Source organism: Panicum hallii, chromosome 4 (genome assembly GCF_002211085.1).
Source record: "Panicum hallii strain FIL2 chromosome 4, PHallii_v3.1, whole genome shotgun sequence".
Taxonomy (NCBI): Eukaryota; Viridiplantae; Streptophyta; class Magnoliopsida; order Poales; family Poaceae; genus Panicum; species Panicum hallii.
Genome location: NC_038045.1, coordinates 42,402,387 through 42,546,565, shown reverse-complemented (window position 1 = coordinate 42,546,565; position 144,179 = coordinate 42,402,387).

The window sequence follows — 144,179 nt, the reverse complement described above, 5'->3', positions numbered from 1 at the left end:
GAAACCAAGGCTCGCAGTAGGATCGTTTCCTGAAGCCGAGGCACTTTGGCCCTCCAGTGACTAGGTCCCAAGCCCCTATGCAGTATAGGACCCAGTCACAAGCTACTGGCTCTCAAGCCCCCAGCACTCAGTTTAGACAGTTCAAGAGCCAGAACACCATGAAGGCCCCACAGAGCAATGCAAGCCAAGTTACTGCCAGCAATAATGCCCGAGCATGCTTCAACTGCCGTGAGACAGGGCACTTCATTGCCAATTTCCCATATGCCAATAACAAGCCGGTAGCATCAGCCCTCTCCAACTCTGTGAATGGACCAAGGCCAGCTCTATCAGGAGCCAATCGTGTACCCATCTGCAGTAACAATACTGGCAACAACAACCAGCAGATGGGGCCGCCCCAGCAGTCCTTCGGACGAGCCCGCATCAACCACATCAACGCGCAAGAGGCTCAGGATGCTCAGGGCGTAGTGCTCGGTGAGTTTCTAGTCAGCTCAGTTTTGGCAACAATATTATTTGATTCTGGAGCATCACACTCATTCGTATCCTCAAGTTTTGTGGAAAAGCACAATATACCTACAGTACTACTAAAAACACCCCTATTAACCCAAATGCCTGGAGGTGACATTAAGTGTCGACTGGGTTGTTCTCGGGTAAGGATCATTTTAAGTGGGGTAGAGTTCCTAGCAGACCTAGTAGTACTTAAGTCTAAAGGTATAGATGTGATCCTTGGAATGGATTGGCTAAGCCTGCACAATGGCCTTATAAGTTGTGCTGACAAGGTGGTACACCTAACCAACCCAGAAGGAGTACAAGTAACCTGCCATAGTCGGGGAAGTGGACCGGACCAAATGGTTTTTAGTATGGAAGCTAAATTCTTGGAAGAAGTTCCAGTGGTAAATGAATACCTAGATGTTTTCCTGGAAGAACTCCCGGGAATGCCGCCAGATAGGGATATAGAGTTTGTCATTTACCTTGTCCCTGGAACCTCCCCTATAGCTAAGAGACCTTATAGGATGGCAGCCTCTGAATTGGCAGAACTAAAGAGACAACTGGAAGAGTTACAACAAAGTGGTTTCATTAGACCAAGCTCATCACCATGGGGAGCTCCGGTCTTGTTCGTCAAGAAGAAGGACGGAAGCATGAGGATGTGCGTGGATTACCGTGCACTAAATGAAGTCACCATCAAGAACAAATACCCCCTTCCCAGAATTGATGACCTCAATGATCAGCTGAAGGGAGCCAAGTATTTCTCCAAGATAGACTTAAGGTCAGGATATCATCAGCTCAAGATTAAGGAAAGTGATATTCTGAAGATGGCCTTCGTCACCCGCTATGGGCAATATGAGTTTACGGTGATGTCCTTTGGACTCACCAATGCACCTGCTTATTTCATGAACCTCATGAATAAGGTGTTTATGGAAGAGTTAGATAAGTTTGTCGTAGTTTTCATTGACGACATACTTATTTACTCTAAGAGTGTCGAAGAACATGAGCAGCACTTACGAGTGGTTTTGGAAAAGTTGAGAGCGCACAAGCTCTACGCCAAGTTTAGCAAGTGTGAATTTTGGCTTGAGAGAGTAGCATTTCTTGGTCATATCTTGACCGCGGAAGGAGTAGCAGTGGACCCCGAAAAAGTCGAAGCAGTCTCCAATTGGCAGCAACCAACCAATGTTAGTGAAATCAGGAGCTTTCTCGGTTTAGCCGATATTACCGGAGATTTATTGAAGGATTCTTCAAGATAGCCCGACCCATGACAGAGCTACTCAAGAAAGAGAAGAAGTTCACCTGGACCGAGTCATGTGAGAGAAGCTTCCAGGAGTTAAAGAGAAGACTGACAACCGCCCCGGTACTAACCTTGCCGGATATTCAACAGGACTTTGTCATTTATTGTGATGCATCCCGTCAAGGATTAGGATGTGTCCTTATGCAAGATGGGAAAGTAGTGGCATATGCTTCCTATACAACTCAAGCCTCATGAGCAGAATTACCCAACCCATGATTTGGAGTTTGCAGCCGTAGTACATGCCCTCAAGATTTGTAGACACTATCTGATTGGGAATAGGTGTGAGATCTACACAGACCATAAGAGCTTGAAGTACATCTTCACCCAGCCAGATTTGAACTTAAGGCAAAGAAGGTGGTTAGAACTAGTTAAGGATTATAATGTGGTAATTCATTACCATCCTGGTAAAGCAAACGTGGTAGCAGATGCCTTAAGCCGGAAATCTTATGGACCTAAGGATGCCCACCTACAAGAGGAAATGGCATGATTAAATGTGCACATCGCCCCCCATGGTTCCAGTCGCAAGTTGAGTGTTCAACCCACTTTGGAGGATAAGATCAGAAAGGCCCAAGGTTCAGATAAGGACTTGATGAAAATCCGCATGCATACTGAAGAAAACAAGGCACCGGATTTTAGAGTGGATGACAAAGGAACCTTATGGTACAAAGATAGAATTTGCGTACCTAAGGAAGGAGACTTCCGACAGACTATTATGGATGAGGCCCACAACTCGGCATATTCCATCCACCCAGGATCCATCAAGATGTATGTGGATATAAGACAAAAGTATTGGTGGAGTGGAATGAAGGCGGACATTGCAAGGTTCGTCGCCCATTGTGATACTTGTCAAAGAATCAAGGCCGAACATCAGAAGCCAGCAGGATTGCTGCAACCCTTACCCATCCCGATTTGGAAATGGGATGAGATAGGAATGGATTTTGTAGTGGGTTTACCCAAGACACAGAAAGGACATGCCTCCATATGGGTGATAGTGGACCGGCTCACAAAAGTCGCTCACTTCCTACCTGTACGGACCAATTATGGTGGAGAAAAGCTAGCCCGGCTCTATGTGGACAACATAGTGAAGCTGCATGGTGTGCCTAGCAGAATTGTTTCGGATAGAGGAACCCAATTCACCTCTAGGTTTTGGAAAAGTTTGCATAAGGCACCAAGTTGGATTTCAGTTCGGCTTATCACCCGCAGACCGATGGTCAAACAGAAAGGGTGAACCAGATTATGGAAGATATGCTAAGAGCATGTGTCCTTACTTATGGCAAGGATTGGGAACAAAGTTTACCGTATGCTGAGTTTTCGTACAACAACGGTTATCAAGCAAGCTTGGGCATGTCACCATTTGAAGCTCTCTATGGGAGAAAGTGCAGAACCCCCCTGATGTGGTCAGAAGTTGGGGAGCGTGTCCTAGTTGGACCCGCACTCATAAAGAAAGTAGAAGAAAGAGTGGCCGAAATTAGAGAAAAACTGAAGGCCGCCCAATCTCGACAGAAGAGTTACTCAGACAAGAAGAGACGAGAAGTAAGCTTCAATCCAGGAGACTTCGTCTATCTCAAGGTTTCACCTATTCGAGGGACTCGAAGATTTCAGGTACATGGGAAACTAGCCCCTTTGTACATTGGACCGTACCAAGTACTGAAGAAAATTGGAGCTGTGGCATACCGTCTAGAGCTACCAGAAGGAATGGCTGACATACACCCAGTATTCCATGTATCCCAACTAAGAAGATGTCTGAGGGTACTCGAGAGAGAGCGTGTGCCGAAAGAAGAAATAGCTTTACAGACAAATCTTCGGTACCAGGAAGTACCTGTCAAGATTTTGGACACGGTCACAAAAAGGACAAGAAACTCTGAAGTACGGATTTGCAGAGTTCAGTGGAGCAGACATGGAGTGGAAGAAGCTACATGGGAACGTGAAGATGCACTGAAGAAAGAGTTTCCCCATCTATTTAGGAGCCAGCCGAATCTCGAGGACGAGATTCATTTTAAGTGGGGTAGGTTTGTAACGCCCATGTTTTTATCTTATTTAAATTACTTTACCAATCACTCGCTTAAAAATCCTTTAAACCTTTTCCGCTGCTGCTCACCATTGCCGCCCACCACCCATCACCGTGGACAGCCCTCCGTAGACCATCTCCGCGCGAGGTGAGGGCCGAAATCGGACCCCCTCGGCCTCCTCTCTACTTTTTCCCCCTCCCCGGGTGTTGCCATGCGCCAGGGGGCCGGCGCCCATGGCCTGGCCGCCCCCCCCCCCATCCTACTATTCCCCTCCCCCTCCTATTCTGTCTCGAGGAAGAAGAAAGGCAGACTTGTGCATAACCCCCTCCACTTTTCCTCCTTATGCAGTCCGCAGCCCCCATTTCATGCGACATTATGTTCTGAATCAATTCCAAACTCCACCACGCATCAAACATTCTCTCCAAGTCCCAAGATCCACATCCAACAAATATAATAGCCTCCTCTATTTTTAATCGAAGCTCTCTATTTCCCTTTTTAGCTCGTCGGCGAACTTTGTTTTATTGTGTGATTGTTTGTGTGTTGTAGCCGACGGTGTGACCGAGGAGGAGCAGGACCGCGAGCCAGAGCCCGAAGACCCATACCTCGAGGAGGAGCTTCCGGAAGGCTTTGAGGACGGCAAGTCCAATCCCATCCTTTGATGCATATTTATCCCTGTTTTATAAACGCAACCTATTGGCCTGTTTTATAAAATGCATTATTTTATTGCAAGACATGGTTGGATAGCCACCCCTTGATTGCTACGACTATTCCTTGATGATCTAGGTTAATGTCTATATAGGATTTGCTCTGTTGGACGTTAACTACTGCTAGAGATGCTTATTACCTTTTATTCCCTTTATTATATTTTAATCATGACCACAAAGCGCTTTACTAAAAATAAGGGTGTGAGTGTTTTAAAAGATAAAACGGGATTTTGGGAAAATCAAAGAAAGATATAACCCGATGAGATGGACGGTGTTTTCTGTGTGAAATGCCACTGGTGTGCTTGTACCTTTGTGGTTGAGCATGGTTGGGAGATATCCGTCTTGTCAATGTAAGGATGAACTGAGGTGTCATCTTGCCTAACCCACTTATCGTACAACCACTCGACCGTTGTGTAGGCAACAGCTTAGCATAAACCCCACTAGTTGTCCTGCTAGCCAAAAGGAGAGCGGGTGAGCAACGGGAGATCATGGAGAAGGAATACGATCTGTGTGAGTTATGTCCCGGTTATGACTTTGTTGATAGGTCATTAACCCCATGGTTGCTTCTGTGTTGGCTAGTTAGATTCAGCTAAGGTGGGTAATGGCTTTGTTAGGATCCGCCGCGACATTAAGGTGTTTGTAGTGCGGTACCCTACTTGTGGGTAAAGTGTACAACCTTTGCATAGTGTAAAATCTATTCGAATAGCCGTGTCCACGGTACTGGACGAGTTACGGCATGGTCACTTCAATATTCATTTTGGGATGATTGGTTTTGTGGCGTGAGTTGTTTTGAAAGTGCCCGGCAGTTGTGCAGTGAGCTACTGTGGATGAGGAGTCCGGTAGTATTAAAACTTGGATCCTTTGTGTAGGATTAACCCCACTTATTATTCGATTACTATAGAAATGTCTTGAGAAAACTCTTTTATTAAATGAACCCTTGCATGTGTAAAACCTCGCTTTATCGCAAATGAACCCTAGCCTCATCCTTGATATATCCATGCATGATCCTTATTATTCCCCTCCGCGGGTGTGGTTGGACTTGTTGAGTACATATGTACTCACCCTTGCCTAGTTTTTACAGAGGAGGATCCAAACTTCATTCCTGAAGACGTCGAGTAGGTCGCCGTCCTGCATCCAACCTTGCCTGTGGTTCAGAGTCTCCACAGGAAGCTTACCATGGCGCAAGACTCTGATGTTATCTTAGATTTCGTTGGCACTTTGGTTTGGTTTGTAGTCCTTATGTTGTCCCTCTTGATAGTGGCGCTTCAGTGCCCGCTACCTCGACGGTTTGTACGGTAATGAACCATCTGATGTAATAAATGTGTTATCAGCCTCCTGGGACTGATATTTGTATCACATTTAGTCACCTCTGATGAGGGGACGCTTCACGACCGTTTTCCAGCTTTCTCCGCACGGTTTAGTAGTTACAAGTACCCTGAGGGCTTCAAGCTGATCGGCATCACCGAGCTCCTCAGCAATGGCTACGTTGCTACTCCACCACCATTGAAGTCGCAGGGGGCTCCAACATCACTAAGGTCATCTACTTCCCGATGGCTTTGGACCCTACGCCGCTCACGTGGTTGGAGAGCCTCAGCAACAACTCGATCGACTCCTTGCAGCGGCTCAAGAAGGTCTTCATCGACAACTTCCAGGGGGCGATCACTCACGTAGGTACTCATCACGATCTTGCTCAATGTAAATAGGAACGTAACAAGCTCCTACAGTCCTATACACGCTGTTTTTTCGATGTCCGTGCTACCATTGCGAATATCTCGGAGGAAGACATCATCGACTGCTTCTACAACAGCATCACCGACCCAGGCATCTACAGAGACTTTGGGTGGAACAGACGGAAAACTGTTGCAGGGCTTCGTGATATGATGCACGACTGGTCCGAGCAGGAAGAAAAGATGCGGGAGCGGTTCCCGAGGCACAATGATAGCAACCTGAGGCATCCAAATGACAACCGCAACGACAAGAGCCAGCGAGACTACTCGGGTCCCTCCCGAAAGCGCAAGCCAGATGATCTCATCGCGGCTATGGATCGTCCCTCATGAGGCAAGAAGACAACAATGAAGGAAGAATTGGAGAAGCTCTTGCAGAAGAAATGCCCATGGCATCCAGGTGCCAATCATGCGGGAATTGATTGCTACCACCTCCGGAGGACATTTAGCAATCCTGGTGGCGGCAAGAAGAACAAGAAGCCAGTAGATAAAGAACCCGAAGATGATGACCAAGGGGACCAAGTGCACAATGCGAAGTTCCAGGATGCCTCAAAGACCATCAATGCCATCTTCGGGGGAGATGGAGACTTCGATTCCAGTCGGGAACAAAAACTGCTTCTCCAGGAGATCATGTCCATCGAGCTGGCGGCATCGCGACCACTCCGTTGGTCAGAGGTTCCCATCTCGTTCTCCCACGATGATTAGTGGACAAGCTTCTCGGAGCCTGGTAAGTTCCCCCTGGTCTTGGATTCGGTGGTGGCAGAAGTCAGGCTCACCAAGGTGCTCATCGACGGCGGGAGTGGTCTCAACCTCATCTTCGCCAGCACTTTGAGAAAGATGGGTCTGAACTTCGCGGACATGCTGGTTCCAAGCAAGTCTCCTTTCTATGGCATTGTCCCAGGTAATGCGGCGCACCCACATGGCATGGTGGTTCTTCCAGTCACCTTCAGCACGAGGGAGAACTACCGCACCGAGTTCATTAAATTCGAAGTTGCTAACTTCGAATCTTCTTGTCATGCCATACTGGGCCGACCGGCACTCGCCAAATTCATGGCAGTGCTGCATTATGTTTATCTGCTTCTTAAGATGCCAGGACAAAGTAGAGTACTCACTCTCCGAGGTGACTTGAAGAAGTCATATGATTGCAACCAGGAGGCGATCCAGTATGCTTCAACTATGTGTGTGCCAGATGCTTCAGGGGATGTACTCACGGCCGTGTAGTAGCTCTCCCAAGCCGGGCTGGAGATCTCTTCGAGAAAGGCCAGCAAGTCAAGCATCCAATTGACTGGTGATGTGGCCCTCAAGTCGATCCAGCTCCAGGAGGGTGACTCATCCAAGATTGCCGTTATCGGCGTAGGCTTAGATGAGAAATAGGAACTCACGCTCATCAGTTTCCTTCGGGCTAACCGAGACATATTCATGTGGAAACCAGCGGATATGCCAGGGGTGCCCAGGGAACTGATCGAGCATAGTTTGAATGTACACCCACAGGCTGTGCCCAAAAAGCAACGCCTTCGAAGGTTTGCTCACGACAAGCGTGAGGCAATTAAACAGGAAATAGCTAAACTCCTCACGGCTGGCTTCATTAAAGAAGTAATCCATCCAAAGTGGGTAGCTAATCCCGTCCTTGTAAGGAAAAAGAATAATAAATGGAGAATGTGCGTTGACTACACGGATCTCAACAAGCATTGCCCAAAGGATCACTTCGGACTACCGCGCATTGGTCAAGTCGTCGACTCGACGGCGGGTTGTGTACTCCTCTGCTTCCTTGATTGTTATTCAGGATATCACCAGATTACGCTCAAGGAGGAGGATCAAATCAAAACCGCGTTCATCACCCCGTTTGGGATGTACGCTTACAAAACTATGTATTTCGGGTTGAAAAACGCGGGAGTAACCTATCAGCACGCGATTCAGATGTGTTTTGCTGATCAGCTGCATCGGAACATTGAAGCCTACGTAGATGATGTGGTCATCAAGACCAGGAATCCCGACGTCCTGATTGTAGACTTGGAAGAGACGTTCAGCAGCCTACGCAGGTTTCGGTGGAAGCTCAACCCAACTAAACGCATTTTCGGAGTACCATCAGGGAAATTGCTCGGGTTCATCGTCAGCAACCGGGAAATTGAAGCCAACCCTATGAATATCACGGCTATCACTGATATGGGGGCTCCGGCCACAATCAAAGATGTGCAGAAGCTAACAGGATGTATGGCAGCCCTGAACAGGTTCATCTCCCGGCTCGGGGAGAGAGGACTACCCTTCTTCAAGCTCCTGAAATGCCAAGACAAGTTCTAGTGGACGGAGGAGGCCGAGCGAGCCTTACAAGATCTGAAACATCACCTTCAGTCTCCTTCGGTCCTTACAGCACCATTGCCTGGAGAAGATCTACTACTCTACATTGCGGCAACAACTCATGTTGTTAGCAGTGCTATTTAGTCGAGCGCAGCGAGGAAGGCCATGCGTTTGGAGTGCAGAGGCCTGTGTACTTTGTCAGCGAGGTACTCTCCGAATCCAAGGTGCGATACCCGGCAGTTCAGAAACTCTTATATGCAATTCTGATTACATCGAGAAAGTTGCGCTATTACTTTGATGAGTACAAGTCACTGTGATTACGGATTTTCCGTTGACAGATATTCTCCATAATCAAGATGCCACGAGGCGTATATCAAAGTGGGTAGTGGAATTGGGGGCTTTGTCTATCGACTTCAAGCCATGCACTGCAATAAAGTCTCAAGCTCTAGTCGATTTTATGGCTGAGTGGAGAGAGAATCAAATTCCAACTCCAGTCGACGAGCCAGAGCACTGGACCATGTACTTCGATGGGTCCCTTAAGCTCGATGGCGGCGGTGCTGGAGTCCTATTTATTTCTCCAAGAGGTGAACAACTGAAGTATGTCCTCCAGATCCTTTGGGAGGTATCCAATAATGAAGCCGAATATGAAGCACTGCTTCACGGGCTACATTTGGCGATATCACTAGGCATCAAGCGACTTCTTTTATATGGTGATTCACTTCTAGTCGTTCAGCAAGTCAACAAAGAGTAGGACTGCAACAAGGAGATGATGGACGCTTATGTAGAAGAAGTGCGCAAGCTGGAAAACAAATTTTCCGGCCTGGAGGTTCATCATGTGGTACGGGAGCATAATGTTGGCGCTGATATACTGTCCAAGCTGGGGTCCACCCGTGCACAGGTTCCAAGGGGGAGTTTTCGTCCAGGAGTTAAAGTAGCCATGCATCAAGCCCTCACCTCAAGTAACCACTGATGCTGGCCTTCAACAGCCTGATCGGGAGGTTATGATGCTTGGAGAGGACTGGAGAGAGGCTTATCTCGAATTCATCCGGGATCAAAGACTACCAGCGGGGATGGACGCAAGAAGCGCGGAGGCAGCTCGTGTCATCCACAGAAGTAAGGGTTTCATCCTAGTCGACAGTAAGCTGTACCGGCGTGGCGCACGATCAGGTGTGCTCATGAAGTGCGTCACGAGAGAAGATGGCTACGACATACGGTGGGAGATTCATGAGGGCGTTTGCGGTAACCATGCAGCTTTCAGAACGCTGGTGGGAAAAGCATACAGAGTTGGTTTCTGGTGGCCCACCGCAGTGTCCGATGCTGAGGACCTCGTGCGGAGATGCCAAAACTGCCAATTCTTTGGCAAGCAATCTCACCTCCCAGCTCACAGTCTCATCACCATACCGCCATCCTGGCCGTTCGCTTGCTGGAGCCTTGATATGATTGGGCTCTTCACAACGGTGCCAGGCGGTTTCACCCATGTATTGGTGGCTATCGATAAGTTTACCAAGTGGATCGAGTCGTTGATTTCATCTCTGATATCTTGCATCGCTTCGGCTTCCCGAATACCATCATCACAGACCTGGGTTCAAATTTCACGGCCAACCAGTTTTGGGAGTTCTGTGAAAATGCGTGCATCGAGGTTAAATATATTTCTGTTGCACACCCAAGGGCCAATGGTCAAGTCGAGAGGGCGAACGGCATGATAATTGATGGCCTCAAGAAAAGACTCTATGATGCAAATAGCAAGAAAGGAGGAAAGTGGATACACGAGTTGCCACATGTCATCTGGGGGCTTCGGACTCAGCCGTCCAAAGCCACAGGACAAACACCGTTCTTCCTTGTCTATGGCTCTGAAGCTATCTTACCGACTGACATCATGTGGAAATCCCCAAGGGTTGAAATGTACAATGAAGGCGAGATGGATGAAGCAAGGCAGTTAGAGCTCGACTCTGTCGAGGAGGCTCGCTGCACCGCTCTTATTTAGTTAGCACGATACCTGCAGGGGATCCGGCGATACCACGATCGCAACGTGAGGGAACAGTCGTTCAGTATAGGCAATTTGGTCCTACACTGCATCCAAGATGAGTCCAGCTTACACAAGCTCAACTCGAGGTGGGAAGGGCTGTTGATCGTCAAGCAGGTTACAAGACCGGGGTCGTATCAACTACAATACCCCGAGGGCCAAGATGTCCCAAACTCTTGGAACGTTCAGAACCTGCGCAAGTTCTACCCATGAGAAGGTGTGTGGGGATAGCTGTTCTTCGGACACCTAGGCGGCCTTTTATTTCGAATCAATTTGGAGGCTATGTGTCACAGAATTCGGAATGTAAATTTTTCTGTTAACAAACAGAGGCTACGGCCACGTTCATGTTTTGTATAAATCAATTTCTTGTCATGAGTTTTGACGGAGGCCATGGCCATGCTCATGTTTTATTGACTTCTTATCATAAGTTTTGACAGAAGCTACGGCCACATCCATGCTTTATATGAATCGACTTCTTGCCATGACCTTTGATGGTCGTTTGCGATGATGATCGCATTTTTCCCAACAAGTTCGATACGTTCGGATGGTTTATACCTAACTTGTTGGACGGGCTCACATGAGGAGCAATTTCGACTACGCCCAGAGTCGTTGCACTCAGGGTAGTTTCGACTTCTTGCCATAAGCACGGCAGTCTCGCGACGATGCTCGCATTCTTTCCTCACTGGTTAGACCTGCTCGATCAGGTTATATCTAATTTGTTGGATGGGTTCCTACTCGGAACTACTACGACTACTTCCAGGGTCGCTGCACCTGGGGTAGTGTCTACTACTTAGCCTTTAAACTTGGATGACAATTCAGTTAAGGCACATACAAGTGGAGACATCAAATAAAAATATATATACAAGGAAACGAGTACTTGTTTTTACATCTCAATCCTGCAGTACACTTTTTACTATCTTTTCTACTATAGGTTGGGCTTCTTGGAGGTACTCATTGAATTGTTCTTCAGAGCACTCCACAGCCACACCCTGCGTGAATGCCTCTAGTCGAGCCTCTGGCCAAAATGATTTTACAAAACTCAGAGCATGGCTGACACATGCGATGGGGGCTTCAGTGAGGAAGCTGAGGAGTTTCTGTGACGCTCCAAGAAGACGCTCCAGCAAGGGCCACTCGTCCGCTTCGCCACCTTCTTGTGGGTCCACCATGTCCACAAGCTTCTGGGCGGCTCCCCTGAGGTCCCCCAGCTCCTTTTGCCGCTGCTCCTTCTCCTCGCCCAGCGTCTTGATCTGCTGAAGGCAATCGGCGAACTATTATTCAGTGTCAGCGATTACCTTCTGCAGCTTCTCGACGTCATCTGTATGGTGATACAGCATATTCTTCACATCAGTAAGTAGCTCTACTTTATATGTTAAGATTTTCCTAAGCTCTACGGTGAAGATATTTTCAGAATCCAAGATAAATTGTTAAGTGAAAGTACTCGAGGGAAGAAAGGGCTTGCCTTGGTGCGCCTTCTTCTGTTCTTTGAGTTGTTCCTAGAGCTTGGAGTTGGCCTTCTCAAGATTGCGGAGATCGTTCTTGAGGAGCCACGTCTCTCGCGTCCGCTCCAGCTTCAGCTTGTCAAGCTCTCTCTGAAGATAAATGTTCTTAGTCAGCTCTTCGGATATGCGTTTTTCCTTGGCAGCAAGCTCCCGGTGGCCACTCACGACTGCCTTCAGTTTTTCAGTCTTCTTTTGTGAGTGCTTGATCACATCCTGCATAAGGGGGAAGATTAAGACAAGCAACTAGACAACGTATACTGGCAGAAGAGTAATCATGTCTTACCAGGGTAAAATTGTACAACTCTTTGGAGATCTTCTTGAAGTATCGTATGTTGTCGTCCGTTACAATCGGATCATCCACTAGATCTGTGGTGATGATGTTCTGGTATCCGCGTCCGGCCACCAGCAGATCTCCAGGGTTCCTTGAGGTCCTTGCGGCCTCTTCAGTAGATGGTTGTTGGGCACCTGTAAGTTAAGATGCATTCAGTACATAATGTTTGTGGTCTAAGCAGCTAGCCGTGGACGGTCAGACACTTACGTGTGCCATTTGCAGGAGCGGCATCGGTGGCCTCGACTTGTTCTTCACCACTAGCTCCAGCTTCGGGTTGCTGGGCTCGGGGGGTGGCAGGTCGGGCAGTGTTGTGTCCTCCTCGGGGGCTGGCTCCTCGGGTGCGGGCTCCTCTGGGACTGGTGGCTCGGGGGCTGGGGTAGCTGCGGCACGTTTTGGCTTGTGCCTCATGTCGGTTACAGACCTAATGAAGCAGAATCAATTATATTATTACACAAGTTGAAAAGAACAGGATGTTCATTATGCAAAAAGGATCTACACTTACAGTGATGATTTCTTCATGACCGCTTTCTTTACTCTTATGGCCCGTGGTACTTCAACCACTGTGCTCGTTGCCAGCTGTGGGCTCACACCAGCTGATTGCGCGGTGCCCGCCACGACAATGGTAACTGTCCCTGTTGAAGTAGTCGATGGGTCCGTTCCCACCTCTTGGCACTTGGGGTCGGGAGAAGAAGCAGACGGACTGCAAAAGGACAGTGTTAGCATGCAACAATACTGATATTTGACAATTCAACAAGGCAGCAACTTCATACCTGGAGGATTCGACTACATGCGCTTTTCTTTTGCGCACTACCCGACGACCCTGCGGGACCAAAGGCAGAGTTTCGGTCAACTCCACGGATGGTCCGGGGGAGTTGTTCCTTCTCGCCTTCCCTTCGGCTTCCCTTTCCACCAGGGGGCTCATCTCACTGTCGGGCAGAGCCTTGGCCGCTTGAGCCCTTTTCACTTCGGCTGCGGTGCTGGGGAGAAGGTGGTCCGGTCGGGGGATGTCGGGTTTTGGTGGGTAGCTCCGGTACAACTCTGTGTGTCCCAGCAGAATATTTTCAGTTAGCAGTGGCAGAACAGCAGAACTTGTTTTCAACAAAAAGTAGTCGAATACTTACCGGTTTCGGAGGATTTTGCACAGAAAACAACTGCGGGACGTAGGGAACTGCATCCACATCCAGTAGCACTCACCTGACCCGGATGAGTGTGGTGTCGTCAGTCAATTCTTCTACGCACATCCGAGAGGGATCTTCAGCGCCTATGTACTCGAAGTCTAGAGTGTGGCACTGTTAGATTGGCTAGATCCGGCGTTTGAAGAAAGAGAACATCACAGACGCCCCGGTCACTCCTATTTCTTTATGAGCTGCTATGATGGCAAGCAACTCGTCGACTTGGTCTAGGTCTCCTCTGGAGAGTTCGGTGTTCCACTCTGGCCTCACGACAGGGGGTTTGCCGGATTTTTCAGGAAGCTGGGGGGCATGGTTTTCGATGTAGAACCAGTGGTTCTTCCATCCAAGAATATTGGAGGGGAATTTATAGGAAAGGTACCTATCGCTGGCTTGCTGTCTAAGCTGGATGCCGGCGCCCCCTACAACGGATAGATTTTTGGCTGTGGGTTGCGGCTTTACTTGGAAAAGGAAGCGGAAAAGATCCCAGTGGGGTTCAATTTCGAGGAAAGCTTCATAGAAATGGATGAAGATGGCAATATGGCAAATGGAATTTGAGTTGAGGTGATGGAGCTCAAGCCCGTAGACATAAAAAAGGCCACGGAAGAAAGAGCAAGAGGGGAGGGCCAGACCCCGTTCGGCAAAATGGTAAAATGTGATGATTTCATCTACATTTTTCATGGGAAAAGGTTTACAAAAATAGGGGCGCCAGTTGACAAGACTTTTTTCTTGGAGCAAACCCTCAGAAACAAGTTTTCTGAGATCGTTGTTGGAGCACTTACTGTGAGTCCACTCCACAGACGGCGGCTGCGACTCCGTCTTCTTCCCATCCTTCTCGTTGGATCTCTTGGGCGTCATTTCTGGATCCGCACGCCACGAGTTGCTTGGGGGCTGCGGAGAAAGGGGCGAAGAGATTGGGCTAGGTTGGGGCTCTCTAAGGGGGCGAAGGCGGAGTGCGGCTCTGATTGGAGGATTTGGAAAGTTCTTGGTGGATTGATGATTGGAAGTGTAGATTTTACTTGGTGTTACCGCAGGGTTAAATAACCAGCGGCCGGTTACAGTTTTACTATTTCGAAGTTCAAGAGTCGTTTTGGGGAATATTCGGAAGATGAGGGGTCGTTTGGTGGATCGTTTAGATGAAATATTTGATTAATCATTTTTTCTGGGTTAATTGTCCCGAAAAAAGGGGTTTTTCGAATTCCAGATCTAACTTCCATCATTCGTACCATCACACCAATTATTTATCATGGAAACATTTTTCTCACTGCATGCCACGACCTTTGGATCCTTATTTCCAAGTCTATGAGATTTGGATTCAAGGCTCAGGGGCTGCGGGATACGTGGCATCGACTGTTTGTTTTTTCGAATTTATTTGAAAAGTAAGGAAGGTTCAGGACTAATGTGACCCTCAGCCTGATTCTCTTATTCAACCTAAGGCTCGGGAGCTACTCCATATTGAGTGTGATTTTTCAATCGCACACCATACCAAAGAAGTAATTCGGGGTATGAGCACCTCATAGCTTCGATGCAGCCAAGAAAGTACTCGAAAAAGAACTTCAAGACGGAGTTTCAAAAGAAGCCGAAGACTACTTCGAAAGTACTCGAGAAGTCTGCAGTACTCAGCTACGAAGAGCTCGGGGGCTTGTCAGACCCGGGGCTATGGGACTATGTACATAACGTAGTTTAAACAAGATTAGGAGATAAAGCCTGTCTTATCTCTTATTTATGTTGTTTTCTACTCGTATGAGTAGGACATAAAGCTAATCGGTATAGAAGGAAACTACTCGAGTTGTATTCGGGTATGATTCCTTGGCTAGTATTGGACTAGGATTCATGTAACCCTGTTGTGGCAGAACCAACCTGAATTACACCGAGCGAGTCCTCTCTGGAGGGCTACCTCGTGCTTCAAACGGTATAATCCTATTGGCCTGTCGGGTAACGTCCCGATAAACCACCGAACGCAGGATCCAACAAGGTACCTCACACGAAGGTGAGTCCAGAGATATAAATGCCAATACATTTTACACCACAGGCAGATATAATACAAAAATTTTACAAAGCATCAGTAGCTCCTACTGAGGGGAGATTATTACAAAACATGTTTAAGTTATAAGTCAAGTAGCGGAGTTTAAAAGCGTAAACATTGTACACGTCGTTATTACAGATATTATGCTAGCCCTGGCATAATATCACTTGGCGGAATCTGTGTTGGCCGGGGATGGATCCCACTCCACGGACCAACCATCAGGCAAGGGGTAGGGCCACGGTGTAATGAAAGCTGGCTCATCAGGAAGATTACCTGAAGTAAATCAACAAAAGCAAGGCTAAGTATTCTAATACTCAGCAAGACTTACCCGCTCATGGTATACTTAGCCATGTATCTAGACTTATGCAGGCTTTTTAGGCTTTGGGTAAGGTTTTTAGCTGAAAAGCAACAAAGAGTAGATCCTTATTTTCAACTTTTAGCTTTCAGATTCTAGTTGATTAACCATTCTAGGTAAGCACCTATAACTACTCACACATGGTAGAATCTTTAAGCAAACATCATCTTTGATAGTCACAAAGTTACTCTTGTTACTCTATGTGGCAAAGGGGGTAAGCAGTCTCATTCATCGTGAGAGGCGGACGATTCCTGAATCGAGATTCAAAACCTTGCAAGGATAAACCTAACACACACGCTTGGAACACCAAAGGGTCGTTCCGAAGCAACCGTTTGCCTTTCATTCCGACTCGTGGATCAAATCCACCACAAGCGACTGCAGGACCATACGCACTTCCAAAGTGCAGGACGTACATCTGTAGCGCGACTACAAAACCCGTACTCCTGGTTGCCCAGCAACACGTATTCCTACACGTCGAACAAAGTAACCAAAAGAAGCAAATACATGTGGTGGGGGGTATGTCCACTCCTCGGGCCGATTGGTTACTAGGCTTACCGCTTACCATATTTCACGGCATGTGGCTAGTACTTTTAAACACTTAACCACCGCTACCACACACTGCGACCTTACCAAATTCATCAAAACAGACGGGGTATCATCTTGACTATGATACCTCATAAAACTCCCGTCCGTCATCCTTATAATGATAACAGGAATGAAAACATTACAATTCCTATATCGCGCAAGTGACAGGAAATCACTCGACTTCTACCGGTCCTATTAGCAAAGCAGCTATCCGGACTCAGTTCTAGTGTTCAATACATTGGTTCCTAGAATTATGCAACTAAGGTTCCAAACAATTCTTAAGAACTTAATGCATAAAGATATATAAATAGAGTAGTTCGCAGTGTAAATAAAATAAGGGTTATGTCCGGGGCTTGCCTTCACTGGTGGGGTTGGGGTTAGTCAAATTAATATCTTCCGAACCTTGATTCGGGGCTTCAGAGAAATCCGCGACGAGATTCTCGGGGTCTTCAGAATAAACTCCTTCTTGTTCCGGAATCAACTGATAATCTCCATCGGCGAGAGTGGTCGAATCTATATGATATGCAAGATGGAGTTTAATGAATGTATACACTTTCATTTCAATTCAAGATAAAGTTGCAATCCAAATAAAGGAACATTACATTTCGACAATCAACCTAACTATCTTGTACTGGGCAGTCATTTATTGAGTATTAAGTATCTTATCTAGATACATTAAATAACTAAGTTAACTTTACTAAATATCTAACTAGTGGCATAGAGCAACAGGTTGGGGTGGTGCCCAATAACTAAGTTAAATCCTTTTATCTATTGCTTGTATTATTGATTTATATGAAGTCCATATTGATACTAAATTATGTACTATTATAACATGTTCAATTTGTTTTAGTTGTTTTCCACCTAATCTTAAGTTGGAAATTTGGTAATAAACTACACTATTATAAAACAGTACTAGAAAAATATTTTCTTGATTTTAGAGCATTTAATTTATTCATAAATTTTTATGAACTAGAACTATGGGTCATGAATTTTTCTTTGAATCTAAACTTAAATTCATGGCTGAGGTTACATTAGGCCTCTGACTTTCAAATTTTTATCTTAGATTACTTCTGTTGTAACAAAGCTAAGATAAATTTTTCAGCCCTAAATATGAAGGAATACATTTGGAATTAAATTAAGTAACTTTTATCAACATATAACAAAAAGTACTCAAAATCTAAGAAAATGAACAGTAAAGTACTCGAACTTTTTACACAGAGCTATACATAGCACATACAGTCTAAGTTCCAAATTTCAGCTATAACGCATGTCTATAACATGAGATATAATTAAAACACTTATTTTCTAATATTTAATCTACATCAGAAAATATACACCTATAGCTCAAACTTCCTAAATAAAAGTAGTCGAGTTTTACTTAAGGATTCCAATAAAATTTAGTTTGCATTTTTATGATTTTTCCTCGAATTGATACAGAATTTCTAAGTTGACAGCATTATTTACACAAGGGGGTCCTTCGGTACTATTCAGCTGAGTCTATAGCCTTACAGAAAACCCCCTGGGTTTTCAAGTCTTCTAACCCGTGGTCCTTAGGCTGGGGACCAAAGCAGAGCAAGGCGGGGGCGGCGGTGTTCCGGCAACGGCGGTCACCGGCGGCGAGGTCCAAGGGCAGGGGAAGACTCAGGGCTTACGGTGGTCCTGTTGCGACACTTGTCGAGGGCTGGGGTGGCCGGAATAGTAGGACTCGACGAGGACCCGAGATGGTGGCGGCGAGGTCTCCGTCGACGGTGAGGTTCCGGCGATCAACGTCGGCAAAGGACCTGCGCACGAGAACCAGTGAGTCACGGGGAACGTGTAGGTACAACCAATTGGAAGGATTCGTGTCGGATTTGAAGTGACTGACGGAGACAGTAGCGGCGGCGGCGAAGAAGAACGCCGGCGAGCGTCGGGGAGGTGCGGTGGTGGACTAGAGAGCTAATGGATGGGTCGGGGAGCTTCACAGAGATGATGTAGTGCTAGCTAAAGGGTTGTTATGGCGTGGGAGGGCCCGGAGCGAGCTGCCCACGGTGGGGGCCGAAGGCGGCGACGGCGGCGCTCGTCGGAGGCGATGTTCCAGTGGGAATTGGGAGGCAACAGAGGTTCGTCGAGCACGAGCAAGCAACGGGAAAGCTTGCACGAGGATGGATTGGGGCGGAGTAGGTCTGGTGTTGGCTGTCCACGGGCGTGCCGTGCGTGGCCGGAGCGGAAGAGGACGGCGGCGGAGGGATGTGGCTCGGATGCTCGGAATTGGGCACTGGGAGTAGCAGAACAGGATATAGGATATAGGCGTTGAAGTGGTGCTGCTGCACGCGAGAGACTGAGAGTTAAGGCGCGGTGGTGGGCTGTCCACGGCGACGAGGAGGTGGCGGCCGGCGGAGGCTCGGGGTCGTCGTGGCGCGCGCGCGCGAGGCCAGGAAGGGAGGGGAACAGCGGCGGGGAAAGCAAGGGGCGACACGTGGGCACGTGCAAAAACTGGAGGTGGAGCTCGGGGTCCTGTGCCGGCGGTCAGCGGCGGAGGCAGAGCGGAGCAGAGGGGAAGCGGTGGTGCCAGAGGAAAATGAAGCAGGGAGGTGTCAGGGGGCTTGTTTGCAATTCCCAAAAAGTTCAGGGACCTCTCTGTAAACCAAAATTTCTCACTGCTACAAAGGTCAAATGAGAAAACGCTCAACATGAAAGTTGTAGAGAATTTCAAATCCTACAATAATGCTTTAGGGTTCAAGTTCAAAATCTCATAGGATACAGTTTCTATTTTAACTTTTGAACACAATTCAAATTATAAACTTTGTGTTATAATTCAAACAAAATGCTTTAATGTTTAGGTTCTTTTTGCAAGATTTCTGGCAGTAATCATTACTAGTCCTTTTTACACTTTAGCTCTTATGTAAATCTGAGTTTTACTTTTATCTTTTAACCATTTCATAGGTAAACCCTTATATTTGTGTTAATTACACATAGATCCTTAGTTTCATACAAAGTCTATTTCTCTTAGGTTTTAACTTAATATTTGTACTTTTCTTCTCTATAGTCATTTGAATTTAACATTTAAGAACATTTTCACACAATTGTACATAAGGACTTATAAAATTCATAATTTACAAATACACCCCTAGTTCTCTGTACAAACCTTAATATACATACAACACACTAATACCTAGGGTCTATATTCTAATTACAGGAATGTTACAGCCTTCCCCCCTTAAAAAGAATCTCGTCCCGAGATTCCGAAGCTGAACAGAATTGAATGATTAGTTTTGGGGATTGGCTTGAAGGAAATCTGGAAAATTCCGTTGAAGATAAGGCTCAGTTTCCCAAGTCGCTTCTTCCTCGGTGTGATGATCCCATAAGATTTTGTACATCTTAACTGCCCTTCTTCTGGTGAGCCTTTCCTTGGTATCCAAGATTTGAAGAGGTTGTTCGATGTACGATAGATCGGGTTCAATCTCAATGGCACAGGTATCCACGACTTCCGTGGGTACTTTGACACACTTCTTAAGTTGAGAAACATGGAAGACATCATGAATAGCAGCCAATTGAGACGGAAGGCGAAGTTTGTAAGCCACTGGGCCACAAACATTGAGAATTTCAAAAGGTCCGACATATCGAGGTGCTAACTTCCCTTTTATGCCGAAACGTTGGACGCCTTTGGTAGGAGATACTCGAAGATAAACAAAATCTCCTATTTGAAATTGCAGAGGTTTCCTCCTCTTATCTGCGTAGCTTTTCTGTCTGGACTGAGCGGCTTTAAGGTTGGATTGAATAATCTTAACCTTATCTTTGGCTTCAACGACTAAGTCTGGTCCAAAGATTTTGCGTTCACCGGTCTCTGACCAACTCAAAGGAGTTCGGCATCTGCGACCATATAACGCTTCAAAAGGAGCCATTTGAAGACTAGCTTGATAACTATTGTTGTAAGCAAATTCAGCTAGAGCAAGGCACTTGTCCCAACTTGTACCATAGTGAATAATACAAGCTCGGAGTATGTCTTCAAGAATTTGATTAAGTCGCTCAGTCTGTCCATCCGTCTGGGGATGATACGCAGAGCTTCGAATCAACTTGGTTCCTAGAGCTAGTTGTAATTGCTCCCAAAATAGTGCAATAAATTGGGGCCCTCGATCAGAGATGATGGTTTTTGGAACCCCATGTAATCGAACGATTTGATCCAGATAGACTTCGGCATACTTCTTAGCAGAGTAAGTGGTATGCACAGGAAGAAAATGAGCTGTTTTTGTGAGTCTATCAATGATTACCCATATGGAGTCATGCTTTTGAGATGTGTTGGGAAGACCGACAATAAAATCCATGCTAATGTCTTCCCATTTCCACGACGGAATGGGTAATGGCTGAAGTGTACCAGATGCCTTAAGATGACTGGCTTTGACTCTCTGGCACGTATCGCACTCAGATACATATTTAGCAATTTCTCTTTTCATTCTGGTCCACCAAAAATGTTGCCGTAGATCTTGGTACATCTTGGTGCTACCAGGATGAATAGAGAACTTGGATAAATGTGCTTCATCAAGGATTTGCTTGCGAAGTTGATGATCTTTAGGTACAACAATGCGATTGTTGAACCACAGGATTCCTTGATGGTCAGTGCGAAAACATTTATATTTGGCTTCTTCTAGAGATAGCTTGGATTTGATAATTTTGACACCCTCATCATGAAGTTGGGACATGATGATTTTATCTCGAAGATTAGACTCAATAGATAGCAGATTCAGACTACCTTGAGGAATGATCTCTAAATTGAGTTTTCTTATCTGATGGCAGAGAGTGTCACTGAAAGTTGCTACAGATAAACAGTGACAATGTGCTTTACGGCTAAGGGCATCCGCAACCACATTAGCCTTACCCGGATGGTAGTGGACCTCAAGGTCATAGTCTTTAATCAATTCCAACCAACGCCTTTGCCTCATATTTAGGTCAGCTTGAGTGAAGATATACTTGAGGCTCTTATGGTCGGTGTAGATATTACACTTAGCACCCATAAGATGATGTCTCCAAATCTTGAGAGCATGGATAACTGCTGCCAATTCAAGATCATGTGTAGGATAATTTTGCTCATGAGTCTGAAGTGCTCGGGATGCATAAGTAATAACCCGGTTGTTTTGCATAAGAACACAACCAAGGCCAGTTCCAGAAGCATCACAATAGACATCAAAAGGCTGAGTATTATCTGGCTGAGCTAATACAGGAGCAGTCGTAAGAAGTTGTCTCAAGGTGTGAAATGCTTCCTCACACCTATCATCCCAACGGAACTTAACTTCTTTCTTAAGTAGCTCAGTCATTGGTTTGGCTATCTTGGAGAAATCCGGAATGAATCGGCGATAATATCCCACCAATCCAAGGAAACTTCGTATTTGGTGGACTGAAGTTGGAGGTTTCTAGTCCATAACCTCTTGGACTTTGGTTGGATCAACCGATATGCCTTGACTAGAGATAGTATGTCCCAAAAATTTCACACTATCCAGCCAGAATTCACATTTCTAGAATTTGGCATAAAGGCAATGGTCACGTAGTCGTGGAAGAACAACACGTAAATGATTAGCATGGTCTTCTTTAGTTTTGGAGTATATTAGAATGTCATCAATGAAGACCACGACAAATTTGTCGAGTTCCGGCATGAATACTGAATTCATGAGATACATAAAGTATGCCGGTGCATTGGTAAGTCCAAATGACATAACCAGATATTCATAAAGTCCATATCTGGTCGAGAAGGCCATTTTTGGAATGTCACTAGGCCTAATCTTGATCTGATGATAACCAGAGCATAAGTCAATCTTAGAAAAGACCTTAGCTCCGGCTAGCTGATCGAACAAAATGTCAATGCGGGGAAGAGGGTACTTATTTTTGATAGTAACCGCATTGAGTGGACGGTAATCGACACATAGCCTTAGGCTATCGTCTTTCTTCTTGACAAAGAGAGCAGAACAACCCCAAGGTGAGGCACTTGGACGTATATATCCCTTATCAAGAAGATCCTGGAGCTGGATTTTTAGTTCGGCTGATTCATTTGGAGGCATGCGATACGGCCTCTTCGAAATAGGAGCAGTGCCCGGTTGAAGTTCAATGATAAACTCGATGTCTCTATCTGGTGGCATTCCAGGCAAGTCATCTGGAAAGACATCGGGGTATTCACATACTATAGGGATATCCTTGACTTGGATATTTGTGATGGTATAAGTGCAAGGATGCAGACATTCTAGCTGCGGCAGATAAAGGGTAGTGATCCCATAGTATGGTGAATCAATTTCAACAACTCGGAAAGAAATATCTAACCGGACTCGATGTTTAGTCATCCAGTCTGTCCCCAGTATAATATCAATACCCTCCAAACTTAGTAAAACCAAATCAGTTTTGATGTCTAGGCTACCTAGCTGAATTGGCACACTTTTAACAATTTGGTTGGAGGTGATTTTTTCCTCCCGGGGTAGAGATCATATATGACCCTTGAGTGAAACAAGAATCAAGTCCTATCCGGGTACCACAGTTGTTACTTATAAAGCTATGTGTTGCTCCAGAATCAAATAAAGTAACAACTGGTTTGTGATGAATAGAAAATGTACCCGACATGACGGGAGCTCCATCTGGAAGTTCTGCCAGAGTGGTGAAGTTAATCCGTCCTTGCCGGACTTGCATCACCAGCTTCTTGCCCTTGTTCTGGTTACCCTGAATAGAGCTCTGCCCTTGATTAGGTTTCTTGGGCCGCGGACAATCTCTGATGAAATGATCCGCGCTTCCGCAATTGAAACAGCGATAATTGCTGCTTCTCTGTGGCACTTGTTGAACATTTGGCCGTGGGCCAGATGGTTGTGATTGTTGCTGAGGAATGGGAGGTCTATACCTTCTTTGCTGTTGGGGCGGCTTGAACACCAATCTACCAGTTGGGGCATTCCACTGCGGTACTCTGAACGGTGTATTGGGAACAACCCGATACCTCGGTGGTTGAGCACTCGAGGGTCCAGTAGGAGTCTTCCTCTTTTCTCAGCATGATGTGCTATGATGCAATCTTCTTGAGTTAAGGCCATATTAACCAACTCGCTGAAAGTATTAGCCCTCACAAGATTTAGGCGTTCCTTGAGCTTGGTATTAAGGCCTCGACGGAAATGATCTTGTTTCTTGGCATCGTTATCCGCATGATATCCCGCATATTGACACAGATGACTGAAGTTCTGTGCATACTGCAGGACTGTATTGGTGCCGTGAGTAAGTGTGACAGTTCATGTATTTGCAATGCTAGGCAAATATTTTGTTAGTGTGAAATATGTGTTTGTTTGTATAAAGCTTATGTGTGTTTATGTGAAGCTTTTGAAAATTTAAAGTGTAAGTAAAAAGGGTATTTCTGTAATTACAGAAAAATCTAGGGTTGTTTTTGCAAAATGCATTTGGATAAAGGTGATTTCAAAATAAGTAAAAGATGGTTTTGTAAATATGCTTTTCTTATTTTATTCCCTGTAAAAAAATATATATTTATCCAAAAATTACATTTGAAATGCATGTGTTGAAGTGGGTAAAAAGTTAGGGTAAAATGGTAAAAATAAGGGTATTTATGTAATTTTATAAAAGTACAAGTCCTTTTATGCAAATGTTTGATTTACAAAAGTAACTTTCAAATTTACTCAGGGCTAAAGTGTAAAAGTGCAAGTCATCATGACATGTCTATCCAATCATTATGACGATTCTATCCCGTCATTATGACATGTCATAAATGCTTGCATTTAAGTCCTGAATTTTATAAAATTACACTTTAAGGACAAGAGCAATTCAAATCCGACTTTTGTTCAAAGATTCACGTGTAAAAATACAAATATTGAGTTTTTGAATTTGAGCCCTAAAGCAATGTTGTAGAGTTTGAAAAACTGTACAACTTTCGTTTTGGGCATTTCTTCTTTTGGGTTTTAAATCAACGGGAAATTTTATTTTACAACCAGGTCCCTGCAGTTTTCGGAAATTACGCAAAGGTCCTTGGGAAATCCTAGTTCCCTTCCTCCTCTGCTTTTCCTCTCTCTGTTCCTTCTTATCCTCTACTGGCGGCACATCCAAATTCCTGGTTCTCCCTCTCTCTCCCGTCTACCCTTCCTCCAACCAGTCCACAGACAGGCGGGCGGAGTGCGGCTGCGCAGGCCAGCAGGCGCGGCTCCTGGCGCGGGCAGCAGAGCGGGCGGCTCGGCCGGTGGGCCGCGGCAGCGGCCCAGGCGCGCGCGCGCGGGCGTCGCGCAGGCGGGGCGGCGGCCTGGGCGGCCGGCGCTGGGGCAGCGCGCGCAGGCGCGCGCGGCTGCGGCCCACGCGAGCGGCGGCTGTGCGCGGGCGTTGCGGCCGAGCGGAGAGGAGCGGCGCGCGCTGGTGGGGCGCGTGGAAGCCAGAGCGGCGAGCGCGGCAGCAGCCAGGCGCGCGCAGGTGGCGGGCCCAGGAGCGCGGGGGGCAGCGGCCCACGGCAGGAGGCGCTGGCGAGCTGGCGCGGTGCGGGTCGCAGGGGGCGAGCGGCAGGAGTAGGTGGGGCGGCGCCCAGGCGGTGGCTCGGCGCGGGGCGAGCGGAGCTAGGCGCGGGCTGGCAAGCGCGGAGCGCGCAGAAGCAATAAGCGGGCGGCCGCAGAGGACGCGAGTGGGCGTTGGAGTGAGGACGGGCGCCGAACAGGCGTGCGTGACGCAGAGGAGCGCATGAGCAAGTGTTGTGTGCGGCGGCTCGGCTGGGGCGCGGACACAGGGAGCCAGCGAGGGTGCGGCAGTGGCGCGAGCGAGCGCGCGCAGGTGGAGTGGAGGCCGAGCAGACAGGCGCGCGAGTGGTTCGCGGTGCAGACGTGCAAGCCCATGAGGCGCTGGCTCAGACGGCAGTAGCAAGCAAGCGCGGGAACTAGGCGCAGCGCAGCGGAAGCAGTGTGACGGCTGGAGTGACAGCAGGAGCGTGCGAACGCTGGGCGGCCGGAGTAGAAGCGTGAACACATGAGTTTGGCACGCACGGTAGGCGCTGGAGTAAGTGGCAGCGCGCGGTGTTGGTAGCGCGGAGATGCGAGGATGGAGTTGAAGCGTGGCGGCTCGGAACAGACCCGCACGGAGGGCAACGAGGTCGCGCACGGCAATACCTTGGCGAGGACGGCCGCGGAGGGACCTGCGACGCGGCAAGGCCGAGGCGAGTGCGGGCTCGACAACAGGAGGAAGAAGAATAACCATGCCGGGCGACGACGTGCAGAGCGATGATGTGTGGAGGTGGTGACCGGATGCGGTGAGCTCAGAGGAACCACGCACGATGAGCTCCCTCAATCCTAGCGGAGGCGGAGAAGCGCTTATGGCGCGGCAAGTCAGAAGGAGGAGTTGGCCTAGCGAATCAGTTCGGCTCCATCGTCTCGTCCCAGAATCCACGACCTCCAACAGTTCGCATCCCTCGTGGCTCACTCAACCGCTATCACCACGAGTCACCTCGGAGATTACCCCTTCGACCATCTTCCACCCACGGCAACTCTTCCCGGCAAACTTCTTCGTCAACCACGGAATCTCTTTATCGTCAAGCTTATCTCTTCACCGATCCTATTCGCCACGGGACTTCACTTTCCGTCTGTTCTTCTCCACAACTAAAGCTACCCCAAGGTTTGCCCTAACCCACTAAATCTTTCTAATGCCGGCGATTCCTTTGCCGGAATATCGTCGTTAACCTCCTGTTATCTGTTTTCCCCGACCAGGGACTTGATTACGATATTTTAGAAAGTTCTAGGGTGTCCTTTGTAAAATTTCCAGAACTTTCTTTATTTCAATTCAGTGAACTTCTACAGTTCATAATTTTTCATAAGAAGTTCATAAAAACACAAAAATCAGTTCTGTTTGAACGCTTAGGTCAAAATCTATAAGTTTCATGTTGTGATCTTGAATTGAAATCTTTGATTTGTAATCTAGGTTAAATATTAGGTAATGAATGCTTTATTTGTGTCTTTTGTGATATGCATGTATTGTAGCTAAGTATAGATCGTAGAATATATGCTTCAAGTAGAGTAGTGTGATAATTAGTTAACCCATCACACGAACGCTCATATTTCTACCATCAAGACATTGTTCTCGTCTTGATTGCAATCTCCTTAAAGCCCTTCTCGTATAAGAATCTTTATTAGTTCGTGTGTATCTGCTGCTTAGCCACTACATCTCGGCAGCTGTGTTTCAGTGTCAGGTTATCAACCCAACCACTTAGCATCTATTTTCTTTAAGTCTATGATGTTTCTGTGTAACAGCTGTCAGTCAATACTTTACCATCGGCTGGTTAGCTAATACGGTTGTTACCTTTCTAGTATCGGCTACTGCCGATACAATTCTTTTGTTCTGTTCTATATCGACTGCACAGAGTCGATGTATCGGAGAAACACACACGATCTTAAGGTTCTTACTATCGGCCGATCCAAGCCGATTCTAGTCGTTTTCCGTATCGGTCAAATATGGCCGATCGATCCCTAGTTTCCCCCATCCATATCCACACACTTTTATCAGTCGATTTATCGACTGAGAGATTGGCTATCTATATCTATCAGTCATGTACCCTCAATCACACTCCTATCGGCTGTACGTCACTCAATAATTGTGCTGACGTAATCGAATCGATACAACCACACTTAGTTACCTAGATAACACTTAAGCACATCTCAATTAAGATAACTGCTTTAGAAATCATCCTTCTGCCAAGGTAATCGATGCCTTCATCGATCGTCTAGGAACCCGATGCACTCATCAATCGGCTAAACCCATATTGTTCCCATTGGCTCTGTGGTAATCTTCAACAAGTAGCCGATCCAAATTAGTTGTCCTCCTAAAGCTCTGTCTAGGTTTAGTTTAGATCTTTTTGGTTGTTATGTGAATAATATGTTATATGAGTGCTAGATTGTAATTGTATTGTGAAGTAAGGTAGTTTTATGTGCACGCTTTGAATGCAATGTCGCATTGCATGTAGATACGATTACTTCGGCAACGGTACCTACGAGATCTCCCCGGAGTCTACGGAGGATGTTTCTGAAGACCAAGTGAACGTCACCAAAGGATTAACTGAAGCCCCGAACCAAAGTTCGGAAGATATTGACATTTCTGACTTCAGTCCCACCAGTAAAGGCAAGCCCCGGACATATCCCATTATTTTATTTACACTGCAATCTATGCTTATCTATATTATATCCTGCATTAAGTCTAGGAGTTGAAGTGAAACCCTAGATGCACGAATCCTAGGAATCCAATGTAATGCTCCCGAGTCCTTATCGGATAGTTGCTCCGCTAATAGGACCGGTAGAAGTCGAGTGATTTCCTGTCACTCGCGCGATATAGGAGTTGCATGTTTACATTTCTGCAACCACTATAAGGATGACGGACAGGGTCATGTGCTGTATCATGACCTGAAGTTTTACCCTGTCTGTTTTGTTAAAAATTGATAAGGTCGATCCATGTGGTAGTGGTGGCTAAGTTTTTGAAAGTACTAGCCACATACCGCGAAATATGGTAAGCGGTAAGCCTAGTACCCGAATGGCCCGGCAAATGGACTTGTCTCCACCACTCGACTTCTATTTTATGTTTACACGCACCGACGTGTGGGAGTACGTTCTGCAAGGCAGACAGGAATACGGGTTTTGTAGTCGCGCTACAGACGTATGTCCTGCACACATTGGGTGTGCGTACGGTCCTGCAGTCGCTTGTGGTGGCCCTGATCCATAACCCGGAATATGAGGGAAACGGTTGCTTCGGAATGCCCTGTTGGTATTCCAAGCGTGTGTGTTAGGTTTACCTTGCAAGGTTAAATTCGATTCGAATCGTCCGCCTCTCACGATGCTTGAGACTGCTTATCCCTTCTGCCACATTGAGTAAAAAGTGTAACTAATGATGGATAATCTTGATGGATGATAATCACTACCTTGCTTGCTTAGTATAGATGCTAATCTAGAATAAATACTCAACTAGAAGATGAAAGCTAAAACTTGAAAATAGATCATACTCTTTGTTACTTTTCAGCTGAAAATAAACCCAGAGCCTTTACAATGCCTTCATAAGTCTAGTTATGGGCTAAAGTATACCCAAACCCGGGTAAGCCTTGCTGAGTATTAGTATACTCAGCCTTGCTAGTTTTATGTTTTTCAGGTTAAGCTTTTGAAGACCCTACTCTTCCCTGGCCTTGGCCCTGTGCTCCTCCAGAAGGTTGGTCCGTGGAATGGGGTCCGTCCCCGACCAACATTAGTGATACCGAGTGATGTCGTGCCTGGGCTTAGCATGACATCCGTCTTGTCGACGTGCTGTAGATCATCGCGTATATTTTCCGCTGCTAAAGATCATAGCTTAAATGGTTTGTATTATTTTCTCTAGGTTTGAAACTTTGTACTACTTTTATAAACTCTTGTAATGTAATTCCCTATTATGTAAATTGTGATGGTGATTGTATCTCTGGACTCACCATCGCGTGAGGTAACCTTATTTGATCCTGTGTATCGGTGGTTTATCGGGACGCTACCCGACAGGCCAAGGGATTATACCGTTTGAAGCACGTTGGAGCCCTCGGAAGTGGACTCGCGTACTTGAGCCGGTATAATTCAGGTTGGTTCTGCCACAGCTGGTATCAGAGCTATAAGGTTACTCTAGAGATACATTTTACCTTTAAAATGCTTTCAGTATAAAAGTTTGATCAACAAAACGTTTGGCAAAACTACGTTGGTTTCGTTAAGGATTGTACTTAGTACGTAAAGCCCTAGGGTAATGTTTATGAGGGAAATAAAGGTGGCTATATACATATATATATAACCCTAACTACCAGCATTACTTTTCTGTCAAAACTTAAATTCATGCACAACCCAACTTTACTTTCTGTAACGACATCTTCGATGGTGAGGTAAGGAGGTAAGGATCCTCAGCCAACTGAGGGAGCTTGGCCTTCCCGTCGGTGATGCGAACCGAACGCTGTTTCTCAAGCAGTGGCCTACTTGAGATGCTGCCAATGTACCAACTTCGGTTGATTACATTGGGAGTATATAGTTAGGTATGGGGTATGAACAACAACATCCCCGCATTCTGCGGTACCCCCGTGAATACGTTGTTTCGATAACGTATGCTAACGTTGTCTGTACGGCGGTAATTGTACAGATGCTGTTTCTATAGTGAACAGTAATGATTGGGGACGCTTTCATGACATGCTGGCATGAAAGGTTCAATATATATATATATATTGTGATTTTCTGCAGGTATGCTAACCTCGTTACGTAAGCTTGAACGTAAGAACGACTAGTATATATATATGGAGAGACGTATCTATATGATGCCACCGTACTTAACCACGTAAGACCAAGATTACTTGGCAGTTATTTTTGGTTGTGAGGACGTGTACAACGTGCATGCATCCTGACATTTTGGATTGATTCGATTGCCTTGTTTGCTATGTTGATGTACTGAAATATGTGCTTGTATCTGAATGCTTGCCTAGACTTTGTGTTGTAGGAGCCAACATAATCTGCTAGTTTGAACCCTATCACCGATCTTAGCTTGACAGCTAAATCAAACCCTTGATCTTGCTTTTCCTTAAGGGTTAAATCTTGATAGTTGTCAGCAAACCCTTGGATCCATTATTTAGTGAATCATCTGTCCTCTCTCGATGTTGTACCATATCTTGTTGGCTATTCTGGTTACAACATCTGAAAGTTACACCTTCAGTTTTTGCTCAGATGATTTTGGATAAATTTAAAAGATGTATGACAATAATTACTTTTTGCATACAATCCTCCCGGCAAAAGTCATGCATCATAATATGTACCATCTTTGGTCAATGCATGGTGTTGCATCATCATCGGAAATCCGTAGACTGACTAACGGGTGTGCCTCTAGTATAACTTTGGGTTGTCTTCAGTTTCCTAAGTCTTTCTTGTTGGTGTTGGCACTACAGGGTTGCTATTCCTCTTTTGTGGTGGTGTTTAATCACATGACCATGATGCCGTGTCGGAACCTAAGGCCTCATGTGTGCTGCAGCCATATGATTGAGCCATTAGGGGCGCACTGGTGACTAGGTCTATGTGACGAAACCCCACTGCAATCTCTTTCTATGCAACCTTACTAGTGTCCTAACTTTTGATCCTCGTTTAAGGATGTAGAACTACCCAGGTATTCGTTACGAGAGAACGGTTGTAGGATGCGAGTCATATGCATCATCAACTCATGAGCGTATGCATCATACTTCATGCATTTCATACGTGCATACATTGCAAGTATCATCATCCTTGCATCATAGTGTATGCATCATTTGGTCAGCATCATGGTAACGCATTGTGTCATATGCACCATTTCGATTATGCATAGAATCCTCCATCCTCATGTTGCACCATCATTGCAAACATACATCTCAACAGTGCATCACATTCATAGTTACATATCGAGCATTGCACTTTGAACTGAAGCATTTTATCATTATTCCTTGATTGCATCGGTATAAATAGGCATGTTTTGCAATCAACATCATTTAAATCATTCAGATAATAAATTCTGAGCAAGAATGTTTCAAACATCACCTATCAGATGAGCTTTGTGATGAATGTCGCTGACATATATCATCGACATGGTGATCTTAACTTTATGAAAACTTGATCACCTTTCTCTTTCTTCTCTTGTCATACTCATTCGTTATGCCAACTCCTATGCCATAGACAATCTATTGATGCTCTCGTTGTACTCATCTTGTCGTACTCCAATGGCTTTTACCATCAACATCAATCATTCCTAGTGTGATTGCCTTTTGTCACTTTTGATGTGTGATTTGCTTTTTCTTCCCTTAAAGAGTCTTTCGTCCGAATCTCGGGACGAGATTCTTTTTAGGGGGGAAGGCTGTGACAGTTCATGTATTTGCAATGCTAGGCAAATATTTTGTTAGTGTGAAATATGTGTTTGTTTGTATAAAGCTTATGTGTGTTTATGTGAAGCTTTTGAAAATTTAAAGTGTAAGTAAAAAGGGTATTTCTGTAATTACAGAAAAATCTAGGGTTGTTTTTGCAAAATGCATTTGGATAAAGGTGATTTCAAAATAAGTAAAAGATGGTTTTGTAAATATGCTTTTCTTATTTTATTCCCTGTAAAAAAATATATATTTATCCAAAAATTACATTTGAAATGCATGTGTTGAAGTGGGTAAAAAGTTAGGGTAAAATGGTAAAAATAAGGGTATTTATGTAATTTTATAAAAGTACAAGTCCTTTTATGCAAATGTTTGATTTACAAAAGTAACTTTCAAATTTACTCAGGGCTAAAGTGTAAAAGTGCAAGTCATCATGACATGTCTATCCAATCATTATGACGATTCTATCCCGTCATTATGACATGTCATAAATGCTTGCATTTAAGTCCTGAATTTTATAAAATTACACTTTAAGGACAAGAGCAATTCAAATCCGACTTTTGTTCAAAGATTCACGTGTAAAATACAAATATTGAGTTTTTGAATTTGAGCCCTAAAGCAATGTTGTAGAGTTTGAAAAACTGTACAACTTTCGTTTTGGGCATTTCTTCTTTTGGGTTTTAAATCAACGGGAAATTTTATTTTACAACCAGGTCCCTGCAGTTTTCGGAAATTACGCAAAGGTCCTTGGGAAATCCTAGTTCCCTTCCTCCTCTGCTTTTCCTCTCTCTGTTCCTTCTTATCCTCTACTGGCGGCACATCCAAATTCCTGGTTCTCCCTCTCTCTCCCGTCTACCCTTCCTCCAACCAGTCCACAGACAGGCGGGCGGAGTGCGGCTGCGCAGGCCAGCAGGCGCGGCTCCTGGCGCGGGCAGCAGAGCGGGCGGCTCGGCCGGTGGGCCGCGGCAGCGGGCCCAGGCGCGCGCGCGCGGGCGTCGCGCAGGCGGGGCGGCGGCCTGGGCGGCCGGCGCTGGGGCAGCGCGCGCAGGCGCGCGCGGCTGCGGCCCACGCGAGCGGCGGCTGTGCGCGGGCGTTGCGGCCGAGCGGAGAGGAGCGGCGCGCGCTGGTGGGGCGCGTGGAAGCCAGAGCGGCGAGCGCGGCAGCAGCCAGGCGCGCGCAGGTGGCGGGCCCAGGAGCGCGGGGGGCAGCGGCCCACGGCAGGAGGCGCTGGCGAGCTGGCGCGGTGCGGGTCGCAGGGGGGCGAGCGGCAGGAGTAGGTGGGGCGGCGCCCAGGCGGTGGCTCGGCGCGGGGCGAGCGGAGCTAGGCGCGGGCTGGCAAGCGCGGAGCGCGCAGAAGCAATAAGCGGGCGGCCGCAGAGGACGCGAGTGGGCGTTGGAGTGAGGACGGGCGCCGAACAGGCGTGCGTGACGCAGAGGAGCGCATGAGCAAGTGTTGTGTGCGGCGGCTCGGCTGGGGCGCGGACACAGGGAGCCAGCGAGGGTGCGGCAGTGGCGCGAGCGAGCGCGCGCAGGTGGAGTGGAGGCCGAGCAGACAGGCGCGCGAGTGGTTCGCGGTGCAGACGTGCAAGCCCATGAGGCGCTGGCTCAGACGGCAGTAGCAAGCAAGCGCGGGAACTAGGCGCAGCGCAGCGGAAGCAGTGTGACGGCTGGAGTGACAGCAGGAGCGTGCGAACGCTGGGCGGCCGGAGTAGAAGCGTGAACACATGAGTTTGGCACGCACGGTAGGCGCTGGAGTAAGTGGCAGCGCGCGGTGTTGGTAGCGCGGAGATGCGAGGATGGAGTTGAAGCGTGGCGGCTCGGAACAGACCCGCACGGAGGGCAACGAGGTCGCGCACGGCAATACCTTGGCGAGGACGGCCGCGGAGGGACCTGCGACGCGGCAAGGCCGAGGCGAGTGCGGGCTCGACAACAGGAGGAAGAAGAATAACCATGCCGGGCGACGACGTGCAGAGCGATGATGTGTGGAGGTGGTGACCGGATGCGGTGAGCTCAGAGGAACCACGCACGATGAGCTCCCTCAATCCTAGCGGAGGCGGAGAAGCGCTTATGGCGCGGCAAGTCAGAAGGAGGAGTTGGCCTAGCGAATCAGTTCGGCTCCATCGTCTCGTCCCAGAATCCACGACCTCCAACAGTTCGCATCCCTCGTGGCTCACTCAACCGCTATCACCACGAGTCACCTCGGAGATTACCCCTTCGACCATCTTCCACCCACGGCAACTCTTCCCGGCAAACTTCTTCGTCAACCACGGAATCTCTTTATCGTCAAGCTTATCTCTTCACCGATCCTATTCGCCACGGGACTTCACTTTCCGTCTGTTCTTCTCCACAACTAAAGCTACCCCAAGGTTTGCCCTAACCCACTAAATCTTTCTAATGCCGGCGATTCCTTTGCCGGAATATCGTCGTTAACCTCCTGTTATCTGTTTTCCCCGACCAGGGACTTGATTACGATATTTTAGAAAGTTCTAGGGTGTCCTTTGTAAAATTTCCAGAACTTTCTTTATTTCAATTCAGTGAACTTCTACAGTTCATAATTTTTCATAAGAAGTTCATAAAAACACAAAAATCAGTTCTGTTTGAACGCTTAGGTCAAAATCTATAAGTTTCATGTTGTGATCTTGAATTGAAATCTTTGATTTGTAATCTAGGTTAAATATTAGGTAATGAATGCTTTATTTGTGTCTTTTGTGATATGCATGTATTGTAGCTAAGTATAGATCGTAGAATATATGCTTCAAGTAGAGTAGTGTGATAATTAGTTAACCCATCACACGAACGCTCATATTTCTACCATCAAGACATTGTTCTCGTCTTGATTGCAATCTCCTTAAAGCCCTTCTCGTATAAGAATCTTTATTAGTTCGTGTGTATCTGCTGCTTAGCCACTACATCTCGGCAGCTGTGTTTCAGTGTCAGGTTATCAACCCAACCACTTAGCATCTATTTTCTTTAAGTCTATGATGTTTCTGTGTAACAGCTGTCAGTCAATACTTTACCATCGGCTGGTTAGCTAATACGGTTGTTACCTTTCTAGTATCGGCTACTGCCGATACAATTCTTTTGTTCTGTTCTATATCGACTGCACAGAGTCGATGTATCGGAGAAACACACACGATCTTAAGGTTCTTACTATCGGCCGATCCAAGCCGATTCTAGTCGTTTTCCGTATCGGTCAAATATGGCCGATCGATCCCTAGTTTCCCCCATCCATATCCACACACTTTTATCAGTCGATTTATCGACTGAGAGATTGGCTATCTATATCTATCAGTCATGTACCCTCAATCACACTCCTATCGGCTGTACGTCACTCAATAATTGTGCTGACGTAATCGAATCGATACAACCACACTTAGTTACCTAGATAACACTTAAGCACATCTCAATTAAGATAACTGCTTTAGAAATCATCCTTCTGCCAAGGTAATCGATGCCTTCATCGATCGTCTAGGAACCCGATGCACTCATCAATCGGCTAAACCCATATTGTTCCCATTGGCTCTGTGGTAATCTTCAACAAGTAGCCGATCCAAATTAGTTGTCCTCCTAAAGCTCTGTCTAGGTTTAGTTTAGATCTTTTTGGTTGTTATGTGAATAATATGTTATATGAGTGCTAGATTGTAATTGTATTGTGAAGTAAGGTAGTTTTATGTGCACGCTTTGAATGCAATGTCGCATTGCATGTAGATACGATTACTTCGGCAACGGTACCTACGAGATCTCCCCGGAGTCTACGGAGGATGTTTCTGAAGACCAAGTGAACGTCACCAAAGGATTAACTGAAGCCCCGAACCAAAGTTCGGAAGATATTGACATTTCTGACTTCAGTCCCACCAGTAAAGGCAAGCCCCGGACATATCCCATTATTTTATTTACACTGCAATCTATGCTTATCTATATTATATCCTGCATTAAGTCTAGGAGTTGAAGTGAAACCCTAGATGCACGAATCCTAGGAATCCAATGTAATGCTCCCGAGTCCTTATCGGATAGTTGCTCCGCTAATAGGACCGGTAGAAGTCGAGTGATTTCCTGTCACTCGCGCGATATAGGAGTTGCATGTTTACATTTCTGCAACCACTATAAGGATGACGGACAGGGTCATGTGCTGTATCATGACCTGAAGTTTTACCCTGTCTGTTTTGTTAAAAATTGATAAGGTCGATCCATGTGGTAGTGGTGGCTAAGTTTTTGAAAGTACTAGCCACATACCGCGAAATATGGTAAGCGGTAAGCCTAGTACCCGAATGGCCCGGCAAATGGACTTGTCTCCACCACTCGACTTCTATTTTATGTTTACACGCACCGACGTGTGGGAGTACGTTCTGCAAGGCAGACAGGAATACGGGTTTTGTAGTCGCGCTACAGACGTATGTCCTGCACACATTGGGTGTGCGTACGGTCCTGCAGTCGCTTGTGGTGGCCCTGATCCATAACCCGGAATATGAGGGAAACGGTTGCTTCGGAATGCCCTGTTGGTATTCCAAGCGTGTGTGTTAGGTTTACCTTGCAAGGTTAAATTCGATTCGAATCGTCCGCCTCTCACGATGCTTGAGACTGCTTATCCCTTCTGCCACATTGAGTAAAAAGTGTAACTAATGATGGATAATCTTGATGGATGATAATCACTACCTTGCTTGCTTAGTATAGATGCTAATCTAGAATAAATACTCAACTAGAAGATGAAAGCTAAAACTTGAAAATAGATCATACTCTTTGTTACTTTTCAGCTGAAAATAAACCCAGAGCCTTTACAATGCCTTCATAAGTCTAGTTATGGGCTAAAGTATACCCAAACCCGGGTAAGCCTTGCTGAGTATTAGTATACTCAGCCTTGCTAGTTTTATGTTTTTCAGGTTAAGCTTTTGAAGACCCTACTCTTCCCTGGCCTTGGCCCTGTGCTCCTCCAGAAGGTTGGTCCGTGGAATGGGGTCCGTCCCCGACCAACATTAGTGATACCGAGTGATGTCGTGCCTGGGCTTAGCATGACATCCGTCTTGTCGACGTGCTGTAGATCATCGCGTATATTTTCCGCTGCTAAAGATCATAGCTTAAATGGTTTGTATTATTTTCTCTAGGTTTGAAACTTTGTACTACTTTTATAAACTCTTGTAATGTAATTCCCTATTATGTAAATTGTGATGGTGATTGTATCTCTGGACTCACCATCGCGTGAGGTAACCTTATTTGATCCTGTGTATCGGTGGTTTATCGGGACGCTACCCGACAGGCCAAGGGATTATACCGTTTGAAGCACGTTGGAGCCCTCGGAAGTGGACTCGCGTACTTGAGCCGGTATAATTCAGGTTGGTTCTGCCACAGTAAGTGCCAAGAATTCATTCAATTTTCGCTCCAGCAATCCTTCAGAAATATAATGTGCCCTAAAGGCTGCCCGAAACTCATCCCAGGTGATAACATGCCCTGCAGGTTGCATGGCATAGAAATTATCCCACCAGATCCGAGCAGCACCTCAGAGTTGCTGGGCGGCGAAGGAAGCTTTGCTTGAGTCCGCACAAGGTATTGTCAATAGAGCGAACTTCGATTCAATGATACGGAGCCAAGCATCGGCATCCAAGGGTTCTTCAGCCTTACTGAAAAAGGGAGGCTGGGTACTGATGAAGTCCTGATAACTGGCCACGGGAGGATTGCGGTCATCACGACCTCCGCGGAACTGTTGATGTTGCTGATTCTGTTGTGCTTGAACCAGCAAGTTGAGCAGTTCAGTTTGCCGAGCCATAACCTCGGCAAGGTTAGGAGGTGGCGGTGGCGGTTGTTGGGAACCGCTAGCCTGATCTGCCCGGAAACCTTCCGGGGTTCCGCGCGTGGCTCCAACCATCTGAAACAAAGGAGATGTCCATCATTAACCATATAGCCTTACTCCCAATTTTAGAAGATATATGACTTAGATAAACAATACACATACTCCATTCAATCATCTCATTACAGAATCATAAAGATTGTGAACAAGATGATAAAACAGGAAACTTATATTACAACACTAATCCTGATCGTTCTCCACCTCACACATCCGAAAGATCCCTACGCAGGCCATCTATGTTACAAAAAATGGCATGAGATCTAGCTAAGTTACATACTACCTAAGTTATTACATTCCCCACAAGTTACATCTAGCTAGTCGACGATTTACGAAACTAGAAATCATCGAAGTTGCCTATAGACGATTGACTGCCAGAGGGAGGGTGATAAGGACTAAGAACAGGATCCCCATGCTCAGAGTCAATCTCTGAAACACCCTCAATCTCTTCTGGATCTTCTTCTTCTGCTTCAGGCATTATGGGTATAGCGGGAAGTATCGGTTGCTGCTGCAGTTCCTCAATGTGAGCCTGGGCATCATCAGCCACAAGTATCAGATCATGAATTTGTGCCTGTAGGAACTCAATAACAGTGTCACGCTGAGTGATAATATGATCACTCTCATTGATCTGATCTTCACAATGGAGGATTGTCTCATCACTTGCTGCAATGATTTCATCTTTCTGAGTCACCAAAGCTTGTAATTCCACTATTTGGGTCACTTGGCGGTCAGCATTCCGATAGTGGCTTTGAGCCACACCAGTTATCTGATTCATACCGTGACGCAGTAGAATCTGGTAATGATGTTGCACATCCATGAACCTGGTAATAATACGGACGGTTTCTTCAGCCAGATCTCCTAGCATATGACCAAGATGCTCTGTCCGAAAATTCCATTCCGAATTATCAGGATCTATGGTAGGAAATAAACCAATAGGATATGCGGCAACTTCAGTCGGATGCTGATTGCAGAAAAGTTTGATAGCTTCCAAGGCAGCGGTTTCAAGGGTATCAACCAGATGATATCCAACCACTTCCACTTCTATGGGATGCCATGAGGAGCGGAAAGGGTGTTGAAGAATTGTCATCTTAACCCTGCACCGATTAACTCCTTCCTCACGATATTCTACCCCATCGTATTGAGGAGGCTCCATATAGTGGAACAGACTTAAGGATTCCCATAAGAGACGAGGAAACCCTTCCCAATGTAAAGCATTGGTGTGGAAGCGCCCCTCCTGATCCCAAAAGGCATTGGAAGGAGCAGCCATATGCGACAACATTGCAGATGGTAAGATATATTTACCCTGAGGAAAGCTCACAAGGTAAATGGATTAAGATAGTTGATTCTGATAACAGCAAAGACTGGAAATTAGATGGATACTTAAGAGCTAAAGATTGCTATTTACCCCAACTAAGAAATACCAACATGTTACTTATTTCTTAAAACAAAATTAAGCATTCATTGAATTAAGGAATTATGCATGCACGCACTAATCGATCTCACAACCAAAAATAACTGCCAAGTAATCTTGGTCTTACGTGGTTAGTCTCGGTGGCACAATATAAATACGTCTCTCTCTATTAACTAGTCGATAAGTTCTATCCGTCCTAGTTGCGTAATCGTGGTTAATGTACCTGCAGAAAACCACAATACATATATATATCCAATGAACCTTTCATGCCAGCATGTCATGAAAGCGTTCCCATTCATTACTGCTCACTATAGAAACAGCATCTGTACTATTACCACCGTACAGACAACGTTAGCATACGTCGTCGAAACAACGTATTCACGGGGGTACCGCAAAATGCGGGGGTATGAACAGCGATCGCCATACCCTGCGCCGAACCATCTACTCCCAATGTAGTCAACCAAAGTTGGTACATTGGCAGCATCTCAAGTAAGCCACTGCTTGAGAAACAGCGTTCGGTTCGCATCACCAACAGGAAGGCCAAGCTCCCTCAGTTGGCTGAGGATCCTTACCTTCTTACCTCACGATCGAAGATGTCGTTACAGAAAGTAAGGTTGGGTTGTGCATGAATTTAAGTTTTGACATAAAGTAATGCTGGAGGTTAGATTCATATATATATATATATATATAGCCACCTCTAATTCCCTTAATAACATTACCCTAGGGCTTTACGTACTAAGCACAACATTAACGAATCCAACGTACCTTTTGCAAATACTTTGTTGGTCAAATTTTTATACCGAAAGTATTTTTTTAAGACACTTTATATCTCCAGTATACACTTGTTAGCTCTCATACCAGCTGTGACAGAACCAACCTGAATTACACCGGCTCAAGTACGCGAGTCCTCTCTGGAGGGCTACCTCATGCTTCAAACGGTATAATCCTATTGGCCTGTCGGGTAACGTCCCGATAAACCACCGAACGTAGAATCCAACAAGGTACCTCACACGAAGGTGAGTCCAGAGATATAAATGCCAATACATTTTACACCACAGGTAGATATAATACAAAAATTTTACAAAGCATCAGTAGCTCCTACTGAGGGGAGATTATTACAAAACAGGTTTAAGTTATAAGTCAAGTAGCGGAGTTTAAAAGCGTAAACATTGTACACGTCGTTATTATAGATATTATGCTAGCCCTGGCATAATATCACTCGGCGGAATCTGTGTTGGCCGGGGACGGATCCCACTCCACGGACCAACCATCAGGCAAGGGGTAGGGCCACGGTGTAATGAAAGCTGGCTCATCAGGAAGATTACCTGAAGTAAATCAACAAAAGCATGACTGAGTATTCTAATACTCAGCAAGACTTACCCGCTCATGGTATACTTAGCCATGTATCTAGACTTATGCAGGCTTTTTAGGCTTTGGGTAAGGTTTTTAGCTGAAAAGCAACAAAGAGTAGATCCTTATTTTCAACTTTTAGCTTTCAGATTCTAGTTGATTAACCATTCTAGGTAAGCACCTATAACTACTCACACATGGTAGAATCTTTAAGCAAACATCATCTTTGATAGTCACAAAGTTACTCTTGTTACTCTATGTGGCAAAGGGGGTAAGCAGTCTCATTCATCGTGAGAGGCGGACGATTCCTGAATCGAGATTCAAAACCTTGCAAGGATAAACCTAACACACACGCTTGGAACACCAAAGGGTCGTTCCGAAGCAACCGTTTGCCTTTCATTCCGACTCGTGGATCAAATCCACCACAAGCGACTGCAGGACCATACGCACTTCCAAAGTGCAGGACGTACATCTGTAGCGCGACTACAAAACCCGTACTCCTGGTTGCCCAGCAACACGTATTCCTACACGTCGAACAAAGTAACCAAAAGAAGCAAATACATGTGGTGGGGGGTATGTCCACTCCTCGGGCCGATTGGTTACTAGGCTTACCGCTTACCATATTTCACGGCATGTGGCTAGTACTTTTAAACACTTAACCACCGCTACCACACACTGCGACCTTACCAAATTCATCAAAACAGACGGGGTATCATCTTGACTATGATACCTCATAAAACTCCGGTCCGTCATCCTTATAATGATAACAGGAATGAAAACATTACAATTCCTATATCGCGCAAGTGACAGGAAATCACTCGACTTCTACCGGTCCTATTAGCAAAGCAGCTATCCGGACTCAGTTCTAGTGTTCAATACATTGGTTCCTAGAATTATGCAACTAAGGTTCCAAACAATTCTTAAGAACTTAATGCATAAAGATATATAAATAGTATAGTTCGCAGTGTAAATAAAATAAGGGTTATGTCCGGGGCTTGCCTTCGCTGGTGGGGTTGGGGTTAGTCAAATTAATATTTTCCGAACTTTGGTTCGGGGCTTCAGAGAAATCCGCGACGAGATTCTCGGGGTCTTCAGAATAAACTCCTTCTGGTTCCGGAATCAACTGATAATCTCCGTCGGCGAGAGTGGTCGAATCTATATGATATGCAAGATGGAGTTTAATGAATGTATACACTTTCATTTCAATTCACGATAAAGTTGCAATCCAAATAAAGGAACATTACATTTCGACAATCAACCTAACTATCTTGTTCTGGGCAGTCATTTATTGAGTATTAAATATCTTATCTAGATACATTAAATAACTAAGTTAACTTTACTAAATATCTAACTAGTGGCATAGAGCAACAGGTTGGGGTGGTGCCCAATAACTAAGTTAAATCCTTTTATCTATTGCTTGTATTATTGATTTATATGAAGTCCATATTGATACTAAATTATGTACTATTATAACATGTTCAATTTGTTTTAGTTGTTTTCCACCTAATCTTAAGTTGGAAATTTGGTAATAAACTACACTATTATAAAACAGTACTAGAAAAATAATTTCTTGATTTTAGAGCATTTAATTTATTCATAAATTTTTATGAACTAGAACTATGGGTCATGAATTTTTCTTTGAATCTAAACTTAAATTCATGGCTGAGGTTACATTAGGCCTCTGACTTTCAAATTTTTATCTTAGATTACTTCTGTTGTAACAAAGCTAAGATAAATTTTTCAGCCCTAAATATGAAGGAATACATTTGGAATTAAATTAAGTAACTTTTATCAACATATAACAAAAAGTACTCGAAATCTAAGCAAATTAACAGTAAAGTACTCGAACTTTTTACACAGAGCTATACATAGCACATACAGTCTAAGTTCCAAATTTCAGCTATAACGCATGTCTATAACATGAGATATAATTAAAACACTTATTTTCTAATATTTAATCTACATCAGAAAATATACACCTATAGCTCAAACTTCCTAAATAAAAGTAGTCAAGTTTTACTTAAGGATTCCAATAAAATTTAGTTTGCATTTTTATGATTTTTTCTCGAATTGATACAGAATTTCTAAGTTGACAGCATTATTTACACAAGGGGGTCCTTCGGTACTATTCAGCTGAGTCTATAGCCTTACAGAAAACCCCCTGGGTTTTCAAGTCTTCTAACCCGTGGTCCTTAGGCTGGGGACCGAAGCAGAGCAAGGCGGGGGCGGCGGTGTTCCGGCAACGGCGGTCACCGGCGGCGAGGTCCAAGGGCAGGGGAAGACTCAGGGGCTTACGGTGGTCCTGTTGCGACACTTGTCGAGGGCTGGGGTGGCCGGAATAGTAGGACTCGACGAGGACCCGAGATGGTGGCGGCGAGGTCTCCGTCGACGGTGAGGTTCCGGCGATCAACGTCGGCAAAGGACCTGCGCACGAGAACCAGTGAGTCACGGGGAACGTGTAGGTACAACCAATTGGAAGGATTCGTGTCGGATTTGAAGTGACTGACGGAGACAGTAGCGGCGGCGGCGAAGAAGAACGCCGGCGAGCGTCGGGGAGGCGCGGTGGTGGACTAGAGAGCTAATGGATGGGTCGGGGAGCTTCACAGAGATGATGTAGTGCTAGCTAAAGGGTTGTTATGGCGTGGGAGGGCCCGGAGCGAGCTGCCCACGGTGGGGGCCGAAGGCGGCGACGGCGGCGCTCGTCGGAGGCGATGTTCCAGTGGGAATTGGGAGGCAACAGAGGTTCGTCGAGCACGAGCAAGCAACGGGAAAGCTTGCACGAGGATGGATTGGGGCGGAGGAGGTCTGGTGTTGGTTGTCCACGGGCGTGCCGTGCGTGGCCGGAGCGGAAGAGGACGGCGGCGGAGGGATGTGGCTCGGATGCTCGGAATTGGGCACTGGGAGTAGCAGAACAGGATATAGGCGTTGAAGTGGTGCTACTGCGTGCGAGAGACCGAGAGTTAAGGCGCGGTGGTGGGCTGTCCACGGCGACGAGGAGGTGGCGGCCGGCGGAGGCTCGGGGTCATCGTGGCGCGCGCGCGCGAGGCCAGGAAGGGAGGGGAACAGCGGCGGGGAAAGCAAGGGGCGACACGTGGGCACGTGCAAAAACTGGAGGTGGAGCTCGGGGTCCTGTGCCGGCGGTCAGCGGCGGAGGCAGAGGGGAAGCGGTGGTGCCAGAGGAAGACGAAGCAGGGAGGTGTCAGGGGGGCTTGTTTGCAATTCCCAAAAAGTTCAGGGACCTCTCTGTAAACCAAAATTTCTCACTGCTACAAAGGTCAAATGAGAAAACGCTCAACATGAAAGTTGTAGAGAATTTCAAATCCTACAATAATGCTTTAGGGTTCAAGTTCAAAATCTCATAGGATACAGTTTCTATTTTAACTTTTGAACACAATTCAAATTATAAACTTTGTGTTATAATTCAAACAAAATGCTTTAATGTTTAGGTTCTTTTTGCAAGATTTCTTGCAGTAATCATTACTAGTCCTTTTTACACTTTAGCCCTTACATAAATCTAGGTTTTATTTTTATCTTTTAACCATTTCACAGGTAAACCCTTATATTTGTGTTAATTACACATAGATCCTTAGTTTCATACAAAGTCTATTTCTCTTAGGTTTTAACTTAATATTTGTACTTTTCTTCTCTATAGTCATTTGAATTTAACATTTAAGAACATTTTCACACAATTGTACATAAGGACTTATAAAATTCATAATTTACAAATACACCCCTAAAATTCTGCTCGTGGTGAGCCGGATACTCCGGACATGCGGATACTCCGGATATTTGTCCAGATACTCCGGATGTGAAGTATGGAGTGGATTACATGACCTTCTCTAGGCTTCTTGGACTTGGCTCAGAGGATGAGAAGAGAGATCTGATTCATGTGGAGAATCAATTGAAGCCAAATCAACTACCGGCCCTCTTCTACAATCCGATTCTAGCCGAAGCCGGTAACGCAAGCACCCTTCAACACTTCTACTACATGATGAATCAATTCTTTCGTGCCACCATTGATGCTAAGGATGGAGAAGCTATGGCACTAAGATACTTTGCTTGCAACCTTCTTCCTCGTGTCATGCCCGGTGGGAGACCCTTCTCAATCATGGATTTCATTTGGAATGAGCTGAGGAGGACGATGAATGTGTCACACTCGGTTTTAAGAACAAAACCGAATGCATAACTATATGTATGCCAGGATCAAGTTCCATACATATAGTGACTTCATCAGTGAATAATTAGCAACAGTATCATGAAAAGAGAATTAAAAAGACTATAAAGATTATCAGAGTTATACAGCTTATCCTGGAAACGAAGACTCCAAACTTCACAGGCAATCGACCGGGGGGTTGTGCAGCCTAGAACTTAGCATCATCTTCAAAAGACTTCACATCACTTTCTCCTCTGAGCAGCAATTATAACAAGCGTGAGTACATTTATGGTTGGTACTCAGCAAGTGTTGGGAATTATATGAAATGAAGGCCAATCAAGGAAAGGCTTACTGGCTTACTGCGATAAGCAATTTTAGTTGGTCAAGTTTTATTAGCACCTGATTACTAAGGTATAAGTTCATACCAAAACCCGCATTAAAAGAAATAGAAGAGATACAGCATAAGCATAACCATAACCACACCCATAACCATGGTCCACGATTTAATTCATCTTCAAGTTCTATTATCATGTGAGGGTCCAAGCCGCTCTTAACTGTGAGCACGGCTGATATATCAGTTTTCACTCTGCAGAGGTTGTACACTTTACCCACAACTCGTGTCTCCCGATTTGCCCGAGGTAGCTAGCCTCTTAAACACTTCCGAGGTGAGTGGCAAGGGATTCACTACGAGGCCTTTACAAAGATTCCCTAACTTATGATAATCCGCTAAGGTTTCAAGTCAAAGCGGTCATAACTCTCCCTAATGAGGTAGACGCCTTACCCAGGACCATATCATACCCTCAAGAGGATCGAGCTATACCCCGACGATGCAACCCCTCTTGCCCTTTCGGTAAGATTATCATAAACTAGAGGCTCTAATTAATTAGCCAAGACCAGAGCCATATAGTATTGTGGTTCCACTGTTTTCCTGGGTGGTTCTCCATGTTCCGATTAAACATATAATCTTGTGATTAACAATACAAAGAGCATGAACATGGATAAAACAGGTGTAGCATCATCATTATCATCATGGTTATAAATTATTCCCAAACCGAAACCAGTTATAGCAACTAAGCAATAGCTACCAACATAAAGGTAAAACACAGGTTGACAAGGAATGATCATAAAGACTAGGCATATCCTTAATTAGGATCCATCAATATTAGGACACATGCATGCATATAAAGAAAAAGTTATATTTATTGTGATTATTAGGATAAAAGAATGATCAAGGAAAACACTTGCCTTTCTTTTAGAGAATAGCTGCTCAGAGTCTTCAATTCTTGAAACTCTAAATCTTCAAAACTCTTGGATCACGCTCCTTCTAACGTCACACAAGCAACGGGCCCAAAACATACAAGCAAGCAAACAAACAAGAACGACTAAGAACAGATACAACAAACAAAACAAAAGCTTTAAAAGAGCAAACTAAAGGATAAGGCTCGATGCTACAGTCACGAGAAAGAAAGAAACGCGGAAAACGGAGCTAGGGTTGAAAAGATATAGCTATCGGAAGATTTATATTATAAAAGAAATAAAAGAACTTTAGGCTTTCATTTATTTTAATTTAGAAAACCAATGTAAAAGATATTCAAAAGAGAATATCCCTAAATATAATTAACTCATATTATATTTGCATTTATAAAGACGAAGTAGAACTTAGTCAAATTTTATATATAATTCTCTATGTACAACTTACACTAATCAAATAATTAATTAGAAAAGAAAACTTGTGAGAACATCTAAACGCATAACTTTATGATTCGAGTTCAACTAAACAAATTAAATTACAAACACATTTGAGTTGATATTAATCAAATTAACATTAATTATGAAAACCGGAGAAAAGACTTAATTGGATTTTATTTCGAAAAATTAGATGAGAGGATATTATTCAAATTAAATTGATTATTTAATTTTGAAAACAGGAATTACGGCACAAAAACGCTACTAAACGATAGCTTAGGGTTTTAGAAGACTAACGCAAAAAGAACGGATCAAAACGGATCTAAAACGCGGAAACTACGCATAAAACAGCGCTGCAGGGACCTATACGCAATTAACTATAGACTTCAAGGGTTAGCAGAAAAAAAATACTAGACTCAGAAAATAGCTCTTGAAAATACAGAAAAGATTAGGGTTAGATCTGAAAAATACCACGGGTGGGGCTGGATTGAAAAGATGGAAAAGATCTAGGGGTTTTCTACAATTTTCGCTAGACACAGAAAATTACACGATAATTACAGGATCTTCCAAGGACCAATCTGCAAAAAGCTTGAAACAGGCAGCAATGGTGACCGGCGGGTACTGTAGCTCGAATTCCTGACGATTTAGGGCACGAGAGGTCACGGGAAGTGGGGGAAAAGAAAGAGGACGACGAGGGGATTCGATTCCATACCTAACTTACCCCGGGGACGCATCGTAGGGATCGAATTTCGCGGAGGAAGGAGGTGGCTGCGGGTCTGTTCATCTGTTCCAAGCGGTTCTGCTCCTCTGCTGGTTCTGGCGGCGGCCTGGCAGGAGAGAGGCAGGTAGGGGGCGGCAGGGCGTTCAGGTGAAGCGCACAGGCACAGAAGCACGCAGGAGAGGGAGGGGGCGGCGCTGGGCGGTTTTGGGCGCATGAGATGCAGAGCCTCAAGCGCAGGCCTGGGTGCGCGGGATGAAAGCAGCGCAGGGTCCTGGCGGTGACCTGCTCCGGTGGTGGTGGCGCCTGTGCGGGTCGCCTGTTCCTGTGCGGCGCAATGAGGCGTGCAGGGCTGGGCAGGGGCGCAGGTGTGCACGAGGCACAGGCTGCAGGGGGCAGCACAGGGGCAGGCCCGGGCGGCCTACAGGGGCTGGGCGATGGCGCGTCTAGTGGTGGCGCTGGGTGGTGCAGGAACGTGAGGAGGAAGACATGCTGCAGGGCACGACGGCGGCTGTGCAGGAAAGCGAGGAGGAAAACGCGAGGCAGAGAGATGCAAGACTAGGGTTACGTGAGAAGATTTATAGGGACGCGGAGACTTCAAGTTTGGCAAGCAAGAGGGCATGAGGGCTTGCGGGGAGGGTGCGCGACGGCGGTTGAGCAGCAGCCGAAACGAGCAGAGAAGATGCGGGATTAGGGTTACACAAGGATTTATAAGGACGCGGAGGATTTAGCGAGTAGGGACTAGACGGCGCATTGGGCTGGGACTCGTTCATGGGCCGAAAGAGGTTCGAGTAAGGGCCGAACATGAAAACGAGCTGATAGAGCTGGTTGAACGTGAACGAGCTGTTCGAGAACGCGAAAAGAGAAGGAAGGGATCAGGCCGAGTCGTTGGGGCTGACGGCGATCGAACATCATCAAAAAAATACCGAAGACGAGCCACGAGGCGTCGTTTTCAAACATGACTTGATCGGGGGAACGGTTAGAGGATCGGGAGCTCGACGGAACTTCTTAATGATTCAGAGAGGATAAGGTTAAAAGGATATACAACAAAGATACGGCTCGGTCCGACTGCGATGAAAATCAAAATAGAAATATTTTCCAGAACATATTTTCAAGTTTAAAATAAATCTAGAAAAGTCCAAATAAATATTTCGAACCAAGAAAAATATATCCGGAAGAATCCCAAAATTTTTTGAGGAAAAACTTGGGAGTTAATTTGGGTCACGAGGATTCCAAATAAAATATTTGGAGCTGATGAAAAAGAATTTTAGAGCTTTCCAAGTAAAAAAAATGGATCTAGCTCTTGGATAAATAGAATAATTACCAGAAAAATCTATAAAATTCTCGGAAAATCCTATTGATAGATGAACACATTGTAAAAGATAGTCACATCCTAAAATTGAATATTTTAGGGTGTGACAGAATGTTCCACAGAAATTTCTACCATCTGCTCCATATCTCATGTACATGATAGAGAGGGTTACGAAGGTCACCTTTCCTAAGGACTGCAAGCATGCAGCACTTCACCTTCGTCCTCGCTCCGGTGATGCACTGCACGCACCTCCTCTTCATGCCGGTGCTACAAGGAATCCAAGATTTGATCCCGCTCCATCCCATTCCGGTGTCTCTTCTTCCTCTCGCCATGGTCATCATGATTTCTTCATCAAGGGGGCACTCAAGAGCATCTTTAGCCTGTGCAAGACCGCTACTCATGAAATCAATGAAAACCGCTATGATATTATTGAGATCAAGGGTCACTTAGGACTTCCTGCGGATCCCTACCATGAGTTGCCCGAGTTTGATGACCCGTTCGTCGAGTGGGATGCTGCGGATGAGGCTGCTGTTGCTGCTACTCATGCCCTTCTTCCTCGCCCACGTCGATGCACTCGTGCACCTACTCGTTCTCGTCGCTCTCCTCCTCGTGGCCAGGAGATCTTTGATGAAGAAGAGGAGACCGAGGAAGAAGAACCTCACAACTACTGCGAGATCCCCGACTCGGATGAGGATGAAGACACCTCTGATGATGGCGCCCAAGACGAGGATGAGGAGTAGACCACTTTGCTATTTTCATTCCCTTTTTGGCACTTGATGACAAAGGGGGAGTGAAAGATGATCATTTATGTACTCTTTTGGGCTTGTATCATATTGAACTTGTATTGTATTGTATTGAAAACTTGTAATGTGTGCTACTCTATGTTTAAAACTGTTTGGTTGTCATATTTGAAACTGTTCTAAGGCTTAAATGATAGTGTGATGCCTATTTAAACTGTGATGACTTGCTATTTTCTGTGTTCTGTGCAGAAAGTCTGGATACTCCGGGTTTTTCAAGCCAACACGAATTTTCCTTGAGTGCATAACCTGTCTTTTGCATCACACATTGTATTAGCATACACTTGCTCACCCCACTGTAAAATGTATAAAGAGTTTTTCATGTTTTCTTCATAATGTGCCAACTTTGACTTTTGAAAAGTCAATTTGAAATTCAAGTTCATGGCATACATTAAGGGGGAGCTCTTTATATGCTTAAGCTTACATCTTTATGATTATTAAATGAGATACATGTGGGTTGTCATCAATCAACAACAAGGGGGAGATTGAAAGATATCTAGGCCCCTTAGTGGGTTTTGGTGGTAGATGACAAAGCACATGTATATCTAATCATGTTATCGAGCATGTGTGCAGGGACTAAGAGTAATGAAGCAAAGCGTATTACAAAAACATTATCCCTCAAAAGGGAAATGAAAAGCGGTGTTTCAAATTTACTTGAAGAATTAGATTTTATTTTGAAATTGAGTATAGGAACGCAGAACTATCAAGAGCAACTTTGATCCACAGGTGTTGATGTGGTAGTTGTGCTCAAGAGAACCTACAAAAGCCATGAGAATCAAACCTACCACTAAAAACAATCTTGTTGTGAAATTCCATATTATATCCGGATTGTCCGGTTCATAGTCCGGAATATCCGGACATAGTGCTCCGGAGTATCCGGACAAACACCCGGAGTTTCCGGGTAACTGTTACCCATCCGAAGTTTCTCTGAGACCGGAGTCTCCGGACCCCTGTGTCCGGAGTATCCGGACATATATCCGGAGTATCCGGGTACCCTTTACCCAATGGCTAGTTTTCTGTGAGAGGGGGTATAAATACCCCCCATACCCCTTCATTCATCTCTCTCTTGCTCATTTGAACCAGAACACACCTGCAAGCAAAAGGAGAGCTCTCTCACTTCCCCTCTTTCATTCTTGAGTGATTTTCTTTGGGGATTCGAGTGAGATTGTTGCAAGAGCAAAGATTTGTGTTAGTAAGCTTCCATTCCATCTGTTGAGCACAACACCCTTGTCTAGTCGGTGGATTCAAGTTTATTACTCTTGGAGCTTCAAGCTCCTAGACGGCTAGGCGTCGCTTGTGAGTGTTCAAGCAAGTTGTGAGCACCACAAGAAGTTTGTAATCTCCATTCCTCTTGGAGGAACACATAGTAAATAACCTTGGGTTTGAGCGTTGGTCTCACCCTTGGAAGAGGAGCATAGGAGTTCTTGAGCACCATCTCTTGAATCCTTCCTCAACGGAGATGTAGCTCCTTTGGGAGTGAACTTCGGGAAACAAATTCTGTCTCTCTTTTGTGCTCCTTACTAGTTTTATTAGATATTTGCTTGTGAGACTAACTTTCTAGGGTTTGAGGCCAATCTACAATTATACTAGTCTCTAGAGCAAGACAACTGGTTAGAAACGCTATTAATGTACTACTAGCGTGCCTGAATTTACTCGATCTAAATTGCAGCATCAATATCTTGTTAGTGTGTACATTGTTTCATACCCGGACTCTCTAGACAATATTTTCGAAAAGTCTAGACACAAAACTCGGAGTATCCGGACATATATCCGGAGTATTCAAACATCTGTGTTACTGACAGTGTTTAAAGTGTTTTAAGTTTCAGATTAACCTATTCACCCCCTCTAGGCATCTTGAGATCCTTTCAATACGATACCCTGGAATACTCCTGGGTGAAAGCTACAACGGTATATGTACGCTTGCTGATCTATCTGTGATGTTAAAAATACCAACAAGCTTTCTAGCGCTGTTGCTAGGGAGCGGTAGCTATATTCTCTTCAGACCTAGTTCATCCTTGTATGTTTTTCATTTTCTTTGATTCTATCTCTACCGCAGCTATCCATGGATTTGCCATCCATTCAACAAGTCTCCGCACCTAAGGGTGAGTTTTGTGAGCCAACGCTTTCTTCTGATCCAATTCTTTCATCTGGCTATGTGTCAGGCCCGGGGCTACGAGACTGCATACATGGTGCACATATTCTAGGATAAGGAATGGTACATGGCCCACACCCTACATCAATGGTAACTACTTGTGCCATAGTAGGACTAGACGGAACAGAAGGAAACTACCCGAGTAGTACTTGGGTAGGACTCCTAAGCTCGTATCTGGCTAGGATTTTTATGTAACCCTATTCCCCAAGACTATATAAGGACGGGCAGGGATCCCCTCGAAAAATATCAACACATAAGGCAATACAAACCACCACACAGGATGTAGGGTATTACGCTCTCAGGGGTTCAAACCTGTCTAAATCTTGTGTTCCTTGCACCTTTGAGTTTCTGATCCCGGCGACACCCCACCTACAATCTACCACCTCGGGAATATCACTCGGTGGGCTTGGAGGTTAAACACCGATAGCTGGTGCGCTAGGTAGGGTGTTCATCGAGCATCCACCAGAGAACTCAATGGCATCTTTCGACTTCACCAGCACCATGCTCGATGAGGGCACAATGTTCATCTTCGGCTCCTAGATCTACGTCACCAATGGCTTAGGTGGCTTCAACAGCCATCCAGTCGACACCAGCAAGCCGGAGGCCTCATAGCAACCTGAAGCAGCGATCTTGACGAGTTCATTGATAACCTCAATGAGATGCTGCTCCCTAATCTCGCCGGGGAAATCGAGAAATGTTCATTGTCGACGGGACTTCAACTCGTGCTACACCAGACTTCCCGAATTGGACTCAACCCAATCTGAGGCCTGTTCAGGTTACGCAATGCCGCCTCGGTCTACTAGGAGGCTATGCGGTTTGACTCCCTCTCTGACTTGGAGGAGGACTTAGATCATCTATTCAAGATCGGAGATGAGGGAGCCACCGCTTGCTGGGGGGCCCCTGTCTTTTTGGGTAGTCACCTGGGTCTGACTATAAATACTACACCGCAAGGCCGGTTCATGTACTGGAAGGGCATGGAGCCCTCTGAGCTACTCGAATACGACTCCTGCCTTGTGGCCTTCACGCAGGAACTGCCTTTCCAAGAAGGAAAGCCCATTTCTTGCATCACTGAAGAGGAAGAGGGCAGCATAGTGTCACACCCTAAAATATTTAATTTTAGGATGTGAATACCTTTTACAATGTGTTCATCTATCAATAGGATTTTCCGAGAATTTTAAAGGTTTTTCTGGCAATTATTCTATTTATCCTAGAGCTAGATCTATTTTTTTATTTATTTGGAAAGCTCTAAAATTCTTTTTCATTAGTCCCAAATATTTTATTTGGAATCCTCGTGTCCCAAATTACCTCCCGAGTTTTGCTCGAAATTTTTGGGATCCTTCGGGATATATTTCTCGTGGCTTAAAATATTTATCTGGACTTTTCTAGATTTATTTTAAACTTAAGAAATATGTTCTGGAAAGTATTTCTATTTTGATTTTCATCATAGCCGGACCGAGTCGTATTTTGTTGTACATCCTTTTAATCCTGTCTTCTTCGAATCCTTAATATGTCCCATCGAGCTCCCGATCCTCTAACCGTTTCCCCCAATCTAAGTCATGCTTGAAAACGACGCCTCGTGGCTCGCCTTCGGTATTTTTCCGATCATGTTCGATCGCCGTCAGCCCCAACGACTCGGCCTGTTCCCCTCCTTCTCTTTTCGCGCTCCGGAATAAACCGTTCGCGTTCAACCAGCTCTATCAGCTCGTTTTCGTGTTCAGCTCTCACCCGATCCTGTTTTGGCCCACAACCGAATCCCTCGGCCTCGCATCAGTCCCCTGCTCGCTAAATCCTCGACCCCGCACCCCCACCAGCCAGGCTCGATCGAGTCCTGGTGCTGCACGACGGTCACTTTTCCTTGGCGTATCTATCATGCCAAGCCAGGACGTTTCGCTCTATAAAAATCCGCGAGTCGAGCCCCCATTCCAATCTGCTTGTTCTGCACGCCGCCCTCCCCCTGTGCCCTAGCCCCTGCACCTATATAAAACCTACTTGAGACACTGCGCATCGCCTTTCTTCTGCCCACGTAGCCGGCCCTAGCTTTTTCTCGCGCCCCTGCTCTCCCTCCTCCTGCACATCCACGAACATATGCCATCGCCGTCGCTCCTGACTCCTGCTGCTCGTGCCCCTGCTGCTGCAGCTGCCCTCTCCTGTCGCCGACCACCAGGATGCCATGCCCCTGCCTCTGCGTTGCCCCCTGATGCCCAAGTTCTGCAGCCACAGCCCCCCTACGGATCGGCCTTGCCCAACCCCCAGGCACCCAACCCCCTATGCGCCTCCCTCCTGTTTCCAGCGCACCACCAGAACGCCACCAGGTACTGAAGCTGCCGCCCGTGCGTCTCTTCCTCCATGCCCTGGCCCCGCACCTCCTGCGCGCCTGCCCCTACCCCTGCCCGCTCTTCCCCCTGCAGCGCCGCCCCTCTCCTGCAGGCCGCCGCCAGGAACCAGAGCAGAACTGCCAGGAAACACGAGCCGAACCGCCTGGAACAGAATAGACAGCCGTCGCATCTTCCTCCGCGAAATTCGATCTCTACGATGCATCCCTGCGGTAAGTAAGGTATGGAATGGAATCCTCTCGTCGTCCTCTTTCATTTGCACCGCTCCTTGCGCTCTCCCATGCCCTAAATCAACGGGAATTTGAGAAACAGTACCAGCCGCCACCATTGCTGCCTGTTTCAAGCTTTTCGCGATCTAGTCCCTGGAAGCTTCTGTAATTTCCGCGAAAATTCCTATGTCTTGCAAATTTTGCAGGAAACCCCCTAGATCTTTTCCATCTTTTCAATCCAGCCCCACCATGGAATTTTTCAGATCTAACCCTAATCTTTTCCTATTTTGCAAGCACTATTTTCTGTGCCTTGTATTTCTTTTCTGCTAACCCCTAAAGTCTATAGTTAATTGCGTATAGGTCCTTGCAGCGCTGTTTTATGTGTAGTTTCCGCGTTTTGTATCCGTTTCGATCCGTTCTTTTTGCGTTAGTCTTCTAAAGCCCTAAACTATCGTTTAGTAATGTTGTTGTGCCATAATTCCTATTTTTAAAATTAGATATCAATTTAATTTGAATAATATCCTCTCATCTAGTTTTTCGAAATAAAATCCAATTAAGTGTTTTCTCCGGTTTTCATAACTAATGTTAATTTGATTAATATCCACTTAAATATATTTATAATTTAATTTGTTTAGTTCAACACGAACCATAAAGTTTGACGTTTAGATGCTCTCACAAGTTTTCTTTTCTAATTAATTATTTAATTAGTGTAATTTATACATAGAAAACTGTATATAAAATTTGACTAAGTTCTACTTCGTCTTTATAAATGCAAATATAATATGAGTTAATTATAATTAGGGATATTCTCTTTTGAATATCTTTTACATTGGTTTTCTAAATTAAAATAAATGAAAGCCTATCGTTCTTTTATTTCTTTTATGATATAAATCTTCCGATAGCTGTTTCTTTTCAACCCTAGCTCCGTTTTCCGCGTTTCTTGCGCTCTCGTGACCGTAGCAACGAACCCTATTCTTTAGTACGCTCTTGTAAAGCTTTTCTTTTGTTTGTTGTATCTGTTCTTAGTCGTTCTGGTTTGTTTGCTTGCTTGTATGTTTTGGGCCCGTTGCTTGTGTGACGTTAGAAGGAGCGTGATCGAAGAGCTTTGAAGATTTAGAGTTTCAAGAATAAGAATTGAAAACTCTGAGCAGCTATTCTCTAAAAGAAAGGCAAGTATTTCCTTGATCATGCTTTTGTCCTAATACTCACAATAAATACAACATTTTCTTTATATGCATGCATGTGTCCTAATTTTGATGGATCCTAAATAAGGATATGCCTAGTCTTTATGATCATTCCTTGTCAACCTAGGTTTTATCTTATTGTTGGGTAGTTATTGCTTAGTTGCTATAACTGGTTCTGGTTTGGGAATAATTTATAACCATGATGATAACAATGATGATGTTACACCTATTTTATCCATGTTCATGCTCTTGGTGATGTTAATCATAAGATTATATGTTTTAATTGGAACATGGAGAACCACCCAGGAAAACAGTGCAACCACAATACTATATGGCTCTGGTCTTGGCTAATTAATTAGAGACTCTAGTTTATGATAATCTTACCGAAAGGGCAAGAGGGGTTGCATCGACGGGTTATAGCTCGGTCCTTTTGAGGCACATGGCTATGTGGTCCTTGGCTAAGGTATTTCCTCATTAGGGAGGGTTATGACCGCTTTGACTTAAAACCTTAGCGGATTATCATAAATTAGGGAATCTTTGTAAAGGCCTCGTAGTGAATCTCTTGCCACTCACCTCGGAAGTGTTTAAGAGGCTAGCTACCTCGGGCAAATCGGGAGACACGAATTGTGGGTAAAGTGTACAACCTCTATAGAGTGAAAACTGATATATCAGCCGTGCTCACGGTTAAGAGCGGCTTGGACCCTCACATGATAATTAAACTTGAAGATGAATTAAATCGTGGACCATGGCTATGGTTATGGTTATCGTGGACCATGTTTATGGTTGTGGTTATGCTTATGCTGTATCTCCTCTATCTCTTTTAAGGTGGGTTTTGGTATGAACTTATACCTTAGTAATCAGGTGCAAATAAAATTTGACCAACTAAAATTGCCTACCGCAGTAAGCCAGTCAGCCTTTCCTTGATTTTGGCCTTCATGTCACATAATTTCCAACACTTGCTAAGTACCAACCATAAGTATACTCACGCTTGTTATAATTGCTGCTCAGAGGAGAAAGTGATCTGAAGTCTTTTGAAGATGATGCTGAGTTCTAGGCCTGCGGAACCCCCGGTCGATTGCCTGTGAAGTTTGGAGTCTTCATTTCCAGGATAAGCTGTATAACTCTGATAATCTTTATAGTGTTTAAATTCTCTTTTCGTGATACTGTTGCTGATTATTCACTGATGAAGTCACGATATGTATGGAACTTGATCCTGGCATACATATAGTTATGCATTCGGTTTTGTCCTTTAAAAACCAGGTGTGACACATAGATCTAGTCGAGTACAACCATACGATTGAGACCTCACCTCATCGCCAAGTCTATATGGCTTCCCTATGCAATGCAGAGGACAACGAGCTAGGTCAAGATTATGACGTTGAACTACTCGCGGACGTATCTATCGACAAGCGCATGGAGGATGCTCCCCAGGATGAGAACGAAGAGCACAGGAGGATCCGGTGGTTGAACAACACCAAGCGTGCCAAGCGCAGGCACAGTTGACCCGAGTACTCATCGACAGCGGGAGCGGCCTCAATTAACCTGTTCTTCACGAGTACACTGAAGAAGATGGGGCTGGACATCACCAAGATGCTCACCCCCAGCAAGGCTCCGTTCTACGGTATCATCCCAGGGAATGCAGCTACACCACTCGGATTGGTGGTCCTGCCAGTTACCTTTGGGACCAAAGACAACTACCGCACGGACTACATCAAGTTTGAGGTAGTTGACTTTGAGTCGTCATACAACGCCATCCTTGGCAGACCGGCTCTGGCCATATTCATGGCCATACCTCACTACGTCTACTTGCTACTCCAGATGCCAGGCAAGACAGGGGTACTCACATTCCATGGCGACTTGAAGAAGTCGTATGACTACGACCAAGAGGCGATCGAGTACGCCGCGACATCACGCGTGGTAGAACCTTCTGCAAAAGTCTTCGCGGCCACACAAAGCTCGCTGACATAGAGATGGAGGTCTCCAGTCAGAGATCCAGCCAGTCCAGGGTGAGCCTAGAGCCTATCTCCCTATCTCCTAACACCTCTAGAAATGAGCCTAGAGCTCAAGTATGAAAGTGTGTCTGTTGTGTGATGGTGTGTTCATTTAGGAGCCCCCCTCCTCATATATATATAGGTGTGGCAAGGGGTTTTCTGGCTGTGCAAATGGCAGGAGCTCCTTTGAACCAACATTGGGGACCAATGGAGAGCTACCACATTGAAGGAGTAAGGCGATGGAGCTGGTCTTGGTTTGGTGGTTCAGCCGAACCAGGTTGAGCCCCGACCGGCCTCAACTTTGGACAGGTGGCTGACAAGTGGGCCCCTTGGTCCCTGGTAGGTGAATTGGTGCTGTCCCAAGTCAATTCCCTACGCTGGTGGCCCCTTTGATCCATGTGATGCGAATGGTGCGTTCTGATTGGTCGATGCTTTTACACCTTGGATCCTGCTTGCTCTTTTCATGCATTTTTAGCTCAAATTCACCTGCACATGTATTTTGACCAGCACTTGTTGAATTCATTAGATAAACACCCTATACTAGTGTTGGCCTTTGCTAAATTGGTGCTTTTATGTAGGATTTGATGGTCGAAAAATGGTCCGTAGTGAGTGTTAACAATAGTGTAGAGGAGTATTCTGAAATTGCAGTAGATCTGTATGATTGTATTGCTGGATTCTGCTTCTTCTATCCATTCCTTCCTCATAATCACAGTAAGACCCTCAATACACGATGTGGCTTCTGGAATGGATGCCTCAGATTTAGAGCATATGCACTTGTGCTCTTTCGGCATGGTTGAAACATTACCGAGTTCCATATACTCTTCTTCTATGAAGAGATCAGAGATGAACATTGGCATATCTTCTAGGAGTGGCTCATAATCTGTGGATTTGCTTGGTTCAGTGTTTCCTCTATGTATGGTGGAGGTGGAGAGGATGCAGCTGATAGGGTGTGAACTTGCTGCTTCTCTTTGGGCTGATCAATTGGCTCAGGTGGATCGTCAAAGACTCCCATATACTAAGTGCTGTCAAGGACCTTCTCCAATATGGTCCTTACTTCAGCAACTATCTTGAACATGATGGATCCCTCAAAGGCGACATTCATGAAATGCGTGCTCTCTAGGTTGAGACCACTAATGAAGTGCTGCATTAGCATCTCTTCTGGAATATCATGAGGTGGCCCAGAATCTGCCATTAGCATGAATCTTGCCCACGCTGCTGCAAGTGATTCTTCGCCTTGCTTGAATGTGAAGTTGGATCACCTTGTCAACAGGAAAGAAGAATAAGCAGAACTCATCCTTCAGTTTGATCCAATCTCCTCCAACTCTCCTTACCTTCCGGTTGTACCAAACTTTTGCTTCTCCTGTCCAGAGAGAATGGGAAGAGCTTCCACCATATGGTGTTTTGATTCATACCTAGTATGGTCAACATTGAGCAATTTTTCTCAAATTCCTGCAGGTGAGCATAGTGACCCTCGTCCTTTCTACCAGATAAGGATTGTGCGTGAACCATGGCTATGAGACCGGGATAGATCCCATAACCATCAGATAGTATGGGGTGGCAAGATGGAGGCGGTTCCAAATACTCGCAAGATGGAACTGCCGGATAACTAGGAGAAAACTCCATGTGGGTTGTGGAAATATGCGAAGAGTGTACAGCTAAAAAAGCTCTAAAACTAGTGTTGCTATCGTTCCTTGGCAACAATGCCAGAAAGCTTATTGGCACTCCTTAGCCTATACGAACTAATCCGCAAGCGCACGGATACCGATGTAGCTTTCACCATGGAGTTTACTTTGAATATCAAATCCAAGGAACGGTTAGCATTACCAGACCTAGAACTATTCAACCGAACCTACTAGGGGACAAGAGTTAAGAGGGCAAATAGTCTAACTTCAGATAACTGACTCGTTACCCAGATAACTTGCTACTTACTAACTTGATCTGCTTCGGTGGATGGAAGAGGAAGGACTTCAGAAAGGGATGAGAGGGGAGTCCAACGGCAGCCTGCAACTACTGCTATGAAAGCACCCGAACATGGTGGACTACGAGGGATGGACAGGGCTGTTACCACCTGCCGACTACCACACTGTTCGGTGGGTGGAACACAACCCAAGATAAACGTGAAATTTACGTAAGGTAGTTTTATTCCTCTGAGGTGGCTACATAGTTGGAGTAAGGCTAAGGGAACTCGGCTCCGCTCCTAGCTTGGCTCTCCCCCAAGCTCTCACCTCACACTCTCCCTATTCTGCACTTAAGGTAGAGCAACAAGACTAAGAGATCTTCTTCTCCAAAGATGGTGTGCTGAGAGTGGAGCTTTGTGCTGCCTTTTATAGGGCTTCAAGGATGGTGCTTGCTGTGTAGCTTAGCTTGTAAGCAGGTAAGTCAGTTGACTTAACTTCCACTCAAAGCTAGACACGAGGCGCTACAGGGCCAGGCCAGCCGGCCGGTCTAGGATTCTTGCCACGTGTAACCAACCTTCTTGTGGACGCTCTTGATCACTCCAAGAGGTCGGTAACGGTTGCGTCTCTTTGAGGCTGGATAGGTATAGGTTGGCTGGCCTAGGCAAGGCTGTTCAGCTTGGCTCTGGCTCCTTCCAGCCGTCCGATGCACCAACGTTTTGATCACTGCGTGCATGTACTCCAGGAAGGTGGATTTGAGCCTGAAGACCAAGTAGACGCTGCATGTCCATCAATCCATGTCACACCCGGTTTGGAAAAAGTAACCGAATGCATCCCATATGTGCGCCAGGATCAAGTTCCGCACATACAGTAGACGTCACAAGCGAGTATCCGAACAATGCATTAACGAATAAGAGTATAATAGTACTTTATTACATGACCGACAGTCTTAACCTTAAGCGAATAAATAAACGTCGATAAATATCAGCGGACTTCAACTTCACAGGCAGTTGACTGGGAGACACTCGCCTAGAATTCTCCAATATCTTCGGGAAACTCCGGAAAGTTATCTTGTTCTGAGCAGCATTGGTTTTAATAAAGCAAGCGTGAGTACACTTATGGTTGGTACTCAGCAAGTGGAGTAAATTATATGACATGCAAGGCCAAATCAAGGATAAGCTGACATGGTTTGACTGCGATAAGCATTTTAGTTGGTCAAGTTTTATTCAGCAAGCATTAACTAGGTTTAAGTTTATACCAACCCTTATATAAAAACTGATTAAATAAACAACAACATCAAATAAGAACATCAGCTTAATTCATTCTTCAAGTTCAATTATCATGTGAGGGTCCAAGCCACTCTTAACTGTGAGCACGGCTGATATATCAGTTTTCACTCTGCAGAGGTTGTACACTTTACCCACAGCTCGTGTTTCCCTTTATGCCCGGGTTTGCAAGGCCCTTAAACACTTCCAAGGTGAGTGGCAGGGATTCACTACGAGGCCTTTACAAAGATTCCCTAACTCATGATAATCCGCTAAGGTTTCAAGTCAAAGCGGTCATAACTCCTCCTAATGAGGTGGACGCCTTACCCAGGATCATATCACACCCTCAAGAGGACCGAGCTATACCCCGACGATGCAACCCCTCTTGCCCTTTCGGTAAGATCATCATAAGCCAAGGTTTCTAATTAATTAGCCAAGACCAGAGCCATATAGTACTGTGGTTGTACTGTTTTCCTGGGTGGTTCTCCATGTTCCAATTCATTCGATAATCTTATTCTTCGCAATAACAGAATTTTCCAAAGGACATGAAAGGTATAGGAGGTAACATGATTTCCAACCATCCCAAAACTATTAATAAGCAACTAGCGTAGCTATAACATAAATAAAACAACCCAGGTTTAAACAAGGAAGTTAAATAAAATCTAGTCATATCCTTAATTGGGTTCCATCATATTCTAGACACATGCATGCATAAAAAGTAAAGGTGTAATTGTGATATTAATAGGACGGAAACATGATCAAGGACCACTTGCCTTCATTAGCAACCTGCTGCTGCTCAGGAAATTCTTCAAAGTCTTGCCCCTGCGGATCCTCGAACTGCGCACCGTCTAACGTCGCACACAAGCACATACAAACAAACAAACAAAATAAAATAAGAACAGTACACCAATCAATGAAAACAGAATAAAATAATATTTTAGAAACATTGCATAAGTCGTAAGGACCGCGTGAGCGCAAGAATCGATGAAATCGGAGTTAAAACGGAGAAGTTAGGGCTAAAACGGGGTTCCAGGGGTTTATCTGCGAAGGTTTGGATCTAAAAAGGACCTAAAACAGAGAAACCAGGGGCTAGATCGTAATTAAACCCTAGACAGAGGGGTTAGAACGCAAAATCTAGGGATATTGGACGGCGGGTTCGATTTTGAAAAACCTCAGGGGCCTAAACAGAGGAAAAAGGACGAAGCTGCAATTATTTTTGAACTGGAAAGGACGGCGGGTTGATTTCGAAAAAACTTAAGGGCTGTTTGGCAAAAACGCCTTGGTTGACCGGTATCCTGCTCTAATTGACTTGCGGTTAGGCGGACCTGAGCCGTTGGATCTAGATCCAACGGCCAGAGGGGGACGGGCTGGCTCGGGCGGCGGCGGAGCTCGTCGCCGGCGGCCTGAGCGGCGGCGCTCGGCCGGACTTCACCGGAAAATGTGATAACGCGTTGCCGGCCTTGATTTCGAGCGGGGTTTGGACGGGGAGACGGAGCGCGCGACGAGGAACGCAACTAGGGGGTTGCGAGGGGCCATCGGGGACGGCAAGAGGCGGTCGGCGACGAGGGGCGGCGCGGATAGGGCGGCAGAGCCGGGCGGACGCGGGGAAACTGGGGGAGGAGAAGAGGAAAGGCGGCCGGAGATCCTCACCACCACGCGGTGCCTCGGGGTGGCTCGTGCGACGGCGGGAAGCAGCGAGGCGGCGGTGCGGCGGTAGCCCGAGGCGCGAGCGGCAAGGGCGGCGGCGGCGGGCGCGGTGGCTAGGGTTAGGCGCGAGGCGGCGGTGCGGCTAGGGTTTAGGGGCACGGGGGTTGGCGGCGCTTAAATAGGGCGGCCGCGGGCGCCTAGGCGTGCGGGCCCGAGGCGGAAACGGCGCGGAGGGGCGGACCGAGCTCGGACTCGAGCTCGGGTCCGGCTCGGGCGCGGGGAAGGAGGAAGGCCTGACAGGTGGGGCCCCCCTGTCAGCGCCAGAGAGAGCGGAGAGGGAGCGGGACGCGGGCTGGAACGGGATGGAGGCGGGGTGCGGGTGCGCGGATGGGCCGGGGAAGGCCGATGGGCCGTGCGCGGGGGAAGAGAGAAAAGGGAAGAGAGAGAGAGGGCCGCAGCTGGGCTGCCAGGAGGAACGGGCCGCGCGCGCAGGAGAAAGAAGGGAGAGGAGGGAGGCTGCGGGCCGGCTGGGCTGGGCCCAAGGGAGAGAAAAGAGAGGGAAAAGAGAGAAGAACAAAACAAAATCAAAAAGGGCTTTTGAATTTGAACTGAAATTTGAACTCAAATTTAATCCAAATAAACTGCAACCAATGAAGCAATGCAAAGAGCATGAGATGCACAAACATATGGTTTTTCCTATATTCATTTTATACTTACGAAGAGAATTGTTTATCAAAATCTTGTAACCCTTTAACCCATCATGCTATTCAATTTATTTTTGAACTTTGCAAAATTTAGGGTGTTACAAACCTACCCCCCTTAAAAGGAATCTCATCCTCGAGATTCAGCTGGGCTAGCAAAAAGCTGGGGAAATTCTGCCTGTAACTCATCCTCTCGTTCCCAGGTAGCCTCATCCTCTGAATGATGACTCCACTGAACCCTGCACATCCGAATTCTCTTACTCCAGGTAATTCTCTCTGCTGTGTCCAGTATCTTGATCGGGTGCTCCTCATAAGTCAAATCCTCCTGCACATCCAGTTCTTCCAGTGGCAACTGCTCCTCGGGTACCCTCAAGCATTTCTTCAACTGAGAGATATGAAACACATTGTGCACGTCTGACAACCGTGCAGGTAACTCTAGTTGGTAAGCCACCTCGCCTTTCCGTTCTAGAATCTTGAACGGACCAATGTAACGAGGCGACAATTTCCCTTTGACCTTGAATCTGCGCAAACCTCTGATAGGTGACACCTTCAGATAGACGTAGTCACCTTCCTCAAAGGTCAACTCTCGCCGACGAGTATCTGCATAGCTTTTCTGCCTCGACTGAGCCACCTTCAGGTTCTCATGAACAACCTGTACCTGCCTTTCAGCCTCTTTAGTGATCTCGGGTCCAAACAACTATCTTTCACCTGTCTCACTCCAATACAACGGAGTCCTGCACCTCCTGCCATACAGTGCCTCAAACGGTGCCATCTTTAGACTGGCCTGATAACTGTTATTATAAGAGAACTCTGCAAACGGCAAACTCTTATCCCAACTACCTCCATGTTTCAGTGCACAAGCTCGGAGCATATCCTCTAACACCTGATTTGTCCTTTCGGTCTGCCCATCTGTCTGCGGATGATAAGCGGAGCTGAAGTTCAACTTCGTATCCATTGACTCATGCAACTTTTGCCAGAATCGAGACGTAAACTGGGTACCCCTGTCTGACACTATCTTCTTAGGTACTCCATGCAAGCACACAATTCGCGAGATGTACAATTCTGCCAATCGTGCACCTGTATATGTAGTCTTTACCGGTATAAAGTGAGCCACCTTGGTCAGTCGGTCCACTATGACCCATATCGAATCGTATCCATCTCGTGTTCGTGGCAACCCCACAATGAAATCCATACCGATTTCTTCCCATTTCCACTCCGGCACCTTCAAAGGCTGTAACAATCCGGCTGGTCTCTGATGTTCTGTCTTAACTCTCTGACACACATCACACAATGCCACGTGAGCTGCAACGTCACGTTTCATGCCATACCACCAATACCTTTCCTTCAAATCCTGATACATCTTAGTACTGCCAGGATGTATAGAATAAGCTGAGTCATGAGCTTCCTGCAGAATTTTCTCTCGGAGGCGGTCCACATCTGGTACACATATCCTCTTTCTGAACCATACTGTCCCATGTTCATCTTCAGTAAAATCTGGTGCCTTGCCTGCTTCTATCATCTCCTTTATCTCCTGAATCTTAGGATCCTCAAGCTGACCCTTTCGTATGTCCTGGTCGAGGGTCAGCTCTACCTCTATAGTGATTCCTTCCGTATGAGCGATGAACCCCAGGTTGAGTCGTTCAAATTCCTTGTACAACTCCCGAGGCATCTGACTAATCATCGTCGCGTTCACATAGCTCTTGCGACTCAAGGCATCCGCAACCACATTTGCCTTCCCTAGGTGGTAGTGTATCTCCAGATCATAATCCTTGATAAGCTCTAACCACCTTCGCTGCCTTAAATTGAGGTCATTCTGAATGAAAATATACTTCAAACTCTTATGATCGGTGTATATCTGGCATCGGTGACCTAACAAATAGTGCCTCCAAATTTTCAGAGCATGTACTACCGCTGCCAACTCCAGATCATGCGTGGGATAGTTCTGTTCATGCCTCCACAATTGACGGGACGCATACGCAATCACGTGTCCCTCTTGCATCAATACACAGCCAAGACCCTGCTTAGAAGCGTCACAATAGATATCAAAACTTTTGTAAATATCAGGCATAGCCAACACTGGTGCAGTCGTCAACCTCTTTTTCAGCTCCTCGAAACTGTCCTGACATGCCGTAGACCATATAAATTTCTTGTCCTTCTCTAGCAGTGATGTAAGGGGTTTCACTATCTGATTGGGTTAGAAAAAGGAGACTCATGAATTCAATCATGGAAAATGGATAGGAACAAGGGCAAGGTAAAGATAGCGAAGAAAAAGACATCCCCAAAATTTTACTAAACTATATATTTGTATTAATAACTTGATATGGTTGTGGTCATCACTCCACAACCTACCGCAATCATTACAAAGATCCAACTCAAACATTGTCACAAAACCAAGCACACTTTCACATTAATCTAATTTAACACACTATTAAGATCGTTCGTTCTAACGATTACAAAAGACTCTTAGAAAACTCCTATCTAGAAAGAAAATTTACTCCTATCTTAACTCCTAAATCTATCCTCTAACGGTAGGTAGTGCGATAGCCGGGCTCTCCGTAGTGAACGCGCTTGCAAGGAGGTGACTCGGGCAGGTACTCCTTCGGCTCGTCACTGTCATACTCTGGAGGTAACACTGGATCTCCTCTCAGCCGAGCCTCCAGAATTGCCTTCTCCCTGATAGTCTTCAGCAGCTTTTCCTTGACCTCCAGAATCTCTGTCCCGGCTGCGTCTAGATCCGTGCTGAGTGCAGCGACCAGCTCCTGCGTAGTATCCATGAGCAGGCTCCTTTCCCCAGAGGGTGGGGTAGGAATCTGCGTGCAAGTAGCTCCTCTCTTGCGCCGTGGGAACTGCTGAAACTCCGTGCCCTTAAGATCCTGCTGGTAAGCGTGACAGAGATAGTAGAGTGCCCTCCTGGCGACTTCACTAGTCCCTGCCTCCAGGGTCTTCCTGGGCACCGCGTCAAAGTGCTTGGAATACTCCACCCAGCAGCTAGGTCTCTCATCTGGGACACAAATCAATACTGACACCAACCACTCTTCCTCCTGCTGGGCATTCCTGAACAAGTGAGCCTCGTAATGCGGCTGCCGCGGAAAACCAATCCTCTGCATAGCCCTCCAGAGTAGCGCGGGGAATGGACCCTCAACTGAGTCCAAGTGAAGTATCTGCTTCTCATAGCGGGGCTCAGGTGGTGGTGGGTTTGTGGCGACAGCTGGCTCTGGATCATCATCTGGATCGTCGTCGTCATCTCCTGGTGCATCGGAGTCATCATCACCACCCTCATCCTTGTCTCCGTCTGTTGCGCCTGAATTACCACCATCTCCTCCTGCAGGGCCCTCATTGCTGCCACTAGAGACCTCTGGATGGTCGTCTCGCAACTCCATAGGCTCCTCCTCAGTGTCGGTGTCCACCCATCCTCCATTGGAATGGTCGTAGTGGTGGTCATCCTGTGGGTGAGGCACTTCCTGCGAGTGATGAATTGGATGCGGTGGTCCCCAGGTGCTCTTACGGGCAGTCTGCCTGGTTCTGACCATCTGCAACAGAAGTAAGGACAACGCAAGATAGAGGACATTTAGAGGAATGCTATGAGTGACCTTAAAGCAAGATGGCATTTTTGTAAACATCAACACACTTGAGAGGCAAGCATGAGTTCAAGGAGGAAAAGATAGAGATAGTGATATAATCAAAAAAAAATAAGCAGTTTTCCAAAAGCAAGCAGATAGAAGCTTGGCTACTAAGCAAGATAAGACTTAAAATTCGACCATTACTAGCTAGGCTAACGTCCTACAGTCAACACGGCTCTGATACCACTTCTGTCACACCCGGTTTGGAAAAAGTAACCGAATGCATCCCATATGTGCGCCAGGATCAAGTTCCGCACATACAGTAGACGTCACAAGCGAGTATCCGAACAATGCATTAACGAATAAGAGTATAATAGTACTTTATTACATGACCGACAGTCTTAACCTTAAGCGAATAAATAAACATCGATAAATAGCAGCGGACTTCAACTTCACAGGCAGTTGACTGGGAGACACTCGCCTAGAATTCTCCAATATCTTCGGGAAACTCCGGAAAGTTATCTTGTTCTGAGCAGCATTGGTTTTAATAAAGCAAGCGTGAGTACACTTATGGTTGGTACTCAGCAAGTGGAGTAAATTATATGACATGCAAGGCCAAATCAAGGATAAGCTGACATGGTTTGACTGCGATAAGCATTTTAGTTGGTCAAGTTTTATTCAGCAAGCATTAACTAGGTTTAAGTTTATACCAACCCTTATATAAAAACTGATTAAATAAACAACAACATCAAATAAAAACATCAGCTTAATTCATTCTTCAAGTTCAATTATCATGTGAGGGTCCAAGCCGCTCTTAACTGTGAGCACGGCTGATATATCAGTTTTCACTCTGCAGAGGTTGTACACTTTACCCACAGCTCGTGTTTCCCTTTATGCTCGGGTTTGCAAGGCCCTTAAACACTTCCAAGGTGAGTGGCAGGGATTCACTACGAGGCCTTTACAAAGATTCCCTAACTCATGATAATCCGCTAAGGTTTCAAGTCAAAGCGGTCATAACTCCTCCTAATGAGGTGGACGCCTTACCCAGGATCATATCACACCCTCAAGAGGACCGAGCTATACCCCGACGATGCAACCCCTCTTGCCCTTTCGGTAAGATCATCATAAGCCAAGGTTTCTAATTAATTAGCCAAGACCAGAGCCATATAGTACTGTGGTTGTACTGTTTTCCTGGGTGGTTCTCCATGTTCCAATTCATTCGATAATCTTATTCTTCGCAATAACAGAATTTTCCAAAGGACATGAAAGGTATAGGAGGTAACATGATTTCCAACCATCCCAAAACTATTAATAAGCAACTAGCGTAGCTATAACATAAATAAAACAACCCAGGTTTAAACAAGGAAGTTAAATAAAATCTAGTCATATCCTTAATTGGGTTCCATCATATTCTAGACACATGCATGCATAAAAAGTAAAGGTGTAATTGTGATATTAATAGGACGGAAACATGATCAAGGACCACTTGCCTTCATTAGCAACCTGCTGCTGCTCAGGAAATTCTTCAAAGTCTTGCCCCTGCGGATCCTCGAACTGCGCACCGTCTAACGTCGCACACAAGCACATACAAACAAACAAACAAAATAAAATAAGAACAGTACACCAATCAATGAAAACAGAATAAAATAATATTTTAGAAACATTGCATAAGTCGTAAGGACCGCGTGAGCGCAAGAATCGATGAAATCGGAGTTAAAACGGAGAAGTTAGGGCTAAAACGGGGTTCCAGGGGTTTATCTGCGAAGGTTTGGATCTAAAAAGGACCTAAAACAGAGAAACCAGGGGCTAGATCATAATTAAACCCTAGACAGAGGGGTTAGAACGCAAAATCTAGGGATATTGGACGGCGGGTTCGATTTTGAAAAACCTCAGGGGCCTAAACAGAGGAAAAAGGACGAAGCTGCAATTATTTTTGAACTGGAAAGGACGGCGGGTTGATTTCGAAAAAACTTAAGGGCTGTTTTGCAAAAACGCCTTGGTTGACCGGTATCCTGCTCTAATTGACTTGCGGTTAAGCGGACCTGAGCCGTTGGATCTAGATCCAACGGCCAGAGGGGGACGGGCTGGCTCGGGCGGCGGCGGAGCTCGTCGCCAATGGCCTGAGCGGCGGCGCTCGGCCGGACTTCGCCGGAAAACGCGAAACGCGTTGCCGGCCTCGATTTCGAGCGGGGTTTGGACGGGGAGACGGAGCGCGCGACGAGGAACGCAACTAGGGGGTTGCGAGGGGCCATCGGGGACGGCAAGAGGCGGTCGGCGACGAGGGGCGGCGCGGATAGGGCGGCGGAGCCGGGCGGACGCGGGGAAACCGGGGGAGGAGAAGAGGAAAGGCGGCCGGAGATCCTCACCACCACGCGGTGCCTCGGGGTGGCTCGTGGGACGGCGGGAAGCAGCGAGGCGGCGGTGCGGCGGTGGCCCGAGGCGCGAGCGGCAAGGGCGGCGGCGGCGGGCGCGGTGGCTAGGGTTAGGCGCGAGGCGGCGGTGCGGCTAGGGTTTAGGGGCACGGGGGTTGGCGGTGCTTAAATAGGGCGGCCGCGGGCGCCTAGGCGTGCGGGCCCGAGGTGGAAACGGCGCGGAGGGGCGGACCGAGCTCGGACTCGAGCTCGGGTCCGGCTCGGGCGCGGGGAAGGAGGAAGGCCTGACAGGTGGGGCCCCCCCTGTCAGCGCCAGAGAGAGCGGAGAGGGAGCGGGACGCGGGCTGGAACGGGATGGAGGCGGGGTGCGGGTGCGCGGATGGGCCGGGGAAGGCCGATGGGCCGCGCGCGGGGGAAGAAAGAAAAGGGAAGAGAGAGAGAGGGCCGCAGCTGGGCTGCCAGGAGGAACGGGCCGCGCGCGCAGGAGAAAGAAGGGAGAGGAGGGAGGCTGCGGGCCGGCTGGGCTTGGCCCAAGGGAGAGAAAAGAGAGGGAAAAAAGAGAAGAACAAAACAAAATCAAAAAGGGCTTTTGAATTTGAACTGAAATTTGAACTCAAATTTAATCCAAATAAACTGCAACCAATGAAGCAATGCAAAGAGCATGAGATGCACAAACATATGGTTTTTCCTATATTCATTTTATACTTACGAAGAGAATTGTTTATCAAAATCTTGTAACCCTTTAACCCATCATGCTATTCAATTTATTTTTGTACTTTGCAAAATTTAGGGTGTTACAATCCATGTCTCAAGACTTTCAACTATAGGATGTCTTCCTTGATGATGTGCTGGTCTGGATGGCTTGGACTTGAGTTTGCGTACTTGATGATGAAGTTTGAGACATGTTTGCCTCAGTGTCATGCTGGCCGGCCTAGGAGAGGCCGGTCGGCCTCGGATTTTCCCCTTTTTGTCCATATTTTGTACATTGAGCTCCTACAATCAAATAATCACCAAAACTAGTGGAACTCATCAGGGTAAATGATCTTAGCGTGATTTTGACCATAAAAGTATGAAATACAGAGAAATATTAGCCGTAGAAGTCACAGAAATCAACCACCAATAGGCCTTATTATCTGCGGGCTCCACCATCACGTGGCCATGATGTGGACATGCTGGACCGGCCTATATTTAAACGTGGCTCCACGACTACCCGCTGGACCCAGTAATGCACGTACACGTGGACCATGGGTCCCGCATTTACACATGTTGGCCATATCTGCCTGCAGGCCTGAACTCGTACACGTAGACGGCCGGATCCCACCTCTCTAGTGGACCCTGCGTTGACATATTTGACCCACAACCCTGAAACATGGACCGTCAAGTCGCAGTCACTACATGTCGCTGCCAGGTAGACATGTTAGACCAGTCAATCGAGACCTACAGTTACACGTGTTAGCCACGTCGACCTGTTGGGCCTGCACTCCGACACATGTACGGCCAAATCACACCTCTCCAGGGGACCCCGTGGATCGGCAGGTCCAGGTCATTACAGGTGGCAGCCACGTGGATACACTGGATCATCTATCATCACATGTGGATCTATCGGTCCCAACGCTACATGTGGCCCACCTGTTCTATGACAAGTTGTGGCCATCACAAATACGAGGTGTTGATGGCGCATTATTTTGTGATGATATAAGATGTTGTTTTATGATGCTAGTTTTATTTTCATCACAGTTTCATAGTGGCTGAGGGCTGCCACCGATGAACTATGACGAACCTTGGATTTTCGTCATAGATGTGGTCTGTTCAATGAAAAAGTTTCAGAACATCACGCGCAAAACATCATGTAAGCTACTATTTCTACTAGTGGTGATAAGATTGTTACGCCAGTCTTGCTGGTGTGACAAGTTCTATACATTATTTTGTCAATAAAATGACAAGGGATAACTAACACCATAAGATAAAGACTAATAGAATAAAAATAAGAAATATATAATTCTTGAGTTTGGAACGTAAGTAATGAAGTAATAAGTAATCAATACAATCATCTAATATGGTACCATCCTATCATGCCAATGCATGCGGCATGGTAGACTGTTTTCATCAGGCTATAAGTGTCGGTGTTTTACCGGCTGCCCACCAAAGGATATAACCAAGGTGGTAAGTTTGGGTGAGGAGACACCGAGATTAGGAACTCGAAGGTGCAAGGAACACAAGGTTTAGACAGGTTCGGACCGCGGGGTGCGTAATACCCTACGTCCTGTATGGTGGTTTGTATTCCTTTGGGTGTAGGATGATCTGATGATCTTGTTTTGAGAGGGTCCCTGTCCCCCCTTATATATCCGGGAGGTCAGGGTTACAAAAATCCTAACCAACACTAGCCAAGGAATCATACCAGAACATATCTCGAGTAGATTTCTTCTGTATCGGTTAGCTTTATCTCCTATTTAAATGGGATAAATAAGAGATAAATGAGATGAATGAGAGATAAGACGGACTTAATCTCTTAAACCTGTTTAAACTACGTTATGTACACAGTCCCGTGGCTCTGGGTCTGACAAGCCCCCGAGCTCTTCGTAGCTAAGTACTGTAGGCTTCTCGAGTACTTTCAAAGTAATCTTCAGCTTCTTTTGAAGCTCCGTCTTGAAATCCTTCTTCGAGTACTCACTTGGCTACATCGAAGCTATGAGGTGTTCATGCCCCGAATTATATTTTAGATATGGTGGGCGATTGAAAAATTGCACTCCATATGGAGTAGCCCCCGAGCCTTTGATTGAATCGAAGAATCAGGCTGAGGGTCGCATTAAACTTGAATCCTCCTTACTCACTTTTTCAAATAAATTCGAAAAAATAAGTAGTCGATGCCACGTATCCCGCAGCCCCCGAGCCTTGAATTCAAATCTCTCATGTTTGGAAATAAGGATCCGAAAGTCGTAGCATGCAATGTAAAAATGTCCATATGGTAAAAACCTGATGTGATGGTACAAATGATGGAACTTAGATTAGACATTCGAAAAACCCTTTTTTTGGGACAATTAACCCTGAAAAAATGATTAGACGGATATTTTATCTAAGCAATCCACCAAATGACCCCTCAACTTCCAAATTTTCTCTGAAACGATGCTTCAACTCCAAAATAGTAGAACTGTTCCCAACCACTGGTTATTTAACCCCGCAGTAACTCCAAGTAAAAACTGTGCTTCCAATCTGCAATTTGCCAAGAGCCGCCAAAAATCCCCCAAATAGAGCCACACTCCGCCTTCATCCTATCTAGGAAATCCCAATCCACCCAGATCTCCCCGCCCCTCTCCCCGCAGCCCCGAGCAACTCATGGCGAGCGGATCCAGAGATGACGCCCAAGAGATCGAAGAAGGATGGGAACAAGAAGGAGGCGCAACCGCCGTCTGGGGAGTGGACACACAGTAAGTGCTCCCTCAACGATCTTAATAGGCTTGTTTCCGAGGGGTTGCTTCAAGATAAGAATCTTGTCAATTGGCGCCCCTCATTCCGTGAACCTTTCCCCATGGAAAATGTTGACGAAATCATCATATTTTACCATTTTGCCGAACGGGGTCTGGCCCTCCCCTCTTGTTCTTTCTTCCGCGGCCTTCTTTACTACTACGGGCTTGAGCTCCATCATCTCAACCCGAACTCCATTTGCCACATCTCAATCTTCATTCATTTTTGGGAAGCCTTCCTCGGAATCAAACCCCATTGGGATCTTTTTCGCTTCCTCTTTCGAGTCAAACCACAACCCACCTCCAAGAATCCATCCGTTGTAGGGGGCACCGGCATCCAACTTAGACAACAGGCCGGCGATAAGTATATTGCATACAAATTCCCCTCCAACATTCCCAGGTGAAAAAGTCATTGGTTTTATATCGAAAATCATGCCCCCAACTCCCGTATAAAACAAATAGTCCACCTGTTGGGAGGCCGGAGTGGAATATTGAACTTCCTAGGGGGGACATGGATCAAGTTGAGGAATTACTAGATACCATAGCAGCTCATAAGTTGATGGGAGTGACCGGCACGTCCGTTATGCTCTCCTTCTTCAAACGCCGAGTCCAGCCAATCCAACAACGCCATCGTCTTGGATTCGAGTACACGGGCGCTGAAGATGCATCTCGCATGTGCACAGAGGAGCTGTCAGACGAATCCACCTTCCTCCGAGTCAAGCGGGTGCTGTTGGACGTGAACGTCATCCCCTACGTCCCAGGATTGTTTTCCGCACGGAGTCCTCCAAGACCGGTGAGTACTCGACTATTTTTTGTTGGAAACAAACTCTGTTCTGCCATTGCTAACTGAAAACCTTTTGTAGGGGCACACAGAGTTGTACCGGAGCTATCCGCCGCAACCCGACATCCCTCGGCCGAACCACCTCCTCCCCAGCGCCACAGCCGAAGCCAAGAGGGCTCGAGTACCCGAGGCTCTACCCGGTAGCGAGTCCACTGAAGGCGGAAGCCCCCTGGCGGAGAAAGAAGCCGAGGGAAAGGCGAGTAGAGGCAACTCCCACGGACCATCCGTGGAGTTGGCCGATACTCTGCCTTCGGTCCCGCAGGGTCGCCGGGTTGTGCGCAAACGCAAAGCGCAAGAAGTTGAGTCCTCCGGGTACGAATATGCTGCCTAGATGTCATACCTCATTGTTGGTGCACGCTGACATTTTTCGTTTGCAGTCCTCCCACTTCTCCACCCAGGCCCAGTCGTCAAGAAATGGGAACAGATCCAACAGCTTCGGCTGCAGGATCAGTTACCATTGCTGCGGCGGGCACCACGCCACCAGCTGGTGTCGCCCCGCCACCAGCAGCAAGTACCGAGGCTGAGACACCACGGGTCATGCGGGTGAAGAAGGCTGTCATGAAGAGGTCTTCACTGTAAGTACCCATCTTGTTACATAGTAAATATGCTGCTCTTTTCGACTTCTATGATAACTGAATCTGCTTTATTAGGTCTGCAAGCGCCGCTCCACGCAAGTCGAAACCAGCCATGGCTACCCTAGCCCCCTTGCCATCGGCCCCAGGGGAGTCCGCGCCCAAGGAGCCAGCCCCCGAGGCAGACCCGACATTGCCCGACCTGCCGCCTCCCGAGCCCCAACATGGTGAAGCCAGAGCTGGTGGCGAGGAACAAGTCGAGGCCCCTGATGCCGCTCCTGCAGACGGCACAGGTAAATGTCTAACCGCCCATGGCTAACTACTTAGTCCCCAGGCATTATGTGCTGAATGCATCATGACTTGCAGGTGCCCAGCAGCTAGCTTCTGAAGAAGCCGCAAGGACCTCAAGGAGTCCCGAAGATCTGCTGATGACTAGGCCTAGGTACCAGAACCTCATTGCCACAGACCTAGTGAATGACCCAATGCTGATGGCTAATAACATCAAAACCTTCAAGCAGGCTTACAAGGAGTCGTACGATTATGCCATGGTAAGACGTGACAACTCTTCTACTTGTATGCGCAAGAATGGCTTGTCTTAATTTCCTCCTCTATGCAGAACGTGATCACGCACTCACAGAAGAAATCCGAAAAGCTGAAAGCCGTTGTGAGTGGTCACCAAGAGCTTACTGCCAAGGACAAGATTATCTCCAAGGAGCTGACAAAGAACATCTATCTCCGGAGAGAAATTGACAAGCTGAAGTAAGAGCGGACTCGAGAGACATGGCTCCTCAAGAACGACCTGCGTAACCTTGAGAAAGCTAACTCCGAGCTCCAAGAACCACTCGAGGAACAGAAGAAGGCACACCAGGAGCAGCTCAAAGAGCAGAGGAAAGTGCACCAAGGTAAGCCCTTTCTGCCCTCGAGTACTTTCGCTTAACAATTTATCTTGGATTCTGAAAAAACCTTCACCGCAGAACTTAGGAAAATCTTATCGTATAAAGAAGAACTGCTTACTGACGTGAAGAATATGGTGTATCGCCGTACAGATGACGTCGAGAGGCTGCAAAAGGTGGTCGCCGAAACTGAACAACAGTTCACCAACTGTCTTCAGCAGATCAAGACGCTGGGCGAGGAGAAGGAGCAGCGGCGATAGGAGTTGGAGGGCCTCAAGGGAGCCGCCAAGAAGCTGGTGGATATGGTGGATCCACCAGAAGAAGGCAAAGCAGGCGAACGGCCTTTGCGGGAGCAACTCCTTGGAGCTCCGCAAAAGGTCGTCAAATTCCTCACAGAGGTCCCCGTCACGTGTGCCAACCACGCGCTCGCTTTTGTGAAATCCTTTTGGCCAGAAGCACAACTGGAGATGTTCACGCAGGGGGTGGCTGCAGAGTGCACTAAAGAATAATTCAACAAGTACCTCCAGGAAGCCCAGCCTGTAGCAGAGCAAATAGTAAAAAGTGTACTGCAGGATTAAGGTGTAAAGAACAAGTACTCATTACCTTGTATATATTCTTATTTGGTGTTTCTACTTGTGTATGCCTTATCCAGTCTTAAGGGCTAAGTAGTAGACACTACTCCGGGTGCAGCGACCCTGGAAATAGCCATAGCTCCGAGTAGGAAACCATCCCACAAGTTAGATACAACCCGATCGCGCGGGCCTAACTAGTTAGGAAAGAACGCGAGCATCGTCGCGGGATTGCCGTACATATGGCAGGGAGAAACGAAGCTACCCCGAGTGCAATGACTCTGGGTGTAGTTGAAATCGCTCCTCATGTGAGCGCGTCCAACAAGTTAGGTATAAACCAATTGAGCGGATCAAATTTGTTGGGAAAGAACGCGAACACCGTCGCGCAGCTGCCGTGCCTTCGGCAAGAGTCGAAATTGCCCCGAGTGCAACAACTCTAGGCGTAGTCGACATATCTCCTTATGCGAGCCCATCCAACAAGTTAGGTATAAACCAATTGAACGGATCGATCTTGTTGGGAAAGAACATGAGCATCGTCGCGCAGCTACCATGCTTCTGGCAAGGAGTCAAAATTGCCCCGAGTGCAATGACTCTGGGCGTAGTCGACATAGCTCCTTATGCGAGCCCACCCAACAAGTTAGGTATAAACCAATCGAACGGATCGATCTTGTTGGGAAAGATGCGATCATCATCGCAAACGACTATCAAAGGTCATGGCGAGAAGTCGATAAAGCATGGACGTGGCTGTAGCCTCCGTTAAACTCGCGACAAGAAGTCGATGTATCATGAACGTGGCCGTAGCCTCCATGAAACTCATGACAAGAAGTTGATTTATATAAAACATGCACGTGGCTGTAGCCTCCATATGCTCATAGAGAAATTTACAATCCGAATCTTGTGACACGTAGCCTCCAAATTGATTCGGAATAAAAAGACCACCTGAGCGCCCGGAGATCAGCTATCTCCAGATATTTTCTCATGGCTAGAACTTGCGCAGGTTCTGAATGTTCCAAGAGTTCGGAACATCTTGGCCCTCAGGATATTGTAGTCGATACGACCCCGGTCTTGTAACCTGCTTGACAACAAACAAACCTTCCCACCTTGAGTTGAGCTTGTGTAAGCCGGACTCGTCTTGGATGCGACGTAGGACCAAGTCGCCTATGCTGAATGACCGTTCCCTCACGTTGCGATCATGATATCGCTGAATCCCCTGCAGGTATCGGGCTGACTGAACAAGAGCAGTGCAGCGAGCCTCTTCGACAGAATCGAGCTCTAACTGCCTCGCTTCATCTGCCTCACCTTCATTGTACATTTCAACCCGTGGCGATTTCCACATGATGTCGGCCGGTAAGATAGCTTCAGAGCCGTAGATGAGGAAAAATGGAGTTTGTCCTGTGGCTTTGGACGGATGAGTCCGGAGCCCCCAGATGACATGCGGCAACTCGTGTATCCACTTTCCTCCTTTCTTGCTGTTTTCGTCATATAGTCTTTTCTTGAGGCCCTTAATTATCATGCCGTTCGCTCTTTCGACTTGACCATTGGCCCTTGGGAGTGCAACAGAGACATATTTGACCTCGATGCACGCATTTTCATAGAACTCCCAGAACTGGTTAGCTGTGAAGTTTGATCCCAAGTCCGTGATGATGGTATTCGGGAAGCCGAAGCGATGCAAGATATCAGAGATGAAATCAACAACCCGATCTGGCGTGAGCTTGGCTATCGGCTTGTACTCGATCCACTTGGTAAACTTGTCGATAGCCACCAATACATGGGTGAAACCACTTGGCGCTGTTGTGAAGGGCCCAATCATATCTAGGCTCCAGCAAGCAAACGGCCAAGATGGCGGTATGGTGATGAGACTGTGAGCTGGGACATGAGATTGCTTTCAAAAAGAATTGGTAGTTTTGTCATCTCTGCACGAGGTCTTTAGCATCGGTCACTGCAGTGGGCCACCAGAAACCAGCTCTATATGCTTTTCCCACCAGCGTTCTCGAAGCTATGTGGTTGCCGCAAACGCCCTCATGTATCTCCCGCTATATGTCGTAGCCGTCTTCTTTCGTGACGCACTTCATGAGCACCCCTGTCGACTAGGACGAAACCCTTGCTTCTGACATGACATGAGCCGCCTCTGCGCTTCTTGCACCCACCCCTGCTGGAAGTTTTTGATCCCGGATGAAGTCGATGTAAGCATCTCACCAGTCCTCCCGAAGCATCATAACCTCCCGATCAGGCTGTTGAAGGCCATCATCAGTGGTTACCTGAGGTGAGGACTTAATGGATGGCTGTTTCAGCTCCTGGACAAAAACTCCTGCTGGAACCTGTGCACGGGTGGATCCTAGCTTGGACACTATGTCCGCGCCAACATTATGCTCCCGTACCACATGATGAACCTCCAGGCCGGAAAATTTATTTTCCAGCTTGCGCACTTCTTGTACATAAGCGTCCATCATCTCCTTGTTGCAGTCCCACTCTTTGTTGACTTGCTGAACGACAAGAAGAGAATTGCCATATACAAGTAGTCGCTTGATCCCTAGTGATATCACCAATCATAGCCCGTGAAGCATGGCTTCATACTCGGCTTCATTATTGGATACCTCCCAAAGGATCTGAAGGATATACTTCAACTGTTCACCCCGTGGAGAAATAAATAGGACTCCGGCGCTGCCATCGTCGAGCTTGAGAGATCCATCGAAGTACATGGTCCAATGCTCTGGCTTGTTGACTGGAGTTGGAATTTGATTCTCTCTCCACTCAGCCATAAAATCGACCAGGGCTTGAGACTTGATTGCAGTGCGTGGCTTGAAGTCGATAGACAAAGCCCCCAGTTCCACTGCCCACTTTGATATACGCCCAGTGGCATCTGTATTATGAAGAATATCCGCCAAAGGGAAATCCGTAATCACAGTGATCTTGTACTCGTCGAAATAATGGCGCAACTTTCTTGAGGTAATCAGAATTGCATATAAAAGTTTCTGAACTGCCGGGTACCGTACCTTGGATTCGGAGAGTACCTCGCTGACGAAATATACAGGCCTCTGCACTCCAAATGCATGGCCTTCCTCGCCTCGCTCGACTACAATAGCACTGCTGACAACATGAGTTGTTGCCACGATGTAGAGTAGTAGATCTTCCCCCGGCAGTGGTGCTGTAAGGACCGGCGGAGACAGAAGGTGATGTTTCAAATCTTGCAGGGCCCGCTCAGCCTCCTCCTTCCATTGGAACTTATCTTGGCATTTTAGGAGCTTGAAGAAGGGTAGTCCTCTGTCCCCGAGTCAAGAGATAAACCTGTTCAGGGCTGCCATGCATCCTGTTAGCTTTTGCACATCTTTGATTGTGGCCGGAGCCTCCATATCAGTGATGGCCATGATCTTCACAGGATTGGCCTCAATTCCCCGATTGCTGACGATAAACCCAAGCAATTTCCCTGATGGTACTCTGAAAATGCATTTGGTTGGGTTGAGCTTCCACCGAAATCTGCGCAGGCTGCTGAACGTTTCTTCCAAGTCTGCAATCAAGTCATCAGAATTCCTGGTCTTGATGACCACGTCATCCATGTAGGCTTCAACGTTCCGATGTAGCTGATCAGCAAAGCACATCTGGATTGCGCGCTGATAGGTAGCTCCCGCGTTTTTCAACCCGAAGGACATAGTTTTGTAAGCATATGTCCCGTACGAGGTGATGAACGCGGTCTTGATTTGATCTTCCTCCTTGAGCGTAATCTGGTGATAACCTGAATAACAATCAAGAAAGCAAAGAAGCACACATCTCGCCGTCGAGTCGACGACTTGATCAATGCGTGGTAGCCCGAAGTGGTCCTTCGGGCAATGCTTGTTGAGATCGGTGTAATCAACGCATATTCTCCATTCATTATCCTTTTTCTTTACAAGAACAGGATTAGCTACCCACTCTGGATGGATTACTTCTTTAATGAATCCAGCCGTGAGGAGTTTAGCTATTTCCCGTTTGATTGCCTCACGCTTGTCATGAGCAAACCTCCGCAGGAGTTGCTTTTTGGGCACAGCCTATGGGTGTACATTCAGATTGTGCTCGATCAGTTCCCTGGGCACCTCTGGCATGTCCGCTGGTTTCCACGCAAATATGTCTCGGTTCCTATTTCTCACCTAAGCCCGCGTCGATGACGACGGTCTTAGATGAGTCACCCTCCTGGAGTTGGATCGACTTGAGGGCCACGTCGTCAGTCGACTGGATCCTTGACTTGCTGGCCTTTCTCGAAGGGATCTCCAGCCCGGACTAAGAGAGCTGCTGCGCAGCCGCGAGTACTTCCCCTGAAGCATCTGGCACACGAGTAGTCGAAGCATACTGGATCGCCTCCTGATTGCAATCATACGACTTCTTCAAGTCACCTCGGAGAGTGAGTACTCCACTTAGTCCTGGCATCTTGAGAAGCAGATAAACATAATGTGGCACTGCCATAAATTTGGCAAGTGCTGGACGGTCCAGTATGGCATGATAAGAAGATTTGAAGTTAGCCACTTCAAATTTAATGAACTCGGTGCGGTAATTCTCCCTCGTGCTGAAAGTGACTGGAAGAACCACCATACCAAGTGGGTGCGCCGCGTTACCTGGTACGATGCTGTAGAAAGGGGACTTGCTCAGAACCAGCATGTCCGTGAAGTCCATGCCCATCTTCCTCAGAGTGCTGGCGAAGATGAGGTTGAGACCACTCCCACCGTCGATGAGCACCTTGGTGAGCCTGACTTCTGCCACCACTGGATCCAAGACCAGGGGGAACTTACCGGGCTCCGAGAAGCTCGTCCACTGATCATCGTGGGAGAATGAGATGGGGACCTCCGACCAATGGAGTGGTCGTGGTACTGCCGGCTCGATGGACATGATCTCCCAGAGAAGCAGCTTCTGGTCCCGCCTAGAGCCAAAGTCTCCCTCGCCCCCGAAGATGACATTGACGGTCTTCGAAGCATCCTGGAACTTCACGTTACGCCCTTGATCCTCTTGGTCATCATCCTCGGGTTCCTTGTCTACTGGCTTCTTGTTCTTCTTGCCACCACCGGAGTTGCTGATCGCGTGATGAGCATTTCTTCTGCAGGAGCTTCTCGAACTCCTCCTGCGTCGTCGACTTCTTGCCGCGCGAAGGACGCTCGACGGTCACGATGAGATCATCTGGCCTGCATTTTCGGGGTGGACCCGAATAGTCCCGCTGGCTTTTGTCGTTGCGGTTGTTGTTTGGACGCCTCAGATTGCTATCTTGGCGCCGCAGGAACCGCTCCCGCATCTTCTCCTCCTGTTTGGACCAGTCATGCATCATATCACGAAGGCCCGCAACAGTTTTCGGCATGTTTCGCCCGAAGTCTCTATAGATGCCTAGGTCGGTGATGCCGTTGTAGAAGCAGTCGATAATGTCATCCTCCGAGATGTTCGCGATGGTAGCGCGGACATCGAAGAAGCAACATGTGTAGGACCGCAGGAGCTTGTTACGTTCCTGTTTACACTGAGCAAGATCGTGACGAGTACCTGCACGAGCGATCACCCCCTGGAAGTTGTCGATGAAGACCTTCTTGAGCCGCTCCCAAGAGTCGATCGAGTTGTTGCTGAGGCTCTCCAGCCACGTAAGCGGTGCAGGGTCCAAAGCCATCGGGAAGTAGAAGACCTTGGTGATGTTGGAGCCCCCCACGACTTCAATAGCCGTGGAGTAGCAACGTAGCCATTGCTAAGGAGCTTGCTTGCCGTCGTACTTGGTGATGCCGATCAGCTTGAAGCCCTCAGGATACTTGTAGCTGCTGAACCATACGGAGAAAGCTGGGAAGCGTTCGCTGCAGTCAGTACCTTCAGTCTTGACTTCTTCGTGAACCTTGCGCCTGGAGTCGATCACGGACCACGCATCACGACCTTCATTGATGTGCTGTCGCAGGTCTTCTGGAGGAGGCCGATGATTGGCCTGTCGCGGGTTACCCCCTAGAGGTGGCTGCTGCCTCCCGCCAGGGGTCTGGCTCCCGCGAGCGTTGTCGTTATTGTGGCTGGGCTGAGGTCGAGGACGGCCGCCGGCCGTTCGGCTGTGAGCCTAGCTCCAGCTCTCGCCCACGCGCTCCTCCCTGACGGTAGACGCCAGGTTGTGCTGATACAGCTGGATCCAGGCCCTCTGCGCGTAAAGAAGTGCTTGACGTACATTTGGATCGTTACTGCGCTCGAGTATGGCCGTAACCCTGCCGATGTTGGCCACCGGAATCCTGAAGCCCCGTTCGCTTACGGCGGCGAATTCAGGGTCAAGCTCACGCTGCATAGATCACCTGCGCTCGTTGACCCTCCTCCGCCGGATTGTGCGGGCTCTGTTCCAGGCCCTCCGTGCCTCACGATCGGCATTATTTTCAGCGCCGGCGTTGGCTGTGACCTCATCTTCAGAGACATCATCAAATTCCGCGATGGGGAAATCGCCATCGCCCTCACCTTCTTCCGCTATTAGCACCTGGCGAGAGACGAGCTCATCAGAGCTCACGTCGACTAGTTCAGTTGACCCTTCTGCCACAGTAGCCAACGGCCTGCCCTCCTGGAAAGGCAAAGGCTCGAGGTGTGCCACAAGTCGGTCATCGGCTTCGAGTAGATCAGAAAGGCTCATGCCCTTCCAATGCATGAAACGCCCCACCGGGGTGGAGGTGATCATTAGACTGTTGGCACCACAACAACCCGAAGCCCCCCGACATACGGTGGCTTCAAGCTTTTGGAGTAGAGAATCCAAGTCCTCCTCCAATATGGAGAGGGACTCGGAGGCGTTGGCCTCCTGAAGATCCGTGGCCAAATCGCGTTGGCCGAGTCATGATCGGCTACGTGAGTCCTCAGATTGGAACAAGTCCAACCCAAGGAAAGTTGTTGCAGCGTCGGATGAAGTTGCGCTGGAAGCAGACTCCTCCTTGATCCTCGTCGCGAACCCATGAATTGACAAATCGTCGAGATCATCGACGAACTTGTCGAGGTCGCTTTGAGAGAACGCCGCAGGGGTTTTCGGCTTCATGTTGATGAGGAAATGATGGAAATCACCCTCGCCATCTGCGACGCAGACCCACGAGCCAAAAACAAGAGTTGTACCCTGAGAAGGTACTATCCTGGTGAACTGGAAAGATGCCATCGAGTTCGTCGGTGGATCTTCGATGTGTTCCTCTACCTGGCGCGCCAGCTGTCGGTGTTTTACTGGCTGCCCACCGAACGATATGCCCAAGGTGGTAAGTTTAGGTGAGGAGACACTGAGATCAGGAACTTGAAGGTGCAAGGAACACAAGGTTTAGACAGGTTCGGACCGCGAAGTGCGTAATACCCTACGTCCTGTATGGTGGTTTGTATTCCTTTGGGTGTAGGATGATCTGATGATCTTGTTTTGAGAGGGTCCCTGTCCCCCCTTATATATCCGGGAGGTCACGGTTACAAAAATCCTAACCAACACTAGCCAAGGAATCATACCAGAACATATCTCGAGTAGATTCCTTCTGTATCGGTTAGCTTTATCTCCTATTTAAATGGGATAAATAAGAGATAAGACGAACTTAATCTCTTAAACCTGTTTAAACTACGTTATGTACACAGTCCCGTGGCCCCGGGTCTGACAATAAGGACCGATGTGAGCAAGAGGGTTAGGTCTAAAATATTTATTCGATTGGATTATTCTTAAAAATATTAATTTTGAAAGGGTCAAAAATAAATAAAAATTTGGTAGCAGCAGCAGATGGAATGGTGACATGGCATCATGGCGCCCTCGCGGATGATAGGGTGATGACGATGGATGCAGTTATATGTAATCAGCGGTGACAATTTCACCAACTATCACCCGAAGATTTCTTCACCAACTATTACATTTAATGGGCCGCCAGTGTATGGACTGTTTGCGCACACAGTGCATTCCTCGGTAAGAAAATCTATCCCTCGTAACCATAACCACATACAACGCATGCACAGTCCAATAAAAGACATGTTAACAATGTAAAAGTATAAAATTATGACTCCACGATGCAAGAGACGTTAAAAAAATCAAAAATCCCAAATCGAGTATCTAAATTAAATTTCAATTTCACCATAATGTTTCTTACGGTAGATTTTCAAATCAAGACCACACTTGACTATATTTAGAATATTTTTAAAATGTATTTTTTTAATAAAAAATAATTAATTTTAACCGTTACGAACAAATACTTTCACTACTAATTGTTTTATACGAACAAAATGATTAAATCGGACGAACAAAAAGGTTGCACATTTCGAACATTTGAAAACTAAATGTCATGAAGAGTTAACATCAATAATTTAATCTACAAATCGAACAAATAATTTAATATTGTGAACAAATTACTATACAAAATGAATAAAATAATATTTCTATATGGGGAATAAATGTGTCCACAAGACGAACAAATTATCGTTACACACGAACAAATTATTCTTATAGACGAACAAAAGGAAAAAAATTAGAAAAAATTATAAAAAATATTTATGGAAACTAAATAAAAATTAAACAAATGTATATAAAAATAGAAACCAAAATAGAATAAAGTGGGTGGTATAAAAAAGAAAAGAGAAAGGAAAAGAAGGAAAAGAAAGAAAGGAATGAAAACGGAAGAATAAATAAAAAATTACAAATAAATTTAAAATGGAAATAATAAAAAATTAGTATCACCAAAAAGAGGAAAAACAAATAGAATAAAATAGAAGAGATAAAATAAAACAAAGGAAAATTAAAAAATAAAATGAAAAATAAAAGAAAAACTAAGATAGAAAAGTAAATAAGAAATTAAAGCGGATTAAAGATAGAATAGTAAATTAAAAAAGAATGAAAATGTTATGCGAAAGTTAAAAGGGAAAGAAATGAAAAAAATTATAAATAGGCGCCATCCCTCTATCGGTGTTTTACCGTCTGCCCACCGAGGGGTATACCCGAGGTGGTAAGTTTTAGGTAGGGTGATGCCGAGATCAGGAACTCGAAGGTGAAAGCAACACAAGGTTTAGACAGGTTCGGGCCGCGGTGTGCGTTATACCCTACTTCCTGTTTGGTGGTTTGTATTGCCTTGGGTGTTGATGTTGTTTTGAGGGGGTTCCTTCCCGCCCTTATATAGCCTAGGAACCGTATTCGATTACAACTCGAGTAGCTTCCTTCTGTATCGGCTAGTCCTACTTCGTATGCGAGTAGAGTACAACATAGATAAGGTATAGGACATGTCCTATCCCCTATTTCTGTATGAACTACATTATGTACACAGTCCCGTAGTCCCGGGTCTGACATGCCCCCGAGCTCTTCGTAGCTGAGAATGGCAGGCTCTTCGAGTACTTCCGAAGTAGTCTTCGGCTTCTTTTGAAGCTCCGTCTTGAAGTTTTTCTTCGAGTACTTCCTTGGCTGCATCGAAGTTATGAGGTGCTCATACCCCGAATTACTTCTCTGATATGGTGTGCGATAAAAAATCGCACTCCATATGGAATAGCCCCCGAGCCTTAGGTTGAATCGAAGAATCAGGATGAGGGTCACATTAGTCTTGAATCTTCCTTACTTACCTTTCGAATATATTCGAAAAATAAGTAGTCGATGCCATGTATCCCGCAGCCCCCGAGCCTTGAATCCAAATCTCCCAGGTTTGGAAAAAAGGATCTAGAAGTCATGGCATGCAGTGAAAAAATGTTCCCTTGGGAAATAATTGTTGCGATGATACAGATGATGGAAGTTAGATTTGGAAGTCGAAAAACCCCTTTTCTCAGGACAATTAACCCTGAAAAAATGATTAATCGAATAATTTATCTAAAAAATCCACCAAATTACCCCTCATCTTCCGAATATTCCCTGTGATGACTCTTCAACTTCGGAACAATAAACCTGTATCCGGCCGCTGGTTATTTAACCCCACGGTAACTTAGGGTAAAATCCGTGCTTCCAATCTTCAATCCGCCGAGAAATTTCTGAATCCCCAATCAGATCCGAGCTCCGCCTTCACCCCCTTTGAGAAGCCCCAAACTAGCCAAATCTCTCCGCTCCTTCTCTGCAGCCCCCGAGCAACTCGTGGCAAAAAGATCTAGAAATGGGACCCAAGAGATCCAACAAGAAGGATGGGAAGGGGAAGGATTCGCAGCCGCCTTCTGGAGAGTGGACTTACAATAAGTGCTCCAATAATGAACTCCTAAATCTTGTTTCTGAGGGTTTGCTTCAGGAGAAAAATCTTGTCAACTGGCACCCTTGTTTTTGCCAACTTCTTCCCATGGAAAATATGGACGAAATCGTCTCATTTTACCATTTCTCTGAATGGGGTTTGGCTCTCCCCACTTGTTCTTTCTTCCGTGGCCTTCTTTATTTCTATGGACTTGAGCTCCATTACCTCAACCCAAACTCAATCTGCCATATTGCTATTTTCATCCACTTTTGCGAAGCTTTCCTTGGAATTGAACCCCATTGGGATCTTTTCCGCTTTCTTTTCCGAGTAAAACCACAACCCACCTCCAAAAATCCATCCATTGTAGGGGGCGCTAGCATCCAGCTTAGGTAACAAGCCGGCGATAGATACCTGTCCAACAAATTTGAAGCGTCCCCTCATCAGAGGTGACTAAATGTGATACAAATATCAGTCCCAGGAGGCTGATAACACATTTATTACATCAGATGGTTCATTACCGTACAAACCCTCGAGGTAGCGGGCACTGAAGCGCCACTATCAAGAGGGACAACATAAGGACTACAAACCAAACCAAAGTGCCAATGAAATCTAAGATAACATCAGAGTCTCGCGCCATGGTAAGCTTCCTGTGGAGACCCTGAACCACAGGCAAGGTTGGGTGCAGGACGGCGACCTACTCGACGTCTTCAGGAATGAAGTTCGGATCCTCCTCTGTAAAAACTAGGCAAGAGTGAGTACATACGTACTCAACAAGTCCAACCACACCCGCGGAGGGGAATAATAAAGATCATGCATGGATATATCAAGGTTGAGGCTAGGGTTCATTTGCGATAAAGCGAGGTTTTACACATGCAAGGGTTCATTTAATAAAAGAGTTTTCTCAAGACATTTCTATAGTAATCGAATAATAAGTGGGGTTGATCCTACACAAAGGATCCAAGAAGAGTGTGTTTGGCAGATTGTCCACTAGGGGAAAATTGCTATTGCAAAAGCCCAAACGTGACATGTCACTTGGTCTTCGGATAAGTATTTGGAGCACAATATATTTAGTTTAGGTGCGTATATATGTATTAGGTTTATGGCAGATCATCATAACTAATGCTTGGAGAGAAACATATTCAGCAGAAATATCTTATTCAAGACCCACAATCGGCAGAAATAATGATTAGCTCGGAGCTGCAGAGCCTGTCTGCTGCTGAAGCATCATTAACGATTTCAAGCAGCGTTCCATCAAAGGTGGCTTTTAAGAGCAGCAGGTTGAAGAACATGCAGCTCCCTGATCTACTGATCAGATGCTATGCGTGCTCCCTCTCGATGCGTTCATTTATCAAAAGGAGAGAAGAAGCTAAGATCCAAGTGGGGAAATCAAAACAAGAACAGAAGTAGCAGGTATCAATTCGAGCTGAGAGGAGTAGTTGGCAGCTGTAGATTAATTCCAGGCCATGATGACACAACAGGAGGACTACTAGTAGCGTCGGGTTTGGCCATGAGATAGACTTGACAAGAGCTTTGCTAACTTACTGGCCGATGGAGGCCTCGACCACTCGGCTCGCCTTCTAACCTGCTTCATTCATCACATGGCGGTGGCAATGGCATGCCATGATATGGCCGTCGTAGAGAACAGTCCATGCGTCCTAAGCATCTGCCGCTTACACCATGCATGCATGGACCAGAGAGGGGCCGGGCTGACATCCAGATTAATGATCGAAGATGTAATGATGACCAAATTAAACTATGACCGGAATGCCAAACTCTAATGATTTTCGAGGAGAGTACAACATGAGCCATCCTTCCATCCACCCAATTACATACTCCATTGCATGCCTTGGAGTGGAGAGCACAGCATGCCAGCTCAGGTAGAGCTATAAATAGAGCAGCCTCGGGAGATGACATGGAGAGAAGAAGACAATTGGTAGCTACCTGATCGTGTTCTAGAGAAACAAGAGAAGCTAGAGTGCTCCGCGGATCGATGACGATGGCATCCGGCAAGAATCTCACGGCGGCGGCGGCCATGCTCGTCCTCGCTCTGCTCGTGTGTCCTGGCGGCAGGCAGGAGCATGCGGTGGCAGCGCTGGCGGAGCCTCCCGTGCTCGTGGCTGCTGCCACCACTCCCCTCTTGGCACCAGCTGCCACCGGGGTGGGCAGGAGCAGGCCCTGGTGGGGGCAGCGGGTCTGTCGTCGTCGTCGTCGTCTGCCCTGGCCGCACAAGCAGCAGCACCAGCTGATCCACTGCTCACTGTTGGCGAGCAGCTCTTCTCCATGGGTGACATCTTCCCCGACCTCCCCAAGAACATCCGCGACCTGCTGCCCAAGGACCTCGGGGCCAAGGTGGTGGACTACGTCAAGAGGATGGTGTCCAAGTGCGTCCTGCTGCCCACCCGCAGCTGCCTCATGCACGCGCTGGCGCAGTGCGGCATCAACAAGGCCTGATCTATGCATGCTAGCCTGCAGGGCATTTAATTTGTTGCGTTGTCTCGCTCACTCCATGGGACAACTCAACCAAATGCCTCGTCTCTTTATCTACCAGTATGGATAAATAATCTATATGATTGATTGCTACACTACTTCCCCAAGTCATGGATTAGTGACAATTTGAGGAGCAACAATAGATAATGGCATTCTCATGGACCAAGAAATTTCTGCAACATTTTAGAACTCCATCTGTGGTTGCATTTGGAAAAGTTTAAAGAATCAGAAAACACACCTACACAAACAGGCGTAGCAGACAACAGGGTTCATTCATCTGAGAAATTTCGATATTTGACACTAAATTCGCACGCCTCATGTCTTTTAACCCTCAATTCGCAAGCCTTTTGAAATATAACCGTCCACCTGCAAATTCTTTCGATTTGGGGGATTTCTTCTCCTTTCCTCAATTTCTCTCCTTTTCTTTTCAATTTCATTTGACGGATCAAGTTAATGGACCAATTTACCCCCCTGATCTTCTCCTGCTACCTCTCTCACTCGTCTCTTCTTCTCTATAGTGCCGAACACCAGCAATAGTGCTACAGATTCCATCATCTGAGCCAAGAAGAGTGTGTTTGGCAGATTGTCCACTAGGGGAAAAAATCTATTGTGTCACACCCTAAAATATTTAATTTTAGGATGTGACTATCTCTTACAATATGTTCATCTATCAATAGGATTTTCCGAGAATTTTAAAGATTTTTCTAGCAATTATTTTATTTATCCGAGGGCTAGATCCATTTTTACTTGGAAAGCTCTAAAATTCTTTTTCATGAGTTCCAAATATTTTATTTGGAATCCTCGTGACCCAAATTACCTCCCGAGTTTCCTCGGAAATTTTGGGATTCTTCCGGATATATTTTTCTTGGTTTGAAATATTTATCTGGACTTTTCTAGATTTATTTTAAACTTAAAAATATGTTCTGGAAAATATTTCTATTTTGATTCTCATCGTAGTCGGACCGAGCCGTATCTTGTTGTACATCCTTTTAATCTTGTCTCTCAGAATCTTTAAGAGGTTCCATCGAGCTCCCGATCCTCTAACCATTCTCCTCGATCAGGTCATGCTTGAAAACGACGCCGCGTGGCTCGTCTTCAGTGTTTTTTCAACGATGTTCGATCACCATCAGATCCAGCGACTCTGCCTGATTTCTCTCTTTTATAATTCACGTTCTCGAACAGCTCGTTCACGTTCAACTAGCACAGTCAGCTCGTTTTCGTGTTCAGCCCTCACCTGATCCGGTTTCGGCCCATAACCGAATATTTCGGCCTCGCATCGGTCCCCTGCTCGCTTAATCCTCGACCCCGCACCCCCTCCATCCAGGCTCGATCGAGTCCAGGTGCTGCACGACGGTCCCTTTTTCCTTGGCGTATCTATCACGCAAGCCAGGACATTTCGCTCTACAAAAATCCACGAGTCGAGCCCCCCGTTCCAATCTGCTTCTTCTGCACGCCGCCTTCCCCCTGTGCCCTAGCCCCTGCGCCCATATAAAACCTACCTGAGACCCTGTGCATCGCGTTTCTACTGCCCATGTAGCCGGCCCTAACCTCTACATCGTTCCCTGCAAGCCGTCGCCTTCCCCCGTGTCTGCACCCCTTACCGCGCGTGAAGAACGGCCCTGCGCCTCCGCCCCTGTGCGCCGCCGTCGCCCAGCCCCCCTGTGTTCCCTCATGCTGCCGCCGCTCCAGGCCTCCCTGCCGAGCGCCCAGGAAACCAGGAGCAGAGCACCGCCACCATGAACACGTGAACCGCACAAAACAGAAGCCGTCGCCTGTGCGTCTCATCCTCCACGCCTTGACCCCGCGCCTGAGCCCCTGTACCCGCGCGCCACCAGGCCTGCAGCACCCTCCTCCTGCGCCTCGCCTCTTCCTGCGTCGCCCCTGTGCCCCAGAACTAGCGCCACCACAACAGAGGCGCCAGCTGCCCAGAACACAGGAGTAGAAAAGCCATGGTGATTTTCCTTCGCAAAATTCAATCACCACGATGCGTCTCCGTGGTAAGTTAGGTATGGAATGGAATCCTCTTGTCGTCCTCTTTCATTTACCCCGCCTCCCGCGATCTCCCGTGCCCAAAATTGACGGGAATTTGAGCTACAGTACCCGCCGCCGCCATTGGAGCTGTGCTGTGAAGGTTTTGCGATTAGGTCCCTGGAAGATTCTGTAATTATCGTGTAAATTTTTGTGTCTAGCGAAAATTGCAGAAAACCCCCTAGATCTTTTCCATCTTTTCAAACCAGCCCCACCATGGAATTTTTCAGATCTAACCCTAATCTTTTCCTGTTTTGCAAGCACTATTTTCTGTGTCTTGTATTTCTTTTCAGCTAACCCTTGAAGTCTATAGTTAATTGCGTATAGGTCCTCGCAGCCTTGTTTTATGCGTAGTTTCCGCGTTTTAGATCCGTTTTGATCGGTTCTTTTTGCGTTAGTCTTCTAAAACCCTAAGCTATCATTTAGTTGCGTTGTTTGTGCCATAATTCCTATTTTTTAAAATTAAATATAGATTTAATTTGAATAATATCCTCTCATCTAGTTTTCCGAAATAAAATCCAATTAAGTCTCTAACGACGCGTTGATCGGTCGTACCCTTCCACCATATTTACATTTGGGAATGGTTGAGTATCAACCTTCATGGCGTACTGTCCCAAAATTAATCGGCCTTGTTCAATGGCCGATTGTATCTGTCGCTGGAGTTCCTTGCAGTCATCGGTACCATGGGTGAAAGAATTATGCCACTTGCAGTATGACCTCCCCTGGAGATCCTGGGCTGTTGGGATCTTGAAACCTTCAGGGAATTTCAACTGTTTTTCCTTCAAGAGTAAGTCGAATATCTGTTCGACTTTGCTTACATCAAAATCAAAACCTTTCAGAGGGCCCTGTAGTTTTACCCACTTGCAGGGCACAGGCTTTGCCTCCCGTGCCCATTCCACAGCTGCGATCTCTTGGTCATCCTCAGAGTCCTCGGAGTCTTCAGCGTCAACCATTATTACTTGATGTTTGTACTTGTCTTGGTATAATTCCGGGTGACGTTGCTCATATATTGTCATTTTCTGCACCAGATGAGCCAAAGAGTTGAACTCCAGCTGGAAAACCAGATCTGTGATCGGTTTTACCAATCCCAAAGTCGCTAATTCAACTGCCTCCTTCTCTGAAATTCGAATCGAGTAGCATCGATTCTTAACTTCCCTGAAACGCTGGATGTACTCCGCCACTGTTTCTCCTCGCTTTTGGCAGACCTGTACCAAATCAGCAATCCCAGCTTCTGCAGCTTCCGAATGATATTGTACATGGAATTGTTCTTCTAGCTGCTTCCAGGTGCGGATAGAATCAGGGCCCAATGACGTGTACCATCCAAAAGCCAGCCCTGTGAGAGACTGCGAGAAGAACCTTACTCGCAATGGATCCGACACCGAAATCATCCCCAACTGCGCTAGATATCGGCTTACGTGTTCTATGGAGCTGGATCCTTCTGCTCCGCTGAATTTGGTGAACTCAGGTAGCCGATACTTGGGCGGCAGAGGAATCAAGTCGTAGTCACTTGGATACGGCTTGGTGTAGCCGATCGCTCGCCTTCTTGGGAGAATGCCAAATTGATCCCTCAAGATGGCACTAATCTGATCCACTGTATGAACTCCTGGGGCCGAGTGCGCACCTTCATGACTCGGCCCTGTTGCGTAGGTAGCCAGCCATGCCTGTTTGTCGGCATCGACTGCAGATGTTCCTCCAGTTGCTCTCTGCGCGGGTTGCGGCGGGTTACCACCATCTGGTATATACGCACAAACATATCCATGTGGTACCTCCTTGGGTAGTTCACTGAAGAATTGGTGATCAGTAGGGTCACCTCCTACATTGTATATGACATATGCTGGAGAATTCTGTTGCTCTAGGGCGGCAAATGCGTAAGGCACTGGCGGTCTGGATTGAGAAGGCAACTCCCCTTTGTGACTCCCTAAAGCAGGTCCTATTGGAGAGTACTGGTGTTTCATAATTTCTTGCACCACGCGCACCGCGACGCGCTCGAGGGTGTTCACCAAACTCTCAGAATGCCGATGTAATGAGTGAGCCACCATGTAATTGACCTCCTGACGGAGAGCCCGCGTACGTTCTTCCGTAGGGGTAGACAGATCCACTTCGTCGAGTGCCCCTTTAGATGAAAACCCCTTCCACCTGGTGCCGTGGTGATGGGTTCTCTCAAATGAGCCGAGGAGATCGGCCTCAAAAGCAGCCTTTATTTCATCATACCTCTGCTTATGCTCTTCAGACAACTCTTCATAAGTAATCAGGTTCTCGTTCGGCATCTTGACAATGGAAGTCGATGAAGCCAAAGATGATGCAGCCGATTGTAGTTGACGTAGTCGAAGTAGTCACTAGAGTAGTCGATGTAGTCGAGGCAGTAGTCGATGTAATCGGTGAAGTCGATGAAGTAGTCGATGTGGTCCCACCGGGCGTGTCAGAATGTGTTGTCGGTCAAAACCCACCGGCGAGCAGCGACAGGCAACACGAGGAGCCGGGAGGCTTCCGGGACTGCTGGTGGGTCTCGGTCCCTCGATCAACGGCCCAGAAGTCCGGCACACGTCCTGGCTTGGTGAAGTGTTAGACGTGCCACCTGACCTATACCTGATTAGGAAAGTGTAGAAACCGTTCGTCAGCTATTTTTCTGTGTACACAGCCAAATTAAACATTAGTCCAAGCCGTGATCGGCTCTGACAACGACCCCCAGATCAGCCAAAGAAGCTGACGGAATCATTGTACTAGATCAGACCTTCGGGTACCTTTCAGAATCGGCTGAAAGAAGCCGATTGCTACATTTAATAGATCGGATCTACTAAACATATGAACGCTTTATATGAATCTGATAAGAAAATAAAAGCATGTTCTGTAATTGCCAAGCTAATCCAATCTGCGATGGTAAAAGCTTTCACCGTATGACCGGAACATCCTACGCGTGGTTAAGCCTAACGAACATGAAAGATAACAATATGTTAACCCGAAGAGAGGCCTAAAAACCAACTTAACAAGTCGATTCCCGGAACAATCCCTCGTCAGGTTACCATAAGGCACCAAACATGCAGCCGGAACATTCAACCCGTTTGAAGGGCCTAATCATACGGATGTTAAACCAATCCCTTGTAACACAAAGAACTACCATAACAGATTAGATCTACTAAGCGATAACAGAACAAGGCGCTGCCCTTGCACCCGAGGTCGCGTACAAGAGCAGCTAAACGATTACGAACAATAAGCAAAACATGGATTTACTATTTGAAACCAATGCAGCATCATAATCGTGTAAGATAACTAGTGTTGCTCGCCATCAAAAACGCTTCAGTACGAGAAAAACAATGATAAACAGATAAAAGCAACGCTGCTCCAACCTTGCGGAACATGATCGGAGCAGCATGACGATTACCTGGAAAAAGCCCTTGGGAAGGGGTGGCGATGCGCCGAGAGTTTGTTGTGAATGATTGATTTTTCTGATATTGAATCTCACGATACATATTTATAGTTCGGAGACTTGATCTTTTCTAACTAACCCTAGCTGATTACAACACAATCTCTCACTTACTATTTTTAAACTATCCTTAGATACACGGCCACCCTGGCCCTTGACACGTTCGCACAGAGGCCGATTTGCAGACCATTACGATGATTTCCTTCAGCCCATGTTGCTCTCGGCCCATCCCTTGGCCCAGTCAAATTATGGCGATAACAGATCCTTGGATGTCCCAAGCGTGTGAGTTAGGTTTACCTTGCAAGGTTGAAATTTGATTCAGAATTGTCCGTCTCTCACGGAAATTGAGACTGCTTATTCCTTCTGCCACATAGAGTAAGAAGTGTAACTATTGATGGAATTGTCTTGATGAAAGTTAATCTCAACCTTTCTTGCTTAGTGTAGGTGCTTACCTAGAATGGATAATCAACTAGAATTTTAAAGCTAAAATTTGAAAATAGATCATACTCTTTGTTGCTTTTCAGCTGAAAATAAACCCAGAATCTTTGCAATGCCTTCATGAGTCTAGTTACCTGGCTAAGTATACCACGAAGCGGGTAAGTCTTATTGAGTATTAGTATACTCAGTCTTGCTAGTAAACTTTTCAGGTATGACTTTCGAGAACCCCACGGACAACCCTGCATGACCAACTTCTGTTCCTTTTGGCTGGTCCGTGGAGTGGGATACGTCCCCGGCTGGCAGTGACCCTCCTGAGTGACACCAGGCATTGGGCTGAGCATGGTGTCAGCCTTCGCGATGTGTGTAGTCGCGTGTTTATCTTACTTCCGCTGTGAACACGGACAAGCTATTAAGCTTGTCATTTTAAACACTATTTGTATAAGTTTACCTTAAGTGTGAAAAAGGTTTTTAATAATAATATTTGTGTTTCTGTAAATTAAAAAGTTGATGAGCTGTGCTGTGATTGTAAACTCGCCTTCGCGCGAGGTAAACCTGCTTCGATCCTGTTGAACCGTGGTTGTATCGGGCGGAGACCCGACAGACCAATGCATTGTTCCGTTTGAAGTGCGTTGAGTTAGTATCGGCTGGACAGCGATGACTAGCACACTTGAGCCGGAATAATTCAGGCGGTTCTGCCACAGCTGGTATCAGAGCTGCAGGTTTACCCTTACGACTGCAGTAGCTCTTAAAAAGTGTTTTCAGGATAAAATTGGCCAACAAATTAATTTACAACGTGCATTGGATTCGTTAAGGTTGGTGTTAGAACGCAAAGCCCTAGGGAAGTATATGGGTAATTTCAGGTTGCTTTTAGTATATGTATATATATGTATAGATAGTTCTAACTTGCAGCACTACTTTCAGTTAGAACTTAAATTCATGTACAATTCAACCTTACTTTCTGTAACGACACCTGCGATTGTGAGGTAAGAAGGTAAGGATCCTCAGCTAACTGGGAAGTTAGCCTTCCCGTCAGTGATGCGAACCGAACGTTGTTTCTCAAGCAGTGGCCTACTTGAGATGCTGGCAATATATCAACTTAGGTTGCTTATATTGGGAGTGTATGGTTCGGCGCAGGGTATGACGATCGCTATTCATACCCTCGCATTTTGCGGTAACCCCATGAATATGTTGTTTAACGACATATGTTAACGTTGTCTGTACGGTGGTAATTGTACAGATGTTGTTTCTATAGTGAACAGTACTGTTTGGAGACGCTTTCATGTCGTGCTGCCATGAAAGGTTCATGATATATGTCTGTAGTTTTCTGTAGGTACACTAACCATGATTAAGAGGTTAGGACGAATAGGATTTATCGACTAGTTATTAGGGAGTGTCGTATGGGCTCCAGTAATTTTCTAAGGATTTATTTTGCCTAGCTTGCATTTATTTATAATTTAATTCACAAAGAATTAAAATTTATTTTAGGTTCAACATGTTTGTGCATTCATGCTGGTGCATAAGTTTTATTTGGTTGAGTGCATAGGAGTTGAATTCCAATTTGAGTTGAATTCAAATAGAATCGAGTTGGTTTGAAAAAGAAAAGGGAGGAAACAGGAAAGTAGGTCAGTCATTCCTTCTTTTCTCTCAGTCATTTCTTCTTTTCTCAGTCATTTCCGTTTTTTTCTCAGTCATTCCCGTGCTTTTCTCAGTCATTTCCGCAGCTCTCTCTTCTGGTAGTCCGGTCCCACCTGTCGGTGACCATCTCCTTCCTTCCCTTCTTCTTCCCCACGCCGGCTCCCTCTGTTCCGCCCCGCCGTGCCGCGCTGCACGTGGCCCCGCTCCACCCCGTACCCGAACACGAGCCCATCGGCCAGTCTCCCGTGCGCGCCCTCCTTCCAGAACCTTCTTTTCCCGAGCCAAATCGCGCAGGGCGGTTGCACGATCCGCTTCTCCCGCGCGGATCACGACCGCAATCCCCACCGGGGCACGCACGCCCAAACCACCGGCCTCTTCCTTAATTGGCCCCTGTAACCCTTCCCTTAAACCCTCCTTGTGCCCTACCGCCGCACTGCAGCCGCCCCGAATCCCCAGCACCACCAGCATCTTGCTCCGCCGTGCAGCACCTCTGCTCCGTGGTGGGCCGGCCGCTCCGGTGCATCCTAGCTCCGGCCAAGGCTCGCAGCAGCTTCGCCGTTCCGCCAGGAAGCTCCCCGAGGCTTCCACTCTCGACCCCGAGCCCTGCCCGCGCCGGAATCGAGCCCGAGGACCGCCGCCGGTATCCTGCTCCGCCCTTGCGATTCCACACCGCCGGTGATGCCCGGACCTCCCTAACCCCCGTAGGACCTTCGCAGGATCTCCACGAGTCGACCCACGGTGACCAGAAGCCCGGAGCGCCTCTGGATCGACCTTCCCGCGAAGCCCGACCCGTCTCCGCCGCCGGCCATTGTCGACAGTCACCCTCCGCCGTACCTCAACCCACCTCAAGCCCTCGGTGAGCACCACGTCATCCTCCTGGTCATCTTGCGCTAGATGTCATGGACCAAGGCTCGCTCTTGTAGCTGGAACGCGTGCACCGGCGATGCGCCGCCGTGCCGATCCACCCCCGTCGTTGTGCGCACCGCCTGAGACCTCCCCGAGCCCCGCAGTAACCCTAGGTGGATTACCCATGTCGCGTAGGCCATCCCAGACCTGAGCTCAAGTAGTTTTGACCCTCGGAGCATCGGATTTGAGTAGCTCCGGCGAGCCCGAGCCGCGCGCCGCCACGGGAGTCAAATTCCGGCGACTGCCCCACCATCCCCGCGAGCCCAACCAGATCAGACCGGTCCGATCCAGATCGGACCATCCGGACCCCCGCCGTGCAGATCGGACCGTCCGAACTAGATTGGGTCCGAACCGTTCGATCTAGATCTGACGGCCCAGATTAGAAGATACCCCTTCAGCCATGGCAGTTGTGACACTCAGGTAATTAGTATGGTCACACCCTAAAGTCTTGATGTGTTTTTATGTGCAAAGTTTAGCAAAAGATGTGCTTATTATATGCAATGTTAAGGAAAGAGTGATATTTATGTAATTAATTTTAACTAAAGGTCCTTTTATGCAAAATGGGTGGATATAGAGGGAAAAGTTTACAAGCATGAGGGTTGTTTTGCAAAAGTTGGTAACTGTGGTTAAAGTGTAAAAATGTGTGAAATTACCCTTGGGTATATATGTAAAAGTATTTTTATCCATAGGACTTACATAAAATGTGAAATTTTTACTAAGTCTATAGTATTTTCAAAAATTGTTGCTCAACTGCAGATGAACCTTAAAGAGAAGTTGTAGAGTTTGAAAAACTATGCACTTTTGCTTTTTGGACCATCTCCATTTGAGCACTGGTTTAAAAGTTATAAGCTCTTCACAGTGAAGTCCCTGTGTTTCTTTGGTTTTGCAAATCAGTCCTCGGCTTCTTTCTTCTCTCTTCTTCCTCCCCGAGCACCTACTCTGCTTTGTTTTCCTGTTTCCCCTCTGCTCCGCCGCCGGTACAGCTCCCCCGGCCGCCGCTCTGCGCCCTTCTGCGCCCCGTTCCACGTGTCGAGCTGCTCTTCTTCCCACCGCCCTCGGTGCCCGCGTTGGCAGTCCTTGGCTCCTCCACGTCGGGCCGATGTCCCGAGCGGCTGCCACGCCGCCCTACCCGACCCGCCGGCGCCACCCATGATCTGCGCTTGCTGGGTGAACCCCTGCTCCCTTCCTTCTCTCCCACAGGCTGTGCCTTGCTACAAAACCGAACCAAGCCCCATCCTCCCGCTGTTTTCTCTCTCTGTCTTCCTTCCTCGCGACCACTAAACACAGAGCCGGCGCCGTCGAATTCCACCGGAAAATTACCCGCAGCCGCACCGTCCCGACCCAATCCCTTGAGCCCTAGGCTTCCTCACTTCCTCCCCTTACTCCACAACCGGATCCAACCCAGCCCCGGCCCTCCCCCTCGCCGAATTTGCTCCACCCCGAGCCACCCCCCCATTGGCGCCGCCGAGCTCGGCCTCGTCGTCGACAGTCCGCATCATCACCTCTCCGGACGAACCACGTACGGAAATCGACTCCCCACACCTTGCTGGTGCTCGTGCGCGCACTAGATCCCCGTGTTAGCAGGCCCTTCACCGGGAACGATGGCGAGCCGCCACGGCCGCCGCCCCTCCTCGCCGTCGGCAAGGTTTCCCCTCTGCCAGTCGAGCCCCACTTGGTCCAATGTGTTCCTCACCTCCTGCTGATCGTACTTGACCGGTCCTTCCCCGCCGGCGACCTCGCCGCTGGTGGGAACACACCGGAGGCCGAGCGTCCGGCCATGTCGACACCAGGCAGGGGTGTGTTCATGAAAAGAAGCTTTCTTTCAGGGGCCTGAATGCATAAAACTTGACCCCCTTAGTTCTGTTATTTCATGTGTGTGTGTTTCCTGTCTTGCAAAATTCGTAGGAAATCACAGAAAAATCCAAAAATTACAAAATTAGTTTTGTTAGAAACTAGAATTCAAACCCTATAACTTTTGTTAAAGAAGTTTCATTTTAACTAAAATACTTTTACCTCTATTTTTAACCTAAGGTTAAAGAGTGATTTGTGCTTAACTCTTACATTCCTTGCTTTGTGCTTATAAATTTTTGGCATATATGTTCCAGGAGCTATATGTAACCTTGTATTAAGATTCCAAACTCAAATTTGTTTTATAGCTTAACTTCTTTTAAATTTGGGCAATTCAAATTTGAAACTTTGACTAAGCATGTTCTATAAGCCTAATTAATTAAGATCTTTTTGTTATACTCTAATGTGTTGATGATTAGTGTATAACTAATTTTTCAAAACCTCATAATCCTTTTAACCTAAAGTTTTGAATTTAAATTAGAATTTAAATTCAAATTTCAAATGGTCTAGTTCTGCTTGCAATAAATTTAGTACTAAGTTATGACTCACTTATGGAGAGTCATTCAAACCTAAACCCTTTTATTTCATGAACTTTTGTATGTTGACTTGATGAATTGCAACTTTTATAATATAAGGTCCTAAACTCAAACCTAATCTTATTTATTATATTGCATCTCATATAGAATCAACGACGCTTAACGACGGAGATTACGAATTGGTCTTAGGACAAGACCAAGGGTTTTCTGAAGATCCAGCACAAGCCATCAAAGAACTAACTGAAGCCCCGAACCAAGGTTCGGAAGCCTCTGACACTCCTGCCCCCACCCCCACTCAAGAAGGCAAGCCCCGGACATATCCCATTACTTTATTTTACACTGCAATCTATGTCTATCTATATTTTATCTTGCATAAAGTCTAGGAATTGAAGTGAAACCCTAGATGCATGAATCCTAGGAATCCAATGTAATGCTCCCGAGTCCTTATCGGATAGATGCTCCGCTAATAGGACCGGTAGAAGTCGAGTGATTTCCTGTCACTCGCGCGATATAGGAGTTGCATGTTTACTATTCTGCAACCACTATAAGGATGACGGACAGGGTCATGTACTGTGTCATGACCTGGAAGTTTACCCTGTCTGTTTCGTTAAAAGTTGATAAGGTCGACATGTGTGGTAGTAGTGGCTAAGCGTTTGAACAGTACTAGCCACATGCCGCGAAATATGGTAAAGCGGTAAGCCTAGTAACCAATCGGCCCGGTAAGTGGACATACCTCCCACCACTCGATCTTTATGTTATGTTCACACGCACCGACCTGTGGGAGTACGTTCTGCATGGCAGACAGGAATACGGGTTTTGTAGTCGCGCTACAGACGCATGTCCTGCACGAGTGATGTGCGTACGGTCCTACAAGTCGCTTGTGGTGGCCTGTCCACGAATCGGAAAGAAAGGTAAACGGTTGCTTCTAAACAACTTGTGCATGTTCCAAGCGTGTGTGTTAGGTTTACCTTGCAAGGTTGAATCTCGATTCAGGAATCGTCCGCCTCTCACGATGTATGAGATTGCTTATCCCTTTTACCACATAGAGTAAGAAGTGTAACGAAGGATGGATAATCTTGATGGATGATAATCACTACCTTGCTTGCTTAGTGTAGGTGCTAATCTAGAATAAATACTCAACTAGAAGATGGAAGCTAAAACTTGAAAGTAGTTCATACTCTTTGTTGCTTTTCAGCTGAAAATAAACCCAGAGCCTTACAATGCCGTCATTTGTCTAGTTATGGGCTAAAGTATACCCAACCCCGGGTAAGTCTTGCTGAGTATTAGAATACTCAGTCTTGCTAGTACCATTTGCAGGTATAACATTTGAGAACCTCACAAACAACCCTGCATGGCCAACTTCGGTTCCTTTTGGCTGGTCCGTGGAATGGGACCCGTCCCCGGCCGGCACTGACCCTCCGGAGTGACACCAGGCCCTGGGCTAAGCTTGGTGTTCGCCTTCGCGTCGTGTGTAGTCGCGTAAAACTTTTTCTTCCGCTGTGAGTTTGGACAAGCTGTTATGCTTGTCAATTGAACATGGTTGGTATAAGTTTACTTATCTTTGAACTCAGTTTGTAATAATGTATGTATATTAACAGTTGATGAGCTATTCTGTGATGTGAACTCGCCTTCGTGCGAGGTAAACCTGCTTCGATCCTGCTGAACCGTGGTTGCATCGGGCGGAGACCCGACAGACCAAAGGATTGTTCCGTTTGAAGTGCGTTGGGCTGATTGCAGTTGTACGGCAATCAATAGCGCACTTGAACCGGAATAATTTGAGCGGTTCTGCCACAGCAGTTTTGTTAAAGAGCCCCTGAGCTTCCTTGGAATCAACCCGCAGTCCACCTCCGTTCAAAGATAATTCCAGTTAAGCCAGATTTTTGCACCGAAGCCCCTGAGCTTTCCAGAAATAGGGTCCGCCATCCCTGGAGCACAGTTCTACACGTTAGACCCTGTGTCTATAGTTTAATTACGTCTAGGTCCCTAGTTTTTGCCCAGAAACCCCCTAGAAGTTCTGTTTTCTCGCAGAAAAGCCCCTGGACCTTGTTTTAGCTCTAGATTCCGCGTCTTAGCTCCGTTTTAGGTGGTTTTTGCGCTCACGCGATCGTTGTAACGCGTAGAACAGTTCTACCATGGTTTTATGTGCTGTTTTTATGTAATGTTGTACTGTTTATTATCTTTTGTTTTTATTTGCATGAATGTGTATGTGCTGGACCATGTTTTGGCGTTGCGATCGTGAGTAGACGCTGAGCCTTTGGACGAGTACCAGGAGCCCCTTTCTGCAGAGCAATTTGAGCAGCAGCAGGAAAACTTTGAGGAAGGAAAGTATAACATGAATATCCGATCACTTTTAAATACAATTTCATACTGCATTTTAATTCTGTGTGCCTATAAGGACTTCCTAGCCACCTTACCCTTTACATTTATACCTTGGGTTGCATTTTTGGTTAGTTGTGCTAGGTGCTGCACTCTCACACATGTTGGTCCTTTTTAATTAATTTGGCTAATGGTCTTATGCAACTTAATTCTAAGAGTGGTCCTCTGTGCTGTGTGCTTGAGTGGCTCACGTCTCCTTAAAAGATGTTTTTATTAGAGGCATAGTTTAGGGGGCTAGCATGGTGCTTAGTGCTTGGTTGGCCACTCTCCATAAGGACCAGTTCATAGAGCGACAACCTGGGACAACCGCGCAACCACAAGGCTGGAATGGGACGGTCTTGACTTACTAATTAGGTCATTTTGGTTCGGGAGTAACTTACCTGTGTGGGCAAGAGGGGTGGTAAGCTTCAATGGTCCCTGCTCCTCCAGCTTGGTCTATGCTGTGTGTCTTGTACCCCCGGAGGTGGGCCCTATCGTTGCTAATCCAGAAACCTTAGCGGTTACACCTTACTAACGTGATCCTTTGTAACGGTCTCGTAGTGCGCTTGCTAGTCATCTCACCTAAGGAAGTGTGATGAACAACTAGCGTAGCTCACGACTTGTGGGTAAAGTTGTGCAACCTCTCGAGAGTGTAAAACTGATATATCAGCCGTGCTCACGGTCATGAGCGGCCCGGATCCTCCGTCTAATTAGTGGGGGTTTACCTTTGGTGGATTGGCTTGGTTTTCAGTAGTCTCATGATTAATTTTGATTAATTATTATGCAACTTGGGTCATGGTAATTCATCCACTTGTAGTAAATAGCTCTAATAAAAATTTGCTAAGATTAAAAGCTAATGCAGTTGAGTACTTGTAGTAAATAGCTCTAATAAAAATTTGCCAAGATTAAAAGCTAACGAAGTTGAGTCAGCTAACCTTAGAGCCTCATACTTCGTGTTATACTTGTTGAGTACAAGTTGTGTACTCACACTTGCCTTCTCTACTCTTCTGTTCTCTCTGGAATATCTTCGACTGCTGCTCAGTACCGGGCGACGTGGAGGACTACATCAGCGGACTCGACGATTTCTAGGCGTTGTCTCCCAGCCAACGTCCCTGTGGCGCCCTGATCTTCATGTATTTATTTTACGCTTCCACATTCCTTGAACTGATTCTTGATTCAGTTGTAATAAAGATATTCATTTATAATTTATACGCTTTTCTTTCGAGATATGTGTTGTGATATCTTGATGATTCTGTTGTATATATGCGTGACTTGATCCTGGCGCATATATGATTGGTCGATTTAGGTTCTTATAAATCGGGTGTGACAGAATTGGTATCAGAGCTGTGTCGACTGTAGCACGAAGCCTAGATAGAAATGGTCGAGTTTAGGGATTTCCTTTCGCTTGCTTTGCTTCCGCAAAACTCAAACATTCGTTTCTGCTTCTATTCCTGGAGCTCTCAACCTCGAGTTTGCTAATCCTCTCTGCATTTTCCGAGAATTAGTCTGATAGTTTTCGTAGACGTTGGCCTGTGATTTTCTAACTGTCCCCATGGGTCTAGGGTGCCCTTGCAAAAATACGCTAGAGCGCCGTTTGTTTTAGTCGAGTGGAGTGATAAACTCGGCTAACGTGTGAATATTGAATGTTTGTGATTGTGCAAAATGTTTGATTTGGATTTTTGGTTGATTGCATAGTTTAGAAGTTAAGCTTGTTCATGCAAAATGACGTTAATACAAACCTGAATTAAACGATCAAAAAATTGAGTTAGAACGTTGGGGTAAAACCGTACACTCTTTCCTCCCTATGTTATCCTGTCAGAGTTTCCTTTCCGGAAGTTGTACAATATCTATCTCTTATGAATTTCATTCTACTGCAAACAGATGGTTAACACCAGGAGTACCGGCACCGGTTTTGACCAGCAAGGGCAGAACAACCAGAGTACCGACCAGCCGCTGCCGATGCCTCCACCTCTGACTCCGGAGCAGTTCTTCCAGCTCCACACGCAGATGATGGCCACTCTAAACAACACTGTTCAGACTCTGCAGTAGATCCATGCTCAGCCGCCAGCTCCTCCACCGCAGCAGTCCCGCGACAGGCGTGCGGACTTTCTGAGGGGTCACCCGCCGATGTTCTCCCACGCGGCTGATCCACTTCAGGCTGATGACTGGCTTCGTTCAGTGGAGCGCCAGTTGGATGTCGCTCAGTGCGACGACAGGGAGCGAGTCCTGTACCCAGCAGGGCAGCTGCGAGGCTCAGCTCTTGATGGGTGGGAGTCCTACCCAGCTCGGGACCGTGACGCTTTCACTTGGGTCCAGTTCCGGGAGCGTTTCAGGAACCACCACATCCCTGCTGGAGTGATGAAGATGAAGCACAAGGAATTCCTTGCGCTTAAGCAGGTAAATTGAAGTAAAATCTTTTCGCAATTTATTTTTGAGCCCAAACCCACCCTTGTTATAAGAAAATGCTGAGTAAATTTCCATCTTCTTTTCCGGTGATTATCGTTTCAGGGAGCTATGACGGTGACCGAGTACCGTGACCGTTTCCTCCAGCTCGCTCGCTACTCCCCCGCTGAGGTCGCCCATGATGGTGATAAGCAGGAGCGCTTCAGGGAGGGACTCGATGACCACCTGGAGTACGCGCTCATGAACCACCGCATCGACAACTTCAACCAGCTGGTGGACGCTGCCCTCAACACCGAGCGCAAACGCCAGGAGATTGAGGACCAGAAGAGGAAGATGGCTCCTGCTGCGTCTGGCAGCCACACCCGACCTCAGTACCAATACCCGCAGCAGCAGCAGCAGCACCAGAGGCAGATCCAGCAGTACCAGCAGCGACAGCAGCAGTACCCGCCTCGTCCTCAGCAGCAGCAGCAGGCGGGACAGGGCCAGAGGCTTCCAGCGCCTCCGGCACGCTCTGCTCCACCGGCCCCACCAGCTCCGCGGCAGGGAGTGCCTACTCTTTCTGCCGGGCAGCAGGCTCCAGCACTCCCACGGGTGTGCTTTCACTGTGGCGAGCCGGGACACTACGTTAACGTCTGTCCTCGGAAGGCGCAGTCTGGACAGCAGGGATGCCCAGGTCAGCCCAAGGCGCCATCCCAGGGCAGGGTGAACCACGTGACGGCCGAGTCAGCGGCCGAAGCTCCCGACGTGGTTATTGGTACGTTCATGGTCAATACTCACCCTGCTACATAGCTTTTCGATATTGGTGCTACGCATTCTTTCATTACTCGGTCTTTCGTTGAGCATCATGGCATTCATACTAGCACATTAAAGAGGGGCATGTTAGTATCTTCACCGGGAGGGCAGTTGAGGTCTCATATCTTCTGTCCCAGAGTTAGTGTTGTCATAAGGGGGGTAGAGTTCAGTGCTAATCTGATGGTGCTGGACACCAAGGGTATCGATGTGATCTTGAGAATGGAGACCCTTGTTAGATGGGGTGTCAGGATTGATTGTGCCCAGAGGACTGTCCACTTGTCAGCACCGGATGGAAAGGAGGTCACAGTCAGTGCTTGTAACACCCTAAGGTAATTTCCTCAAATTTTAATTAATTTATTTGGGCTCGAATAAATTTTCCAGGGTTTTCTCTAAATTATCTCGTATTTAAAGTAATTTATAACACAAGGAAATAAAATTTATCATAGGGTTAAAGTGGTTGTGCATTCATGCCGCAGCATTGTTTTATTTGTGTTGAGCGTGTAGATTTGAATTCAAATTGTATTTGAAATCAAATGGTTTTGTTTGAATGGGTAGAGTAAAGAAAAAAAAAGAAAAAAGAAAGGGAAAAGAAAGCAGCCCAACCCCAAACCCTTGGCCCAGCCCAATTCCCCTTTTTCCCTCTCCTCTCCCTCACCCGCGGGCTCTCTCTCTCCCTCTCTTCTTTCCTGGCCCACTTCCTCCCTCGGGCCCTCCTCTTTTCTCTCCTCCTCTCCCCGCACGGCCCAGCAGCCGGCCCGTTTCTTTTCCTCAGCGCCAGCCCGAGCGCCCCTCCCTTCCTCTTCTCTCTCTGCCAGGCCGGCCCCACCGGTCAGACGCTCCTTCTACCAGCGCCCGATCCCCCCTCTCCTCTGTTTTTCCCCCGCCGGCCGGCCGCTTGGCCGCTGGCCGTGGCCCCTCCCCTTCGCGCCTCTGGGCCCTTTCCCGAGCCGCGCGCCGAACCGTTCTCCCACCCGGATCCTTCTAGAAACCTGGCCGCGATCGGATTAGATCGAGCCGTAACGGGACCGCGGGGAGCTCGGGGTCCGTTGTGACCCGCACGCCGAGGCCGCCCTTCTTCCCCTTTCTTAGACCCGGCCGTTTCCCCGCGTTCTCCCTCAGCCACGCCTCTTCCCCCCACTCCTGTTTCCCGAGACCCTACGCCACCGCACCGCCTTCGGATTTGAGCCGCCGCCGCCTCGAGCCTCTGCGCTACTGCGATTCGTCCCCGGCGCCTCGATCCCCGGCCTCCAACTGCCGTTGCAGTACCCCGGAGTGGTAAGGAAGCAGCTGTGCCCCTTTTCTTCTCCTATTCCCCGCTGTTAGCGCACTTTCTCCGTGCCGCCATGAACCCGAGCCGCATCCGCCGTGGAGAGCCCCTACCCGAACCCTAAATCGCCTTCTTGATCGACTAGAGGTGTTCACCAGGTGGCGCGCTAGCTCCCAGGCCTAATCCCGTTCCAAATGGAGCCCTGAGGGCCGAGTTTGCCCAGCTCCGGCGAGCCTCCGCCGCGGGAGCCGAGCTCCGGTGGTCGGCGCCGCCGTCCCGAGCGCCCATCTGCCCGAGCCGTAGGATGCGGGGCGAGCGGACGAGATTAGATCGAGCCGAAGTAGATCGGAGCCGCCGGATCGCGATCCAACGATCTGGATTAGAAGATACCGGTTCACCCTTGCTTGAATCTGAGCCGTCCGTTCCTAATTCGGCGCGTGAGATTTGATTTCCATCATGATAGGCCCTGGCGCGTTAGATCCCGATCGGACGGACGAAAACCGCGCGTACCCCTTCGTTTAGCAGATCTAATCTGAGCCGCCCGAGGAGGATCCAACGATTCAGAACAGAAGGTACCGCTTCAGCCCGCTTCTTTTGCTAAAGAACCCCCGGGTTTTCTAGGAATCAACCCGCGGTCCGCGTGTAGTTCAAAAGAAATTACGGATAAGTCCTGTTTTATGCTTTTAGGCCCCTGGCTTCTCTGGAATTTGAACCCGCAGTCCAGTCTAAAGTTTTTAGCGCGCTAGCCCCTGTGTCTAGCCTTTAATTACGTTTTAGTCCTCGGTTTTTGTTCAGAAGCCCCTGGAAGTCCTGTTTTTCTTACAATTAGGTCCCTGGATCCTGTTTTAAGCGCAGTTTTCACGTTTTAGCTCCGTTTTAAGCGTTCTTTATGTCCACGCGATCGTGGTAACGCGTAGATTAGTTCTAGGCTAGTTTCATGTGCTGTTCTGTTGTATTGGTGTACTGTTTTCTTATAGTTTGTTCTTGCTATGCATGTGTGTATGTGTGGGCTATGTTTGATGATCGTGAGTAGACGCGGAGCCTTTGGAGCAGTACCAGGAGAAGCCGTCTTCCGAGCAGTTCGAGCAGCAGCCGGGAGAGTACGAGGAAGGCAAGTATAACATGAACTTCCTATCACTTTTAAATACAATTTCATACTGCATTTAAATTCTGTATGCCTATAAGGATTTCCTAGCCACTTTATATCCTATATATATATCCTTTGGGTTGCATTGTGGTTAGTTGTGTTAGGTTGTTGCGCTATAACACACTTGGTCCTTTTTAATTAATATGATTAATGGTCTTATGCAACTTAATTCTGGAGCCAACCCTCTGTGCTGTGTGCTTGAGTGGTTTGTGCGTCCTTAAAAGATGTTTTTGTTAGAAACATGGTTTAGGGGGCCAGCACGGTGCTTAGTGCTTGGTTGGCCACTCTCCATAAGGACCGGTTCATAGAGCGACAACCTGGGACAACCGCGCAACCACAAGACTGGAATGGGATGGTCTTGACTTACTAATTAGGTTGTGTTGGTTTGGGAGTAACTTACCTGCGTGGGCAAGAGGGGTGGTAAGCTTCAATGGTCCCTGCACCTCCGGCTTGGTCTGTGCTGTGTGTCTTGTACCCCGGAGGTGGGCCCCATCGTCGCTGATCCAGAATCCTTAGCGGTTACACCTTACCAATGTGATCCTTTGTAACGGTCTCGTAGTGTGCTTGCTAGCCATCTCACCTAAGGAAGTGTGATGAACAACTAGCGTAGCTCACGACTTGTGGGTAAAGTTGTGCAACCTCTCGAGAGTGTGAAACTGATATATCAGCTGTGCTCACAGTCATGAGCGGCCCAGATCCTCCGTCTGATTAGTGGGGTTATCAACCTTTGACGAGGGCGATTCCCCGGGTGGTTTTGGTTTGGGTGGTTCTCAGTAGTTCTTAATTAATATTGATTAATTTATTATGCAATTGGGTTTACGGTAATTCATCCACTTGTAGTAATTAGCTTTAATAAAATATGCCAAGACTAAAAGCTAATGCAGTTGAGTCAGCTAACCTTAGAGCCTCATGCTCGTGTTATACTTGTTGAGTACTAGTTTTGTACTCACACTTGCCTCTCTACTCTTCTGTTCTCTTTCGGATATCTTCGACTGCTGCTCAGTGCCCGGCAACGTGGAGGACTACGTCAGCGGCTTCGACGACTTCTAGGTGTTTGTCTCCCAATCGACGTCCCTGTGGCGCCCAGCTCTTCATGTATCTCTTTTACGCTTCCGCAACTCTTGAACCGATTCTTGATTCGGTTGTAATAAATAGTTCATTTATTGATTTATCTACGATTTATATTCATGTTATTCGTGACATGTGTTGTGATATCTTGATAATCTGTTGTATATATGCGTGACTTGATCCTGGCGCATATATGATTGCTCGATTTATGTTCTTATAAATCGGGTGTGACAGATTGGTATCAGAGCCATGTCGACTGTAGGACGAAGCCTAGGTAGAATTGGTCGAGTTTAGGACTTCTTTTCTCTTGCTTGCCTCCGCAAATCCTCAACCATCACGTTTCTGCTTCTATTCCTTGAGTCTTAAACCCTTGATTTGCTATTTCTCCTGTCTTTTCTGAGAAACAGCTTGAACTTTCCATAGACGTTGGCCTGAGTTGCCTAATCATGTAATTTATAAGTTTAGGTTGTCCCGATAAAATACACGCTAGAACGAGGGTGTTAGTCGAGTAGTGTGGAAACTCGACTAAGTTGTGAATGTTGAATGTTTGTTATTGTGCAAATGCTTGATTTGGATTTTTGGTTGATTGCATAGGCTAGTAGTTAAACTTGTTCATGCAAATCGACCTAACCCAACTTGAACTAAATAATAAAAATTTGAGTTAGATCGTTGGGGGTAAAACCTATATTCCTTTCTCTCTGATATATCCTTCCGAAGTTTCATTTCCGCAGCTGCACGATATCTTATTCTCATAAATTTCGTTTGTTGCAATCAGATGGTGAACACCAGGCGCACCGGTTCCGGTTCTGACCAGCAGGAGCAGAACAACCAGGGTACTGGTCAGCCGCTACCGATGCCGCCACCACTGACCCCGGAGCAGTTCTTCCAGCTCCAGATGCAGATGATGGCTACCCTGAACAACACCGTTCAGGCTCTGCAGCAGATCCATGCTCAGCCACCGCCTCCTCCGCCGCCTCAGCCCCGTGACAGGCGTGCGGACTTCCTGAGAGGTCATCCTCCGACCTTCTCTCACGCCACGGACCCACTCCAGGCGGACGACTGGCTTCGCTCGGTGGAGCGCCAGTTGGTTGTTGCGCAGTGCGACGACCGGGAGCGAGTCCTGTACGCAGCAGGGCAGCTGCGAGGCTCCGCTCTCGACTGGTGGGAGTCCTACCCAGCTCGGGATCGTGAGGCTCTCACGTGGGACCAGTTCCGTGAGCGTTTCAGGAACCATCACATTCCTGAGGGCATTATGAAGATGAAGCAGAAGGAGTTCCGTGCCCTTAAGCAGGTAAAAATTTAAGGGAATCTTCTACAATTTCTTTTGAGCTTGATCTATCCTTGACTTCTTTCGTAGACCTAACCAATTGAGCGGTTTCCATCCTTGTTATCTGTGTACGTTATTTCAGGGATCTATGACGGTGACGGAGTACCGTGACCGCTTCCTCCAGCTTGCCCGCTACGCCCCTGCGGATGTCGCTCGTGATAGCGACAAGCAGGAGTACTTCAAGGAGGGACTGGATGATCACATCCAGTATGCGCTGCTAAACCACCGCTTCGACAACTTCAACCAGCTGGTTGATGCGGCCCTCAACACCGAGCGCAAGCGCCGGGAGCTTGAGGACAAGAAAAGGAAGATGGCTCCATCCTCTTCGGGCAGCAACACTCGTCCCCGCTATCAGCATCCACCACAGCAGCAGCAACAGCAGAGGCCGCCCCAGTAGTACCAGCAGCGGCAGCAGTTTCCACCTCGTCCTCAGCAGCAGCAGCAGGCGGGACCGGGTCAGAGGCTTCCGGCGCCTCCGGCTCCACCAGCTCAGAGGCAGGGAGCGCCCACTCCTTCTCCTGGGCAGCAGGCCGCGGCATTTCCTCGAGTGTGCTTCCACTGCGGCGAGCCAGGGCACTACGCCAACGTCTGCCCTCGGAAGGCGCAGGCAGGACAGCAGGGCCGTGCAGCACAGCCCAAGGCCCCAGCTCAGGGCAGGGTGAACCACGTGACGGCCGAGTCAGCGGCCGAGGCTCCCAACGTGGTTATTGGTACGTTCATGGTTAATGCCCATCCTGCTACAGTGCTTTTTGATACTGGTGCTACACATTCTTTCATCACGCAGTCTTTTGTTGAGCATCATGGCATTCCTACTAGCACATTAAAGAGGTGCATGATAGTATCTTCACCGGGAGGGCAGTTGAGGTCTCATGTCTTCTGTCCCAGAGTCAGTGTGACCATAAGGGGGGTAGATTTCAGTGCAAATCTGATGGTGCTAGACACCAAGGGTATTGATGTGATCCTCGGGATGGAGACTCTTGCTAAGTGGGGAGTCCGGATAGATTGTGCTCAGAGGACGGTTCTTCTGTCGGCACCGGATGGTCAGGAGGTTACTGTTGGAGCTACGGAGCCTTCTGGATTTCTTCATCAGATGGAGGCTAGACCCACGGATGGTATTCGCATGGTGTCTGAATTCCCGGATGTCTTTCCGGATGATTTGCCAGGTATGCCGCCTGATCGCGACATTGAGTTTTCTATTGATCTCTTGCCTGGCACAGCTCCTATTGCTAAGAGGCCCTATCGTATGGCTCCTGTCGAGCATGAGGAGGTTAAGAAGACTGTCGATGAGTTGCTAGCTAAGGGTTATATCCGTCGCAGTTTCTCTCCTTGGGCTTTTCCTGTATTGCTTGTAGAGAAGAAGGATGGTGCGAAGAGGATGTGCGTCGATTATCGGGATCTGAATGCAGTCACTATCAAGAACAAGCATCCACTGCCCCGTATTGAGGATCTCTTTGATCAGCTTCAGGGTGCTTGTGTATTCTCGAAGATTGATCTGCGTTCGGGTTATCATCAGCTGAAGATTCGTCCTGAGGATATTCAGAAGACGGCATTCACCTGCAAGTATGGGTTATACGAGTATACGGTCATGTCCTTCGGCTTGACTAATGCTCCGGCTTTCTTCATGCATCTGATGAACAAGGTTTTCATGGATTATCTGGACACCTTCGTGGTGATATTTATTGATGATATCCTAATATATTCCAAGTCAGAAGCGGAGCATGAGAAGCATCTGAGGCTTGTGTTGCAGAGGCTCAGAGAGCACAAGCTGTATGCCAAGCTCAGCAAGTGCGAGTTCTGGATTGATGAGGTCCCGTTCCTCGGTCATGTTATCTCCAAGGGAGGTATTGCTGTGGACCCTGGAAAGGTGAAGGATGTGCTCGACTGGGTTGTACCGCAGACGGTGAAGGAAGTCCGCTCTTTTCTGGGCTTAGCAGGCTATTATCGGAGGTTCATCGAGAATTTCTCCAGGATTGCGAAGCCTTTGACTTCCTTGCTAGAGAAGAGTGTGGATTTCTCTTGGACTGATGAGCGTCAGAAGGCCTTCGAGGAGCTGAAGAAGAAGTTGACTACGGCGCCAGTCCTTACTCTGCCAGACCAGAGCAAGAGGTTCACAGTGTATTGTGATGCTTCGAGAGATGGTCTTGGTTGCGTCCTGATGCAGGAAGGCAGAGTGATAGCTTATGCTTCGCGGCAGTTACGCCGGCACGAGCTGAATTATCCCACTCATGATCTGGAGTTAGCCGCAGTTGTGCATGCTCTGAAGATATGGAGGCATTACTTGTTTGGGCAGAGGTGTGATATTTACACCGATCACAAGAGCCTCAAGTATATTTTCACTCAGAGTGAGCTGAATATGCGGCAGAGAAGATGGCTAGAGTTGGTCAAGGATTATGACCTGGAGATTCACTATCATCCGGGCAAGGCCAATGTTGTAGCAGATGCTCTGAGCAGGAAGAGCTATGTTAACATGGCCGTGGCTTTTCAGATGCCTCAGGAGTTATGCGAGGAGTTTGAGCAGTTGAGTCTGGGTTTCTTGCATCATACCTCGGGTACATCGTTTGAGGCAGAACCCACTCTAGAGGCTGAGATCAGGCAGCATCAGAAGGAGGATCAGAAGCTGCAGGAGATTCGTGAGTTGCTCAAGATTGGCAAGGCTCCACATTTCAGAGAGGATGATCAGGGTACCTTGTGGTACAAGGGCCGGATATGTGTGCCGGATGTTGCAGATCTTAGGAAGCTGATCTTGAGTGAGGCTCATGATACGGCATATTCCATTCATCCAGGCAGCACGAAGATGTATTACGATCTGAAGGAACGATTCTGGTGGTATGGAATGAAGCGTTCCGTTGCGGAGTACGTGGCTATCTGCGACACTTGTCAGCGTGTCAAGGCAGAGCATCAGAGGCCAGCCGGGTTATTGCAGCCGTTGAAGATTCCAGAGTGGAAATGGGAAGAAATCACTATGGACTTCATCGTTGGCTTGCCTCGTACTCAGAAAGGGTACAACTCCATATGGGTAGTAGTGGATCGGTTGACGAAGGTTGCTCATTTCATTCCGGTGAACACTACTTACTCCGGTGCTAGACTCGCAGAGTTGTACATCTCCAGGATTGTCTGTCTGCATGGTGTTCCTAAGAAGATTATATCTGACCGAGGATCTCAGTTCACTTCACGGTTCTGGGAGCAGTTGCATGATTCGTTGGATACGAAGCTGCGCTTCAGTACTGCTTATCATCCTCAGACAGATGGGCAGACAGAGAGAACCAACCAAGTGTTGGAGGATATGCTTCGAGCCTGTGCTATTCAGTATGGTACCAGCTGGGATAAATGCCTGCCGTATGCAGAGTTTTCTTATAACAACAGCTATCAAGCCAGTCTGAAGAAGTCCCCGTTCGAGGCTCTGTATGGTCGGAAATGCAGGACTCCGTTGTATTGGGATCAGATTGGTGAGAGGCAGGTGTTTGGTCCGGATATTGTTGAGGAGGCCGAACAGTTGGTACAGCAGGTGCGAGAGAACCTGAGGGTCGCTCAGACTCGTCAGAAGAGCTATGCGGATGTGCGTCGTCGAGATTTGACCTTTGCAGTGGGTGATCATGTATATCTGAAGGTCTCGCCGATGAGAGGAATCCGCAGGTTTAATGTACGAGGGAAGCTAGCCCCTCGATACATTGGTCCGTTCAAGGTGTTGGAACGGAAAGGTGAGGTGGCATATCGTTTGGAGTTGCCTCCGAATCTCTCGGGGGTGCACGATGTGTTTCACGTGTCTCAGCTGAAGAAGTGCTTGAGGGTGCCAGAAGAACAAGCACCAATAGAAGGGTTGGATGTGCAGGAGGATCTGACCTATGTTGAGCATCCGGTAAAGATTCTGGAGACATCTGAGAGAGTTACTAGAAACAAGAAGATCAAGATGTGCCGTGTTCAGTGGAGTCATCACACGGAGGATGAGGCTACTTGGGAGCGAGAAGATGAGCTGAGGAATACATATCCCGATCTCTTTGCTAGCTAGCCTATCCGAATCTCGGGACGAGATTCCTGTAAGGGGGGTAGGTTTGTAACACCCTAAGGTAATTTCCTCAAATTTTAATTAATTTATTTGGGCTCGAATAAATTTTCCAGGGTTTTCTCTAAATTATCTCGTATTTAAAGTAATTTATAACACAAGGAAATAAATTTATCATAGGGTTAAAGTGGTTGTGCATTCATGCCGCAGCATTGTTTTATTTGTGTTGAGCGTGTAGATTTGAATTCAAATTGTATTTGAAATCAAATGGTTTTGTTTGAATGGGTAGAGTAAAGAAAAAAAAAGAAAAAAGAAAGGGAAAAGAAAGCAGCCCAACCCCAAACCCTTGGCCCAGCCCAATTCCCCTTTTTCCCTCTCCTCTCCCTCACCCGCGGGCTCTCTCTCTCCCTCTCTTCTTTCCTGGCCCACTTCCTCCCTCGGGCCCTCCTCTTTTCTCTCCTCCTCTCCCCGCACGGCCCAGCAGCCGGCCCGTTTCTTTTCCTCAGCGCCAGCCCGAGCGCCCCTCCCTTCCTCTTCTCTCTCTGCCAGGCCGGCCCCACCGGTCAGACGCTCCTTCTACCCGCGCCCGATCCCCCCTCTCCTCTGTTTTTCCCCCGCCGGCCGGCCGCTTGGCCGCTGGCCGTGGCCCCTCCCCTCCGCGCCTCTGGGCCCTTTCCCGAGCCGCGCGCCGAACCGTTCTCCCACCCGGATCCTTCTAGAAACCTGGCCGCGATCGGATTAGATCGAGCCGTAACGGGACCGCGGGGAGCTCGGGGTCCGTTGTGACCCGCACGCCGAGGCCGCCCTTCTTCCCCTTTCTTAGACCCGGCCGTTTCCCCGCGTTCTCCCTCAGCCACGCCTCTTCCCCCCACTCCTGTTTCCCGAGACCCTACGCCACCGCACCGCCTTCGGATTTGAGCCGCCGCCGCCTCGAGCCTCTGCGCTACCGCGATTCGTCCCCGGCGCCTCGATCCCCGGCCTCCAACTGCCGTTGCAGTACCCCGGAGTGGTAAGGAAGCAGCTGTGCCCCTTTTCTTCTCCTATTCCCCGCTGTTAGCGCGCTTTCTCCGTGCCGCCATGAACCCGAGCCGCATCCGCCGTGGAGAGCCCCTACCCGAACCCTAAATCGCCTTCTTGATCGACTAGAGGTGTTCACCAGGTGGCGCGCTTGCTCCCAGGCCTAATCCCGTTCCAAATGGAGCCCTGAGGGCCGAGTTTGCCCAGCTCCGGCGAGCCTCCGCCGCGGGAGCCGAGCTCCGGTGGTCGGCGCCGCCGTCCCGAGCGCCCATCTGCCCGAGCCGTAGGATGCGGGGCGAGCGGACGAGATTAGATCGAGCCGAAGTAGATCGGAGCCGCCGGATCGCGATCCAACGATCTGGATTAGAAGATACCGGTTCACCCTTGCTTGAATCTGAGCCGTCCGTTCCTAATCCGGCGCGTGAGATTTGATTTCCATCATGATAGGCCCTGGCGCGTTAGATCCCGATCGGACGGACGAAAACCGCGCGTACCCCTTCGTTTAGCAGATCTAATCTGAGCCGCCCGAGGAGGATCCAACGATTCAGAACAGAAGGTACCGCTTCAGCCCGCTTCTTTAGCTAAAGAACCCCCGGGTTTTCTAGGAATCAACCCGCGGTCCGCGTGTAGTTCAAAAGAAATTACGGATAAGTCCTGTTTTATGCTTTTAGGCCCCTGGCTTCTCTGGAATTTGAACCCGCAGTCCAGTCTAAAGTTTTTAGCGCGCTAGCCCCTGTGTCTAGCCTTTAATTACGTTTTAGTCCTCGGTTTTTGTTCAGAAGCCCCTGGAAGTCCTGTTTTTCTTACAATTAGGTCCCTGGATCCTGTTTTAAGCGCAGTTTTCACGTTTTAGCTCCGTTTTAAGCGTTCTTTATGTCCACGCGATCGTGGTAACGCGTAGATTAGTTCTAGGCTAGTTTCATGTGCTGTTCTGTTGTATTGGTGTACTGTTTTCTTATAGTTTGTTCTTGCTATGCATGTGTGTATGTGTGGGCTATGTTTGATGATCGTGAGTAGACGCGGAGCCTTTGGAGCAGTACCAGGAGCAGCCGTCTTCCGAGCAGTTCGAGCAGCAGCCGGGAGAGTACGAGGAAGGCAAGTATAACATGAACTTCCTATCACTTTTAAATACAATTTCATACTGCATTTAAATTCTGTATGCCTATAAGGATTTCCTAGCCACTTTATATCCTATATATATATCCTTTGGGTTGCATTGTGGTTAGTTGTGTTAGGTTGCTGCGCTATAACACACTTGGTCCTTTTTAATTAATATGATTAATGGTCTTATGCAACTTAATTCTGGAGCCAACCCTCTGTGCTGTGTGCTTGAGTGGTTTGTGCGTCCTTAAAAGATGTTTTTGTTAGAAACATGGTTTAGGGGGCCAGCACGGTGCTTAGTGCTTGGTTGGCCACTCTCCATAAGGACCGGTTCATAGAGCGACAACCTGGGACAACCGCGCAACCACAAGACTGGAATGGGACGGTCTTGACTTACTAATTAGGTTGTGTTGGTTTGGGAGTAACTTACCTGCGTGGGCAAGAGGGGTGGTAAGCTTCAATGGTCCCTGCTCCTCCGGCTTGGTCTGTGCTGTGTGTCTTGTACCCCCGGAGGTGGGCCCCATCGTCGCTGATCCAGAATCCTTAGCGGTTACACCTTACCAATGTGATCCTTTGTAACGGTCTCGTAGTGTGCTTGCTAGCCATCTCACCTAAGGAAGTGTGATGAACAACTAGCGTAGCTCACGACTTGTGGGTAAAGTTGTGCAACCTCTCGAGAGTGTGAAACTGATATATCAGCTGTGCTCACAGTCATGAGCGGCCCAGATCCTCCGTCTGATTAGTGGGGTTATCAACCTTTGACGAGGGCGATTCCCCGGGTGGTTTTGGTTTGGGTGGTTCTCAGTAGTTCTTAATTAATATTGATTAATTTATTATGCAATTGGGTTTACGGTAATTCATCCACTTGTAGTAATTAGCTTTAATAAAATATGCCAAGACTAAAAGCTAATGCAGTTGAGTCAGCTAACCTTAGAGCCTCATGCTCGTGTTATACTTGTTGAGTACTAGTTTTGTACTCACACTTGCCTCTCTACTCTTCTGTTCTCTTTCGGATATCTTCGACTGCTGCTCAGTGCCCGGCAACGTGGAGGACTACGTCAGCGGCTTCGACGACTTCTAGGCGTTTGTCTCCCAGTCGACGTCCCTGTGGCGCCCAGCTCTTCATGTATCTCTTTTACGCTTCCGCAACTCTTGAACCGATTCTTGATTCGGTTGTAATAAATAGTTCATTTATTGATTTATCTACGATTTATATTCATGTTATTCGTGACATGTGTTGTGATATCTTGATAATCTGTTGTATATATGCGTGACTTGATCCTGGCGCATATATGATTGCTCGATTTATGTTCTTATAAATCGGGTGTGACAGTGCTTCAGAGCCTTCCGGAATTCTTTGTCAGATGGAGGCTAGACCCACGGATGGTATTCGCGTGGTGTCTGAATTCCCGAATGTCTTTCCGGATGATTTGCCACGTATGCTGCCTGATTGCGACATTGAGTTTTCTATTGATCTCTTGCCTGGCACAGCTCCTATTGCTAAGCGGCCCTATCGTATGGCACCCATCGAGCATGAGGAAGTTAAGAAGACTGTCGACGAGTTGCTAGCCAAGGGCTATATCCGTCGTAGTTTCTCTCCTTGGGCTTTTCCTGTATTGCTTGTAGAGAAGAAGGATGGCGCGAAGAGAATGGGCTTTTCAGATGCCTCAGGAGTTATGCGAGGAATTTGAGCAGTTGAGTATGGGTTTCTTGCATCACACCTCGAGTGCATCATTCAAGGCAGAACCCACTCTAGAGGCAGCATCAGAAAGATGATAAGAAGCTGCAGGAGATCCGTGAATTGCTTAAGATTGGCAAGGCACCTCATTTCAGAGAGGATGATCAGGGTACCTTATGGTACAAGGGCCGGATATGTGTGCCAGATGTGAAGGACCTCAGGAAGCTGATCTTGAGTGAGGCTCATGATACGGCATATTCCATTCATTCGGGCAGCACGAAGATGTATTATGATCTCAAGGAACGATTCTGGTGGTATGGAATGAAGCGTTCCGTTGCGGAGTACGTGGCTATCTGTGACACTTGTCAGCGTGTCAAGGTAGAGCATCAGAGACCAGCAGGTCTGTTGCAACCGTTGAAGATTCCAGAGTGGAAATGGGAAGAGATCACTATGGATTTCATTGTGGGATTGCCTCGTACCCAGAAAGGGTACAACTCCATATGGGTAGTAGTGGATCGGTTGACGAAGGTTGCTCACTTCATTCCGGTGAACACTACTTACTCCGACGCTAGACTCGCAGAGTTGTACATCTCCAGGATCGTCTGTCTACATGGTGTTCCGAAGAAGATCATATCTGACCGAGGATCTCAGTTCACTTCACAGTTCTGGGAGCAGTTGCATGATTCGCTGGATACGAAGCTACGCTTCAGTACCGCTTATCATCCTCAGACAGATGGGCAGACAGAGAGAACCAACCAAGTGTTGGAGGATATGCTTCGAGCCTGCGCTATTCAGTATGGTACCAGCTGGGATAAATGCCTGCCGTATGCAAAGTTTTCATACAACAACAGCTATCAGGCCAGTCTGAACAAATCTCCTTTCGAGGCCCTGTATGGTCGAAAGTGCAGGACTCCATTGTATTGGGATCAGATTGGCGAGAGGCAGGTGTTTGGCCCAGATATTGTTGAGGAGGCAGAACAGCTGGTACAGCAGGTGCGCGAGAACCTGAGGGTCGCACAGACTCGTCAGAAGAGCTACGCGGATGTTCGTCGCTGAGATCTGACCTTTGCAGTGGGTGATCATGTGTATCTGAAGGTCTCGCCGATGAGGGGAATTCGTAGGTTTAATGTGAGAGGGAAGCTAGCCCCTCGATACATTGGTCCGTTCAAGGTGTTGGAACGGAAAGGTGAGGTGGCATACCGCTTGGAGTTGCCTCCCAACCTCTCAGGAGTGCACGATGTGTTTCATGTATCCCAGCTGAAGAAGTGCCTGAGAGTGCCGGAAGAGCAAGCACCATTGGAAGGGTTGGAAGTACAGGAAGATCCGACCTACACCGAGCATCCAGTGAAGATTCTGGAGACGTCTGAGAGAGTTACTAGGAACAAGAAGATCAAGATGTGCCGTGTTCAGTGGAGTCATCACACCGAGGAGGAGGCTACCTGGGAGCGAGAGGATGAGCTGAGGAAGACATACCCCAATCTCTTTGCTAGCTAGCCTATCTGAATCTCGGGACGAGATTCCTGTAAGGGGGGTAGGTTTGTAACACCCTAAGGTAAAATATGTGAAATTACCCTTGGGTATATATGTAAAAGTATTTTTATTCATAGGACTTACATAAAATGTGAAAATTTTACTAAGTCTAAAATATCTTCAAAACTGTTGCTCAACTGCAGATGAACCTTAAAGAGAAGTTGTAGAGTTTGAAAAACTATGCACTTTTTCTTTTTGGACCATCTCCATTTGAGCACTGGTTTAAAAGTTGCAAGTTCTTTTCAGTGAGGTCCCTACTTTTCTCTGAAATTGCAAATCAGTCCCCGGCTCAGTTCTTACCCCCTTCTTCTTCCTGGCGCCCCTGCTCTCTCTGCTCTGTTTCTGGCGCCCTGCCGCCGGCACAGTACGTCGGCCTTGGCCGCCGCCGGCCACCTCCTGTTCCTCCCTCGCCACGCGTCGCTTCCCCTCCTTTCACCGCTCAAATCCCCTGCTGCTGGCGCCTTGCCCGCGTGCCACGGCGCCTGCGCGTTGCCAGCGCCGCTCGCCGGCGCCTCTCTTGCTGCCGCTGCAATTCCCGGTTCACCCCCCCCCCCCCGTCGCGGCTCAAGGTCTAAATTCAGCTTGCCTTGACTCCCTCCCTTCACCCCAATTGCCTATAAAAGCACCCCGGACCTCCTCGCGCGCGCACAGACCTTGCCGCCCTCTATTAGCGCCGCCTAGCTCGGTCCGTAGTGGAGCTTCCCCCTCCGCCCTCTTCCTCCCCAAACCGACCGCACCATTAGCTTCCTCGTCCACCACTGCAGCTTCCCAGCCCGGCCTTTCCCTCCCCCGCACGCCGGAGCACCGCCGCCGCCGCACACCTCCGGCCGCCGGCTTAGCCTCCCATGGGCAGCCCTCCACCGGCCGTCTCAAGCCCGCCCAAGACCACCGGTGGGTAGCCTAAAGTCCCCTCGTGCCCTCCCTCCCCTTCCCCCTCACCGCCGGCGACCCCCACGGCTGAAATTTGGCCGGACCCGAGCCCCCATCGCCGGCCATGGCCTCTGGACCTGATTGCAATGCCTGAATTCTTTCCAGGGGGCTACCTGTTAAAGCTAGGGACTAGTTTGTAATGAAGTAGCTGTTATTTCATGTATGAACATGTTCTGTCTTGTAAAATCCATAACAATTCACAGAAAATTTCAAAAATGGCAAAACTAGTTTTGTTAGAAACTAGATTTCAAACTCTATAACTTCTATTAATAAAGTTTAGTTTGAAACAAAATACTTTTACCTCTATTTTAAACCTAAGTTTAAAGGGTAATTTATGCTTAACCTTGATATTTCATGCTTTGTTACTTATGAAGTTTGGCATGAATATTCTATAAGCTCTAAGTAACCTTGTGCAAAGTTCCAAACTCTAATTTGATTTAAACTTAACTTCTCTTAATTTGAACTTTCAAATTTGAAATGTTAACTCAACTTGTTGTATAACCCTTCCTAATTGATATGTATTGTCGCTCTCTAATATGATATTATTTGATGCTTAATGTATAATCAAATTTCTAAAACCTATAATCTTTTATTTAAAGTTTTGAATTTAAATTTTTGTTCATTTCAAATTTAATTTAAATGTCTTAGTTCTTGTTTGCAACAAACCCCACAATATCTTTGTGATTTCTTTGTAAATAGTGTTTTAAACCTAAACTCTCTCCTTATTTTATGAATTCTTGTGTGTTAATTGGATGAGTTATAACATTTGAAATGTGAAACCTTAAATTTAAATGTCACCTTATTTAATTTATTGCATCTCATATAGAATCAACGCTGCTCGACGACGGGGACTACGAACTGGTCTTAGGACAAGACCAAGGCTTTCCAGAAGACCCAACCCAAGTCATCGAGGGACTAACTGAAGCCCTGAACCCGAGTTCGGAAGCCTCTGACACTCCTGCCCCCAACCCCACCCAAGAAGGCAAGCCCCGGACATATCCCACTACTTTATTTACACTACAATCTATACTTATTTATCTATACTATGCATTAAGTTTAGGAGTTGAAATGAAACCCTGGTTGCATGATCTCTTAGGAATCCAATGTATTGAACCCGAGTCCTTATCGCTTAGATGCTCTGCTAAATAGGACCGGTAAAAGTCGGGTGATTTCCTGTCACTCGCGCGATATAGGAGTTGCTTGTTTTCAATTCTGCAATCACCATAAGGATGATGGACAGGGTCATGTGCGGTATCATGACCTGTGGTTTACCCTGTCTGTTTCGATAAAAGCTTTAAGGTCGAAATGTGTGGTAGTGGTGGCTAAGCTTTTGAAAGTACTAGCCACATGCCACGAAATATGGTAAGCGGTAAGCCTAGTACCCGATTGGCCCGGCAAATGGACGCGCTTCCACCACTCGACTTTTATTTTATGTTTACACGCACCGACGTGTGGGAGTACGTTCTGCATGGCAGACAGGAATACGGGTTTTGTAGTCGCGCTACAGACGTATGTCCTGCACGAGTGATGTGCATACGGTCCTGCAGTCGCTTGTGGTGGCCCTGATCCATAACCCGGAATATGAGGGAAACGGTTGCTCGGAACACCCTGTTGGTATTCCAAGCGTGTGTGTTAGGTGTACCTTGCAAGGTTAAATTCGATTCGAATCGTCCGCCTCTCACGAGGATTGAGACTGCTTATCCCTTCTGCTACATCGAGTAAAGGGTGAAATTAATGATGGCATAATCTTGATGGATGATAATCTCTATCTTGCTTGTTTAGTATAGGTGCTTACCTAGAATGGCTAATCAAATTAGAATCTGAAAGCTAAAACTTGAAAATAGTTTATACTCTCTGTTGCTTTTCAGCTGAAAATAAACTCAGAGCCCCATATAATACCTTCATGAGTCTAGTTATGGGCTAAAGTATACCCAAATCCCGGGTAAGCCTTGCTGAGTATTAGAATACTCAGCCTTGCCAATATCTGTTTCAGGTATGACCTTCAAGAATCCCACGGACAACCTTGTGTGGCCAACGTCCGTTCCTTTTGGCTGGTCCGTGGAGTGGGACCCGCCCCCGGCCGGCAGTGACCCTCCGGAGTGACACCAGGCCCTGGGCTAAGCTTGGTGTTCGCCTTCACGACGTGTGTAGTCGCGTAAAACTTTCTCTTCCACTATGGGTTTGGACAAGCTGTGGTGCTTGTCAGTTTAAACATGGTTTGTATAAATTTACTTTTCTTTGAACTCGGTTTGTAATAATGTATGTATGGCTGTAAATTAAAAGTTGATGAGCTATTCTGTGATGTGAACTCGCCTTCGTGCGAGGTAAACCTGCTTCGATCCTGTTGAACCGTGGTTGTATCGGGCGGAGACCCGACAGACCAAAGGATTGTTCCATTTGAAGTGCGTTAAAGCTGATTGCCGTTGTACGGCGATCAATAGCGTACTTGAGCCGGAATAATTCAGGCGGTTCTGCCACAGAATCGAGTTTCAACCTTTCAAGGTAAACCTAACTCACATGCTTGGGACATCCAAGGATCTGTTATCGCCATAATTTGACTGGGCCAAGGGATGGGCCGAGAGCAACATGGGCTGAAGGAAATCATCGTAATGGTCTGCAAATCGGCCTCTGTGCGAACGTGTCAAGGGCCAGGGTGGCCGTGTATCTAAGGATTGTTTAAAAATAGTAAGTTAGAGATTGTGTTGTAATCAGCTAGGGTTAGTTAGAAAAGATCAAGTCTCCGGACTATAAATATGTATCGTGAGATTCAATATCAGAAAAATCAATCATTCACAACAAACTCTCGGCGCATCGCCACCCTTTCCCTAGGGCTTTTTCCAGGTAATCGTCATGCTGCTCCGATCATATTCCGCATGGTCGGAGCAGCGTTGCTTTTATCTGTTTATCATTGTGTTTCTCGTACTGAAACATTTTTGATGGCGAGCAACAGTAGTTATCTTAAACGATTATGATGCTGCATTAGTTTCAAATAGTAAATCCATGTTTTGCTTGCTGTTCGTAATCGTTTAGCTGCTCTTCTACGCAACCTCGGGTGCAAGGGCAGCGCCTTGTTCTGTTATCGCTTAGTAGATCTAATCTGTTATGGTAGTTCTTTGTGTTACAAGAGATTGGTTTAACATCCGTATGATTAGGCCCTTCAAACGGGTTGAATGTTGCGGCTGCATGTTTGGTGCCTTATGGTAATCTGACGAGGGATTGTTCCGGGAATCGACTTGTTAAGTTGGTTTTTAGGCCTCTCTTCGGGTTAACATATTGTTATCTTTCATGTTCGTTAGGCTTAACCATGCGTAGGATGTTCCGGTCATATGGTGAAAGCTTTTACCGTCGCAGATTGGATTAGCTTGGCAATTACAGAACATGCTTTTATTTTCTTATCGGATTCATATAAAGCATTCATATGTTTAGTAGATCCGATCTATTAAATGTAGCAATCGGCTTCTTTCAGCCGATTCTGAAAGGTACCCGAAGGTCTGATCTAGTACAATGATTCCGTCGGCTTCTTTGGCTGATCTGGGGGTCGTTGTCAGAGCCGATCACGGCTCGGACTAATGTTTAATTTGGCTGTGTACACAGGAAAATAGCTGACGAACGGTTTCTACACCTTCCTGATCAGGTATAGGTCAGGTGGCACGCCTAGCACTTCACCAAGCCAGGGCGTGTGCTGGACTTCCGGGCCGTTGACCGAGGGACCGGGACCCACCAGCAGTCCTGGAAGCCTCCCGGCTCCTTGTATTGCCTGTCGCTGCTCGCCGGTGGGTTTTGACCGACAACACATTCTAGCACGCCCGGTGGGACCACATCGACTACTTCATCGACTTCACCGATTACATCGACTACTGCGTCGACTACATCGACTACTCCAGTGACTACTTCGACTACGTCGACTACAATCGGCTGCATCATCTTTGGCTTCGTCGACTTCCATTGTAAAGATGCCGAACGAGAACCCGATTACTTATGAAGAGTTGTCTGAAGAGAATAAGCATAGCTATGACAAAATAAAGGCTGCTTTTGAGGCCGATCTCCTTGGCTTGTTTGAGAGAACCCGTCATCACGGCATCAGGTGGAAGGGGTTTTCATCTGAAGGGGCACTCGATGAAGTGGATCTGTCTACCCCTACGGAAGAACGTACGCGGGCTCTCCGTCAGGAGGTCAATTACATGGTGGCTCACTCATTACATCGGCATTCTGAGAGTTTGGTGAACACCCTCGAGCGCGTCGCGGTGCGCGTGGTGCAAGAAATTATGAAACACCAGTACTCTCCAATAGGACCTGCTTTAGGGAGTCACAAAGGGGAGTTGCCTTCTCAATCCAGACCGCCAGTGCCTTTCGCATTTGCCACCCCAGAACAATAGAATTCTCCGGCATATGTCATATACAAGGTAGGAGGTGACCCTGCTGATCACCAATTCTTCAGTGAACCACCCAAGGAGGTACCACATGGATATGTTTGTGCGTATATACCAGATGGTGGTAACCCGCCGCAACCCACGCAGAGAGCAACTGGAGGAATATATGCAGTCGATGCCGACAAACAGGCATGGCTGGCTACCTACGCAACAGGGCCGAGTCATGAAGGTGCGCACTCGGCCCCAGGAGTTCATACAGTGGATCAGATTAGTGCCATCTTGAGGGATCAATTTGGCATTCTCCCAAGAAGGCGAGCGATCGGCTACACCAAGCCGTATCCAAGTGACTACGACTTGATTCCTCTGCCGCCCAAGTATCGGCTACCTGAGTTTACCAAATTTAGTGGAGCAGAAGGATCCAGCTCCATAGAACACGTAAGCCGATATCTAGCGCAGTTGGGGATGATTTCGGTGTCGGATCCATTGCGAGTAAGGTTCTTCTCGCAGTCTCTTACAGGCTCGGCTTTTGGATGGTACACGTCATTGGGCCCTGATTCTATCCGCACCTGGAAGCAGCTAGAAGAACAATTCCATGTACAATATCATTCGGAAGCTGCAGAAGCTGGGATTGCTGATTTGGCACAGGTCCGCCAGAAAGCGAGGAGAAACAGTGGCGGAGTACATCCAGCGTTTCAGGGAAGTTAAGAATCGATGCTACTCGATTCGAATTTCAGAGAAGGAGGCAGTTGAATTAGCGACTTTGGGATTGGTAAAACCGATCAGAGATCTGGTTTTCCAGCTGGAGTTCAACTCTTTGGCTCATCTGGTGCAGAAAATAACAATATATGAGCAACATCACCCGGAATTATACCAAGACAAGTACAAACATCAAGTAATAATGGTTGACGCTGAAGACTCCGAGGACTCTGAGGATGACCAAGAGATCGCAGCTGTGGAATGGGCACGGGGGGCAAAGCCTGTGCCCTGCAAGTGGGTAAAACAACAGGGCCCTCTCAAAGGTTTTGATTTTGATGTAAGCAAAGTTGAATAGATATTCAACTTACTCTTGAAGGAAAAACAGTTGAAATTCCCTGAAGGTTTCAAGATCCCAACAGCCCAGGAGCTCCAGGGGAGGTCATACTGCAAGTGGCATAATTCTTTCCCCACGGTACCAATGACTGCAAGGAACTTCGGCGACACATACAATCGGCCATTGAACAAGGCCGATTAATTTTGGGACAGTACACCATGAAGGTCGATACTCAACCGTTCCCAAACGTATATATGTTGGAAGGGTACGACCGAGCAACGCGTCGTCAGAGACTTAATTGGATTTTATTTCGGAAAACTAGATGAGAGGATATTATTCAAATTAAATCTATATTTAATTTTAAAAAATAGGAATTATGGCACAACAACACTACTAAATGATAGCTTAGGGTTTTAGAAGACTAACGCAAAAAGAACCGATCAAAACGGATCTAAAACGCGGAAACTACGCATAAAACAAGGCTGCAAGGACCTATTCGCAATTAACTATAGACTTCAAGGGTTAGGTGAAAAGAAATACAAGACACAGAAAATAGTGCTTGCAAAATAGGAAAAGATTAGGGTTAGATCTGAAAAATTCCATGGTGGGGCTGGATTGAAAAGATGGAAAAGATCTAGGGGGTTTTCTGCAATTTTCGCTAGACACAAAAATTTACACGATAATTACAGAATCTTCCAGGGACCTAATCGCAAAACCTTCACAGCACAGCTCCAATGGCGGTGGCGGGTACTATTGCTCAAATTCATGTTGATTTTGGGCACGGGAGATCGCGGGAAGCGGGGCAAATGAAAGAGGACGACAAGAGGATTCCATTCCATACCTAACTTACCACGGAGACGCATCGTGGTGATTGAATTTTGCGAAGGAAAATCACCATGGCTGTTCTGCTCCTGTGTTCTGGGCAGCTGGCGCCTCTGTTGTGGTGGCGCTAGTTCTGGGGCATAGGGGCGACGCAGGAAGAGGCGAGGCGCAGGAGGAGGGTGCTGCAGGCCTGGTGGCGCGCGGGTACAGGGGCTTAGGCGCGGGGTCAAGGCATGGAGGATGAGACGCACAGGCGACAGCTTCTATTTTGTCCGGTTCACGTGTTCATGGTGGCGGTGCTCTGCTCCTGGTTTCCTGGGCACTCGGCAGGGAGGCCTGGGGCGGTGGCAGCAGGAGGGAACACAGGGGGGCTGGGCGACGGCGGCGCACAGGGGCGGAGGCGCAGGGCCGTTCTTCATGCGCGGTAGGGGGTGCAGATGCGGGGGAAGGCGATGGCTTGCAGGGAACAATGTAGAGGTTAGGGCCGGCTGCATGGGCAGTAGAAACGCGATGCACAGGGTCTCAGGTAGGTTTTATATGGGTGCAGGGGCTAGGGCACAAGGGGAAGGCGGTGCGCAGAAGAAGCAGATTGGAACGGGGGCTTGACTCGCGGATTTTTATAGAGTGAAACGTCCTGGCTTGCGTGATAGATACGCCCAGGAAAAAGGGACTGTCGTGCAGCACCTGGACTCGATCGAGCCTGGATGGAGGGGGTGCGGGGTCGAGGATTTAGCGAGCAGGGGACCGATGCGAGGCCAAGGGATTCGGTTATGGGCCGAAACCGGATTGGGTGAGGGCTGAACACGAAAACGAGCTGACTGTGCTAGTTGAACGTGAACGAGCTGTTGGAGAACGTGAATTATAACAGAGAGAAATCAGGCCGAGTCGCTGGATCTGATGGTGAAGACGAGCCACGTGGCGTCATTTTCAAGCATGACCTGATCGAGGAGAATGGTTAGAGGATCGGGAGCTCGATGGAACCTCTTAAAGATTCGGAGAGACAAGATTAAAAGGATGTACAACAAGATACGGCTCGGTCCGACTACGATGAGAATCAAAATAGAAATATTTTCCAGAACATATTTTTAAGTTTAAAATAAATCTAGAAAAGTCCAGATAAATATTTCAAACCAAGAAAAATATATCTGGAAGAATCCCAAAATTTCCGAGGAAACTCGGGAGGTAATTTGGGTCACGAGGATTCCAAATAAAATATTTGGGACTCATGAAAAAGAATTTTAGAGCTTTCCAAGTAAAAATGGATCTAGCTCTCGGATAAATAAAATAATTGCCAGAAAAATCTTTAAAATTCTCGAAAAATCCTATTGATAGATGAACATATTGTAAGAGATAGTCACATCCTAAAATTAAATATTTTAGGGTGTGACACAATAGCAATTTTCCCCTAGTGGACAATCTGCCAAACACACTCTTCTTGGCACAGATGATGGAATCCGTAGCACTAATGCTGGTGTTCGGCACTATAGAGAAGAAGAGACGAGTGAGAGAGGTAGTAGGAGAAGATCAGGGGGGTAAATTGGTCCATTAACTTGATCCGTCAAATCAAAAAGAAAAGGAGAGAAATTGAGGAAAGGAGAAGAAATCCACCAAATCGAAAGAATTTGCAGGTGGAGGGTTATATTTCAAAAGGCTTGCGAATTGAGGGTTAAAAGACGCGTGCGAATTTAGTGTCAAATATCGAAATTTCTTAGATGAATGAACCCTGTTGTCTGCTACGCTTGTTTGTGTAGGTGCGTTTTCTGATTCTTTAAACTTTTTCCAATCCAACCACAGATGGAGTTCTAAAATGTTGTAGAAATTTCTTGGTCCATGAGAATGCCATTATCTATTGTTGCTCCTCAAATTGTCACTAATCCATGACTTGGGGAAGTAGTGTAGCAATCAATCATATAGATTATTTATCCATACTGGTAGATAAAGAGACGAGGCATTTGGTTGCGTTGTCCCATGGAGTGAGCGAGACAACCCAACAAATTAAATGCCCTGCAGGCTAGCATGCATAGATCAGGCCTTGTTGATGCCGCACTGCGCCAGCGCATGCATGAGGCAGCTGCGGGTGGGCAGCAGGACGGACTTGGACACCATCCTCTTGACGCAGTCCACCGCCTTGGCCCCGAGGTCCTTGGGCAGCAGGTCGCGGATGTTCTTGGGGAGGTCCGGGAAGATGTCACCCATGGAGAAGAGCTGCTCGCCAACAGCGAGTAGTGGATCAGCTGGTGCTGCTGCTGGTGCGGCCAGGGCAGACGACGACGACGACGGACCCGCCGCCCCCACCAGGGCCTGCTCTTGCCCGCCGCCGGTGGCAGCTGGTGCCAAGAGGGGAGAGGTGGCAGCAGGCACGAGCACGGGAGGCTCCACCAGCGGCGCTGCCGCATGCTCCTGCCCACCGCCAGGACACGCGAGCAGAGCGAGGACGAGCATGGCCGCCGCCGCCATGAGATTCTTGCTGGATGCCATCGTCGTCGATCCGCGGAGCACTCTAGCTTCTCTTGTTTCTCTAGAACACGATCAGGTAGGTACCAGTTGTCTTCTTCTCTCCATGTCATTTCCCGAGGCTGCTCTATTTATAACACTAGCTGAGCTGGCACGCTTTGCTCTCCACTCCAAGGCATGCAATGGAGTATGTAATTGAATGGATGGAAGGATGGCTCATGTTGTACTCTCCTCGAAAATCATTAGAGTTTGGTATTCCGGTCATAGTTTAATTTGGTCACCATTACATCATCGATCATTAATCTGGACGTCTGCCCGGCCCCTCTCTGGTCCATGCATGCATGGCGTAAGCGGCAGATGCTTAGGACGCGTGGACTGTTCTCTACGACGGCCGTATCATGGCATGCCATTGCCACCGCCATGTGATGAATGAAGCAGGTTAGGCGGCGAGCCGAGTGGTCGAGGCCTCCATCGGCCAGTGAGTTAGCAAAGCTCTTGTCAAGTCTATCTCATGGCCAAACCCGACGCTACTAGTAGTCCTCCTGTTGTGTCATCATGGCCTGGAATTAATCTACAGCTGCCAACTACTCCTCTCAGCTCGAATTGATACCTGCTACGTCTGTTCTTGTTTTGATTTCCCCACTTGGATCTTAGCTTCTTCTCTCCTTTCGATAAATGAACGCATCCAGATGGAGGACGCATAGCATCTGATCAGTAGATCAGGGAGCTGCACGTTCTTCAACCTGCTGCTCTTAAAAGCCACCTTTGATGGAACGCTGCTTGAAATCATTAACGATGCTTCAGCAGCAGACAGGCTCTGCAGCTCTGAGCTCATCATTATTTCTGCCGATTATGCGTCTTGAATAAGAGATTTCTGCCGAGTATGTTTCTCTCCAAGCATTAGTTATGATGATCTGCCATAAACCTAATACATATATACGCACCTAAACTAAATATATTGTGCTCCAAATACTTATCCGAAGACCAAGTGACATGTCAAGTTTGCGCTTTTGCAATAGCAATTTTCCCCTAGTGGACAATTTACCAAACACACTCTTCTTGGCACAGATGATGGAATCCGTAGCACTATTGCTGGTGTTCAGCACTATAGAGAAGAAGAGACGAGTGAGAGAGGTAGCAGGAGAAGATCAGGGGGGTAAATTGGTCCATTAACTTGATCCGTCAAATGAAATCGAAAAGAAAAGGAGAGAACTTGAGGAAAGGAGAAGAAATCCCCCAAATCGAAAGAATTTGCAGGTGGAGGGTTATATTTCAAAAGGCTTGCGAATTGAGGGTTAAAAGACGTGAAGCGTGCGAATTTAGTGTCAAATATCGAAATTTCTTAGATGAATGAACCCTGTTGTCTACTGCGCCTATTTTTGTAGGTGCGTTTTCTGATTCTTTAAACTTTTTCCAATGCAACCACAGATGGAGTTCTAAAATGTTGCAGAAATTTCTTGGTCCATGAGAATGCCATTATCTATTGTTGCTCCTCAAATTGTCACTAATCCATGACTTGGGGAAGTAGTGTAGCAATCAATCATATAGATTATTTATCCATACTGGTAGATAAAGAGACGAGGCATTTGGTTGCGTTGTCCCATGGAGTGAGCGAGACAACCCAACAAATTAAATGCCCTGCAGGCTAGCATGCATAGATCAGGCCTTGTTGATGCCGCACTGCGCCAGCGCGTGCATGAGGCAGCTGCGGGTGGGCAGCAGGACGGACTTGGACACCATCCTCTTGACGCAGTCCACCGCCTTGGCCCCGAGGTCCTTGGGCAGCAGGTCGCGGATGTTCTTGGGGAGGTCCGTGAAGATGTCACCCATGGAGAAGAGCTGCTCGCCAACAGCGAGTAGTGGATCAGCTGGTGCTGCTGCTGGTGCGGCCAGGGCAGACGACGACGACGACGGACACGCCACCCCCACCAGGGCCTGCTCTTGCCCGCCGCCGGTGGCAGCTGGTGCCAAGAGGGGAGTGGTGGCAGCAGCCACGAGCACGGGAGGCTCCGCCAGCGCCGCCGCCGCATGCTCCTGCCCACCGCCAGGACACGCGAGCAGAGCGAGGACGAGCATGGCCGCCGCCGCCGTGAGATTCTTGCTGGATGCCATCATCGTCGATCCGCGGAGCACTCTAGCTTCTCTTGTTTCTCTAGAACACGTTCAGGTAGGTACCAGTTGTCTTCTTCTCTCCATGTCATTTCCCGAGGCTGCTCTATTTATAGCTCTAGCTGAGCTGGCACGCTGTGCTCTCCACTCCAAGGCATGCAATGGAGTATGTAATTGGGTGGATGGAAGGATGGCTCATGTTGTACTCTCCTCGAAAATCATTAGAGTTTGGCATTCCGGTCATAGTTTAATTTGGTCACCATTACATCATCGATCATTAATCTGGACGTCAGCCCGGCCCCTCTCTGGTCCATGCATGCATGGCGTAAGCGGCAGATGCTTAGGACCGTGGACTGTTCTCTACGACGGCCATATCATGGCATGCCATTGCCACCGCCATGTGATGAATGAAGCAGGTTAGGCGGCGAGCCGAGTGGTCGAGGCCTCCATCGGCCAGTGAGTTAGCAAAGCACTTGTCAAGTCTATCTCATGGCCAAACCCGACGCTACTAGTAGTCCTCCTGTTGTGTCATCATGGCCTGGAATTAATCTACAGCTGCCAACTACTCCTCTCAGCTCGAATTGATACCTGCTACTTCTGTTCTTGTTTTGATTTCCCCACTTGGATCTTAGCTTCTTCTCTCCTTTCGATAAATGAACGCATCCAGAGGGAGGACGCATAGCATCTGATCAGTAGATCAGGGAGCTGCATGTTTTCAACCTGCTGCTCTTAAAAGCCACCTTTGATGGAAGCTGCTTGAAATCATTAACGATGCTTCAGCAGCAGACAGGCTCTGCAGCTCCGAGCTCATCATTATTTCTGCCGATTATGCATCTTGAATAAGAATTTCTGCCGAGTATGTTTCTCTCCAAGCATTAGTTATGATGATCTGCCATAAACCTAATACATATATACGCACCTAAACTAAATATATTGTGCTCCAAATACTTATCCGAAGACCAAGTGACATGTCAAGTTTGCGCTTTTGCAATAGCAATTTTCCCCTAGTGGACAATTTGCCAAACACACTCTTCTTGGCACAGATGATGGAATCCGTAGCACAATTGCTGGTGTTCAGCACTATAGAGAAGAAGAGACGAGTGAGAGAGGTAGCAGGAGAAGATAGGGGGGTAAATTGGTCCATTAACTTGATCCGTCAAATGAAATCGAAAAGAAAAGGAGAGAACTTGAGGAAAGGAGAAGAAATCCCCCAAATCGAAAGAATTTGCAGGTGGAGGGTTATATTTCAAAAGGCTTGCGAATTGAGGGTTAAAAGATGTGAAGCGTGCGAATTTAGTGTCAAATATCGAAATTTCTTAGATGAATGAACCCTGTTGTCTACTGCGCCTATTTTTGTAGGTGCGTTTTCTGATTCTTTAAACTTTTTCCAATGCAACACAGATGGAGTTCTAAAATGTTGCAGAAATTTCTTGGTCCATGAGAATGCCATTATCTATTGTTGCTCCTCAAATTGTCACTAATCCATGACTTGGGGAAGTAGTGTAGCAATCAATCATATAGATTATTTATCCATACTGGTAGATAAAGAGACGAGGCATTTGGTTGCATTGTCCCATGGAGTGAGCGAGACAACCCAACAAATTAAATGCCCTGCAGGCTAGCATGCATAGATCAGGCCTTGTTGATGCCGCACTGCGCCAGCGCGTGCATGAGGCAGCTGCGGGTGGGCAGCAGGACGGACTTGGACACCATCCTCTTGATGCAGTCCACCGCCTTGGCCCCGAGGTCCTTGGGCAGCAGGTCGCGGATGTTCTTGGGGAGGTCCGGGAAGATGTCACCCATGGAGAAGAGCTGCTCGCCAACAGCGAGTAGTGGATCAGCTGGTGCTGCTGCTGGTGCGGCCAGGGCAGACGACGACGACGACGGACACGCCGCCCCCACCAGGGCCTGCTCTTGCCCGCCGCCGGTGGCAGCTGGTGCCAAGAGGGGAGTGGTGGCAGCAGCCACGAGCACGGGAGGCTCCGCCAGCGCCGCCGCCGCATGCTCCTGCCCACCGCCAGGACACGCGAGCAGAGCGAGGACGAGCATGGCCGCCGCCGCCGTGAGATTCTTGCTGGATGCCATCATCGTCGATCCGCGGAGCCTCTAGCTTCTCTTGTTTCTCTAGAACACGATCAGGTGCTACCATTGTCTTCTTCTCTCCATGTCATCCCCGAGGCTGCTCTATTTATAGCTCTAGCTGAGCTGGCACGCAGTGCTCTCCACTCCAAGGCATGCAATGGAGTATGTAATTGGGTGGATGGAAGGATGGCTCATGTTGAACTCTCCTCGAAAATCATTAGAGTTTGGCATTCCGGTAATAGTTTAATTTGGTCACCATTCATCATCGATCATTAATCTGGACGTCAGCCCGGCCCCTCTCTGGTCCATGCATGCATGGCGTAAGCGGCAGATGCTTAGGACGCGTGGATGTTCTCTACGACGGCCATATCATGGCATGCCATTGCCACCGCCATGTGATGAATGAAGCAGGTTAGGCGGCGAGCCGAGTGGTCGAGGCCTCCATCGGCCTGTGAGTTAGGAAAGCCTTGTCAATCTATCTCATGGCCAAATCCCGACGCTACTAGTAGTCCTCCTGTTGTGTCATCATGGCCTGGAATTAATCTACAGCTACCAACTACTGCTCTCAGCTCGAATTGATACCTGCTACTTCTATTCTTGTTTTGATTTCCCCACTTGGATCTTAGCTTCTTCTCTCCTTTCGATAAATGAACACATACAGAGGGAGGACGCATAGCATCTGATCAGTAGATCAGGGAGTGCATGTTCTTCAACCTGCTGCTCTTAAAAGCCACCTTTGATGGAACGCTGCTCGAAATCGTTAACGATGCTTCAGCAGCAGACAGGCTCTGCAGCTCCAGCTCATCATTATTTCTGCCGATTTGGTCTTGAATAAGAATTTCTGCCGAGTATGTTTCTCTCCAAGCATTAGTTATGATGATCTGCCATAAACCTAATACATATATACGCACCTAAACTAAATATATTGTGCTCCAAATACTTATCCGAAAACCAAGTGACATGTAACGTTTGGTTTTGCAATAGCAATTTTCCCCTAGTGGACAATCTGCCAAACACACTCTTCTTGGCTCAGATGATGGAATCCGTAGCACTATTGCTGGTGTTCGGCACTATAGAGAAGAAGAGATGAGTGAGAGAGGTAGCAGGAGAAGATCAGGGGGGCAAATTGGTCCATTAACTTGATCCGTCAAATGAAATCGAAAAGAAAAGGAGAGAATTGAGGAAAGGAGAAGAAATCCAACAAATCGAAAGAATTTGCAGTGGAGGGTTATATTTCAAAAGGCTTGTGAATTGAGGGTTAAAAGACGTGAGGCGTGCGAATTTAGTGTCAAATATCAAATTTCTTAGATGAATGAACCCTGTTGTCTGCTGCGCCTGTTTGTGTAGGTGCGTTTTCTGATTCTTTAAACTTTTTCCAATGCAACCACAGATGGAGTTCTGAAACGTTGCAGAAATTTCTTGGTCCATGAGAATGCCATTATCTATTGTTGCTCCTCAAATTGTCACTAATCCATGACTTGGGGAAGTAGTGCAGCAATCAATCATATAGATTATTTATCTATACTTGTAGATAAAGAGACGAGGCATTTGGTTGCGTTGTCCCATGGAGTGAGCGAGACAACCCAACAAACTAAATGCCCTGCAGGCTAGCATGCATAGATCAGGCCTTGTTGATGCCGCACTGCGCCAGCGTGTGCATGAGGCAGCTGCGGGTGGGCAGCAGGACGCACTTGGACACCATCCTCTTGACGCAGTCCACCGCCTTGGCCCCGAGGTCGTTGGGCAGCAGGTCGCGGATGTTCTTGGGGAGGTGGGAAGATGTCACCAATGGAGAAGAGCTGCTCACCAACAGCGAGCAGTGGATCAGCTGGTGCTGCTGCTGGTGCGGCAGGGCAGACGACGATGACGACGGACCCGCCACCCCACCAGGGCCTGCTCCTGCCCGCCGCCGGTGGCAGCTGGTGCCAAGAGGGAGTGGTGGCAGCAGCCACGAGCACGGGAGGCTCAGCCAGCGCCGCCGCCGCATGCTCCTGCCCCCGCCAGGACTCGCGAGCAGAGCGAGGACGAGCATGGCCGCCGCCGCCGTGAGATTCTTGCCGGATGCCATCGTCGTCGATCCGCGGAGCCCACTAGCTTCTCTTGTTTCTCTAGAACACGATCAGGTAGCTACCAATTGTCTTCTTCTCTCCATGTCATCGCCCGAGGCTGCTCTATTTATAGCTCTAGTGAGCTGGCACGCTGTGCTCCACTCCAAGGCATGCAATGGAGTATGTAACTGGGTGGATGGAAGGATGGCTCATGTTGTACTCTCCTCGAAAATCATCAGAGTTTGGCATTCCGGTCATAGTTTAATTTGGTCATCATTACATCATCGATCATTAATCTGGACGTCAGCCCGGCCCCTCTCTGGTCCATGCATGCATAGCGTAAGCGGCAGATGCTTAGGACGCGTGGATGTTCTCTACGACGGCCATATCATGGCATGCCATTGCCACCGCCATGTGATGAATGAAGCAGGTTAGGCGGCGAGCCGAGTGGTCGAGGCCTCCATCGCCCTGTGAGTTAGCAAAGCTCTTGTCAAGTCTATCTCATGGCCAAATCCGACGCTACTAGTAGTCCTCCTATTGTGTCATCATGGCCTGGAATTAATCTACAGCTACCAACTACTGCTCTCAGCTCGAATTGATACCTGCTACTTCTATTCTTGTTTTGATTTCCCCACTTGGATCTTAGCTTCTTCTCTCCTTTCGATAAATGAACGCATCCAGAGGGAGGACGCATAGCATCTGATCAGTAGATCAGGGAGTTGCATGTTCTTCAACCTGCTGCTCTTAAAAGCCACCTTTGATGGAACGCTGCTCGAAATCGTTAACGATGCTTCAGCAGCAGACAGGCTCTGCAGCTCCGAGCTCATCATTATTTCTGCCGATTGTGGGTCTTGAATAAGATATTTCTGTCGAGTATGTTTCTCTCCAAGCATTAGTTATGATGATCTGCCATAAACCTAATACATATATACGCACCTAAACTAAATATATTGTGCTCCAAATACTTATCCGAAAACCAAGTGACATGTAACATTTGCGTTTTTGCAATAGCAATTTTCCCCTAGTGGACAATCTGCCAAACACACTCTTCTTGGCTCAGATGATGGAATCCGTAGCACTATTGCTGGTGTTCGGCACTATAGAGAAGAAGAGATGAGTGAGAGAGGTAGCAGGAGAAGATCAGGGGGGCAAATTGGTCCATTAACTTGATCCGTCAAATGAAATCGAAAAGAAAAGGAGAGAAATTGAGGAAAGGAGAAGAAATCCAACAAATCGAAAGAATTTGCATGTGGAGGGTTATATTTCAAAAGGCTTGTGAATTGAGGGTTAAAAGACGTGAGGCGTGCGAATTTAGTGTCAAATATCAAAATTTCTTAGATGAATGAACCCTGTTGTCTGCTGCGCCTGTTTGTGTAGGTGCGTTTTCTAATTCTTTAAACTTTTTCCAATGCAACCACAGATGGAGTTCTGAAACGTTGCAGAAATTTCTTGGTCCATGAGAATGCCATTATCTATTGTTGCTCCTCAAATTGTCACTAATCCATGACTTGGGGAAGTAGTGCAGCAATCAATCATATAGATTATTTATCTATACTTGTAGATAAAGAGACGAGGCATTTGGTTGTGTTGTCCCATGGAGTGAGCGAGACAACCCAACAAATTAAATGCCCTGCAGGCTAGCATGCATAGATCAGGCCCTTTTGATGCCGCACTGCGCCAGCGCGTGCATGAGGCAGCTGCCGGTGGGCAGTAGGACGCACTTGGACACCACCCTCTTGACGCAGTCCACCGCCTTGGCCCCGAGGTCCTTGGGCAGCAGGTCGCGGATGTTCTTGGGGAGGTCGGGGAAGATGTCTCCCATGGAGAAGAGCTGCTCGCCAACAGCGAGCAGTGGATCAGCTGGTGCTGCTGCTGGTGCGGCTAGGGCAGATGACGATGACGACGGACCCGCCACCCCACCAGGGCCTGCTCCTGCCCGCCGCCGGTGGCAGCTGGTGCCAAGAGGGAGTGGTGGCAGCAGCCACGAGCACGGGAGGCTCAGCCAGCGCCGCCGCCGCATGCTCCTGCCCGCCGCCAGGACTCGCGAGCAGAGCGAGGACGAGCATGGCCGCCGCCGCCGTGAGATTCTTGCCGGATGCCATCGTCGTCGATCCGCGGAGCCCACTAGCTTCTCTTGTTTCTCTAGAACACGATCAGGTAGCTACCAATTGTCTTCTTCTCTCCATGTCATCGCCCGAGGCTGCTCTATTTATAGCTCTAGCTGAGCTGGCACGCTGTGCTCCACTCCAAGGCATGCAATGGAGTATGTAATTGGGTGGATGGAAGGATGGCTCATGTTGTACTCTCCTCGAAAATCATCAGAGTTTGGCATTCCGGTCATAGTTTAATTTGGTCATCATTACATCATCGATCATTAATCCGGACGTCAGCCCGGCCCCTCTCTGGTCCATGCATGCATGGCGTAAGCGGCAGATGCTTAGGACGCGTGGATGTTCTCTACGACGGCCATATCATGGCATGCCATTGCCACCGCCATGTGATGAATGAAGCAGGTTAGGCGGCGAGCCGAGTGGTCGAGGCCTCCATCGCCCTGTGAGTTAGCAAAGCTCTTGTCAAGTCTATCTCATGGCCAAATCCGACGCTACTAGTAGTCCTCCTGTTGTGTCATCATGGCCTGGAATTAATCTACAGCTACCAACTACTGCTCTCAGCTCGAATTGATACCTGCTACTTCTATTCTTGTTTTGATTTCCCCACTTGGATCTTAGCTTCTTCTCTCCTTTCGATAAATGAACGCATCCAGAGGGAGGACGCATAGCATCTGATCAGTAGATCAGGGAGTTGCATGTTCTTCAACCTGCTGCTCTTAAAAGCCACCTTTGATGGAACGCTGCTCGAAATCGTTAACGATGCTTCAGCAGCAGACAGGCTCTGCAGCTCCGAGCTCATCATTATTTCTGCCGATTGTGGGTCTTGAATAAGATATTTCTGTCGAGTATGTTTCTCTCCAAGCATTAGTTATGATGATCTGCCATAAACCTAATACATATATACGCACCTAAACTAAATATATTGTGCTCCAAATACTTATCCGAAAACCAAGTGACATGTAACATTTGCGTTTTTGCAATAGCAATTTTCCCCTAGTGGACAATCTGCCAAACACACTCTTCTTGGCTCAGATGATGGAATCCGTAGCACTATTGCTGGTGTTCGGCACTATAGAGAAGAAGAGACGAGTGAGAGAGGTAGCAGGAGAAGATCAGGGGGGCAAATTGGTCCATTAACTTGATCCGTCAAATGAAATCGAAAAGAAAAGGAGAGAAATTGAGGAAAGGAGAAGAAATCCCCAAATCGAAAGAATTTGCAGGTGGAGGGTTATATTTCAAAAGGCTTGCGAATTGAGGCTTAAAAGACGTCAGGCGTGCGAATTTAGTGTCAAATATCAAAATTTCTTAGATGAATGAACCCTGTTGTCTACTGCGCCTGTTTGTGTAGGTGCGTTTTCTGATTCTTTAAACTTTTTCCAATGCAACCACAGATGGAGTTCTAAAATGTTGCAGAAATTTCTTGGTCCATGAGAATGCCATTATCTATTGTTGCTCCTCAAATTATCACTAATCCATGACTTGGGGAAGTAGTGTAGCAATCAATCATATAGATTATTTATCCATACTGGTACATAAAGAGACGAGGCATTTGGTTGCGTTGTCCCATGGAGTGAGCGAGACAACCCAACAAACTAAATGCCCTGCAGGCTAGCATGCATAGATCAGGCCTTGTTGATGCCGCACTGCGCCAGCGTGTGCATGAGGCAGCTGCGGGTGGGCAGCAGGACGCACTTGGACACCATCCTCTTGACGCAGTCCACCGCCTTGGCCCCGAGGTCGTTGGGCAGCAGGTCGCGGATGTTCTTGGGGAGGTTGGGGAAGATGTCACCCATGGAGAAGAGCTGCTCGCCAACAGCGAGCAGTGGATCAGCTGGTGCTGCTGATGGTGCGGCTAGGGCAGACGACGATGACGACGGACCCGCCGCCCCCACCAGGGCCTGCTCCTGCCCGCCGCCGGTGGCAGCTGGTGCCAAGAGGGAGTGGTGGCAGCAGCCACGAGCACGGGAGGCTCAGCCAGCGCCGCCGCCGCATGCTCCTGCCCGCCGCCAGGACACGCGAGCAGAGCGAGGACGAGCATGGCCGCAGCCGCCGTGAGATTCTTGCCGGATGCCATCGTCGTCGATCCGTGGAGCCCTCTAGCTTCTCTTGTTTCTCTAGAACACGATCAGGTAGCTACCAATTGTCTTCTTGAAGCGTCCCCCCCATCAGGGAAGACTTAAAAGTGTCGATTTATCAGTCCCAGGAGGCTGATAACACTTTTATTACATCAGATGGTACATCACCGTACAACTCTACGCGGTAATGGGCAGTGAAGCGCCACTATCGCGAGGATTACAACCACAACCCACACAACTACACTAGCTACGAACAAAGGATCATCAGAGTCTGGCGCCATGCGGAATTCAACGGTGGCCTCAACCACAGGCAAGACTGGGTGCAGGACGAAACCCTACTCGTTGTCTTCGGGGATATAGTCTGGGTCTTCCACTGTAAAAGTAAGAGAGGGGTGAGTACAAACGTACTCAGCAAGTCCAATCACACCCACGGGGGGGGTATAACAGAATTTAATGCACAGGACATTCCAAGGATAAGGGTATGGTTCATTTGCGGAAATCTCATTTGTATGCAAGGGTTTGCTTAAAAACATTTTCCAAAACGAGTTTTCCTTAACACCAAAGAACACACGATGTTGATCCACACAGGATCCGAGTTTTAAACTGCTACCGGACTCCCCGTCCGCCGTAGCACACGGCACAACTGCCGGACGCTTTCCAAACAACTCACACCAGCCCATACATTCCCAGAGATAAACACTAGTTATGTGACCACACCATAACTTGCCCAATACCGTGGGCACGGCTATTCGAATAGATTTTAACTCTGCAGAGGTGTGCAACTTTTACCCACAGGTGGGGTACCACAGCACGAACACCTTAGTGCCGGTGCAGATCCCAACAAAGCCATTACCCACCTTAGCTAGACCCGACTAGCCACCACGGGATCCATCAAGGGGTCATTCGACCTATCACCGAGGTTTAACCGGGGCATAAGTCACACAGAGCTTATCCCGTCTCCTTGATCACCCGTTGCTCTCAGCTCTCCTGATGGCTGTCAGGCTAACTAGTGGGATTTATGCTAAGTCGTTGCCCATACAACGGTCAAGTGGTTCGCACGACAAGAAGCTAGGTGAGATGTCACATCAACTCGGTCCTTAGGGGTGACAGGATGGATATCTCCCTTCCTCGCTCAACCACACAGGTACGAGCACACCAACGGCAATTCACACAGAAATGCCATCCATCCCGTCTAACTCGTCTTTCAAAACCACATTGTATCCCTTCCCACACACACACATTTTCTTTATAAAATCAGGTGGTTAAGGTAGGGTTATCTCAAACAAGGGTGGCTATCCTACCATGTTTTCAGCACGCAAAACCATGCAATTTTATAAAACAGGCCACTGGGTTGTGTTTATAAAAACTAGGACAGAAACATGCATCAAAGGGCGGAATTGAACTTGCCATCGTCAAACCCTTGCGGGAGGTCCTGGTCGTAGCACTGTCCCTCGGGCTCGGGGTCGCAGAACTGGTCCTCGTTCGCTTGGTCACAGTCGGGACCTTCCTCGTTCACTCCGTGTCCTACGACGCAACAAACAGGCACACAATCAAGCACAAGAACTAAAAGCTTTTATCGCCGAGCTTGAATCGGAAATAATTTAGTTACGGAGGGCGGGGCAATATCTCTGGGTGGTTTCTTAATGGCATGGCTAAAACTATACTAGAAAGGGCGTGGTGGAGTTTCGGGTCGATCGGAGGTCGTTTCGCGCATAAAATGACGCACTAAAGAGGGTTTTAGGGGTTAAACGGGGTCTAAGGACCTGTTCGTAATTATCCAGGAAGAGTGAGGACTTATTTACGATTTCCTAAAGGTATCCTAAGTATGTTAAAGTGTGTCGAATATAACTAGGTTTGCGTATTGTGGGGTTTGTTTTGAAATAATAAAGAGAGTAGGGTCTCATTAGCAAAAGAAGTAGTTAAAGGAGAGGGGGGGGTCCTTTGGGGAAAATAGGAAAACAGGAGGGGGTTTTGGGCAAAACGGCCCCCTTTCTTCCTCCCCTCGCTAACAGGAACAGAGGAGGAGTGGGGAGGGGCGCCGGCGGCCAAATCCGGCCACCTAGGGCTCGGGGCGGCTCGGGTGAGAGGGAGAAAAGAGAGAGGGGGTCACGGGGAACTCGTTCCCGGCCTCACCTCGGGCCGGGGTGGTGCGTGGGGGCGGGGCGACGGCGGGCCGTGGGTGGCGGCGGAGGTGTTCGCGGCGGCGGCACTGTGAGCCGGGGAAGGAGCGGGCGGTGGCAGTGAAGGCTGTGGGGAAGGAAGGAGCGGGGTGGGAGCCTATTTATAGGCAGGGGAAGGCGGTGGGGAGGCGGGGCCGCGCGGTGACCGGCCTCCGGGCTCGGCGGGGCGCCATTAAAGGCGTGCGTCTGCTTGCCCGCGTCGTGACGCGGCGCGCGTGCAAGCACAGGACGGTGAGGCGGCGGCGCGTGCGGCGGGGCGGGACACGGCACGGCGGGCGGCGCGTCGTTGCAGCTCGGCGTGCGCGTGTAGGCGGCGTGCGGCACGGCGGGCGGCGCGCCACGCGGGGAAAACAGGGCGCGCGCAGGCGACGCGCTGCACGGCGGGCGGCGCGGCACGCGGCGCACGCGCGCGCGGGCGCGGGTGGCGCGACACGGCGTCGCGCAGGCCAGGGGCGTGGCTCGGCACGGCACGGCGCGGGGGCGTGGCGCGGCGCGACGCAGTGCACGACTGTGCGGCGCGGCCGGGCAGGGGCTGGCGCGGTGGTGCGGCAGGGGTGCGCGGCGCGCACGGGCACACGCGCGTGCGTGCACGAGGGAGGAGGGGCCGAAGCTCAGTACCAAGCAGGAGGGGCGGCGCTCGGGAGCAGGGGAGAGGAGAAGGAGAAGAGGAAGGGAGGGAAAAGAAGAAAGGGAGAAAGAAAAGAAAGAGAAAAGAAAAGAAATAGAGGGAAAGAAAAGAGAAAGGAGAGAGAGGGAGAAAGGGAGGGGCGCGCCGGCGCCGATCGCGGAGGCGACCGCGGTCGGTCGGCCGCGCGCGTGCCTCGTTCGCGTGTGGCGGGATTCGCGTGCGCGTCGCGCGCACGCAGCGCGAGGAGATCAGAGGGGGGGGGGGAAAAGAAATGCGTCGGCGCCATTCGCGGCCGCAGCCGCGGCCGGTCGGCCACGCGCGCGGTATTCGCGCGAAGAAAAGAAGTCGCGCCGGCGCTAATCCCGGCGGGCGGTCGCGCGTGGGCAACGAGCCATCGAGCGACGCGGAGCGATCAGTTAGAGTTAGGGTTTTGACATCGGATCGTTTTTACGAACTATTCTAGCGCAGGATTTAATTAAGTGAATTTTCGGGGCGTCACAAACCTACCCCACTTAAATGAATCTCGTCCTCGAGATTCGGCTGGCTCCTAAACAGATGGGGAAATTCCTTCTTTAGGGCCTCTTCGCGTTCCCAAGTTGCTTCCTCTACTCCATGTCTGCTCCATTGAACTCTGCATATCCGTACTTCGGAGTTTCTGGTCCTCCTAGTGATAGTGTCTAGAATCTTGACCGGCACTTCCTGATATCGCAAATCCGGCTGCAGGTCTATTGCTTCCACCGGCACATGTTCTCCCTCGGGTATCCTCAGACACCTTCTCAATTGCGAAACATGAAATACTGGGTGTATATCTGACATTTCTTCTGGTAACTCCAGTTGGTATGCCACAGTTCCGACTCTCTTCAGAACTCGATACGGTCCAATGTATCGAGGGGCCAATTTTCCTTGTACTTGAAACCTTCGTGTTCCTCGAATGGGTGAGACCTTGAGATAAACAAAATCGCCTGGGTTGAAACTTATTTCCCGCCTCTTCTGGTCTGCATAGCTCTTCTGTCGGGACTGAGCTGCTTTCAATTTCTCGCGGATTTCCGCTACTTTTTCTTCTGCTTCTTTTATTAGTGCGGGCCCTACTAGCGCACGTTCTCCAACTTCCGACCACATTAAGGGAGTTTTGCACTTTCTTCCATAGAGGGCTTCGAATGGCGACATGCCCAAGCTGGCCTGGTAACTATTGTTGTACGAGAATTCCGCATAGGGCAGACTCTGTTCCCAATCATTCCCATAGGTTAGTACACATGCTCTCAGCATATCTTCCATGATCTGATTCACCCTTTCGGTTTGACCATCCGTCTGTGGGTGGTATGCGGAGCTAAAATCTAACTTCGTGCCCATGGCTTTGTGCAGGCTTTTCCAAAACCTAGATGTAAATTGGGTCCCCCTATCCGAGACAATCCTGCTAGGCACTCCATGTAACTTTACTATATTTTCCACGTAAAGCTTTGCCAGCTTTTCTCCACCATAAGTGGTTCGTACGGGTATGAAATGGGCCGATTTAGTGAGTCGGTCTACTATTACCCATACGGAATCGTGTCCTTTCTGTGTTCGGGGTAGACCCACTACGAAGTCCATTCCTATTTCATCCCATTTCCAGACCGGGATAGGCAAGGGTTGCAATAATCCTGCCGGCTTTTGATGTTCGGCCTTGATCCTTTGGCAGGTATCACAATGTGCCACAAATCGTGCAACATCCGCTTTCATTCCATTCCACCAATATTTTTGCCTTATGTCCATATACATTTTGGTGGATCCTGGGTGGATGGAGTAGGCTGAGTTATGGGCTTCGTCCATGATTATTTGCCGGAAGTCTCCATCCTGGGGTACACAAATCCTATTCTCGTACCATAACGTCCCCTTATCGTCTACTCTGAAGCCCGGTGCTTTGTTTTCCCCGGTTTGTTTGCGGATCTTCATTAACTCCTGATCCGAGCTTTGAGCCTCTCTAATTCTATCCTCTAGTGTTGATTGGACACTTAGCACTTGGCTGGATCCTCGAGGAACAATGTGCACATTTAATCGTGCCATTTCCTCGCGCAGATTGTCACCCTTGGGTCCATAAGTTTTCCGGCTTAGGGCATCGGCTACCACGTTCGCTTTTCCAGGGTGATAATGAATTTCCAAATTATAGTCCTTGACTAGCTCTAACCATCTCCTTTGTCTTAAGTTCAAATCTGGCTGGGTGAAGATATACTTCAGACTCTTATGGTCAGTGTAAATTTCACACTTATTCCCAATCAAGTAATGCCTCCAAATCTTGAGGGCATGCACTATGGCTGCTAATTCCAAGTCATGGGTCGGATAATTCTGCTCGTGAGTCCTGAGTTGGCGGGAGGCATATGCAACGACTTTCCCGTCTTGCATTAGCACACACCCTAATCCTTGTCGGGATGCGTCACAGTAAATGACAAAATCCCGATGAATGTCCGGTAGGGTCAGCACTGGGGCGGTTGTCAGCCTTTGTTTTAACTCTTGAAAACTTCTTTCACAACTTTCCGTCCAGGCGAACTTCTTCTCCTTCTTAAGAAGTTCCGTCATGGGTCGGGCTATCTTGGAGAATCCCTCAATAAATCTCCGATAGTACCCGGCTAAACCAAGGAAGCTCCTGATTTCACTAACGTTGGTTGGCCGCTGCCAATTGGAAACGGCTTCGACCTTCTCTGGGTCCACTGCTACGCCTTCCGCGGTCAGGATGTGACCAAGGAAAGCCACTCTTTCCAGCCAGAATTCACACTTGCTAAACTTAGCATATAGCCTATGTGCCCTCAGTTTTTCCAATACTACCCGCAGGTGTTGCTCATGCTCCTGAATACTCTTGGAGTAGATAAGTATGTCGTCGATAAAGACTACGACAAACTTATCTAGCTCGTCCATGAATATCTTATTCATGAGGTTCATAAAATAGGCAGGGGCATTGGTTAGTCCGAAGGACATTACGGTGAACTCGAACTGCCCGTAGCGGGTGACAAAAGCTGTCTTAGGGATGTCATTTTCTCTAATCTTGAGCTGAAAATATCCTGACCTTAGATCGATCTTGGAAAAGTACTTGGCTCCTTTTAGCTGATCGAACAGGTCATCAATCCTGGGGAGGGGGTACTTATTCTTGATGGTAACCTCGTTCAGTGCCCGGTAATCTACACATAGCCTCATACTCCCATCTTTCTTTTTGACAAACAGAACTGGGGCTCCCCATGGTGACGAGCTTGGTCTGATGAAACCAATTCGTTGCAGTTCTTCTAGTTGTTTCTTTAATTCTGTCAATTCGGATGCCGCCATCCTATAGGGTCTTTTGGCTATAGGGGAGGTTCCAGGGATAAGGTCAATGACGAACTCTATATCCCTATCCGGTGGCATACCGGGAAGTTCTTCGGGGAAGACATCTGGGTATTCGTTTACTACCGGGACTCCTTCTAAGGGCTTGGCTTCCATGCTAAACACCATTGGGTCAAACTTACTATCCCGGGTATGACAGATCACTTGTATTCCTTCGGGGTTCATTAGGTGTACCACTTTGTCGGTGCAACCTATGAGTCCATTGTGTCGACTTAACCAGTCCATTCCAAGGATTACGTCTATTCCCCCAGACTTAAGTACTACCAAATCTGCTAGAAATTCTACCCCACTTAAATTGATCCTTACCCATGGACAACCTAATTGACAATTGATGTCGCCTCCAGGCGTCCGGGTTAATAGGGGTGTTTTTAGTAGTACTGTAGGTATTTTGTGTTTCTCCACATAGCTCGAGGATATAAACGAGTGTGATGCTCCAGAATCAAATAATACTGTCGCCAGAGCTGAGTTGACTAAGTACTCACCGAGCACTACGCCCTGAGCTTCTTGAGCCTCCTGCGCATCGATGTGATTGACGCGGGCTCGTCCAAAGGATTGCTGGGGCTGCTTTGTCTGCTGGCTGTTGTCGTTGTTGCGGACAGGCACTCGGTTGGCACCGGTCAGAGCTGGTCTGGGTCCATTCACCGAGTTGGAGAAGGCTGATGTGGCCGGCTTGTTCTTGGCATAAGGGCAATTG